Genomic DNA, 125,604 nt, shown 5'->3' with positions numbered 1-125,604 from the left:
TTTATTTTCATAATTAAATAGGAGAAGTGGGTCCTATCCCACAGAGCCAAATATATGGACTATGTTTCGTGGATAACTATGAATATGGCCCACCAGAGCCTAAAACTAATATCTGAGAGTCTGGATGAGAGTAGAAGAGTTTATTAATCACTTTTTACAGGGCTTTCCACTGAACTGCCTTAAATAATAAGCTCTGCCACTGCATAGAAAATAGACTCAAGTCTACAGCACTGCATGTAGGAGCCGAGAACCTACAACCCAGCATGGCTATGTCCTCCGAGGCCTTGGGCAAGTCACTTGTGTTTGGGCCTCAGCGTCCACATCTGTGAAATGACTTTGGACCAGATGATCACTCGCTTTAAGGCTTTACGATTCTGTGATCTAGACTGGCAACAGCGAACCTTTCACTCATCTCTTTGGTCTCCTGTTTCGTGCATAAAACAAACTAAACCCACCTACTTGTGTATCTGCTCTCTCTGCCCCATGCCTGGTAGGTCCCCCTAGCACCTTCTGATAGTCCCTCCTGACAGCCACCCCCACTCCTTGAGACAACATCCAATGTCACCTGAGGCTCTGAGTCAGGCTTTTCTTGTATGCTTCGCTGCTAATGGAACTGGTGGTAATCTTCCACCCAAGAGTTTCTATTTTTTTACAGCCAGTTGGAAGCTCCACCATTCCAGAAGCTCAGAACCCTCATCTGTTCTGTCTCCCAGGGCAGACACCTGCCGAAGCTAGAGCCACAGGATTCGCTATGGATAGATTTAGGAGGTTGGGCATCTTCTTGGTGCAAGTTTTGAAGAACTGCCTCCATCCTCCCCTCCTTCTCCTCCTGCAGGTGAGCCAGCACAGATGGTGCTTGGCAAGAACCTCAGAAGCTTCCCCCAAGCCAGAGATGGAGGCTGACACCTACCTGGGAGGAGGTGGGAGGAAGTCAGTCTTGGGGCTGAAAGCCAGGCGTCACCAAGGGAACCAGTCTATGGTGGCTGCTGTGTGCTCAGGGCCCTGGGAAGGTTCTTCTTCAGCTGGATGTGGCCTCCTTACAAGTAGCCCAGGCTGGAGTGGAGCATGGTTTTCCGTTCCAGTTTCCCAGCACGTCTCTGGGGTGTTTCAGCACAACCCATTGGCAAGTGGGTGTGGGCAGAAATCCTGCTTCAGAAATCCAGGGGCTCAAACCAGGGACAAGCAAGGAGAAACTTGTTTTTCCAGCCAAAAGCAAACAAAACTACTCTGCAGCCCCTCTTCCCTTGAAAGCCAGGTGGGATGGACTTTTGCAGCAGAAGCAGCAGCCCTGGGCAGCCCAGGTGGCTCAACGGTTTAGCGCCGCCTTCAGCCCAGGGCCTGATCCTGGAGACCTGGGATCGAGTCCCACATCGGGCTCCCTGCATGGCACCTGCTTCTCCCTCTGCCTGTGTCTCTGCCTCTCTCTCTCTCTCTCTCTCTCTCTATCTGTGTCTCATGAAAAAATAATCTTAAAAAAAAAGCAGCAGCAGCTCTGAGCAGCAGCAGCTCTGAGGGTCACTAGGCTGAGAAGGAAAAGGTGACCCCCATTCAGGTAGAGGCGTCCAAATCAGTGGCCATTGTAAGCATAGGGGGCTCTATATTAAAAGTCACAGGCAACCCCTCATCGAGGGTAGCTGTGGGAATTCTGGGTGAATGAGGATGATTGTGGGAAACCATATAACTTCCCAGCACCTACTTCATCCTGACCCGAGAGGTAACAGTCTAATGATAATAATGATAAACAGCATGTAGGAGACCACTGCTCTGTGTTAGGCATTAAAGACACAGATTCAGATAAGTGACTTGCCCAAGGTCTCACAGCTTTTAAGAGGCTGAGGGGGGACTGAATGTGGTGTTCTCTCATCCTAAAGTTCAGGCTCTGACATCTGGCCAGTGACCCAGGGTCTTTATTGCCAAGGTAACTCAGATGCCCTCATAGTGGCTTTAAAATGCTGCCTAGAACCATGCACTGAGAATTACCAAGCTGCAAGTTGCTGGAGAGTTCTCTTTTCTCGAGAAAGGAGGGGACACCAGCCTGGATTGGGAGGGCCCATTATTCAAAGGCCAAGAGCAAGTTGGAGCAGAAGATAACTTAAGGAAGCATCTCGGGGCAATCCCCAGCTTTGTAGAAAGAGGAGGCTGGGTCAAGGCCAGATGTAGGCAGGGGTCAGATCCAGGGTCATCCTGATTGAATGAAGAGACAGATGAAGTGGAAGTCTCCAGGACTTCCCCTGTGACCAATATAACATTAATGGGATTATACTTTTATCAAGTGCAGCTTAAAGTCAGTCGTTTATCCTTTCAATAAACATTGATTAAATGCCTACTATGTGACAGGAACTGCACACAGTGGTATTAAAAATACTCCACTTTTCCCTTGTGGGCTTTATGACCTAGAGGAGGACCAGCCAAAGAACACACACACACACACACACACACACACACACACACGGGCAAATAAAGATAAATGTCATGAAAGAAAATACCAGGAGGAACAAGGAACAGTGAATGCCTTGAGGGTGGCCATTTAGAGAGGGACGGCCTCTCTGAATGAAAGTGGCATTTTAGCTGACCCTAAAAGACAAGAAGAGCTCAGCCACACACCCATCCTGGGGGAACCCATCCCGGGAAGGGGGTGCGGGGTAGTGGGAGGTCCTGAGGCAGAGAGGAGGAGCTTGGTGAGCTTGACGCACAGAGGCGGGCAGCGTGGCTGGAGCCTTGTGTGGAGGACACAAGCTGAGGGCAGGAGATAGGCGGGGGCTAGATTGCGCAAGGTGATGGTCATGCTCAGGACTTTGGAACACACTCCAAGGGCAATGGGAAACTAGAGAGTTTTAAGCAGAGAGGATGCCATGACTAGGTCTGTTTTCAAAAGATTGCTGTAAAAAGTGTCACATAGCAGCCCCTCAGGTCTTTGGGCTACTAGCCAGTGTCCTGAGTCTTCTTTCCGAATTGAACTCAACTTGTCCTTTGAATCTTGGAGAGAGTTGCTGGGGAGCAGCTGGGGAGAAGGGGGAAGGAAGGGAGTAGGCTAGACTTTGTCTTCGCCCCATCCTCGGCCAAGTGCAGATGGAGGACCTTTCCGTTCCTTGCTTCCGAGTCATGGAATCATTCACAGGTTCCAGATGTGGCTGCAAATGTACGCCCAATCTGGCTGGCTAGCAGTGGAGTGCCGGCTGACCCTGCTTCACCGGGCTGGTCGAACATGGACAGCGATGGCCCTTTGCTCCTTCCTTCCCTATTCCCCCTCCTCTGGAAAAAGAAGAGAACCAGAACATTCCATGGGAACTGTGGAGTGGCTTTCACGACAGGTAGCCCCTGAGTGACAAACTGCGGGCGTCCTGGGAGGGTCACAGGCTTGGAGGAAAGAGGACAGCAGACACTAAGAAGGCAGAGGTTAACAAGGGAGGAGAGGGACACCCTCCAAAAGGGGGCAGAAGCTGAGAATAAGAGAGCTTAGCATCCTGAGGAGAAGAAATAAAAACACTTATCTGCGTCTTTATTGAATTTCTGCCCACCCTCATTCTAAAACAATTTGGGCCAAGCATCACTCATCACTCACCGCCATGTCAATGCCATTAGCAAACCACTGGGGAAAGACCTGCCTCAAGGACCAGGTCTGCAGGTGGGGAACAGAGCAAGGCAGTGGGAGGGAGATCCGTCTGCAACAGCTCTGTGTGTTTCCTCCAAGAGCTTCTGTGGGATAAATGCATGCGGGGGCAGGTAGATTTATTTTAAATGGTTTCAGTTATATACACCTCCTCTTGGCCAGAAAGGTGGGTGAGGCACGTAGGTTACCTGCTGGAAATGGACTCAACTGGGGGAAGAGAGACAGACAGACAGGGGCTTAGAGGTCCCTTCTAGTTCCTTCCAATCTGGTAGCAGGCAGGCTCCTATCCTGACACTGGAGCCCTTGCAATGGGACCCATTCTGAACTGCCCAAAGCCTGGGCCTGGGATGGAGGCAAGGAGGCAGAGATTCAACCTGGGTGAGTAAATTTAAATGCTTTTATTAACAATCTTCTTACATTACAAGGATAATATGACAAAAGGAAAGTTTCTGCGTACATATTATGATAAACCAACATAGCTCTATTTGTATCCAGTGTTCTAGGTCCCGTCACACAGGTACTATAAAGCGTAGTCTGCAAAATAATAACATCAAGAGGTTTTTTTTTTTTAAAGAAAGAAAGTATTAACATATTAATATGTATATGATAATAGACTCCTAGGTATTTCCCCCCACCCCCACTTAATTTTTTTTCCTTTGTGATTGAAATGAACCGGTTCAGCAGCGTGGGGGTGGAGAGGAGGAGAGAGGGCCCAAAAAAAGAGCAGATCAGACTGCTGGCTCTTCCCCAGAGACCCGAGTGAAGACGAGGGGCGCCGAGGGCAGCCCAGCCCCGTCTTCGGGTGAGCAGTATTGTAACCGGCTGGCCTCCCCTGGACGGAGGGTGCCCGCGGGCCCCAGGGAATGCTCTCTCTCTGAGGTACAGTGCATCGTGGATTGCTTCCCGGGGATGCCCACCCCTGGCCACGGGTCTGGCCCACCGGCGCGGCAGGAAGGCTCGGCCGGCCTGGTCCCCCTGGAGGCACTGAAGGTGTTCCGAGCCCCGGCTGGCTGCCAGCTGTGGCTCAAGGAGACCCAGGCAGATGTGGAGGGGAGGGGAGGCGGCATCGGCTGAGCAGACCCGCCCCGGACTCCGGGGGTGGGGTGGGGGGTCTGCTGGAGACTGAGGTACGTTGGTAGATGGCAGGAGAGAGGAGGACGGGGTCAGAGGCGGCTGGGGGCAGAGGTAAGCGCCTTTGGAGAGCTGAGGGCCCGGGCCGGCCTGGGGCGCAGAGGACGCGGGGCTGGGGGGCTGGGGCCTGTCCCCTGCGGCCCATCGGCCCCTCCTGTCCCACGTCCCGGCCCTGGGAGCGGGCCGCCTGCTGATGGGGTCAGGGCCGCGCCAGCCCGCACCAGGCCCCGGCCGACGTCCCCTCCGCCGCGGGAGCAGCCCAGCCGGGAGGGCGGGTGAGCGTGAGCGTGGGGCGTCCGGCTCAGCCGCTGCCCCGAGTCGCAGAAGGACACACAGTGCAGCGAGCCCGACGTGCCTGCTGTGGCGGCGGAGGGCCAGGCGGGCGGGGCCGGGGAGAGCGTCGTCCTGAGTACAGCACAGGCCGCGCAGGGGGCCACCGGGGGCACCAGGGCCGGCGCGGGGTGCGTCCCTCCCGCCCCCTGCTCCCCCCCACCCCCCTGCCCCTCCAGGGCCCGGCCTGGGCGGCCTCGCTTCAGAGGCTGGGCCTCCGGGGCGGCGGAAGCACCTAAGCGGGGAGGGCGGCATCCCCCCCCTCCCCGCATCCTCCCTGGGCCCCCCTCCGGGCCAGTTGGCACCCTTCCTATTGCTGCCGGTGCTGCTCCTCCCCGGGGTGCGGGTGGGGGTGGGGGGAATTGTGCAGTGGTCCCTCCACGGGGGCCCCAGACCGCGTCCTAGTGCCAAGCAGCACTGACTTGCAGGGGTGCGGGGTGAGGAGGACACAGGGGGCTCTGCGGCGGGAGCTGGGGCGCCAGGGTCTCCTCCCGCAAAGGAGAGAAAGTGCATGGAGAGGGCGGGGACCCGGGGACTGTCCTCTGCTGCGCTGGGTCCCAGCAAAGCCGGCCTGCCCGGCTCCCGCAGCTCCCTCCGCACGACCCACGACCCGCGACAGGCTTTCCCGTTGCTCTCTCAGCTCTCTATAGACTCTATTTTTATATCTATTTAAAACATAGAAATGTATAAATATATAGGATATTATTTATAGATATATAGACGTGATTTAATCTCTTACTCTGTGTGTATCCGTACTGTATATGTCCATATATACAATATATATGCTGTAGCATTTGTATTATACACTGCACGTACCCCCTGCTTCCATGCGCTCGCTCTCCTAGGGAGACTGGATTGCATAGGTATTTCCAGAAAACACCACTTCAGGGGATGGGGCGGGAGGGGACCGAAAGCCAGATGGAAGAGGAGGGCCGTACCATCTTCCTCCCCAAAGGGCACTTTTTCTCCCTCTGGCTAACCCACAAGATCACGGCAAAGGCTCCCAGAAATATCACAGCTCCATCCGCTTAGCTAAAGGACCCTGTGAACAGAGAGCAAGAGAGGGTCTCCCTCCAAGCAGAAGTAGGGCCCTGGGTGCCTCTGGACAAAATCTTCATTCCTCAAGACGTGAGGAGGAAACCGTGAGCAGAACCCATGACCCAGCACCACCTCCCTCAGGAGGGTGGCATCTGGAATGGGACTGTCCCAAGGTCACCTGCTGTCCAAACTCGCCATTCCCACCTAAGGAGGCCTGGCCTCCCTGCTTTCACTGCCCCAGGCTGGCCTGCCTAGGGCAGCCACTGGACGGGGCGGAGGGACATGAGGTCCAGTGTCACTGGAGCCCTCTGCACAAACTGAGTGTGGGACCTAGAAAAAAGAATGATTCTACTTGGAAATCCACCCAGACCACATGCCAAAACCAGATCCGGATCCAGAATTCCTATCCCTGGAGGAGTGGGGGTGGGGGGAAAGGGAGGGGGAGGAATCTAGAAGTTCCACTTCAACCCCCAGTCCGCCTCCTGGACCCTGCGGCGGGGCTCCAGGTGAACGGCAGCCCCACAGCCTGGCCGGGCCAAGCTTCTAGTCTGTTTCTTGGTCGCCACGATCATTTTCAGCCCCCTACATGCTTTTCTCTCTTTCCTCCTTCTTGATATCACGTCCAAACAAATGGGTAATATTTAAACATTACCTTAAATAATTACAAGGTCCTTCCTCCAAATTACGGGGTCGACATAAGCAAGTCAAGGAGAGGGGGCTCAGCAAGACAACTCAACATGGAAACATGTAGTGGGGGCTGGGGCTCTTGATTCAGGGCCCAGCACCAAAGCTGGCCCTGCAGACAACCTGGAGCTCAAGCCTGCTCTCATTCTCCAGCGAGGATGAGAAAGCAAGGATCTGCCTTGTACTACCGGATGTCGCAGGCAGTCGTGAGTAAAAATAAAATAAAATACAAAGCTGGTGTTTTGGATGCCGGGACTCTCACATTCAACCAGGCAGGCAGAACGTGGGGATTCTACATGGCAAGAGCTGCAGACAGGCCTGGGCTGTCCTGGGGGTTCACAGATAGCAGATGGCAAATGGGGGTCTTTTCCCTCCACGGAGGAGAAGCAAACCATCTCATCCCAAGGGCTTGTGGCTCCCGGGCTCTGCAATGTATCAGCTTGGCACAAATGGCCATGAACCTGAACTCCCTCCCCACCCCTCTCTATGAGCCAAAGAAAGTCCCTAGTCAGCCAGCCCAATTAGGACAAGTCTCAACCCCAGAGACGAACATGTCATTCTAAGCCAGTGGCTGAGTTAAAGGGCTCTATCTCCTCGGAAGTGACCACATTTGGGATGCCAGGACCGCCCGGCCACAGCTTTTCATGCCCATCAAAGGGAGATTAGGCTACATAAGCATTTGATTCCCTAGGCTAGACCCTGTGGGTCCCATTAACCCAAGGGTCTTCCCTAAGGAGTCAGAAGAGTGGAAACTCCTATGATAGAAATCACATGCAGCATTCACAGGATGGAAGCACTGAGCCTTCTGGAAGCAACCAGGTTGAAAAAGACCCTGTGTAAATTGCAGTGGTGTGTCACCCACATTGTTCCCTGGTTACTCCCTGTCCCGAGGCAAAGTGGCCTTCAGAGTGCCTGGCACGGCCCAGGCCTGGCTGGATTCTACAGAAGTCACGAGCACCCAGAGTTTTAGAGCGTCTTGCCAAACCCAGAAATGCCCCCAGGAGAGCTCGACCTGCCCGAGGCTTGGAGCCCGGCTCGGCAGGTGACCACCCGCCGTCCTGTGCTGCTAGCAGCAGCTCACACCTCTAGCTCAGAGGCAGGCTACCGGCTCCCAGCTCTCTCGGGAGACACAGGGGAGATGCTGGCACAGGCCCGAAGGATTTATTCTCCCCTCTGGATAAAAATTTGCGCTGATTTTGGCCATGGCCTCTTGAAACAGTCACAGCCCTGACTAGTACTCAGGCAGACATCAAGAATTCTCTCTTCCTGGTTTTCAAATAAGTGACCCAGGGCATGGCTCCCAATGTAGCAGGTGGAGAGGAGCAGAAGGGAAAAGGAGAAGGTGTAAGGCAATTGGTGGCTAGAAAAAAGCATCCCAACCTACTGTTTCTGGCCCCCGCCAAGGCCCCCTTGCCAGCCATCTCTGCCCTCAACCCATCTTACTTATTAGCCTGTGCGATGTTCAAAGAAAGCCCCCACAGACGCGATAGTTTGTGTGTGCGATGGAGACGATGTCAGGGAGGGAAAGCTGGAACCTTGTGCTTTGCAACAGTATCCCACTTGACAACAAGTACTGACCCGGATGGGAAGAGGGGGGTTGGGGGGGTGGGGAGCACACCACCTTGGAGTACGGACATGATCTGAAGCTGGGAACTCCAAAGCCTCAGAAAGAGCTTTGGGCATTTCCTTGCCAGTTCCTGCTCTCTCCTTGTTCGGAGGAGGGTGGGGAAGTCTGCGGGCCTGGGGAGGAGGCTGGCGGGTGAATGTCACCAGGCAGGGGTGCATTGATTTGTTGAAGAAGGCAGCATATGAGGCCTGGCAGTGGGACAGTTGGAGAAAACCTGTTTTTTTGTTTCTTGTATCTTTTAACATGCTACATCACTGTTGAAAACAAACAAAAAAGTTTCAAAAATAATATATAATATATATATATAATATATTTATATAATGAAAAGCTATCGACTAGCAGCAATGATTCTAAAGTTATCTTAGCACCAAGACCATAGGGGTGGGGGAAAGGGACGTGTGGAGGGTGAAGGGACTGGCAGGACAAGGAAGGGGAAGTGACATGTTCAGTGTTGATGACATTTCCACTATGGTTCTCAACAGTGGCATGAGGCCTCGGAGACAAGATAAACCAAGAAGGAAGGAAGCCACCACAGTTTTATGTCTGAGCCAAGCAGGTTGGGGACACGGGGCTTTGCCTGTGGCCAGATCACACCATCCTTTGCCCACCCTCTGCCAAGTGAGAGGGGTGGCTCCCAGCAGAACTGACCACGGACAATGCAGCTCTTCCTCCGTCCCCCAGATAGGACCTGCATCCACAGTACAGGATCTCTGCATATCAAATATGCATAAATCAGATGTGGAAACATGAACAGAAGTTTTTAACAGCTCACGCACATTTTTTTTTTAAAACTCCCTTGCGAGGTATACTGGTAGTTAAATGAACAAAAGAGCATTGATCAGACTCCTCTAGCTTAAACCACTACTTGCCCCAGGGAGTAGGCAAGTGGCTATTTCTAAAGCTTATATCATGGTTGTGTGTGTGCAGGTGCGTGGGCGTGCATGTGTGTGTGTGTGTGTGTGTGTGTTTAGGCTGTTGCCTTGAGAGTCCTGTCTGACCTCTTGTTTATACCATTTCTTTAGGACATCTCTACCCTGTTCAAAAAAGGAAGCATTTCCAGGCATAGATTCAATGCCTGGTTTCCCACTGCCTCCTGCCAGGCTGAAGGGTCTGGTACCAGCCTTGTCACAAAAGAAGGCCTCAAGCTCTAGAGACCCTCCTTTGAGTCACGCATAACCCAGGGCACAACTTGCATTGACATCTCCTGCCACTGAACTAGAGCAGGCATTTGATTATTAAAGGAATAATAATAAAAAAAAATCCCCAACACGTTACGTGATTATAAAGACAGAGCATAAATAATCCATGTAAATGGAATACATACTTTTCATTTTACTTTGCTTTTAGCCAAAAATCACTGCCCTGTTAGGGTCTGGATTTCTTGGCTCTTCATTCCCCCACAGTCCTGGATCTGACTGGAATTATATTATTTTACCCCATGCCGTATAAGAACAGGAATGCAAAAAAAAAAAAAAAAAAAATCCCCCCACCCCCACCCACACACCTTATCCCTTCCCCAGGATTTCAAGCTTGGTTGTGAGGCAATTTTGCCTTCAGTATAACAGGTAATTAGGATCCAGGGGGCTGGAAGGAGGGAATCCGTAACCCAGGGACCGGAGAGGAGATCGAGGTGGGGAAGTGGTGGGTGTCACAGTTTGACCGACACATTTGTTTCTAAGACAGTGAAAGAACGCTCATCAGGAAATGAATACAAACCTCTGAGGCTGAAATCAGGTGGGAGGGGGAAGGAGTCACGCACCCCGATCCAGGTACAATACCCACCCCATCGGAAACCAGAGATGGGATTCAGCTCCACCAGCATGTCGACGCGGAGGCCCAGAACCCCCATCGTCGACCAAATGAGAAAAGCAAAGGCAAGAACATAATCCCAAACCCAAACCCCTCAACCCCCAAGCAAAAACATAAATGAAACAAACCACCTAAAGGTGATGACAGAGACCCGTCATTTTAGCTTAGGCTGTTGGTTGGCTGTGAGGTGGGCACGCGGGTGTCCCCAGCACGTGCTTCTGTGAGTGAAAATGATGGATGGCCACGTAGGTCGCAGCTGCCAGATCTTGTAGACAAGACTCCGTTTCCAACATCATTCCTTTGTGAAAGCTCCCAGTGGCTTCTGGTGGACGCGTCACCTTGGTTTTTAAAAATTTTCAGTGTGGGTTTATATATATATATATATATATATATGTATATATATATATAATATAATATATATTTATATAATATATCAAAGCTTATGAGTATAGATTAAAAAAATATTCAACAGCTTAGTGAACTCTGGGACGCCGGCCCCCTAGATGTCCGGGTAAAACTCGGACCCGTGGTCCACGGTCTGCAGCACCGGCTTCTGCTCCAGCGCGGACATCCTGCTGAGGACCTCGGCGGACAGCGCGTAACTGTTGCCAGACTTCTCCTCAAACCAGCTGTCCAGGGCTCGCTTGGCATCGAAGTTGGCGATGGGCGGGCCGTTCACAGCGATTGTCAACAGGTCGCTGAGCTGCTCCAGGGTCAGGCGGGAGCGGTGGTTTTTGCGAACCCGCTGCAGGGCGTTGCGGCCTTTCTCGCAGCAGGCGGTGGAGGTGGGGAGGACTTTGAGGACCTGGATGATTTTGTTCAAGAGCGGGAACCGCTGCTTGTACTTGCAAATGTGGCCGATCAGGTCCTTGAAGCCATTTTTGGTGTAGTAATCAGCCTTGAGTTCCCGCCACTCCATCAACAGGCTGCCCCGGGGGTCCAGCCCCTCCCTACAGACATCCCGGGAGAAGGTGGGGATGGCCTCCAGGTGGTCAAAGATCTGCACCATGTCCTCCTTGCCGTAGCTCATGAGCTCCTCGCTGCTCCTGGGCCAGGCAGCCAGGTCGAACACCTGGCAGGCCTTCACGAAGATCCGGCTGCGGGAATCAAACCTCTGAGCCAGGATCACCTGGGTCTTCTGACAGATCTTCTCCCTGACGGACTGGAACTTGGCTTCGGCCACCCTGAGGTTCTTCATGGCAATCCCATTGAAGCTCTCTCGAAAGTTCTCCTCGAACTCCTGCAGGTACTCCCCCGGGGAGTCGGCCAGCCGGCTGATCTCCTGGATGGCCTCCTCGATCTTGTCGTCCACCTGGGACACCAGGAGGTACTCGCCCTGGAAGACGTAGGCCAGGCGTGACAGCACGGCGATCACGTCCAGGAGGAAGTAGATGAGCTTGATGGACTGGTAGTCCATGAGGAACTGCAGCAGGGCCAGCGCGATGGCGGACGCGTCTGCCCGCTGGGTCTGGCTGCTGACGTCCTTGAGGTGGGCCACCACCTCCAGGTAGTCCTTAATGAGGGCGTTGAGGACGTTCTGCTCCCCGATGATCCACCTCACGGCCCGGATGTCCCCCAGGAACTCCGTCTCCTCGCACAGGGTGGAGGCCGTCGAGCGGAGCTCGCACATGAGGCGCGGCGAGTACCGGTAGAAACTCAGCAGCTGCTTCAGGTTGTTCTCCAGCTCCTCCAGGCAGGGGAGCTCCTTCCCGCTGATGGCATCCAGGATCTCGAGGTGGGGCCGGTGCACCATGAAAGGCAGGCACAGCAGCCAGGGCAGCGTCTTGCGGATGGTCATGAACATGCTGGCGCGCAGGCTGGCGGTGACGTTGGCCCCGTCGATGCCCAGGCCCACGGTCGGCTTCTCGTCCTGCAAGCGGATGCCCAAGGCCGAAAAGGCGCGGTCGAGTGCCTGCAGGTAGCTCTCGGTGCTGGAGAACCCGAGTTCCTGCAGGGACAGGAACTCCGTGGCCGGGGGCCCATCGCTGCTGGTGTACTGGACGTAGACAGCCACCGTGTCGGCCAGCAGGTCGTCGCTCTGCCCATCCAGGATGATGCTGAGGCAGGGCGACTGGCGGATGCGCTCCACCAGGTCTTCCCGCAGCGCGCGGGCGATGTGATGGATGAGTATCTGGCAGTCGCCCTCGTTCATGTACTGGTCCACCACCTTGAGCTCGCACTTCCTCAGGAGCTCGGCCAGGGGCCGGAAGTCCAGGTAGGGCCTGCCCTCGAGGGCCAGGTGGTAGGCGGTGTTGAAGAGCAGAGTCATGTTGCGGCACATCTCCTCCGTCTTCTCGGGGTGCATGCGCAGCTTGTAGAGCTGCAAGCACTTCTTGTGCAGGTTGCTCTGGCTGTGCAGTTTGATGGTGTGGATCTTGAACTGCTTGGAGCCGATGATGAAGGCCGACGTGCGGGAGGACTGCACCGTGTACTGGCGGCAGACGTGGCACCACATCTCGTTGAGGGTCGGGGAGTACCGCAGGAACCAGAACTTCTTCAGCCACTCCTGCTTAAAGCGTCGGATTCGGCGCCCGGTGGCAGATGACATCTTGGAGGGCTCGTCGGCGGCAGTCAGCATGTCATTGGAGACGGATTCGTCTGCAGAATCGACCTCCTGGTCATCGTCTTCCATGATGGCAGGGCCGGACACCATGCTCTCGGAGGCTGCAAGACAAATGGGAAGGAAGCATTTAAACTCTGGTGGCAGAAACGCGGGCTTTTCCAGAATGAATGGGAACGCTGCCCGAGAGGTCAGAGCCACCACGGGTGAAACAAAGGCCAATTCCTACGATGGACTGAATCCCAGCCTAGATTTTTTTTTTTAAATAGCTGCTCTTGTTATCCACGCGTGACGTTTCCTCTCTGGGGATTACCCAGGGTGGACACCTGCTCCAGGCTGCCTGCCTTTACCCTCCACCAGTGGGCGCTCAAGGAACTCAACCTTCTATAGCAACGGGGCAGCTGGGCCACGGCCACGGCCACCAGAGCAGATCTGCCCGAGTGAAGGTGGCACACCCAGCATTCCCAAGTCACACAGCCAGGACATGGGGCTCATTTATCTCAGTGCTAACATGGTCCGGGGAGGCGTCCTGCCCTCGAACAAAGGCAGTCTGCCATAGCTTCGGCTTATTTCAGGATCAGAATGCAGTTTAGTTAAGACGCATGCTTTGAATATCTGAAACACCTCATTCTGAGCTCAGGGATGTGGTTAAAATAGGAAATGCTATGTAAATACTGGGATTCAGCTGCAGCTGTGTACTGAAAAAAACCTTCCTGGTTGTCGACCGCTTCTAAAAGATCCAGGCAGCCAACAGAAAGGGGCCACGGCGTGCGGCCATACATCCTGTATCCCAGTCCTTCTAAAATCCCAGGCCGGGGAGCCAGGACCATGTGTGGCAGGACGTAATTCGGGAAGAGAAGCACGAGGCTGTGTTCCAGGATTGAGTTCGGGAAGGCTGGGAGCTCTTCCCCCACGAGATGCCCTGCTTGGGGCTGGGGAGACAAAGATTGGGGTTAGAAGTTTTGAGTGTAGGGTTAAGACACCACCAGGATCGGCAGAGAAAGGCAACGGGTCAAGAACACAGCACACACCCCTCCTGCAGTGGAACTTCCTTTATTGACAAGGAGGATACAAGGGCGAGACACGAAGTATCCCATGGGCGCCGCGGAGCAGCCCGTCAGAGGCAGGCACCTGCGGGCGTGGGCTGCGACCGGAGCCCGCCGCAGCATGACACGCCTTAGGCCACCCCCTCCCCCGAGGGTGGCTCCCGCAGAGGGCGCCAGGCCACCCTCACACTGCCCACCGGCTGCTCTTCCCTCCGACCACAATCTCATCCACGCCAACTTACCTGCAGGGTCGGAGAACTCCGGCAGCTCTAGTACCTGTGCTGGTAATACCGGGGGTTCAGGAAGCTTCCCAGACTTAAGCATGTCTAGTTCGGCCTGGAGTTCCCGGACCTTCTTCTTTAGGCGAATACAGTTAGGGCAAAAGGAGGTGGTGGGAAGCTCGTGAGGGTCGGAGGCAAGAGAGGCCTCGGCGGGACTGTCGGCCTTGAAGGATGAAGGCTCTTCTTCTTCATCCTCCAACGGGCCTGGCTCCTTGGAAGCCCCCTGGGGGATCTTCCAGTCCCCTTCCCCCTGGGTCCGGCTGACATTCTGCACGCCGTGCGACATGGTCATGGCACACCGACTGTATGCATCGTCCTGGTACTTGGGGACTTTCCTGATGACCAGCGAGGTGCTCAGAGCCAGCTGGTGCGCTTCCACCTTGGCGGATTCCAGTGATGCTTCCAGCACATCCTTGAAAATGAGGTCGATCTTCTTCTTCTTGGCCTGGGGGTGCGCATCCCCCTCGTCAAAGCCACGCTTGTACGGGCTTTTGCCCTGTCTCAACACGGGGAGCTGAATGGGACCCCTCAGGTCTTCTGGGTTATCCAGAGCCTGCTCAGACTTCTCCCTCTGCAACCTCTTCTCTCCTAGGAAGCAAAACCAGGCTGTGAGGAAGGGGGGAAGAGCCCCAAAGTGGAGAAACCAAAAGGAAACAGAGTGGGCCTCCTATTAGGAAGCCACTTGACACATCCCTCTGGGGGCTGGTCTTGTGGGGCAAGCATGACCGAAAGGCAGAGGCGAGTCACTTGGTGGATCCCGGGGTCTAGAGTGGGACCCGAAAAAAGTGGGAAGAATTCTCTAAAAAGACCATTTCAGGGGAGCCTGATGTATATGAGCTGCACATTCATAGGTGGAGGGAATGCTGGAGGGGAGGGCAAGTGGAAGTGCGGTCAGCCTAGAAGGTGACACCCCACCGGTCCAACTGGGCAGATGGAAACACACCTCAGAGCTCGGTGCATATGGATCCCCACCCTCCAGGCTTCTCGTCCAGTCCTGGCAATTGGATGATGGCTGCTTCGACTTGGTAAAAGGTACACAGGACACACCAGGTCTGCTCCTTCCTGCTCCCTGACTGCTCTCCAGACGGCAGGGCAAAGTCCAACCCATGACAACCATCCTAACTCTCCAGGACATCAGATGAAGAGGTGCCCATGAGAGGAAGTGACCTGAATGTCTGTGGTCCTCCCTGACAACTAAGGCAGGAGGGAAAGGGAAGATGGGGCCCCTCGGGGGGCTGAGGGCTCCCGGGGGGCAGAGAAGGGAGCCCCCAACAAGATAAAAAGCAGTGCGTGACTATACTGACCCAACGCGTTCTTGAAATACAGCCGTGTTTCCTTACCTGATCATTCAAAGGACCTCCCCTTTTCTATCTCTTTCCATCAAATGACTGACTTCAAAAACATTGGTGACCTCCCAACAGTAATTTTAGCCTGATGCTTTAAAACGGCGGACATGGTTTCATCAACTGGGACAGAAGTGTGCTCCCTGGGGATGCTGATGCTAAAGGGGGACCCTCAGAAGGTCCTGACAGCAGCCTGTGGGCCAGGAAATCTCAGAGGCTTCCTAGGTCAGGGCAGGGCCCTGCAAGATGACTCTGGGCAGTGACTTAGCCCAAATACACTTTGCAACTAGGCTTCCGAAAGCTGCATTAGCTAAAAACCTCTGAGTGAAGGCCAACGGATCTCGGGGAGCGATCCAGAAGTTCCAGGCTGTGACGGAGCCCTGGCTTCTTGCAGCTGATGAGGGGTGCTGGGCCCTGGGCCCTGTATGAATCCGGGTTTCCTACAGGTAACGGCACAAAAGGGGGTAACCTATTCAGGACACCCCTCTTCTGTCCTCACATGACTGTTTTGAGGAGCAATCTCATGTTCAAGGCCCCTGAAAGTCAGGTGGCTCTCACAGCCTACATTTCTATAATGGCTGAGGGGCAGAAAGGATGGAGATGAACGCTTGTAAAAAATGCAACGTGTTTGTATTACAGATCAGATATGACACTTGCCCATTCAGAATCTCTAAACATCGAGGGCCACCCTTTCACTGCTCCCGGACCAATCAGGCAGCAAAGAGCTGAGGATGTCGGGAGGTCAAGGCTACACATTCCCAGGGAGTCCTCAGGCCTCTCTGCTCAAAAGACAAGGTCATTCAGATTCCCTAGGATGAGTGGGAGACCTCTTTGGACTCAAGGCTTCCAGAAAAATCTAAGGGCCGATAAAGACCTTTAAAGTATCATTAAATTGATTTCAAAGCCTCTGTAAAAAAATGGGGAAAACACCATTGAATCAGTGACTCAATGTAGATCAAATAACATAAATTTTTTGAATACACGTATTAGATGCACCCTGTTCTTACAAGAACACCACCCAGGCATAATTTACACTGTCTTCAGGAAGCAGTTCTGGGCTCTGAGTAATAGCCCTACTTATGAAGGACTAATAATTCATGCTCTGGCCCTTCTCAGGGCTCCAGCCTCCAATTACAAAGAAACCTCCTTCCGCGCAAGAACTTCAGTGAGTGAGTGAAGGGATCCCCTTTCCAGAGCAGGGCTGGCACACCGATCTGAGCCTCCACTAACTATTCAGAATCTGCCAAAGCTACAGGCTAGAGACAGCTACACATCTAAAGGCCACAGAGCTCACCACTGCTCCCAAGAGCTTTAGGACCAAGCCTCACCACTGCTCTGGCCCCGCCCCACGGTGCCTTTCAGTTTCCTACTGCTCAGCCTTGCCAGGAACAGACCCTCCTTCCTCCTGCATCTTCACAGGTCTTCGTGGATTTCATTTCAAAGCTCTCTGCCACGCCTCCTTTGAACCACTCCTGAAAGCTCACTCCCTTCTCTGAGCATTCCCCTTGGGTCTCTGGGCTCTCTGAGGATTACTGCGGCTTCAGGTGCTTTGGAGAAGACCCTGGGGGTGAGGGGAAGGACATTACAAATCCAGAAGAATTCAAGAAGATTACGGCCAAGGGATGGAACCTGGGTCCTCAGATATGACTTCTCTCGGGTTTCTTTTCTTCTGGTGGTAGGATTCTTTTAGAGACTTCTTGGCTGTTTTCATTCTTCTTTTATCCGCTCGGCAAAGAATAATTGAGCACCTACTATGTATCAGACACATTTACAGAAGGCATCTTCAGAGGTCAAATGGAAACCGTGGCAATCTCATCATAGAAACATGCCTTCCCGAGTGAAATCAGAACCCCAGATCCGAAGAAGACAAGAGATGAGTATGTCTACTGGGTCTCCTCACTGCCCATCCGATCACAGATACCTTTTACCAAGTCAGGCAGCAGCTGTGCATTCAATGTCCATAATCTGCTTCATTCTGTTTTGTTTTTTAAAATAGCTTACTTGCAATGGGCCACCCCACCCCTGTTCATCTTCTCCACTCATACTCCACATGAAGATATATTTCCAACAAGTAGGTTGGTCCAGAATGTGATATGGTGGGGCTTGGGTCTAGCCCTGGTTCCTGGAACCACATGGACTCTGGGTATTTGAATATGTATTTTTTTAGTGCAAGGAAGGGCCCCCTGAAAGAAGGAGCCAGACTCGCCAGTTTGCCTTGGCCCGGCTGAGGATGGGGTAGGGAGGCAAAGGGCTAGGGCCTGGGGAATATTTTAAGCCACTTTCCAAAGATTCATTTAAATGGAGCCTGGATGAACATCTCATCTCCTGGGCACTATCCACCCCTAAGGTCACCTTCCCACCTCCCTCCAGCCTCCTCCTTCTAATAGAGCTTGTTTGTTCACAGCATGTCATTAAGACTTACTAATGACAAGAAACTAGTTTCGTCAGGGAGGTCATGTAACACTACAGCTTATAGGTCAGATCCTGGGCTGAGACAGACATGGATGAGAAGCCCAGCGCTGCCCTTCCTAGCCATGTGACCCTGGGGGAGTCATTGGACATATCTGATGTCCCATTTCTACATTTGTGAGCTGGGGATCATAGTCCACATGGGACCATTAGAATTAGAAACTTACAGTTGAGGGCCTGCAGTGGTCAAGGTGGGCATTGTTCTGCACATATGACGTAGTGTTAGCTACAGCTGGGACAGTGGGACGTCATAGCATCTTTCCATCAGTTTGACTTGGGGAAAGAGGATCAATTTTGATTAAATTTATGCGCTTGCCTTTGGGGCCTCATCTCTCTCAATACTCTAAAATGTCTGTAACAGGGTTTCTGAGGGAGGAGAACACATGGGAGTGCCTGCTGCCCTGCCCAGAGCTGCTGCTCACACCTAGACCACCTGTCTCCACCCAAGTCCCTCTGGGTCTCCCCATGGCTGGTATGCTGCATTTCCCATCCGTCCTCTTAGGACGGCTTCCTCTTAGGAAGCTCCCAGAGAAGCATTTCCGGCCTCCCCTGTGTTCGGTGGCAGGTGTGGCCCTCACCTCGGGGGAGGCTGGGCACTCACCTCTGGCCAGATTATGGTGGATGGTCTCCTGGGACATGCTGTGCAGGCGCTTCATGTAGTCCTCGCTGTACCAGACCCGGAGCCGCTCCCCGGGCCGGATGTCCCGACACGCTCGGAAGTAGATGCGCTCGCTGTGCTGGAACGCCAGAAGGTTCTGCTCCCTCTCCTCCCGGGAGATGACCACGTACCTGGGGGCGAGGGGGACAGGTAAGAACGCACGGGCCACTCATCAGCGAGTGCCTGCTGGGGCCAGGCATGGTGCTGGGCAGGGGTTGGAGGTCAGAGGACCACCAGCAGGTGGCACGTGTCAAAGTGTAAGGACAGTTGTCTGTCCGAGACCAGTCCCTGGGCTCAACATCGCCGTTTTGTGTGACTTTGAGCAAATCTCCGAGCCTCTAAGTATCTGTTTTCTGAGACTAGACATGCTGCCCTGCCTACCTCCCAGGCTCTGGTAAATATAAAATTCAACACCAGATACAAACCGAAAACTTGAAAGATCGTGTCATTTATTCCTCACTAACTTTTAAGTGCAGGGGTTCCCAGACACCCGAAGGCCTCTGATGGTGCTAAGTGTGGGGTTCTTGGGCTCTTTCCAGTATTTCACAAAGCCCAGCAGAAATAACCCATGTGACAAGGATGCCCAAAAAGTCAATTAATAAATGCTAAAGATCAGTATCTTTAAAAAGTGGGTGTCCAATGCAGACAGAAGATAAAGGTAAATAAGGTGGGGCTTGCGTCTAGCCCTGGTTTCTGGAAGAACCAAGAAAAGGAAGAACCTGGAAGAGGTTAGCAGCCACTTGTTAATCTAAGTTATTTTAAGGTTAGGAAACTAAGACTTGAGAAGTAAGTGACTTGCCCAAGGTCACACAGCTAATAAATGGGAGGTGGAGCTTTGAGGTCTATGTTTTCACTAGAACTCAGCTCAACAATGCCCAGATAACCTTTAAAGTTCCGCCAAACCCTCAGGATCTCTCCCTTACCCAACTCTCCCTGAAATGACATTTCCAACATCCAACCTGCCACCTCCAAAAGACGAGATGGCGTAACACCTACAGAGATACAGAGGCATGTAGAACATAAGGACCAGGGGAAATTATTTGGAGTTTTAAAGATCTGTGCTATGCGAGCCTCTAGGTAACTTGCAGTCAAAAATAAACTTATTTCCTTATGCTATGCTTTGTCTCAAAAACCAGGGAAGAAACCAAAGTCTGTCTGACTGGCTTAACCCAAAAAATCGTCTTTGGAGCAGTCCAGGGTAAACAATAATTCACAGAAAAAAAAAATCCAAGTGGGTAATGAACAAATGAAAAGTATTCAGCATCACTAAGAAGAAACACAAGGATGCACATTGTCTCATTGGCACGGATTTCTCTCTCTCTTCTTTTTTAGTGATAATATCCATATTGGCTAGAAAAGCATCTCCCATCCTAATGGTAGAGAATAAACTGGCACGGCCCTTTGGGAAACAAAGGGGCGATATGGACTCGAACAAGTATTCGTACAGCCACGTTCAGAGCAGCAGGAGTCACAACAGTTAGGAGTGGAGGCACCCTGAGTGTCCACTAATGGGTAAATGGATAAACAGAACGTGGAACACACATACATTGCGTATCACTCGGCTTTGAAAAGGAAGCAAATTCTGATACATGCGATACCGTGAATCAACCTTGAAGACACACACGAAGTGAAATAAGCCAGTCACAAAAGGACAAATACCGTAAGGTTCCATTTATACGAGGTACTTATATGAGTAGTTAAATTCATAGAGACAGAAAGTAGAATGGTGGTGGCCCGGGGCCTGGATGGGGCCAGGGGAATGGGGAGTTAGCTGTTAATGGGTATCTTGCTGCAGTTGGGGAAGATAAAAAGAGCTCCGGAGATGGATGGTAGTGATGGTTGCCCAATGCGAATGAACTTAATGCGACCAAACTGTACCCTTAAAAAAAAAAAAAGTCGCTAAAATGGTAAATTTATGTGTGTTTTGTCACAAGTTTTGCAAAATTTCAAAAAGGACTGTAAGATGCAGACCAAGTAGACAAACTCTGCACACCACCACCCCGCCTGTATCATTGTGCAAAAACAAAAACATCGAAACGTCTAATATTGGAGCGATGGTTTAGTAAACTGTGGTATATTCATACGATGGAGTGTTACTCATCTATAGAAAAACGTTTTCAAAGGATCTTTCATGACATGGGGAAAATGGTCCTGATAGAATGCAGAGTGAGAACAGTAGGGCTGGACACTATTTACCCTACGGTTCCAATCGTGCTTTAAAAACAAGCCTCAGTAAGCTACTCGAAGGAAATACATCCATGTCTTACCACTGATTATCGTTACAGGTGGATGGATCTACTTTATCATCTTTTTCTGCATTTTCCAATTTTCCTTATAGCAATTACTACAGTTACCTCCCCCCACCCCACTGCCACCCCCTAAAAAAAAGACACACCCGAACGCCAATACCAGTATTGGTGGCAGGTCCTGGCGGCCAGCCGCATTGTGAATCTACATTCACCGAGCCTCAGGTACTGCAAGCTTGAGCACATCCTGCTCCTTGTGGTTGGGCACAGTCCCCTGTGACTCTGTTCTACTTGGCCCTGGAGGAGGCCATGACCTTCCAAGGGGGATCACTAGAGTCCCGGGACCACTACAGCTGTCAACAGCTGCAGCACAGACCCTGGGGTGGTGGGGATAAGGCCAAGTGGGTCAAGAGTCCCCACCCCCTTTGGGAGGAGCAACCATGAGCTCCACCCTGTGGCGGTCACACTTGCAAGGATGGGTGGTGCTTAGCTCCCCAGAACTTGCTTGGGTCTCTGAACTTAGCCTCAATGCATCTGTGCTTGTCCTGCTGACAAGCACATGAGCATTGGTCGCCCTGAGCTGGAGACGCTACTGTGATATCCATGACACCCAGTGACGCCGTTAACAAAGAACTCGGGGGTAGGAAAAGAGGACCCCTGGCCTAGTGAAGTTGTTCCGAACCACAATTTCCAAGTTGCAACTCTCCAGCACAGGGGTCTGCATTTCTCCGGATCTGAGAGTCCTCCTGAATGTGCAAAATATTTTTCAGCCCCCAATTTAGTGAAAGCCTGGGATCTGACATCCAAAATTAATCACCCTGTGGTTAGCACAGAACTGGGGTAGATCCAAACTTTCCTACTCCCAGATTCGGACGGCAAACTATTCAATCACCTTCTCTCAAAAGAATCACTTGGAGCACAGAGCACAAGGAAAGAGACACTCTTCTCTCTCTCTCTCTCTTTTTTTTTTCTTGTGTTTAAGCAATCATTGAGCTCTAAAAGCTAGACTTACTTCCTCAGGCATTCAACTTTAGCAGCAAAAGAGATGAGGCACACGTAACTATCAGGGATTTCTTCAAAAGAGCAACTTCTAGACTACATCCGAAGGTTTAGACGGATTCAGGTCAATTTCCCTTTCTACCTCCTGGTGGTTTCCTGCCCAATAAGAATCAAGGTTTAGGAAGAGAACTCCAAATCTCTGCATTGATCACAATCCTCTAAGACAGATCAAAATTTGCTCAGCATCTGGTTGTATTTGGTTGTTTCGAAACTTGGCACTTGAAAAATGACATTTATGGCAACTCTCAGCAAATCGTAACAACCCGTCCGGTCAAGAGGTTTAATGGAGCCAGCTAAGCCCCAACACACATTACCTCAAAAGAGATCTCCTCTTTTAAGTATTTTGCAGGAACACCCCATGGTTTGATCCACTCCCAGAATCCTGTCTAGGATATTCTCTTTAGGAAGAGCAACTCCTGTCCTACTCCATGGCTGCAGACGAGCAAGCGCCCTCCCTGGGAGACAAGGCTTCTAGGGAGTGAACATCTCTCTATCTGTTGAGTTTCCAGGTCACCACTTCTTTGGAAAACAGGAACCGAGTATGTCAGAAGAAGGTAGAAAATGGCTAGCGCAGGCCACTCTATAAATGCTAGAGCTCATCTGATTGCTTTTCAAATCAGACCCACAGAGTTGGCAACCTTTGAAGCTATCAAGGGGGTGGATGGCCGTGGTGGTGATGGGGGGTGTTCTGGACTGGACGTTTCACGATGCTAATGGGTTGTTTTTATTTTGAACTCCTTGCGGACTTTGGGTACCGGGCAGATGAGCACTGAGACAACACTTCTGACACCTCACCCACTGTGCCTTATCAAACGCACCCTATTTTCTAGCTGGGTCAGGAAATGACTATCAGTTCTAACTGAAGAGAGAAAATAATCCACAGGGCATCCATTCTGTTGGAGTCGGGGCAGACAGAGGTCAGCCTCAGACGTTCCCACTCAGCGGGTATGTCTCCGATGGAAAGGAAACTGCACCCGTCACAGAGCCAGAAATGGGAAAGAGTGGCCGAGAAGAGGCTGGGCTTGGTTTTCTCATGAATTTAGGTCTCTGAGGTGGGCAGGTCTTCGGTTCATGCATCCATCCACCCACCAGATGGTCACCCGGCCTCTGACCGAACATCACCCACTCAGCCTTTCAAGAGGCCTTGGACCCTTGGGTGGGACTCCCCTTACGCTGAAATTGGCTCTGCGTTCACTTCCAACCAACGGCCCCAGTTTCGCCTTCCTGTTTTGACGTGCTAAACCCGCAAGCCCCACGGAAGCCAAGGAAAAGAAACTAAAAAAATTTCATCTGAAGTTCACAGGCTCTTCATCTCTCTGCCCCCTTTGCTTCCACTTGATCCCTTCCCTCCCCAGGACCAGAGCGGGGGGCCAGCCAGTTACTGCACGGCACCTAGACCTTGCTGGAGAAGATTCTGGGCCCAGTTTCAGTCTCTTTGCCTGTTGCAGAAATCAGACAAGTTTGATTTCCATGGCCGTGATTTTTGGCCAGGAACAGAAGAGGATGACCTGGATTCCGAGAGGTCAAAGGCGAGCTGGAACGTTCCAGAGGCGCTAGATCTTGGGGACTTCCTGCTTGGGAGGACCTCTCTGTGTGACTGGGAGAAAGCCAGGGCAACGCCCAGGTTGGGAGACCCCTTCTCTTCTCAGAAGACTCCCAAAGGGACCCAGAGGAACCGCTGTGGTTACTCTGAAAGCCTCAGATCTAGGTGGGCAGGGTCTTGCCTGTGACAGATCCCAGGATCAGTGGGGAGGCACCCAAAAAACAGTTCATGCCTCATAGTGGTCCCTGAAACACAGTGCCAAACGGATAGCCCCTGACCCTTCTGGGGTCTCCCGCCGGAAATGGGGATTTTTTTTCCAGGACCCCTAACTTCTTTTAGGGAATAAAAGGTAAAACTCACTTAGCAACATCCTGTTTTTGCTGTGCAGAGACTTTAAAAACGGCTGAACGGTTTCCTATGTGGTTGCTTCGCCTCACTCAGCTCATCGGTTCGGTTCTCTCCCTCGCCGGGCTAGCCAGCACGGTGCCCAATATACAGGGCATCCGAGCACTTTCGGAATCGGGAAATGCCAGGGGCACTGGAGCCCCTCTGGCCGGCATGCTTTCCCTCAGTCATCTAACCCCTGCTCTGGGGGCCTTGAGGTTTTCACAGGAAGCGAAGAAAGAGAATATACACCAAAGAAAGATCCTGGAGACTGGGTGCATTCCAAGTGTGAGATCAATTTCTTTTTATTGCCATCTTAACAAAAATACTTGGGAAGGCAATCTTTGATTCCAGCATTGGAGGGCAGGGGAATGCCAGGCAATAGTCAAGCCACTGGGCTGTCGGATGGGGGGGTGTTTGCTTTGGGGTAGCAGGAACCCCCAAAGAACCACAGAGTGGGGAGATGGAGCTGAGGACACCGGGACATTGCAGTTGTCCCCCATGCTCTCTACATGGGACAAAGCGTGGTCTGGGTTTAGAAGCAGCACTCCTGGAACAGCCACAGCAGGGCACTGGGTAGAGCTGTCCTCCCAGCCCCCACCACGGCTCTAGGGGGGGCAGACGTGGGAGACAGGAGGGCTGGGGGAGGACAGCTTCTGCTGGGGTCAGCCTCAGGCCAGGGAGCAAAGAGGACACAGAGCTGAGCTATACCTGGGTCAGAGCGAAGCTGGCCACTGCCACCCCGCCTCCCTCCCTGCCTCCAGGAACCTGGCTGCCTCTGCACACTCCAAAATGAAACTTGAAGCTAGAGATGTGTGTAGCTAATGCATATGCAGCCCAAGCAAGCGGAGGCAAGGCATGCTGGAACTTGGATGGGACAGGAGCCCTGCTGGGTTCTTCCAGAAGCCAGAGGAGGAGTCATCACCTCGTGGGTGCCGAGGCTGTGGTCCTGGCTCTCCCCAGCGCCCTGGCTGTCAGCCTTAGAGCCAGGGCAGGGTGGGGGACTCACCTCCTACACGCTGCTATTGCCTCCCACGGGCTGAGGCCAGGAGCCAACACCCCTCCCAACTCCAGATCTGGCCTCTGACAGGGGAGCTGGACAAATCCACAGACCCGGCTTCCGGTCCTGCCCCCCCACCCCCACCCTGCGACTAACTGTTGTGTCATCTGTCATCTATGAAATGCAGGTGATGGTGGTGACAGTAATACCCGGCTGGGCTGCCTCTCCAGCTGTCCTGAGAACCCACTGAGATCACACATCTGCAAATGCAGGGAAAGCATAAGGTGCTCTAAGAACGCCAGGGCAATCTTCTCCTTCCTCCGACGCCATCCCATTCTTCTCCCCATTCCACGAGAGGCAAGCACAGCAGCTGAGCACACGCACCGCAAGGGCAAGCGGAAGGCCAAGGCAGGGGCACCACCCGCCGTGCTCGGAGCCCTAGGGAAGGGGAGGACGGGCCCCTCCTGGAAGGACTGAGCTCCCCCTGCCCATCCTCAAGCTTCACCCGCTTCGGAAGCAGCAGAACCAGGGCATGGGAGGCGGCTGTGGCAGCCCTGAGGTTGGCAAGCAGGCTTCCATTCAGATGCTCCCCGCTCTTGCTCCCCTCTTCCCCACAAGGCCCGCCGCCGTGGGTGCCGACCGAGAGGAGGCCGCCGCTCCAGGGCCAGCAAGCATCAAGCAGGCAGCTTTCCCGCATCTTCAGCACCTGCCAAAGATGAGGGAGTGGGGCTCAATGCACACACTCTGTTGGAGCCCAGGGCCGCCGACCTGCACCTGGGGAGCAGATGGCGGTCTCCCCAAGATCCTACAAGGGTCATTGGTCCTGGACATGAGAGACTGGCTCCCATCTCGAGGCCAGGCACCCGTTCTCCACTTCTCTTCCTCCTGCTGTGGACTGGCTGCGTTAGAAATTGTGCTTTCTCTTCCGAGACCTGGTAGTCCGTGCAGGGGCTGGTGCCGGGGGAGCCTGCGGGGGCTCAGCTGGGGGCGCCTCGGCTTGAGGGGTCGAGCCCACGGGGGCAACCCCGCCTGGCCCCCGCTGAGATGCCTGAACCCCGTCTCGGATCTCTGTCAGCGTCTGGCACATCTGGCCGACGCGGCTGGTCAGCTCGGCCATGGTCTGGCCGATGGCGTGCATGCTGTTGGCCATGTCCCGGTGCACGGTCACCAGCTCCTGGCAAAACTGCTGGAACGCTTCAGTCTGCTGGACGTGGGCATGGAGGAGCTGCCAGTCAAGGCCTGGGCCGGGCGGGCTGGGGTGTGGCCGAGGGGTCCTGCAGGCGGCCTGGGCCTGGGCCGACGACCGGGGTAGGGCCTCTGGCTTGGGGCCCACCATCTCGGACTGGTCTGAGGAGGAGGAGGAGCGGACCAAGGTAGGCCTGGCCAGGTGGGCCTCTTCCTCCGCTGACCGCTGAAGGGGCACCCGCAGAGGCTGCCTCGAGGGCCCGGGTGCCTCCTCGTCTTCGTCATCTTGAAGGACAAGAAATAAAAAAGGGCAAATGGTTACCACGGAGAGAAAGGGTGCAGCCCTGGGCTCAGGCCTGCCCGCAGAGAAACACCTGCTCCCCACATCCCCGAGGCTCGCGGGCCAGGCGCCCCTGGGGAGGACTATGGGTGCAGCACTGCCCGGGCCCCCTTCCTCCTGCAGGGACAGCACCACTCTTGTGGGGGAGCCTGGGGACAGGGGATTGGAGACCAGGCCCAGTGTTGGCAGGTCCACCCGGTCTCTCCCTTCATCTCACTGTGACTCAGTTTTTCTGCAAAGATGATGCCTGCGCTGTCCACCTACCCGCCCCTTGCCCACCAAGCAGGGCTATCCAGGGCACTAAACAGAAGACCGGACAGGAAGGAGCTTGGTTGGCAAAGCCTAGAGTCGCACCTGCCCCAAGTTGCTCTGTGGTCCAGCCTCCCTGAGGCGGACTCTGACTCGCGGGGGCCACCTTGTGGCCTTGCAGGAATCTGCAGCTTTACGCCACGGGGGGGGGGGGGGGGGGGCTGGGGATGGTGCAGGAGTGGCCAGGCCCGGGGGTGCAGGGCAGGAGAGCCGCCTCTGCAGCCAGCCCTGATGGCCCCCCGACCCCCAGGTGCCCCCCCACCCCCGGTAGACACATCGCTCTCACCCTCACACCGACTGCCAGTCCCAGGGAGGGGCCTAGCCCCTGTGCCCTTGGGCCTTGGCTCTCTTGTGAGCAAGGCTATGAGCTGATTCCCATGGCCGGAAAAAAAAATATATACAGGTTCCCTGCCTGTACCAGAGGGGCTAAATTCAGAACCATCCTCCGCCCCACCCCCCCAGGAAGAGACAGAGGACAGACTCATCTTGCCCCCAGCCACAAGCATGCCTCCCCAGGGTCCCAGGGCCTCCCTTGGGCCCGCATGGGAAGAGCCCAGTCACTCATAACCGCACTTGGTGGGACAGCTGCCTCCCCCACCCCACCCCACCCCCTGGGGATCCCAGGACACCCATTCTGGCGTGGCAGGGCTGGAAGGAGTAGGACGGGGGGAGGAGATGGTGCTCCTTCCCTTTCAGGGCCCCCTTCCACAGAGCCCCTGGCCTCGTGCTATAACAGCTGGTCGACTGGCTGGGAAAGGGGGGCTGGCCCAGCCTGCAGTGGAGGGGTCCTGGGCCCCCTGCCCAGCCCAGGTCACATTTGGTAACCTCATTACCTTCTGTCTTAGGGAGATGGAGGAGAGAGCAGGGCAGGATTCAGGGAATGGACTTCCCTGTGTTCTAGGCCCCCTTCTTTTTCTCAGAGCTGGGTGGAATCACCCTGAAACTTAACAAAACACTGCTTCACAGGGAGCTGGCCGACCAGAGTTGGCACACATGGGCTTGAGCCCTGGTTCCAGATCTAGCTCAGGGCCACCTCTGCTTCTGGGGCTCAGCAGCCTTGTCTCCATAGCAAGGAAGTCAGACTGGATGGTCTCTGCTCCTTTCTGAGTCCCCAAGAACTGACTCAGAATGGCCACCTGTCAGGAGCCCCAGCCAAACAGGAAATTAGCACAATCCCTATCCCAACGGCCAGGGCCAGGGGCCTCGGAAGGGAAGCAGGGTCTTTCTGAACCACCTTCCCCAGGCTGGCCAGTCGCTGACTTCCCTGGAGTCCTCCTGCCCTACTCCATCTCTCAGAGGCCAGACTCCCGTTGGGACCGTGGGCTGAGTGTGAAAGGTGTGTGTGTGAGCAACCGAAGGGGGTGCAGCCCCAGCACAGAAGGGCCTTGACTGCTCCCTGCTTCAGGTGGGCCCCAGCTGGAACCACAGCCCCAACTATAGCCCGCTGGGCCAGGAGATTCCACAGTCAGGCCCCCAGCATCCAAGTCCATCCTGGGACACAGGAAGCCCAGGAGAAGGAGGCAGAAGAGAGGCGGAGGGGGACGTGGGGGCAGTCCGGACAGGGAGCAGACCTGGTGAGACAGGCAGAACTGAGAGAGGGCCCTAGCGGGGAAGAAAGGGGCAGAGGGCAGAGTGGGAGGGGGCTGCACGGCGCGGAAGCTCAGCAAAGAACACAGATGTAAAGATGTTAGGAAGAGAGAGAGAAAGGACCGATCCCCTCTTCTCCCCCTTCACCCCCCCCCCATGGCCTGGGCCCTGAAGACTTGGCTGGCTTCCTCCCCGGCCCCCCTCCCCCTCGCCTGCTACGCTGGGCTTCCCTGGCTCCTCTCTGTCCTGGAACGTGCCAAGCGCCTTCCTGATGCGGGGCCTCTGTACATGCAGTTCTCAGCCTGGAGGCTCCCCGCTCCCCTCCCCGCGCCCCATGCCGAGGCCTGGTTAACTCTTACTCACCCTGCGCCTCTCACTCCTGGGAGCCCTCCCCTGCCCCCGTGGAGAGCCAGTTCCTCGGCCCCTGGCCTTCAGAGGGCAGGGCCAAATGCGAAATTTGAATACAGGGCACCTGGTTCAAACACTATTATGAACTTAACAGGGCAAGAGCGGAGCGTTAAGCCCGCACACTGCCCTCGTGCCTGCAGAGCCCGAGGGGCGCTGCACAAGTGGCCTGGGTCATCCGCCCAGGAAGGCGGCCCGCTCTTAGGACTTCTGGTGTTCACCCCTCATCCCTTCGCTATGACTGTCCTTGTATGATGACTTCAAGTTCGCGTATTCCCACGAGTCTAGGGAGGACCCCAGAGCAGGGCCAGTGGAGGTTTTATATACAACTCTGTCTTCCCAGATCCCAGCACAGCTCCTGGCACAGAGTTCAGGAAATATTCTAGAATGAATGAACGGAAAGGGGTGGGGAAGACAGAGCAGGAGAAGGAGGGAAGGGTGCCTGGGAAGACTGGACTCATCCAGAGAAGGACAGGAGAGAAGGCGAGGGAAGGGGGGATGGCCTAGGAGGAGGCGGAGGGGCAGGGGCAGGGGCTGGGAGAGGAGGAGGAGGAGTTGGCCAGGGGCAGGCAGCCAGAGCCCAGGGAGGGGAGGCAGGTGGTACTCACAGCTGGTCGAGGGGCTGTCGGTGCCATCCAGTTCGGCCCTGGGGAAGCTGTGCCCGGAACGGGCTGTGAGCAGTGTTGACTCGATGGCCCTCTCGTGGGCAGTGAGCACGATGGTGGGGGCCCGGCCCCCAGCCCCGGGGCCCGACAGGGACTTCTGCATGAAGGCCAGCTTGTCCTTGGTCCTCCGTTTCATGTCATCCCATCTGTGCTTAATTTCCTTGACGGAGCGGGGCACCTGGCTGACGGAGGTGACTTTCCGAGCTATGCCTTCCCAAATCTTGTCCCTGTCGGCATGGGACAGCCGCATGGTCTCCCTCCCAAAGAGAACCGCTTCGTGGTGGGTCACCTCCGTGACCAGAATGTCCAGCTCCTCCTTGGAGAACTTGGGCTTCCTCTTGCGCTCGGCCAGGGGCGCCACATTCCTTGGGTTGAATATCCCACAAAGCACAATTGGGTAAATGACCGTCAGTGCGGGTGGTCCTCCTCCTTCCTAATTGCCGGCCCCCAGCTGGGGAGCCAGGAGGCACCTGGGCACCCTGGCCTGCTCACCACCACTACACCCTCCTCCTAGCCAGCGGCCCCTTCCACTACTCCTCGGAGGGCAGGAGGGCAGGAGAGGTGCGGCGGAGCGAGTGGGAGCGTGGCCCGAGTTAGATGCCTTCGGTGTCCGGCCCTGCCTGAGCCGGGGCCCGCTGGGAGAGCCAGGGCAGGTCACTCAGCCTCTCCCGGCCCCTGTCCCCGGCCGGGTCGGAACAACTGCACCGACCTCGGGGTTGTTACTAGGGAGGGGAAAGCAGAGTGATGAAAAGAGCTTTAAAGCCCTAAACAGGAACAAAGGGTCCTTATTGGGGTGAGGACCAGGCCATCGCCCGGACAGATGGCTCACAGGAAGAATATTTAAACAGGGAGACTATTTACAGCGGGCTTCCTGGTGTGTGGCCTCGCTGGTGATGCCTGTAATTAGGGTGTGGTCACAGAAAACTCATTCTGTACCCTGTGGCTCTCTTCGGCTCCTTCCCTGGCTCCCAAGTGCCCCCCAGGTCCCCACCTCTGGGTGTGTGTAGGCTCCCCTCCGTCTGGGCAGAGGAGCTCCTTTTGGGGTGGGCTGCTGTGGCCTTTTGGCGGCTCACGGGTAGAACGTGAGCGGTCCACGAGCACCCACTGACAGACAAGTTCTGCTTTGATGCAGGCCAGGAGTGACCTTGGCTTCCATATGCACAGAGTAGCCAGGGGCTGCCTGCCTAAGATCTTCGCAAGAACCACCCAAGAGAGGAACCCAAAGTACGGAGGGGAAACCCGGAGCCCGAGTCACTCCTCCGGCTGCTCTGCTCTCAAAACTGCGGTGAGAGGCTAGGAGCGCAAAGATCCTGCCGCTCTCACCTCCCCAGAACACCACAGCTCAGGAGGAAGGAAGGCTGGGGCTGTATTACCAGGCCAACACAGTGACAGGGGCCTGGGCCCCACACTCAGGTAGACCTGGAACTAGACACTGAGTGTCCTGCACAAACCCGCCTCCCCCTCTATACAATGAGGGTGGTCATTCTAGAGCCACCTCCCAGGGCTGCCAGGAGGAATTCGTGGAGCTTTTTAATCTCACCACGAATGGCATTTGGGGCTAGAAACTTCTTTGTGAGAGGGAAGGGGCATCCTGGGCCATGTAGGGTATTTCTCAGCATCCTCGGCTTCTGCCCAATAGAAACCGGTAGCATTCACCCGCAGACCTGTGACAACTCAACATGCCTCAAAGCCAAACAGCCCCTGGTTTCAGACCACCGATTTCATGAATGCAGAGCACCTGGCAGAGGGAGGCCATATAGTCAACACTCATTACGTTGATGCACATTCTCTTCCCCACCCACCACTTAATTGTTTGAAAAAACTAGCCAACTCCATTCAATCATGCACAAGACCCTAAGTTGTACAAGTGAAGGTATGTGCAAACGGGGGTGAGGTATTACAAAAGGAAGCTACACATGAAAGGGGAAGGCAGGTTGCCAGGATGCACTAGCTTTCCCCTCCAACTACCACCAGTGGGACATCCCCATGGCAACAAGCCGCATACCCAACCCCAACCTACTGGTTGAGCGAATAATGGCCCACCAGCTGGGATTACCCTGGTGCCATCTTGCATCAGATCGGGTTTGGCAGATAGGATGGAATGGGATGGGGACAGACCCCATCCCAGCAAGGTAGTAGTAGCAGAACCCACCCCACAACAAAGCCCAGGAGGCCATGCTTTTGCCTGGGCCCTTGTGCACAAGCAGAAAGGACACTGGCCCAGGAGTCCAGAGATGGGTTCATGTCCTGGCTCTGTCCCTGACGGCACGATCTTGAGTAAGATCTTGCCCTGCTCTGAGCCTCAGTTTTAGCACCGTAGCATGAAGGTCAGTATACAGTAGGGGTTCTTAACACGAGCCGTCAGAATCACTATGGAGAGCTTTAGAAATACCCATAGCATGAGCTCATCCTCAGCCCGACAGGTCAGAATCTCTGGGGTGTCAGGTGATTGCTCAGTTAGTACAGATGATGTCTTTCTTTGGGGTTGTGGTAAAGCCTTGTCCCCAAGGTGCAAGATCAGAGATGGGTGGAAGGATGGAACAGTCATCTCTGCCGGTAAAGCTTCCAGAGCCTCCAAAGCAACGGTGCAGAAAGGCCCCGATGCCAGACTGTGCTCAGACACTCCTTTGCTCGCCTAGAGCCAGACGGGAGCAACAGGGAACAGAAGCCCAGGCCGGGGGGTCTGGTCCCCACTTCTGTGTCTCTGGCCACAGTGCCCTCAAATGTAATCCTGGCCCTCTGGAGGGCCCAGCTCGAAGGCCCCCTCCTCTGGCATCTGGGCCCTTCACAGCACATTGTGCCTTCATTCAACAATCATAGCAGAAAAGCCAGCTTCCACGGTGGAAGGGGTGAGTCCTGGGAGGACCGGGAGGGTCAGTCCATCGAGGGAGCCCAGTTACACGGTCGGCTCTGCAAACGAGCAGGGAATTGCAGGTGCCGAGATGACCAGCACCCAGCGTTTGGGGAGAAGAAGGCAGTTAGGAGCATGTCCATGGCCTTCTCAGAGCCCCTTTTGCAGGGCACTGGCCAACAGGATGATGGGAAATGGGGCTGGAGGGAGGGAGTGCTATCCCTACACCACAAGGCAGGGGCCCACCCGTCCCTGGGCACCTCTGCTTCTGCTCCTCTTAAGTGGCAGTGAGAACAGCGGCTCCGACAAATAAGAGAACAAACCCTAGGGCCCTCTGAAGAGTGTAAACCGCAGCCCCTCTCGCCCCCACCCCCTCCACAGCTCTCAGGTGGGAGCACAGGTGGGCAGCAAGAGGAAGGAGACAGCAGACCTCGTCACAGCCTCCCCACCTCAAACCAACTTCTCCTTGTTTGGCCTGGAAGGTGTCAGAGTTTAAATACAGCAAACCCCCTCTGAGGAAGTTCCTGACCGCCCTCCCTCCAAGCACAACCTCTCCCGCATCCCCCAGCGGCCATGGGTCACAGGACTGCACCAACGCCTGACAGAGGGCCCGATCCACAGTGTCCCTGGCCCGGCCATCTAAGGCCTCCCTTCCCACCCAACCCAGATGTAAACCCCCAGCCACGGCTCCTGGGGCCCAGACAGGGGCTCCAAGTAGGCACTGGTGCAAGCTTGACCCCTCTGGGCAGGGCCCCGGCCCCCTGCGCAGGCCTGTAGCTCAGAACTGACAGGAGGGCTGTGGGCCAGGTCCTCCGTTTCTGGCTCAGACCAGCCACCCCCCGGCAACCCTGGGCCAGTCTCCCGCTCTCTCTGGCTGGCCAGGAAGGATTCTTCTGGTGCAAACTTCTGTCCCAAATGCTGCACCACAGCAAAACCACTCTTGAAAGCACTCAAGCCTGGGCAGCAAGTACCATCAAAGACTGAGCGAGAGACTGTGCCAGAAGCCTCCTTTTCCACAGGGGCCATGTAAACAACTGCTGGCAGCTGCACTGGGAGGTGTCCTGCTCCCCTACAGCAGGAGCCTGTACTGTGAGAGGGGTCATAGTCCTGGGAGGGGAGAGACACCCCCAGAGCTGGGGACCCTGGGAACTCCAGACACAGGGATGAATGTGCAGACTTTAGGGGTCCCTCAGTAACCCACAAGCCTCCTCCTGAGCCCCCTCATGGAAGGCTGGGGAAGCAAGAGGATCCCCCAGAGCTACACACATCCCAAACCCTGCAAACAGCAGTCCTGGGGCCCCTAGAGGCCTCCACCACTGGAGACTCCAAAGGCCCTAGCACGTTCCCTTGGCTTCCTTTCCAGAGTTTGGGCAAGGCTCCCAGGAAATCAGCAGAAAGCAAGACTCACCTCATCCAGTTGGCTTTAGTCTCATCTGACCCATCTATGGACTTGTAGCGGTTATTCTTGTCCACAATCTGGAAGACAGAGAGAGAGTCTAGAAGGGGCCACCCCAGGGAGGTTCTCGTGTCCCTGGGCTCCTCCCCAAGCCAGGGTGAGCGGCCTGGCACCTCTGCTACCTCACCTCCCTTCCTCTTGCCTTCCTGCTACCATGTCCCTATTGCTACAGGCCTGAAAACTGAGCTAGGGCCAGGAATCCCAACCCCTCTCCTGTCCTAATTGAAGACCCAGCAACATGGCTGATGAGCAGCATTGCTAGTAGCCCTGCAGAGACTGAAAAACAGAGGCCAGAAGTGGATGATCGAGCAGAGGTGAGAGGGTTCCTCTTCTTCCCAACCTTGAAATGGTCCAGGGCCGCAGGGCTGGCCTAGGCTCTTCTCATCTATAAAATGTCCTGATTTCCTCATCACTCTTGAATCAGAGTTCAGCTGGGTATGGAGTTCTTGGCAGACTGTTTAATTTTCTTTCAGCCCGTGGAAGATTGCCCAAAAGGCTGCCATAGGCCGTTCAGCAACCTACTGTTGTTCTTTTGCAGATAGGCTGGTGAGGGTAAGATTTAAGACTTTCCCTTCATTTTGAATTTTCTGCAGTTTCCCTCTGTGGTTCCAAAGTGGAGGACTGACTTCCTTAAAATTCTCATTACGAGCATATTACTTGGTGAAGACTAAGTAATATTCATATTACTTGAAGAAGACCAGCTCTTCTTCAATTCTGGAATATTCTGAAAAACTCTGATGTTTGTGAGTACGGCATCTCAGTCATTTTCTCCAGTCTCTTCATGTAGAATTTCTATTAAACACATTTGGAGAATATCCCCCAGGTCTTTTAACTACCTTTCTCTGTTTTCTCTCTCTTTCTGGGCAGTGCTCTGGGAATATTCCTCAGAACTCTCTTCCAATTCACTAACTCTCTCTTTGGCTGTGTCCAGTCGAAAATTTATCCACATATTAACATTCTTCCTTTCTTTTTCCTTCCTTTTTAAATGAGCATTTTTAATGCAATGAATACTTATTCCCAGAATCTTAATATCCATCTTTTCTTCATTCGAACTCTCTGATTCCCAATGTCACCTTCCTTCTTTTCCCTTTCCTAGCAGCTTTATTGACCTATAACGGGAATATTATGTGCCATCCGATAAATTTTGACAACTGTATACACCTGTAGCCACAATCAAGAAAACAAACATATCCATCACCCCCAAGCTTCCTTGTGCCCCAGAATCGCTCCACACCTGTCTCTTTCCATACCTCCCATCCCCAGTCCACAGGCAACCGGTGAGCTGCTACTTGTCACTATAGAGTACTCTGCATTTTCTAGGATTTTATATAAATGAAATAGGAGTCATGCGCTCAGCACAATTATCCTGAGATCTGTCCACACTGATGGGAGTATCAGAGTTCACTCCTTTGTACAGTATTCCATGGTGTGCATGGGCCACAATTTGCTTTTTTATCTACTTCTTGATGGATATTTGGGTCCTGTCTAGTTTCTAGCTATTACAAGTAAATCCGCTAAGAGAATCCAGTTACAAGTCTTTCTGTAGACACACATATCTCTTGTAAGCAAATACCTAGTAGTGGAATGGCTGGGTCACACCGTAGGATTACGTATAATTTTTAAGAAACTGCTAAACTGTTTTCCGAAGTGGTTGCAACATTTTACATTCCCCGTACAACAGCCTGTGGACCCACCGGCTGGTCCATATCCTTGCCAACACTTGGTATGGACAGTCTTTTGCATTTAGCCATTTTGATAGTCATGAAGCAGTATCTCATGTGGCTTTAACTTTATTTCTCTGGTGACTAATGATGTCGAGCATCTTCTTGGGCAGTTACTTGTCAGCGGCATATCTTCTCCGGTGAAGAGTTGATTTGAATCTCTGCTCATTTTAAAAATTGGTTGTCTTTTCCTTATTACTGAGTTTTGAGAGTTTTTAAAAATATATATTTTGGATCCAGCCCATCATCAGACGTATGATATACAAATGTTTTCTCCTCATCCAAGGCTTTTTTATTCATCCTCTTAATGATATCTTTCAAAGAGCAGAGATTTTAAATTCCACTGTTTTGTTCTTTTTGTTTGTTCTTTTTTAATGCACGTTATCCTTCCTTTATTTCTTCAAGGATCCTAAGACTAAGACTGCTAATTATCCCTCATTATCTACTGTGTCCTTCATCCATAGTAACAGAATCCCTAGATTATAACTGGGCACCTGGCTACCTGTAATAATAGAATACATTTTGGGGCACCAGGCTGGCTCAGTCAGGAGAACGTGGGACTCTTGATCTCACAGTCATGGGTTCTAGCCCCACGATGGGTCAAGAGATTACTAAATAAATAAACTTTAAAATAAAAAAAAACAGAATATATTTCCTGGCTTCTTTGCTAAGTTATGGCCAAATGGATGTAGGTGCAAGTGTCATGTGTCAATTTCTTGAAAATTTCCTCAAAAGACAGCTGATACAGCCTTTCCATCATGCTACTGCCTGGAATGCAGATGTAATGGCTGGAGTTCTAGCAACCAACTTAAAACATGAAGATTACCCAAGCACTGAGATAGTGATGAGCTGGGGTCAAACTTGGTTCCTGAAGGCAGAGCCACCACATCAGTCCTAGAATGTATTCATAATAGAAAACTTAAGTCCTATTTAGCTTGAGCCACTGTTATTTTTTTTTTTTTTTTTAGCCACTGTTATTTAGAATCTCAGTTACTCACAGTTAAACCTATTCCTGATAGGAATCCTAAAGAGTTATTTTAAATTCATTTTCAGAATATAATTTTCATTTTAGAGTGAATTCATTTGCCAATGATATTCAGAGGCCATATTTTGAACATTGTCTTCATTTGTTTTGGAGTTTTGGTCTTGGGGATCGAGGAAGGCTCATCTTTTTTTTTTTTTTACAAAAAAGTAAAAAAAGTTGTTTTTTTTGTTACAACTCTCGTTGTAACATTGGGGGGGGAAAAGGGTGGGGGGTAGAACAAAGCATGAACTCTCAATGCATCTGAACTAGAAGCTCCCCTGCCCCCTCCACACAGCTTCTCTACCTATTCTCTTTCTCTGGATATTCACATCTCCAGACTCTCAACTTATTCATTACTCGCAATTTTCACCTCAAGCCCCAGGTGTGAACATCTGACTTCCCACAAGACTTCCCTTCCCTGGGTGTCTCATGAGCACCTCAAACTCACCTCCCCCCAAAGTACCCTCCCCCCAGGTCCCACCCCCAAGCCTGTTCCTCTCCTACTTTCCTCATTGCAGGATCTGAAACCACCATCCACTCAGGTTTCAAAAAGAAAGCCATCCCTACAACCAAAAACCAGTGTGAATGTATACTTCACATGGGGGAGCTGTATGGTACATGAATTATATCCTGAAGAGCCTGTTTAAAACAACAACAACAACAACAACAAAAAGAAAGTCATTCTTCATCCCATGCTCTCTCAACACCTCCCCATCCAATCTCTCAACAAGTCCTGCCATCAGATGTCAAAACTGCTCCTCTCGTTCGACTTCGTCCTCTGCTTCCATGCTGGTCTGAGCCGTTAGCTCTCTTCCAGACAACTACAGGAGACCCTAACTCCCCTCCCTGATGGCGCTTTTTTTTTTTTTAAGATTTTATTTATTTATTCATGAGAGACACACACAGAAAGAGAGAGAGAGGCAGAGACACAGGCAGAGGGAGAAGCAGGCTCCATTCCGGGAGCCTGATGTGGGACCCCAGGATCGCGCCCTGGGCTGAAGGTGGCGTTAAACCTTTGAACCACCCGGGCTGCCCCCTGATGGCACTCTTGAGTCTCCACCAGTTTTCCTCAGAGCAGCCACTGTCATCTTTATCAATGTAAAGCACCTCAGGTCACTCACCAATGATCAGCAGCAGCACTTACAATAAAATCTGCACTCGTGGTCACAGCCTTCAAAGGCCCACACCTGCCTCCCTTCCCACCTTGAACCTCCTCTTCCCCTTCATGTGCTGCAGCCACAAGGACCTGACAGTGAGCCTTTACACTGGTAGGGTTCACAGCCTCCGACCCTTTTGCCCCACTCTTAAAAACTTAATAGTCCTGAAATTTTTCACGCATCCAGAAATCATAAAGAATAATGTGACTGACAATCATGTACTCATTAGCTAGAACCAACAAAAATTACCTCCGGCCACATGTTCCCCACCACGCTTGCTTCTAGAAAACACCTTGATATAGCTGAAGACCTTCTCCACCTCCAACTTCACCCTTCTCCAAGGCTAACCAGCATCTTGAAGCTGGTAGGGAGCCTTCTCATTTTTACTACACAAAGAGATTTCTAGAAACAATGTATGACAGTTTTGCATGTTTGCAAAATTCATAGACACAGCATCCCAGTGAACAGATCCTTTGTACGTTTTTCCCACTGATTTTTTCATGACTGGTCCCTTCTTATCTTTTGGGTCTCAGTTTCTGTCACCTCCTCAGAAGAAGCTTTTCCCGACCTGAACCTAAAGTAGGCTCTCCCCGTGTCACTTCCTGACCTCCTACACACAGCCCTCCACACCACTATCTCTATGACATCACCTGTCACTTCCTTTTAGAGACCTAATTGCATGGTGCAATTTTGATATTGATGGTGTTTATTTGGCAGTTTGGCAATTGACCACTGGTTGAATGAGTGAATGATTGGATGAAGGGCCTTTTAAATAAAAAATGAATTAAGGAAAAGTTATATAATGTTAATATTTTAGTTGAAAGGTAATGAGAACTGTGCTGGAGCTGGCTTGTACTGGCTAACGAGAGCTGAATCTTCCAGAAATTCATGAACCAGTTGTTAAATACAGCTGTTACTAGAAATAAAATTATAGGGGCACCTGAGTGGCTTAGTCAGGTAAGTGTCTGCCTTCGGCTCAGGTCAAGATCCCGGGGTCCTGGGATCGAGACTCACATCAGGCTCCCTGCTCAGCAGAGACTCTGCTTCTCTCTCTGCCCCTCCATACTGTTTGTGCTTGCTCTCTCATTCTCTCTCAGTCTCTCTCAAATAAATAAATAAAATATTTAAAAAAAGAAATTAAATTATATAAACTTACAATTCAAGAAATAATACTTTGAAGGTAATAAATACTCAAAGCTTACCACTTCCTTATTATTTTATATCATCTGTGTTCTTGAGGGAAATGGGCATTTAATGTATCTGTACCGTAGAAATGCCATAGTACACTTGCTACTGCCTATCTCTCCCACCTCACGCTGGTACCTTGAAATCAGCCACGACGGGAGCACTTACACCACGGAAATGGGCACACGTCCCCCCACCACAGGCGTTACCACGTTACTAGCATGTGTTTGTGTGTGCACAGAAAGTCTGGAAAACACATTTTGAGCACTCAACTCCAGTTACCTCTAGAGGAAAACAAAAGAAGAAAGCAGACAAGGCTTTTGCTTTGTCTATGAAGCTACATTGCCTTCGTGGTTTAAAATTCTCAGATAGACAAAAAGAGAGGACATGCGGCTCAGGCTCTACACTCCCCCTCATCACCCATCCAAACCCCAACAGTCTCCCTGGATGGTGCCCCAGTCCTCAGGGACTTTCCCTTGGAATTTCATAGAACCCTGTATTTTATCATTATATTAACCCCCCTACACTATCATTTTCTGATTAGTCCTCTCTCTCCTGGGGAAAAAGAAAAGCATCTCTTAGGCCCCACAGCCAGTAACAGGAGCACCCTGTGGGTAGTAAGGACCACGAAGCCAGAAGAATCCGCTTCACCATTGATAAGTGAGTGGTCTTGGGCAGGCAACTCCACTGGACTTGTGTCAGCTTTTGCATCAGTAAAATGGGATAAAAACCAACCTTGCCATAATGACTCATGTGGGAGGCACTCAATAAACAGTCATTACTAGCATTTCAATCATGACTGTAATCACAATCTTTGATCTCTTAATGAAGAGACCAATTGTTAGTTATCATTAATTCTGGGCAGTGGGAGGTCTTGGGGTGAACACTGGGTTGTTGTGATCTGCCTTTTTACAGCTTCACCTGGGCAGAGAAGCCCTGGGGGGAGCAGTGGGGGACAAGGGGACCAACCGCCTAGGGCCTCTGATGCTGGCTTCAGATCTGGAGGTTTACTGACAGATGCTTCTGGCCTTATTTTTCCCACCAATCAGGATTTTCTCCAACCAAGCATTCGATTATACATTCATTCACCAAATATCACTGAGGAAGTAGCTACAAGCTCTGTGGATAAAATGATCTGGGGAGACAATGTCTTTGCTCTCACGAAACTCACAGTCCAGGGAGACACAGAAGAGAGGCCACTGTGATGTCCCATGTTTAGCACTGTGGCAGGTAAACCTGTATAAAGGGGAACTCTGAGCCAGAGCCTGCATCTGGGAGTCAGCTGAGGACCCTCCTAGGAAACACAGAATCTGAGCTGAGGTCTTGGAGAAGAGGAAGGGGAGGGTGTTCTAGCTGGAAGGAGCAGGAGCGGGCAGGATCACACAGGACTTGCAGACCATGTCATGTGTCACTGCAAAGACCAGACCGTCCTGGGTAGAGAGCAGGTGGTAGGCCTCCAGCCCTGCGACTACAGTGGTCCAGGAATGGCCAGACAGGGCCTGATACTCCGGACGAAGCCCCCAGAAGGCTGGCCTCCCAGTGTCTCCCCTGCCTTGTCTTGTAAGGTCACCTCCTTGTGGCCCCTCCAAACCCAGCACTTCCCTAGCACCCGCCTGGGCTCTGAACACCGTGATGTGAAAAGGACCTTAAGAGTCTGGGCCTGACCAGAGAAGGGCAACCAGCATGGGAAGAGGGCCCCTTAGTCTGGAGAAGGAGGCCAGTGAAAGTAGAGCCATCATCAGATGTGGGGAGGCCCACCCTGTGGGAGGAGCAGAGCCAGGACAACTTACAGGGCACAGGCCTGACCTGGCACAAGGAGTATGCAAGCAGAACCATCCGACAGCAGAGTGAGTATTCTCATGAGGTGGTGAGCTTCTTGTTACAGGGAGTATTTAAGCAGTACCTGGATGACCCTCCATTAGGGAGGCTGAAGGAAGCATTTCCCCACAGAATGGAAATCTGTCCTCTATGACCTCTAAAATTCTGTCTAAAGTTCAGATTCTATGATTCTATGTAGACAGATCCTCAGAAAATAATATAAAACCTGACTTTAGGCCCCGGGGGCAAGCATGGCCCTTGTGGATGGGAGTGCTATTTCTGACTGTGGTAATGATTAACAAAGACATCGGGAATGGAACACCGGTGGCTCCCATTCAAAAAGCAATTTCAGGGGTGCCCAGGTGGCTCAGTCAGTTAAGCACCTGGCTCTTGATTTTGGTTCGGGTCGGTGGGATCCAGCACCATGGGATCACCCCCCCCCCCATCAGCACTGTGCTCAGCAGGGAGCCTCCTTGAGATTCTCTCTCTCCCTTGCCCTCCCACCCCCAACGTGCATGCACACGTTCTCTCTCTCAAATAAATAAATAAATCTAAAAAAGAAAGAAAGAAAGAAAGAAAGAAAGAAAGAAAGAAAGAAAGAAAGAAAGAAGAAAAGAAAGAAAGAAAGAAAAAGAAAGAAAGGAAGGAAGGAAGGAAGGAAGGAAGGAAGGAAGGAAGGAAGGAAGGAAGGAAGAGGGATGCCTGGGTGGCTCAGCGGTTGACCGTTTGCCTTGGGCTCAGGTTGTGATCCCAGGGTCCTGGGATCAAGTCCCACATCGGGCTCCCTGCATGGAGCCTGCTTCTCCTCTTGCCTGTGTCTCTGCCTCTCTCTCTCTCTGTGTCTCTCGTGAATAAATAAATAAAATATTTTCTTAAAAAAAAGAAATAGTTTAAAAACAAAAAAAAAAACAAAAAAGCAATTTCACTGTGCCATGGACTCTGACACACCATTTCTTGGATTCTCTTAATCTGTGAAGTAGCTGTAATCATCATCCCCATTTTGCAGATAAGAAAACAGGCTCAGGGCAACGAGGTAATTTGCCACCAAAGAAATGTGCGGTAAAGCCAGAGTTTGTTCAGACTCTGATCTCGGCTGGTACAGCCCACCTCTTAGGCACTCTGGAGAGAGATGGATGTTACCCCCAAGCTGCCCCTAATGACCTCGTCAGAATCAACCAGGAATGTCCCGGGGGGACCTCTGAACCTCCAGTTCTGCTGCTGGCTTGAGCAGATTTACTATGTGAAGATCTGCATTTTAATACAGAGGAACATCCCTCTTGGTGGCACAACGTCAGCTGCCACCAAGGGTTCGCTGTTGGGCTCCTCTGAATTGGTGCCATCACCGGATGCTGCAGAGATTAGATTTTCAAAAACCTGATTTGCTTGCAACTTTCCAGGAACCCGTGGAATCCATCAAGCATTCTGATTTTCAGCCCTGCACCTCTTCTTTGAGCAAAGCAGTTACAAAAATGATTTATGAAGCTATTCACAGTTGACAAAGCACTTCTGCACATCTCAGATGCTCCTCCCAGAACCCCAGGAGGCAGACAGCATGGCCTTGGTTCTCCAGCCACGTCCCAGCCTAGCAAACTGAAATGGCAGAGCAAAAAAGAGGCCGGCCTAAACCTGAGCTTGAACCAAACACTTGAGCTGGAAGGGGGACCTCTGAGACTACTTAGGCCCTGGTCGCCTAATCTGGTGTCCACAGCTGGACTTTGGCAAGGCGAAGGGGAGGTCCCTTAAAATGTGCACAGCATTTTGGGAATATTGGTATATGAGTGTAACTTCCTAGGTGACTCCGGCTGCTTAAGAACCAGATTAATAATGGAATTAGTGCCTCCTTTTATTGCTCTAAAACTCTCTTTTATTAAATTTCAAAAGAGGCCTGGAGACCCAGTAAAAGAGGCAGATTTACATATAATCCTCAATTCTGCATCCAGGTTTCACACACTGTAGTATCACTCACCACGCCCATGTGATGCTAACTGGAGATAATAAAGAGGTCTGTGATCTGTTCATCACTGTTATGCACCTGCACACAACAAGCATCAATACTCACAACTCATAAGGGAATGAGTGCTCCAACAGAATAAGCACCTAACCCCAAGACGCACGTCCCTCAAGTGGTAGGAATGGGAGTCCAGAGCCCCATAACTGATTCAGACAGCTCTTCCCCCCACTCAAGTCCCCCTGCTTGGCCTGTAAGAGTGCCCCCCTGGCCTTGTTACCAATCTCATGGCCAACTACTACCCCCTACTCTAAACACATTCAACCTCAAAAAATGTGGTTATTGGTGAAACCAGTGGGTTGAGCCCTTGGGCAAGAGCACTGGAGTAGCAGTGATGTTAGAATGGGCCAGTGGCCAGAGGGAAAGTAAATAGAAACAAACTTTAAATACGCTGCAGATGTGAAGGGTCTTCCAGGTTAACAGGGAAGCAGTTGACAGGGCTGATGTGAAAAGCACCCATGGAGTTGTCCAGAGCACAAGCAGCACGTCTGTCATGGGTGGCTCGTCCCCAGTAACCAGAGAAATGAACAAGAGAGTCAGAAAAAAGGCAGAGAGCAAAGCAAAGCTCCACACTGAGACAGCGCTTCACACCCACGAGGATGGCTAGAATCAAAAAGTCGGCTGACAGCAAGTGTCGGCAGGGATGGGGCAGGGATGGGAGGAATCTGCCCTCACAGACTGCTGGTGCGGATGCAAAATGGTCCAGCTGCTCTGGAACAGTCTGGCAGTTCCTCAGATGATTAAACAGAGACTATCAAGTGGCCCAGCAATTCCACCCCTAGGTAGTGCTGGGCCGGCTGGATCGAGGGGGATCGAGGGGGATCGAGGGGGATCAGGAGGCACCAAAAGAATGGCGGCGGACCCCCCCATCTGTGGCCCCCACTTCAGAACTTTCCCATCACCAGCAGACCGCCCGAGGACATGTCATCAGGGGGAGACAGGACCTATGCAGGAAACTGAACCGCACCTTACCCAGTCCGATAAGCCCTTCAGGGACCCCCGGCGGGAACTGCCCGAGCACCGACCGGCACAGGCATCGGTCAAATGGCCCTGGTTCCCGGGCAGCGGCCTGGAGAGGGTCCCTGTCCTCCGGTGTGAGGGTGGTGGTCCCGACAACATGCCAATCATGCCAAGTCAAGTCCCATGCCTGGGCCAAGTATTGGAATTCCTTGATATAGTTTCCCGGGTTGGCAGAGTAGGAGCCCAGCCGCTTTTCAATTCGGCAAAGATCTTGGAGTGAAAATGGGACCCAGACCCCATATAAGGGCATAAGCAGTTATCAGCCCATCCCGATTTCACCAGGAATATGCCCTGATACCTATCATCCCGATCTCACCAGGAATATGCCCTTATACCTACCTCTCCCCGTACAGACACCCAACCCCTTCCCCCTTAAAAGCCCGTTTGCACTCCCCTGCGCGCAACTTCCCCGCCCTCTCCCTCCCCTGCGGGCCGCGGAACCTCGCCCCGGTTTCGACCGACTTTGGCCTGGCCTCTCTATTTCCTTTCACTTCCGATCGGATTCAACCTGACGTTTGGTGCCGGAACCCGGGAGGAGATCGAGGCCGCACGCTGGTGGGGAGCCTCTCTCGTCTCACACCAGGACCTTAACCGAACCCAGCCGCTGGAAACGCCGGGTAAGTTCCCGATTCCGTGCCTCCGTCCGGGTGGTCCTGCCTGAAGCCGCGGCCGCGCCAGGGCACCTCCACCGAGCCACCAGGTGGCTCTCCGCCGGTCCCTGGGGATCCGGAGACGTCCTCGTCCTCACGGTGATCTCCGTTTCTGTCCGTGACCCTGAGCTGCAAACGGGGACGCCTGTTTTCAGTCTCTGGGTTACCCGGCGGGAATCATGGGAACTGCCCAATCCAAATTTGACCCCGAAACTCCGCTGGGTTGTCTACTGGCCAATTTCGAAACTCTGGGGTTCTCACAGGATCTCAGAAAACGCCCTCTTACCAAATTCTCATGGATCTAGACAATCCCTGTAGACGCCAGGGCAAGTGGACCGGGGCCCCACACGTGCAGGCTTTCTGGGACCGCCGCTCTCGCCCCTCCCTCTGCTCCCAAAGTTCGGGACTGCTCACGTCCTTCTGGCGCCTCCTTCTGCCCCCAAAACAAAAGCCCCTGATTCCTATCCTCCTCCTCCTTACTACGAAACCTCCTGCCCCCCCCTCCCCCTGTGTCCCAAACCCCTTACCTATCCCCGACCCTCTGCCTTCACCTCTTGCCCTCCGATCTCTACCCGCACAAGATCCCACGGGGTCTCTTCCTCCCCTGACCTACTCTATCCCTCAGGACAGGTGGCACAGGCAGAGGGCGTTGTACGTGTTCACGTCCCATTTTCACTCCAAGGTCTTTCCCAAATCGAAAAGCGCTGGGCTCGTACTCCGCTAACCCGGGAAACTACATCAAGGAATTCCAATATTTGGCCCAGGCATAGGACTTCACTTGGCATGATTGGCATGTTGTCGGGACCACCACCCTCACACCGGAGGACGGGGACCCTCTCCAGGCCGCTGCTGGGAACACGCCGACTGGGGCCATTAGGCCGGTGTCGCTGTGCGGGTTCCAGGGGGCCCGGCCGGGATTGTCAGGCCGGCCAGGATGGCCAGTCTCCTCGCTGGCACTTGGGTAGCCTCTAACAGGGCCTGCAACTATGACAAACTCCAGGAAGTCGTTCAGAACCCAGATGAAAACCCTGCAGTTTTCCTTCAGAGGCTCGGTGAGGCCTTAACCCAGTACACTCGCCGGAGCCTGCCTCCCCCGCCGGGGCTGCTGTCTTGGTGGCCCATTTCATCTCTCGGTCCTCCCCCCATATCCGTGAAAAATTAAAGGCTGCTGAGGAGGGTCCTCCAACTCCCATTCCCGACCTGGCGAAAGTGGCATTTAAGGTCTTTAACACCCGAGAGGAAGCGGCTGAACTTCAGAGGCAGGCTAGACTCCAGCGGAATGTCCAATCCAGACCCAGGCCTTGGTGGCAGCCCTGCGGCCGGGGACTCTGGGAGCCCACAGAAAGGGGGATCCAACTGCACCCTGCCTGGGGCTTGCTTCGGATGCGTCACCAAGGGACGGGACGCTGGGCCCCTCAATGTCCCGAGCCCCAGGAGCCAACGCAGCCGTGCCCTCACTGTCGAATGATGGGCCACTGGAAATCTGCCTGCCTGGGTCTCAGGGGATCATCGGCGCCTGTGAGTCCAGCCTTCCAACTACTCGGATTGGACGATGACTGATGGGGCCCAGACTCGGACACCCCCCTGCCCCCCCGACCCAGGCCGAGCCCAGGGTCCTGCTCCAGGTAGCGGGTAAGTCCTGTTGGACACAGGAGCAACCTACTCTGTTCGGCCTTCCTACTCGGGGGCCAGTTTCCCTCTCCAGTAGCGGTGGTGGGAATTGATGGCACCTCCTCTATTCCACGGACTGCCCCACTCCTCTTTGCAGCCTGGTTGGGTTCCCCTTCTCACATTCCTTCCTTATAATTCCTTCCTGCCCAGCTCCTCTCCTCGGCCGGGATATCCTACACAAACTCAAGGCCACCATTCGTCTTTCTCCCTCACCCACTGTTTCTACTCCCCTCCTCTTCATAAAAAATCCTGACATCTATCAACTTCTCCTCATCTAAATCCTGCTACCCTCCTACCTCCCCCCTCTACTAACTCAGAACCCTCCCTTTCCTGCCCTCAACTCCTGGAAGAGCTGACCCCTCCACATCCAGGAGTTTCCGATCAACCCCTCCCTAACCCTGACTGAATCCTCTTTGTGGATGGTAGTTCTCTCATCGGCCAGAGACATGCAGCATAAGCCAGAGACATGCAGCATAAGCCGTTGTTACCCTAGACGCCATCCTAGAGGCAGTTCCCTCCCCCTCGGGACAAGCTCCCAGAAGGCAGAACTTAGAGCTCTCACCAGGGCTCTTCACCTGTCCAAAGGGCAACGAATTACCATATACACTGACTCCAAATATGCCTCCCTCATCACACATACACATTCTGTCTTCTGGCAAGAGTGAGGGTTTCTTACCACCAAGGGAACCTCCATAATCAACGGGCCCCTCCTTTCAAAACTACTCAAGGCCCTCAGCCTTCCCACTGAAGTAGCCATTGTCCACTGTCACGGACACCAATCCTCCAAGGACCCGGTGTCCTGAGGCAACAACAAAGCCGACTCCACTTTCCGAGCTGCTTAGGCCCCCCCACAAGCTCCCCTCCTCTTCCTTAACACACCACATTCCCCCTCTTACACAGACTAGGAAACTCAGACACTAAAAGAGATGGGAGGAATAGCCGGGGGAAAAGGCTGGATCTTCATTCAAAAGAAACTCGCTCTTCCAAACCATTTAGCTCCCATCATCATTTCAGACATACATCAATCCCTACACATTGGTCCCAAGGCCTTATAGCAGTTCCTAGAACCCCTTTTCCACTATCCACACCTCTGAAAGGTTATCAGAGAGGTGCATCAGTCTTGCAAAATCTGCTCCACTGTAAATGCTCAAGGGGGAATTCGCAGGCCGGGACCCAATCACCAGCTCTGTGGCCACCAACCTGGTGAGGACTGGCAGCTTGACTTTACCCACATGCGACGCCATAAATCCTTTCGCTACCTATTAACCTTAGTGGACACCTTTATAGGGTCCACTAAGGACCTTTATAGGGTGGATAGAGGCTGTTCCCACAGCTCGGGAGACAGCGGATGTGGTGGCCACCGTACCCATCGAACACATCATTCCGAGATTCGGCCTCCCGCGGACCCTACAATCTGACAATGGCCCGGCTTTCATCTCCAGCATCACCCAGCAAATCTCTGAGAGCCTTAATATTACCTGGAAACTCCATATCCCATATCACCCCCAGTCTTCGGGTAAGGTAGAGCAGGCCAACGGCCTTCTCAAGGAACATCTCACCAAACTTACCCTTGAAACCCGCCTGTCCTGGCCAACCCTTCTCCTGCTGGCTTTAACAAGGCTCAGAGCTACCCCTAGAGGGCCTTCGGGTCTAAGTCCCTTTGAGCTTCTCTATGGGCAGCCTTTCCTGCTCACTCAAAATCTTCCATCATCACCTCCTCCTCTCCTATCCTTACCTGCCTTACCTAACTCTTCTAAGAGCCCTCCTGTGGGCCCATGCGGATTCACTCACCCCTACTCCAGAAGAATCCACACCAGATACTCCCCCAGCCCTGGCCCCAGGGGATAGTGTCTTGCTAAAAGAACTATACCCAGAAACTTTACAGCCTAAGTGGACTGGTCCCTATACAGTGGTCCTTACGACCCCCACGGCCGCCAAACTCATAGGATACCACCCGTGGGCACACATCTCTAAATTAAAGCGAGCGCCCTCACAAGATATATGGACGACACAACCTTTGGGACCTACTCAAATACAGCTTTCGCACCATCCTCCTCCTCCTGGTCCTATCTCCTAGTCACTCCACCACTGACCCTGGGTTTAGGTGGAGGTTTTACATGACAGAGACCTGGGACCAGGGAATTCGGTCTCGCCTTATTTCTACCACTGATTGTCAACCACTGGGGTTGCCATCAATTTCTCCATCCCACATTTCCAGTCAATTCCTCTATCCAGCTCTGATCCTATAATCTGTTTCACCCATGATCAGACCATCCTACCTGCCACAATTACTGGGGTGAAACCTACGGAGGCTGTTCTTATCGCTACTGTAATATTCATCACCTTGGCCACTTCTGTCGGGACCCTTTCACTGGCACCTTTGCAACCAGTGACCTACGATGCCGCTTCTACAACACAATAAGTATATCTTAACTATTTCGGACCCTTGGGATTCCCGCTGGGCGACGGGGGGTAACCGCAAAATTATACCACTGGCCTTTTCCTCCTACCCTACCGCCTCTCTCCCAATCTATAGAACATACGCGCAGGTCTCACTTCCACAAATCCAATCCACCCTAAGTAACCAAGCTCACACTACATGCACAGGAACAACTTCTCCAAACCCACCTACAGGCTAACCCAGCTCAGGACCAGGGCCCCTTCTCCTGGATTAAACTTATCCAACAAGGCACTTCCCTCGCCAGCCTTTCCAGCATGGGCAACCTGTCCCACTGTTTTATCTGTGCCACCTTGGGCAAAGACCCCCTGGTGGCCGTTCCCCTCCCTCATGCATTTAACTGCACCAACCCCACACCCACACCTTGAGACATTCTCCCTCTCTCCATAACATTCCCTTATTCACTGACCCTCTCAACCACCAATTCTCTTTCTGTTATTCCACCCTTAACTCTTCCCTCTGCAACGTCACCCTGTCAAATGTTACCTCCCATCATGCCCCATCAGTGGTTTCTTTTGGTGCAATGGCCCCCTTTCTAATCTCCCAATACTTCTGCCTCTTTCCTCTGTCCGCCTGTCTCCCTGATTCCGCGATTAACTCTCTATAGTCAGGCAGAAGTAGCCCTCCTTACCAGCCCCCCGGGAAAGCAGAAATGAGTGGTCTTTTTCCCACTAGTTGTCGGGGTCTCCCTGGCCTCCACCCTGGTGGCCACGGGATTGGGGACGGGGACCTTAATCCACTCTGTAGATTCCACCAGGAGCTATCTGAAAGGCTTCAAGTGGCCATCGAGGTCTCGGCAGAGTCTCCGGCTTCCCTCCAACGCCAGATGACCTCAGTGGCCAGGATGGCCCTCCAGAACCTATGTGCCTGGGACCCGCTCACCGCAGACACGGGCGGAGCCTGCATGTTTCTCAATGAAGGATGCTGTTACTACATCAATGAACAGGTGCAGTGGAGACCAATCTCCACACCCTCGCCAAAGTTCGTGAGTCTCTCCAAAGCTGGTACCACCCCGGCGGTCCAACACCTCAATGGTCGCAGACCCCACTAACCACACGGCTCCTCCCCCTCCCAAGCCCACTCCTAATCATTGGTATACTGTTAACGGTGGCCCCTTGCGTTCTCTGATTCATCCAGGAATGAGTTCGCGAAATGTCTCGGATATCTGTCAACCAACCCCTCCTACACCCCTACTCCTGCCTGTCCACTTCCGAGGGACCCCACGATGCCCCCTACTCAGCAGGAAGTAGCCAGATCTGAACCAACGCCCTATAACAAAATGATCAGAATGTTGGGCCGGCGGGATGGAGGGGGGGGTCGGGAAGCACCAACAAAATGGCAGTAGACCCCCCCACCTTGTGGTCCCCACCTCAGAACTTTCCCATCACCAGCAGACCACCCAAGGAGCCCAAGAACACGTCATCAGGGGGAGCCTGGACCTATGCAGGAAACCTGAACCGCACCTTACCCAGACCCCATATAAGGGCATGGGCAGTTATTGCCCCATCCCGATTGCACCAGGAATATGCCCTAATACCTATCACCCCCTACAGACACACAACCCCTTATTCCTCTCCCTTTAAAAAGCCTGCTTATGCTTCCCTGCGCCCGACTGCCCACTCTCTCCCTCCCCTGCGGGCCGAGGAACCTTGCCCCAGAGCCCGTCCCATTAAAAGCCAGTTTGGGGCAGCCCTGGTGGCTCAGCAGTTAAGTGCCTGCCTTTGGCCCAAAGCATGATCCTGGAGTCCCTGGGATCGAGTCCCATATCGGGCTCCCTGCATGGAGCCTGCTTCTTCCTCTGCCTATGTCTCTGCTTCTCTGTGTGTCTCTCATAAATAAATAAAAATTTTAAAAATAAATGAAAGCCTGTTTCGACCAACTTTTGCCTGGCCTCTCTATTTCATTTCACTACCAATCGGATTAAACCTGACAGGTAGATGCCCAAGAGAAAACATGTCTGTGTGTTGTGCACGGAAACCCATACACACACATTTATAGTAGCATTGTTCCAAGAGCCAAAAGATGGAAACAACACAACTGTCCATCGACAGATGAATGGATGAACAAAATGTGGTGTGCCCAAGTGATGGAATCGAAAGGCCGTTAAAGGAAGGATAATGCTACATACATAGTGATAATGTGGCACAACATGGATGCACCTGCAAGTCATCAAGCTAAGTGGAAGAAGCCAATCACAAAGGGCCACACACTTGTTTCTATGAATTCAATGATCTCCTATCTTATTCATACGAAAGTCCACAACAGGGAAATCTCTAGAGACAGACTAAATCAGTGGTTCCTGAGGGCTGGACCAGGGAGAGGGGAGAGGAAGAGGTGGCGGGACAGCTAAAGATAGAGTTTCTTTTTGAGGCGATGAGTGTCCTACAGCTGATGGTGGCAGTGGCTGCATATAGTGGTAAATATACTAAACACTAAATTACACACTTTATTTATTTTTTAAGATTTTATTTATTTATTCATGAGAGACACAGAGAGAGAGGCAGAGACACAGGCAGGGAGAACCTGCGGGGAGCCAGATGTGGAACTTCATCCCAGGACCCCAGGATCACGACCTGAGCCGAAAGCAGACACTCAACCACTTAGCCACCCAGGCGCCCTAATTATACACTTTAAATGGGTGAATTGTGTGGTATGTAACTGTATCTCAATAAAGTGGTTTTAAGAAATCTGCCAAGGGGCACCTGGGTGGCTCAGTTGGTTCAACATCTGACTCTTGGTTGGGTCATGAGGTCATGATCTCAGGGTCCTGGGATCGAGCCCCACATTAGACTCCAAGCTCAGCAGGGGCTGGGAAGGAGCCTGCTTTGTCTCCCTCTCCCTCTGCCCACCCTCCACTCATGTTCCCTCATTCTCTCAAATAAATGAAATCTTAAAAAAAACCCAAAAAACTCCAAATACTAAGCAGCAGCAATCAGACAAGGAAAGGGAAACCACCTTATACTATCTGCTTGCAAAGCACTCCCTAGACAATTAGAAGTTTCTGTGAGAGTGGGAAGACCAAGGATGTCCTGGGGGCATGCACCTATGGCATTAGAGATTAGGAGCTGGAGCTTTAGTTCTAAATCCTGGCCCCAGGATTAGCTGCATGGCCTTGGACAAGTAACCTGGCTCCCTGAAGCTCCAATTTCCCAATCTGAGCAAGGGGGGAGAAGTACATCCCTCTGAGAGCACCGTTGTGACGATACAGAGTTACAGCACACAAATCCTTGAGCGCCCAATGAACAGCAACTATTTGGTGGCTGTTAGGGTTGTTGCTGCCCTCCAATCCTCACTAGCTTTAGCTGAGGACCCCCTCCCTCAGGGGGCGATTTAAGAGTGCTGAATCGGGTTCCAACAAGGCCCTTCCCAAAGGAATCTTCAAACACCAGAATACCCACATTCCCTATTATTAAAGCCAGGGAGCTCACTGGAAATTAGTGTCTCTCAAACGAGATCCTTGGATATGTTCTCAAGATCCAAAAGCTCGCTCTAGGAATTCTTAATTCAATGTTTTCATTAAAATGAAAAATCCACATGTGGGAATCACTATGAGATTTCTGTCGTGAAGAGTACTATGCTTGTGGCGGGGTTGGCACCTGTAGTAGACTGAATTCGTGGCCCCAGTTCCCACCGCTCTCCATGGGCCTTGGTCATGTGATTCTGCACTAGGCTCTCTCTTACAGGTGGCCTGGACTTCTTTGATTCCCTGACCTTGGCTTCATCTCTGGGACTGTTCTGGCCAATGGGAAGTTAGCACACACCAAGCAAGCAAAGACTGGAAATGTGCTTGCGAGAGTGGGCTTGCCTCTGGGGCCTCTGCCTTCACCCGGAGAAGAGCTTCCCCAGGGAGCCCCTGCTCCTTCAGCCTGGGCCCAGAACAAACGCACATGGAGTAGACCTGGCTCCATGGCAAGGCGACAAGCTCGCCCCATGGGCTGGCGACACAGAGGCCCAGCCTCACCCAGCTAAATCAGACTCCTACGGTCCACCAGCAAACACACCAGACTAACTGAAGAACTGCAGTGTGGCCAGTAGATGCATGAGCAAGAATAAAGGATTGCTGTTCTACACTGTGGGTCAGCCAACTATGGCCTGCAAAGTAAATCCAGCTGCCACCTGTGTTGGATGGCCCATCAGCCAAGAATGTGCGTTTCTTGGTGGTTGAAAATAAACTAAGAGAAGAGTATTTCATTATGTGAAAGGTATATAGAATTCAAATTTCGGTATCCATAAACAGTTTTACTAGAATGCACCACACCTATGACTACTCTCCCACTACCAGGGCAGAACAGAGGAGGACACGTACGATCCACAAAGCCTACAATATTTACTATCTAGCCCTTTACACAAAAAGTGTGCAACCCAGGTTCTCTGCCACTGAATTTGGAGGTAGCCTGCTAGATGGTCACAGCTGACCACAACCAATTATTGTTATCTGCTGCAAGCTGGTGCAAAAAAAAAGCAAACGCAAGCTTAATAAGCACAGGATGCATTCTGGCAAAGAAAAGAGGCAGTTGCACTAAAAGATTCCCCAGTGTCTCAAATAGAGACAAAGAAAATAAAGGTGTCACAAGGCACATGAAAGCACGGGAACACCAAATACCAAAGAATCTGGGTGTCTGTAGTCATCACCATGGTCATCCTAAAAACAACAATTTTGTTCTAAACATCATCAAACACATTACACTGATTTCATTAATTTGAATTACGTTGGTTTGTATCGTTCTGTTCATTTGATATTTGTAAATCTGTCTTGGATAGTTATAGCTATTTAACAGCTCTAAGAAATGTTTCATCTAGATCTATGCTTATACCTTTTCAAATAACATTAACATAAGGTTAATGTAACACTGGGACACCCTCCCTCCCCACCCAATGAACATTAAAAGTCAGCTGACCAACAGGCACAGGAAAAGGTGCTCAACTTCACTAGCCATCAGGGAAATGCAGATCAAAACCATGATGAGATATGCCCTCAGGCCTGTCAGAATGGCTAGCGTCAATGTGCCAAGGGACTACAAGCGCTGGCCAGGATGTGGAGAGAAGGGAGCTCCTGGGCACAGCTTTGGGAATATACATTGGTGCAGCCACCATGGAAAATAGCAGGGAGGATCCTCAAAAACTTAAAAATAGAACTACCATGTGAACCAGCAATTCTACTTTATCAGCACGAAATGAAAACAGTTAATGCGAAAAGTTAACACGCAACCATACGTTCACTGCAACATTACTGACAACAGCCAAGACGTGGAGACAACCCGCGTGTCCCTCGGCAGATAAAGGAATAAACAAGATGTGGTAGAGATACACGACGGAATATTATTCATCCATGAAAAAGAATGAAATCTTGCCACTTACAATAACACACTGAAGAATGGACCTTCAGTGTAGGATGCTAAGTCAAATAAGTCAGACAAAGACAACACTGTACGCTCTCACGTATATGAGGACTCTAAAAAAGCAAAAAGCAAAAAGCTGAACTCATAGACGTGGAGAACAGATTGGTGGTTCCCAGAGGCAGAGGGTAGGGAGTAGGTGAAATGAGCAAAGATGGTCAAAGTAAAATAAGTAAGCCCTGGGGAGGTGACGAACAGCACAACGACTACAGTTATACCCATCTTTTTTGCATTTTTATTATTATTTTTAAAGATTTTATTTACTTATTCAAGAGAGACACAGAGAGAGAGGCAGAGACATAGGCAGAGGGAGAAGCAGGCTCCCTGTAGGGAGCGTGATCCTAGGACCTAGGACCCCGGGATCATGACCTGAGGTGAAGGCAGACACTCAACCACTGAGCCACCAAGTTATATGCATCTCTTAAAAGTCACCTCAATATGACAAAGGTGAGAAACACCACTGCAGCAGAAGTGCTGAGAAGACAAGGAATGGTGAAGGTCAAGTTAGGGGCTCCTTCACTCTGGAAATACTAGGCCACTTCAGAATAGCTCTTCATGCTCTACTTTTATTCCAAAATAAGAGATTTTGAGAATTACAGCCAGTTCCAGCCCAAATTGGTTCACCAGCATATTACATATTTAGGGGGAGTGTTGCCTTGTTTTGTGATTCACAACCAAACAACTAGCATTTGTCAAAGAGTTAAACAAGGCAAACCCATTTAATGCTTCCGATATTAAGAAGAATCTTAGGATTGAGCTGCATATTTTTATTCCTGGAAAAGCCGATATTGAATCGAGAGTGTTTTAAGGGTCCATATATCTTAGAATATGAGAAAAGCAACTTTTTTCTAGCATAATCTTCCACTCTTCTTTCTAAGTATACTCTGTACTTCTGCTATGCCCTATCACCTGCCCACCCCCCACAACAGTACTCGTGCCCCCGGATCCTTGCACATGTTGTGCTCACTGCTCATGATTCTGTGCTCCCTCAGTCCTCAGTGCCTCAGGGCACTCACTGCAACTCATCCCTCAACACCTAGTTCAGGTCTAGAAGCAAGGAGACCCCAGTAACTACGCGCACACTTAGTGCCAGGGATCTTGAGTTCTACACACCATTTCCACTATAACAAATTAGGGCTCCTAGGAGAGATGGCTAGAACATCTTTGTGCACCAGAAAAGTAAGGGAAGTACTAAAATAAGGACAAGAAGCCAGTCTGAATGGGCTCCCGCTGGCCAAATCTAGGACAATTTAAACATCAGAATGAATAATGACAGGAATGGACTAGAACACACTGAAGGGGGAAAAAAAGGATTCAAGAGTCCATACTGACGCTAAAAATAACTTTAAAATGAAGGATGGGGGGAGGAGAAAGTTGAGCATCTTTTTTTTTTTTTTTTTTTGCAGAAGGATGTCACGTAGTAAATATTATAGAACATAAATCATTTTAAACCGTGAATAATCATTGATGATGCAGGCAAGAATCATCAACAGTTGCTAAAACCACTGGGTTAAAGATAAGACAAACTGACTTCACATGCTTCCTGCAACCTACGGGGAGAGAGACACAACATTCTTCAGGCCAAAACTCTACAAGCTGAATCTATCATAAGGAAACCATCAGGCGAACCTAAACTGTGCAACATTCTGCCAACAGCTATCCAGGACTTCTCCAAGTGTCAATATCCTGAAAGAGAAAGAACAACGCAGGCCAACTGTTCTAGGAAAAAGGAGACTAATGACACATGACAATTCAATGCAGTCTGTGATGCTTGAGTGGGTCCTGGATCGGGGGGCAGACTACAAAGGCCACACGCCACCAGGAAAATCTGAATACGGATTGCAGTTGAGACACTGTCGTGTCTATGGTTTAATTTCCTGCATATACTAATTCTATTGTGGTGACACAGGACAGGGGTCAGCAAACTACTGCCTGCAGTTCAAATGCAGCCCCCATCTGCTTTTACACAGCTGTGAGAGAAGGGTGGTTCTTGCATTTTTTTTAATGATCAAGGAAAAGCTTTTTCATATTAATTTCATTTCTATGACTTTTCGGGTGAAATGTAGATGAAATTCGAATTTCCTTTGAACTTATGGGGCACTCACATTTGGCATTCATAAATAAAGTTTTATTAGAAGGACACCTGTGTGGCTCAGTGGTGGAGCGTCTGCCTTTGGCTCAGGTCATGATCCTGGAGCCCCGGGATCGAGTCCCACATTAGGCTCCCTGCATGGAGCCTGCTTCTCCCTCTGCCTGCGTCTCTACCTCTCTCTGTGTCTCTCATGAATAAATAAGTAAAAATATTTTTTAAAAATAAAGTTTTATGGGAACACAGCCACACTCATGCATTCGTGTACCGTCTCCGGCTGCTTTCATCCTGCGACGGCAGAGTTGTGTAGTGATGATGGAGAGTGCACGGCCCCGCAAGCCTGATGTCCTAGGCTTTGAGATAACCAGGTTTGAGATAACTGTATCTCAAACAGCTCAGAAAACAAAACAAAACAAAACAGAATGTGTGTACGCATGCATGTGCCTGTAGGTATCTATAGAGATTCAAACAATTGCTATAAAATGTTAGCAGTGGGAGAATGAGATGCAGGGTGTATGGGTGTTTATTACACTCTTCTTACAACTTTTCTAAGGGGTCTGAAAACCTCAAAATAAAGAGTTAATGGGAATTAGCAAACAAGCATGGAAAACATCTGCTCATTCTCTCTCTCACGTGCGCACACACACACACACACACACACACGCACACTAGCCAACCTCTCTCTAAATGTCCTTTCTTTTCTTCCTGGAGAAGCCCATTATTCTTCCCTTCTCTGAGCTCTCCCAAACTTGGTGACACCTGCCTTTTCCCGCTGACATCTCATGGGCATTGCAACTGTCTGCTCACGCTTCCATCTATCCCAGTCACTCAGGGGTTTTTTTCAGACTCTGTTTGGGAGGCTGTGTCACGAGCTTTTGCATGTCCAATTTCAAGCTTCAAAATAAACCTCCATTTTACCATGGGACTTGAAACGGAAAATACATTCAAGTACCATTTCCCCTCGGTTTCCCCCCAGAACGGTAGGAGGCTAGCAGGCGGAAGGGCTGATGGACTATAGGTGAACAAAGCCACACACACCCCTGCCCCCCCCCCGCCGCAGCACCCTCTTTCTAAGGACCCCTAGGGAAATCTCCTGTTCAGTACCAGTACCCAGAAGGGCAGACCTTCCCAGGAGTTAACTGGGGACTCTTCATGATATCAACAGAAGGCCCAGATAGCTGATTGGGCTTGCCTATATCCCAGTGGCTGCAAGATTTGGACCCCACATAACTAAAAGTGCACATGCAGGTCATTGTGGCGTACATTTTTAGCCTCATTCTTGGCTCCGCCCTTGCTTTTCTTTCTTCTGTCTCTCCCAGTTTTAATATGCTATGGTGTTCTATTTTATGCATCCTGCTAGGCTACCCTAAATCCCTTCTGGAACAAGACTGAGCCCCAAGGGAGAAATGTAGACACCCTCTGCTGGCGTCCCCTTTTTTCTGCCTGTTACCAAACCAGTCAGCTGCATGCACTCCCAAACACCTCGGGTCAGCAGCACCGTCTCTAGCTGCTGGGGTCTGAGGGCAGCCTGGCAACCCTGGCTATGATTTGTGGAATTTATCATTTCCAATGAGAGGAAAAAGCAGAGGAAGGTGGCATTTCTGTTCTAAGCAGCCAGAAGTGAGGGCAAAACCCCTGCAGAAGAGGCCAGGCTGTGGAGAGATGCGAAGTGGAAATGGTCACTGGGTCCATCTAAATGCAGGCCCTGGCCCCACACCACACTGGGCACCATGGGACCAGCCTTCTTCTAGGTTGAGGGGAGATGGAGAGGGAACCAGTGCTGGGCAGGAAGGATAAGGACAACAAAGCCAAAGGCCAGCAGACAGGAATAGACGAGATAAGTAAGGAAGGTGGAGAAGGACCAGGAGACAGAATGGGAGGAGTGGGTTCTGGAGTCCAGACTGCTGGGTTGGAACCTCTGCTCAGCTACTTGCTAGCTGTTCAGCTTTGTGCAGAATGACTTTCCTCTCCAGGCCTCAGTTTTCTCAGCCGTACAGTGGGTAAAATAACAGAATAATAGCTACTTCACGGGGGCATCATCAGGACCAAATGAGATTGTGCTGTCAAGTGCTGAGCACAGACCTGAAGCACTGTCTGTGCTCAAGAAACATGAACAGGTATGCTTCTTACTGGCCCCAGCATTATTTCTACTGGAGCAGTGTGTACACATGAGCAGTTGTGGAAGGAAATGTGTTGTGCTGGACGAAGGCCAGAGCTTGTGAAGGCAAGCAGAGGTCAAGAAAGGACATCGAGTATTGGTTTGGGACAGGATTTGACAAATGAATGCAGTTTGTTTGGGATGTGATGCTTCTAGCTCCTGGTCCAAAATCAGTGTGTGGTTCACCACCACCCTCCTTCCCACCTCCCTCCGTTCAACCAACCCATCACTTGAGCCAGCAGAGCTGTACCTCATTCCTGTTTTTCCGCAACTGAAACCCTGACTGAGGACACACACACACACACACACACACAGAGGCCCTGCTTTTTTGAGCCATTCTGCACATCTGTTCTCTCCCGGCCTTCAACGCCTCTCACCTCTCTGGTTCACAAAGGTGAAAGCCTCCACATGGTCCCTTGACCTCCAGCCACTCCCTCCCTGCCCTCATCCACATGTCACAGCCCCCAGCTCCAAGGCCCTAGGAAGAAACCTCCAAGGGAGCAACACTGCTGGCCACTGGTCCCTGAACTGCAGGCCACGCCCACTCTCGACTGGTAGAGCTGGTCTGTGAGCAGGCTGCAAACTCTGGGGCTTCCTCTTTCCCCTTTTCTCCAGACCCCGGACCCAGGCCAGGCTGCAAACCTGGGGAAGCTGCCTGCTTTCGAGATCCCAAGCTTGCTGAGCTGGGCTGTCACAAATTGTAGATTCTTGGGGCGGGGGTCCCTTCCTGGGCATAGGCCTAGATTTTCACCTCTGCTGAACTTCTACCCATCCTTCCAGACTCATCTCTAATCTGCTCAGTCAAAATCCATTCCCCTTATCCCTGGCCCTACAGCCTTCTGCAGGACTACAACCACAAGACAAGACAGCAGCACTCTGCCTCCGTATTACTAGGTTGGGAAAAGGCCTCCTGTCCTCCCATCCTTAAAGCTCAGCAGCGTGGAGAGGCGCTATCTTCACAGTCTACGCTGTGTCAGCCATGGGAGCTGGGGTGGCAGACTGAACCTCTTCGGTCCCAGGTGTCCTCTCCTGAACCAGAAGGGGATCGACCCTCGCCTACAGGACTGTCGGAGGAGGAATGTGGCACATAGCTGGCATATAATCATTGCTCGCCGGCAGCCAGACTTTTAAAAACAAGCCAGGCACCATTGCTGGCTCCTTCCCCTCACCTCCCACTCACACCTCAATCCCAGGCAGCAAAGCTTCCATCACAGAACTGCCTGTGGCCAGGACACAGAGATCCGTGCGCTGCTCCAGCCCCGCAGCTGTCTTCCCGCTTCTCTGCAAACCTGTCCCCACCGCCCGCCCCCTCCCAGGGTCTCAGCCGCATCCGTTGACATGCTTCATGCTCCCTACACGGAGGCCTCTGTCCTTGGCTGCCCCACACGCACCAGTGTGCCCCTGGACAGGCCACCTGGGCGTCTCACATATCCCACCTGAACTCAGCTTCGGCGCTCCCCTGGTTCAGGCCAGCTCTCTCCACGCATGTTAGCAGCCGCCCCCCGCCCCAGACACGGAAGCCCACTGCGTGCATTTCCCATCGCTTAACAAATGGCCACAATACGGTGGCTTCAAACATGGCACGTTTATTATCTCACAGTTCCGGGGGTCAGAAGTCCTCAGATCAAGGTGTCGGAAGGGCTGAGTTCCTCCTGGAGGCTTGAGGGAAGAAGATTCTACTTCCTTGCCTTCTAGAGGATTCTAGAGGCTGCCTGCATTCCTCGGCTCCTGGCTTCTTCTTCTATCTTCAAGGCCAGCGGGATAACATCTTCCAATCTGTTCTGATTCTTACTCTTTTGCCTCCCTCTTATAAAAATGCTTGTAATTCTATGCCCCCCCCATAATCCAAGATAATACCCCTATCTCAAGAGCCTTAATTTAATTATCTCTGGAAAGTCTCTTTTGCTGTCTAAGTGGACATGCACACAGGATCCAGGGATCGGGACATGGCCATCCTCTGGGGAAGGCGGGGACATAATTAGACCTACTACACTACCCTCCCTCCATCTGCTCCAGGCCTCTAGGATGTCCCTCCAGTGATAGGAAAAATGCTGACCCATCTCCCTCCTGTATGCAATGTTTTCACCTGAACCTTCTTGATAATAGAACAACTCGTCCACCAAGCCTCATCTCTACTCGATATGCAACTGGTTCTCTTAGTAGGACCCTCCCACCAGGTTTTTCAAGGTTTGTTTGTCCCTCTTTTAACAAAGCTCCCTGCCCCTGCATCTGCCTGCAGCCATCTCCTCCCAACTCCTGTCTCTCCTCCACTGGTCTTACTACCTCTGATCAAACCTCTTAAGAAGTGGCTCCACTGGTCACCTGGGTTCTAACAAGGTTCCCATCAGAGGGCTTCTCCACCACAGCACCATCAACCACTGAGGCCAGATCATTCTTTGTTGTAGGAGGCCAGCCTGTGCATTATGAAAGGTTTAGCAGAACCCCTGGCCTCTACTTTCTAGATGCCAGTAGCATATTCCCCGTCCCAAGTCGTGATGGCCAAAACATCTCCAGACATTACCAAATGCCCAGAGTGAGGGGAGCAGGGAGCAAACCGCCCCGGGTTAAGAACCACTGTCTGACAGTAACAGTTCTTGCTAAATAAAGTGGCTAGTGACCTCCCCAGCACTAAACCCAAGGGACGCTTTTGAGGCCTTCTCTTGCCTGTTTCCCAGCAGAATCCGACACCATTGGCCATTCTGCATTTCTCATCTCTTGGGCTGCTCTTCCTGTCGCCCCTGCAGGATCACACTCCCCTGCTGGACCCGCACATCACTGAAGTTCCTCAACGCTCACCGTAGACCCTCTCCACCTCTCGTTCACCTATTCTCCCTGTGGGCTGCCCTCTGCATCTCTAACCCCACTGACCCCTATGCACAGGTGACTCCGGAAGTGACATCTCTAAACCTCCTTTCCAAGCACCGTACCCATGTAGCTCACCGCCTAGTTAACATAGCCACTGGGTACCTTGCCGTCAGTCCAAAACCAGAATGGAGATCTGGACCTCCACCCAGGTCCTGCCCTGCATTCCATTTCTCAGAGATGCCTTCCTGACCTGCTGAGAGCGGAACTCTGAAGGACTTGTCCTGGCCAATTCCCACACCCTTACTTAGGCCAATCAATCTATTTCCAAGTCAATCTCGCCTATCTCTGAAACAGGTCACAAACTAGTTCACCTGTCTCCGTGTTGCCACCCCACCCTAGTTCAAACCTCCACCATCACCGATGTAGAAAATAACCTCTAACTTAGCTGTAGGCATCCATTCTCAACCAATGTCCCCACCCCCGATCTGTTCTCCAGGCTACAGCCAAAGTCACCATTTCGAAACATAAATGAAACTTCTCAGTGTTCTTAAAGAGCAAAAGTCCCAGTTTGGTCTACTGGGCCCTATACATCCAAGCTTCTGTCTCACCTCCCCCCCCCCCCCGCAGCCCCTGGATTTGCTGTACTTCAGGCACAATGATCTTCTTCTAGTTGTGCAAACATGCCATCTTCTCTCCTGACACAGGGCCTTTGCACATGCTGTTCTGGCCATCTGGTGGGAATTCTCTGCCTCTCGGGCTCATTGCTAGTGCCACACCAGACCTGTTGGAGTTTCTCTTGCTCAGCTGTTCTGTATGCACATAGCATTTTTCTGTCTCCCTTCCCATAACTGCTACTCATTCCTCAAGTCTCAGGCTGAAGGGAATCCTGCCCAAACCCCTCAACGACAACAATAATAATAGCAGATATTCACTGCAAGCTTCCTGAAAGCAGGCATAGTTCTAAGAGCTTCATAATGTTAACCCATTTCATCTCCACCATCACCTGTGATTATCCTGTTACAGAACAGGCACAAAGAGGTTAAATGACTCATCCAAGGTCACGTTTGACAGTAAATAGCAAAGTCACCTGACATAATGAACTTGGCTCCAGGCCCCAGGTCCCTGAGCACCATGAACACCACCGTCTCCCTCTGCTCCTAGAATGTCCTGTCTTCCCCCTTCCGTAGTAATGATCACATGTGCACGTACCTGTCCAGTGCCTGTTCTCCCCACCAGACTGTCCACTCCCTGAACATGAAGGGCCATGTTTCCTCTGGCGCCCAGCCTAGCACCTGGCATCACTGCTTTGTGGCCCCCAGACCCAAGTCACCCACTCCAGAGGAGGGCTTGGGTAAACCCCTCGTAAATGCCACAACATTTTGTGGGGCCCACCAGACGTACACACATGAACATTCACGGGGAAGTCACCCTGCACTCTGCCTGGCTGGCGGGCCATGGGCTCCCTCGAGCCCCGTCACTGGTTCTGCTGACTACGGCCAGATGGGCTCCTCAGCGCGGCTCTCAGCCACCCAGGGTGGCAAGCACTCAGCCAGGGCAAGGGGAGAGCAACATCCATCATCCCCACATCCTGGAGGGATGGCAGGAAAGCTCTTGGGCCAGGCTGGGCCAGCGTATGGCTCCCCCTGCTGGTTTCCTTCTAGGCTCGCTCCTTAGCACCCTCTCCCACGGCACAGTGGCACAGCCCGGGGACACTCACCAGCCAGGAGAAGAAGCCAGCTGATTTGTCCTGGGTGGAGATCTGCCCCTCATAGGGGCCGAAGATGTGGCCCTTGGGGATGACCTCATTTATGCATCGCACGTCATTCTCCCCACTGGCTTCCTTGACCACCTCCATGCCCTGCGGGATGGTGAGGGCAGCCCTGTCTGGGATGCCCACGGGCACTGGCGTGTCGGACACAAACACTGGGGGACCGTGGTTCGGGCACTCATCCACAAAGTACTCCTGGCAGGACTCGCAGACTGAAGGGATGGAAAGAGCGAAAGAGCCTCAGTTGCGGCAGGGAGGCAGGACGCCCACGGCGGAGGCGAGGGGCTGCAGGGAAGCCCACCCTGAGGACGGCAGAGGGCAGTGAGAAGCACACTGCGTGGGATCGGCTCCACCCCAGCCAGCCTCAGGCCCCTGAGTCTTCCGTGGTAATAACCCATGACCCTCCCTGGGGCCTCCAAGGACATGCCTGCCAATGCGAAGGAAGCCAGTAGCTGCCTTTGTTTTAAGTATAAAGCACAACTTTGGAGTCAGACGGATTTGGGTTTGAACTGCAACCGTGTGCATCTGTGGGCTGGGGGACCCGAGGCAAGGTTCTGAACCTCACCAAGCCCCAGTGTCCTCACCTGGAAAATGGGACCAATAAAAGCCACCTCGGTGGCTCACGGTGAGGATTCACAGAAGCCTGGCCCTGCGTCTGCTACATAACGGGCGAGTACCTATCATTACTATGGTGGCTGCAAGTTCCCTAAGCAGAGATGGGGCGCGGGGTGGGTGTAGGGTGAGGGGAGGAGAAACCCAGGCACAGCCCCAAGCTCCACTTACACCAGAAGTCCACTTGCTGGAAGCTTTTGGGCATGATGAGCTCACGCTTCCCCTTCAGTTTCTTGGGCTCCACTTCCATGGTTGAGGGGTCTGGTCTCCTAGAGCTGGCCAGGCCAGGGGCCGGTAAAGAAAGCAAAGAAGCCATCAGAGAGTGGCAGGCTGGTGGGCAGAGGAGCCGTGGACCAGGCCAGGAGGCCACGGGGATGCGGGGTGGGCGGAGGAGTCCCAGCCAGGCTGCCCGTTCAGTGCTGGGGATAGTGAAGGAGTTCTGAGACCTGGGCCTAGGCCTTCGAGGGCCGCGGTGTGGATTCTTCTAGCCTTCTAGAGCCTGCGTTCACATCTGCTCCCAGAAGCTGCCCAGAGAAAGTTAAGGAAGGTGGGCCAGGAGTGGGAACTCCCCCCGCCCGGGGGGCGTCCACCCCACCCAGCCTGGAGACTCCCCATTTTTCCCTCTCCTGTCCCCACATAAGGGCCTCACCAGGGCTGGCCATACTCCTGGTCTCGGAGTGGTGAGTAGACCTCGGTCTTCACCACGGTCACCATATCCCCCACGGCCGCCTTGGTCTGCGCCAGGCACTCCTTCATGTTCTCAGTCATTCTGTCCTGGGGACGCGAAGGCGGATGGCGCAGGAAGAGGATCAAAGAGACAGGGGAAGAAGGGTGAGTGTCAGAGAGGGCAAGCGGGGGTCCCGTGGAGTCTGGTTACCCTCCCTGCCATCCCCAGAGGAAGCGCTTGAGAACACAGACAACAAAAACAGCTGTAGCCCAGCCAAGAGGAAATGCCATTTCTATCCCGGGCTGGTCCTAGGGAAGACTGGAGCCACCAGCCCCCTGGGGTCAGAGGCCGCCGGGGGGCAGCTCAGGCCAGGGGGCAGGCCTTAGGGTAGCACAGCCAGGGACCCCAGGACTAAAGGGCAAGGGTACCAGGAGTCCACAGGAGCCTCGGCCCCAAAGTCTGCAACTGGGAGCAGGGGAGGGACCCACTCAAGCCCAGCTGGGGCCAAGAGGGGGGCTGGCAGATGAAACGGGGCCGCAGAGGCGGCGGCGCAGCCCCTCACCCCGAGGCTGCCAGGGAATGCGGCCAGGCCCGCTTTGCCAGCTCAGAGCAGGTACAGGCGGGGCCTGGGGGTCCCCGCGGGCCGGGGCCGCCCCGACTCCCAGCCCCACCCGCTCCCCGCTCTCCGGGGCAGTCTCCCCAGCCCGCTTACCGCCCTCCTCCACCACCGCGCCGGGCTTCAGCCCCTCCCTCGGCACCCCGGGGTCCTCATGCCAAGCCCGGGGACACTCTTCGGGCCAGGGCGGCGCGCGGCTCGGGCCGGGACCGCGCTCGCGGCCCGGGACTGGGCGAGCAGCGTGTGTGACTCACTACCCGGGGCCCCGCTGGCCACACCCCTGCTCCTCGGCTAATCAGCCCCCTGCTCCCCACCGGGGCCCCAAAGCCGGCGGCGGCTGGGAGGGGTGCGGGGAAACACGACGGCCTGCCCCCTCCGCCGAGCCCGCGGGGCCGGGGGCGCGCCGAGGGGGCGGGGGCGGCCCGAGTCGCCCCGCCCCGGGCCCCGCGCCCCGCGCCCCGCGCCGCCCGCACCCCGGCCCCGGCCCCGGCCCCGGCCCCCGCCCCGCCCCGTCCCGCCCGCGTGTCCGGCGGGGAAAGTGTGAGGCCGCGCGGCGGGGCGCGGGGCGCGGGGGCCGGGCAGGGCGCGGGGCGCGGGGCGCGGGGGCCGGGGCGCGGGCAGGGCGCGGGCCGCCCTCCGTCTCACCAACCTTCCCGGCGGGGAGCTCCCTGCCCTGCCCGCCCGGCCCTGCCCAGCGCCGCCCCCCGCCCGCCAGGCCCGGCATTCCTTGCGGGGGCATGTGGCTTCTTGCCGGCCCCGGGGGCACGCAGTTGGCTGGCGGCCGGGAGGGGGGCGCGCGGGGAGCGGGAGCGGGAGCGGGAGCGGGCGCCGGGAGGGGCGGCGGCCAGGGGCCCGCCCGGCGGGAGTCCAGCCCCCCGCGGGCCGGGGCCGGGGCCGGGGCCGGGGCCGGGCCGGGGGGCGCCGCGGGGGCCGGGGCGGGGGGTGGGGGCCGGGCGGGTCGGCGGCGAGCGCGGGCGGCCCCCCGCGCGCCCTCCCTGCGGCCGCCGCGGACTCGGCGTGGCTGCGGCGCGGCCTGCGGGCCACCGGGCACTCGGCTCCCTGCCGCCGCGCCCGCCCCCCGCCGCCCCGTCCCCACCTGCGCGGCCGGGGGTGGGGACCGGGCACCTGCGGGGCCGGCGGGGGGCGGGGGGGGGGGCAGGCTCCGCGCCTGCCGCTGGGCCGCCCTCCCGGCCCACGGAATGCCCCCCGCCGTGGGGGGCCGGGGTTGAGGTCCCCGAGGCGGGAGCCTAGGGCAGGAAGATGCCAAGATGTCCAGGGACTTGCCCAAGGTCACGCAGTCCATTCCTAACGGAGCCTAGACTGGAGCCGGGGACCTGCTCCGAGTAAATTGGAGACAGGGGAACCCCGCTTCAAGCGTTATGTTTCAGGTCTGGTTCGCCCCCGGGCCTCACTCTCAGCCCAACCTCTCCCGGAAGGATCACCGGGATCACCCTGGGGTGGGTTCAGGCCGCCCCCGAGCCCGGCTGCTGGGTCTGGGCAAGGTCTCACGGATTTATTTGTAAAGGATCACGGAACGCTTCCAGCCCCAGGAGCACTTGTCACTTGGATGGGCAACATTCACACACAGCACATCCTGAGGTGGCTCGGTCTGGTGGTTAGAGACCCAGGTCTCCGAAAGGAGCACTGCCTGCAAATCCCAGCGGTTGGTGGGTGTTAGTGGACTGAGAATTCGTGTGCCCCCGCCCGCAACCCCAATTCCTATCCCTAATGTGACTGTATTTGGCAACAGGGCCTGAGAGGAGGTGATAAAGGCTCAATGACGTCACAAGGTTAGAGTCCTAACCCAATAGGGCTGGTGCCCTTCTAAGAAGAGGAAGAGACACCAGAGCTCGCTTGCTCACTCTCTCTCTCCACCAGGTGAGGACGAGAAGGCATCAGTGTGCAAACCAGGAAGAGAACTCTCCCCAGGAACCAAACTGGCTGGCACTTTGATGGTGGACTTCCCAGCCTCCAAAACTGTGAGAGAGAAATCTTGTTAGGCCACTCAGTCTATGGCATTTTGTCATGGCCGCCTGAGACAGCAGGTTATCCAGCTTCTCTCTGCTCCCGTTTGTTCATCTGGAAAATGTGGCCAATGTTAGATTCTATCATAGATGCTGCCGTACGGAAATGGAAGAAGATGAGTTTGGAGAGAGTTAGACACAGTCTCTGCATATCTGCACCTGAAGAAAGCTGATCAGGAAGGTGGGTATACGTGACCTCCTTAAGGGGTGGCTTTGAATTCTCTCCATTGGGTTGGATTTGTTTTTTTAAGTCAGTCATCTGCAGACTGTGGCACTTTATTAGAAAAAGACTGCTCGGGACCATTTTGTATTTCTCCTGCTCTGGCCCCTCCATCCTCCACCAGCACCACCCCCATGCCACCCCCACCCTGCCATGGCACCTGTGAACTTGTGTCCTCCACTTGCAGCACACCTGAAAAAAAATCCCACGGATCCTTCAGCCCTCCCTCTCTTCTCCCAACCTCCTGAGCCATAATACCCTCTCCAGCTCCGCGTCCCTTACCTCGTGGCACTTGTCAGCCTTAGAACAGTCTTTTGTTAGCATGATTATTTGATGAATACTTGTTTGCCACAATACATTATAAGTTCCACAAGGGCAGGCACCTTTGCTCACCACTGAAAAAACTGCATTGCTGGCACTTGTAACAGTGCCTGATACCAGGGCAAGAACTAGTGAAAGACCAGCAAGGTGCTAGGGCATAAACTTTAAGGAGGCACCCCACCTCTCTGGGTCATGCCCTTGGCAGGAATGGCACCTGAAAGTGAACACATCCTTGAATTTGGCAACTTAGGTGACTTCTTGCCTTAGCCTAGTCTCAGCCTTGCCTAGCACACAGTGTATTCTCAATATTTGGCCAAATGAACGGCCAAATGACCCATGTCGCAATTTACCACCCCCTTTAATATGTCCTACTGGCCCCACTGACAATCTCAAGTCTAAAAGAGATCTCAGAAAGGAAGACAAGGTGGGCGGGTTATTGTTTCGAATCCTCTTCTCTTCTGGGTGCTTTCACTGATCTTAGCAGGGCAGGGTGGGTGGCCCAGTGGGTGAGGCTGGCAATGAGAGGCAGTGAGGTACAGCAGAGACTGCGATGGAATTAGATTCTGAGTCCGGGACCTGAACCTGATAAGAAGTCCTAAAGTGTATGCTCTGAGCACACACACATCACTTAAACTCGCCAGGCCTTTCTGTCTTCATTGGTAAAATGGAAATCATCCTGTTTGCCAGGTAATCCCCATAAGGAATAAATGAGGTAAAGGCTGGGGCGAGGCCTTGGGAAGAGCCAAGTGCTACGGGTCTGGGTCTGTAAAGGATATTAGTATTAAACTGGCCGCCCAGAGGCAGGGAGTGAGCAGGAAGGGGGGGAGGGGAGAGACCTGAAAGGGGAAGGGAAGGAGGGAAAAGGCAAGAGTAAGAAAATAAGGGATGGAGGGGAAGAAGGAGGGAGAGGAAAAGAGACATGCAGACATTTTCTGAGTCTTAAATGGAAAACCATTCCCTCTGAGAAAAGCATTCATTTATACCTCAAGATAGAGATGTCTACTGGCCATTTCCTTTCATATTTTACTTTTCACTTACATCCCACCTTCATCACGTAAAAGAACCGTGATGATTTGTAACACAAACACATACTCAATGGGACAGAGATTTCATGGAGAAAGATTGATGCCAATTATACCAAGAATCTGTTGTCAGATGGCTAGTGATCTAGCCGCCCATTCAGTGCTGAGCCTCCTGGCGGCTAGCGCAAAAAAGGAAATACGATGGCTTTCAGAGTACTCATTATTTGAGGCTTATTTATTGACTGCATGATTAAGTTCCCTCCATTCTTGGAGCAGTCCAGCTGCCAAGCGGTGAACCGGAACCGAGCCTTATTTGCATGACTGATGTGCATTAGGGCTTCCTGTGTCTGTAATGAAGGTGGTGGTGGTGGGGGGTGGTGGCAAGACTTCCACTGGGGAAGAGAGGGAGAACACCACAGGCTAGTATCCTTCACTGGTTCCATCTCAGCGGGCACTGGGAAGCCTGAGCTGGCTGAAGCTCCAGCAACTGTTTCTGCAGTCTGCTCTGGACCTGTTTGCCCACTGAGGGGCTTGGGGGAGGGCTGGCCCGCAGGCCTCAGGGAGGACTCCAAGCTGCTGGCAATGCTCCCTCTCAGCTGGCTCCTCTGAGTCTGCACATGCAGAGATTAGGCATGTTGCAAACCCAGCAATGAGATGCAAACCCAAGGTGGGGGGGCAGAATGCAGCTCAGGAGGGCAGCAGCTCTGTTTTCACCCTTGGCGGGGCGCCAGGGTCCTGGAATGCCCGGCAGCTAGTGTGGCCTGAGGACTGGGAATCTGTGCCCACTTGGTTTTCCTAGCGGCTGGCCCCATGAGAATCCGAGGGTCAGCTCCGGTGCCACCACAGCATCCTGTGTTGTTCCCTCTGATGACCAAGGGACAGGAGATTAGAGGGCTGGCCCAAGCCACCCAGTGAACTGGGCTGGGTATCCCGAGCTCTGGGTTTCAGTCCTGGCTGTGCTGTAAACTTTTTAGGTGACCTTGAGCAAGTTCCTGCCTTGCCCTGAGCCTCAGTTTCCTCAGCTTGAAAAATGAAAGGTCCAACACGGTTCTTCATAGTAAACCATGGGGGTAAATAGAGGAAGAACACGGAATCGTTACAGGGAACCGTTGAATTATATGCCCGAGAAGCACTGCCTCTAGATGGAATAAATTATGTGCCTTTAATTTATACATAAGACAGATTTATAAATGTATATAAATACTTTTAGGATGAAGTAAATGATAAAATGGTCTTAAAATGTTATTGAATTCAGGCAGCCCAGGTGGCTTGTCGGTTTTGCGCCGCCTTCGGCCTGGGGTGTGATCCTGGAGACCTGGGATTGGGTCCTGCATCGGGCTCCCTGCATGGAGCCTGCTTCTCCCTCTGCCTGTGTCTCTGCCTCTCTCTCTCTCTCTCTCTCTCTCTCTGTCTCTCATGAATAAATAAATAAAATATTTAAAAAAATAAATAAAATGTCTGTTATAAAGATGTTCATCCCAACAGAAAAAAAAGGAAAATAATACTTAAAAGGGAATTTGTAAAAGAAAGACAAATGGCCAACATGCTTTATGGAAAACCACAAAATTTAATAACCAAATAAATATAGATTATAATAAACATCATTTTACCTCTATTAGCAAAGATTTAAAAATCTCAGCAATATTCCAAGTTGGCAAGAGTGGGGGAAAATACCCTATACACGCCCCTGGTTGGAAAATAATCAGTATGAACTTTTTGGAGGGCGATTTGGCAATACATATCAAAAGACTTGAAATGAGCAAAACCTTCGTAGGAGCAACCCCAAATCTAGGAGTTTATCCTAAGGACATAATTAAGCTGTATGCAAAGATTTACCTACAAGGCTGTCTTCTGCAACACTATTCTTAGTAGCAGCAAACAAACAAACAAACAAAAAACACACAGCAGGGGAAACACACCTTGAAAACAGTAAAGAAAATATATAGCACATGGTGAAATATTAGACAGCAATTAACAATGCTTTAGAAGAATATTTATTGATATGGAAACACATGCTCAACATATTGTTAATGAAAAATGAAAGTTACTAAGTGAAAGATCATTTAAAAGGCTCCCTGCTGGATGATTCTCACTATATGACATTCTGGAAACAGGTAAAACTGTGGAGGCAGTAAAAAGTTCGGTGGTCACCCAGGGTTAGCAGGAGAGAGGGATGAATATGCAGAGCACAGAGGATTTGTAGGGCAGTGAAACTTACTCTGTGTGACACTGTAATGGTGGATACGTGTCATCATGCATTTGTCCAAACCCACAGAATGTACAGCACCAACAGGGAGCCTTGATGTAAACCACGGACTCTGGGTGATAATGACGTGTCGGTGCAGGTTCATCAGTTGTGACAAACGTACCACTCTGGGCACTCTCCCATAGCAGAGGAGATAGATCGTGGGTATGTGGGGCCAGGGAGACTGTGAGAATGCTATGCTTTCCCCTCATTTTACTGTGAATCTAGAACTTCTCTAGAAAATAAAATCTGCTTTTATTTTATTTTAAGATTTTATTTATTTATTTATGAAAGACACAGAGAGAGGCACATACATAGGCAGAGGGAGAAGCAGGCTCCCTGTGGGGAGCCTGATGGGGGACTTTATCCCAGGACCCCGGGATCACGACCTGAGCTGAAGGCAGACGCTCAACCGCTGAGCCACCTAGGCGTCCCAATAAAATCTGCTTTTAAAGATGAAAACTGTGAAAAGATAGATACAAAATAACTCCATTTTAGAAATACATATACACATGGATTTGCACACACAGGTCTAGGAAAATATATTCTGCGGGATCACGTGTGGTTAGTTGGCACAGTGTGTTAAAGAGAAAGAGTTCCCCTTCTTTTTGCTTATGAGAAAAAAGTCACTCTTTAAAGGAACTCTTTATAATCCTTTAACTTAGAAATTGCTAAAGACAATGTCTAAGGTTCCGACACCCTCACCCACTTGTCACTGGATGCTGAGACTCAACCAATTGGTTGGGAGGAAGAAGGACTCCAAATTAGAGACTGAACCCCAGGCATATAAGTGGCATCTGTTGCACATTTGATGAATGAATGCAAATCGATTGATGGATCAGTAAGAGCCCCGATATTTCTACCACGAAAGACTTCTATTTTTCTTTTTCTTATGATCCCCATTTTAAAAGATATTGTCTACCGAAAAGACTAAATATATCGTATAATAACTCATTCATTTTTCGGGGTGCCCGCATGGTGTAGTTGGTTAAGTATCGGACTCTTGGTTTCAGCTTAGCTCATGATCTCTGGGTCATGAGATCCAGCCCGTGTCCGGCTCTGTGCTCAGTGGGGAGTCTGCTTAAGACTCTACCTCGCCTTCTGCCCCTCCCCACTGCCCTCTCCCTCTGTCTCTAAAATAAATAAATAAATTTAAAAAATATATATTCATTCATTTTCCTAGTTTTTCCTAGACATGCTGGTAGGTGATAACCAGGGTTAACATACTGGTTAGTTGCTATCCTCCTATAAGCAAAAGCAGAGAGATCTGGCACGTTCATTCATTTGTCCTGCTGATTTCAGGGAACTGTAAATTTTCATTAAGCTTCTTTATGTTTACAAAATAGCTCGGTGGGTCAATTACTGTGCAGAAATGAGACTAACCAAACCACACTATCTGCTATCGTATGTAGTCACGATGCGAGAAAAGAAACGAGACTCCAAAGAGGACATACTGTATAATTCCATTCATGTAAAGTCAAAAAAAAAAAAAAAGGGCAAAACTATGGTATTAGTTAGAAGTGTCCATGGTAACCCTTGGGAAGAATGAAAAAGGGATAAGGAAGGGGCTTGTCTGATGCCGGTCATGCTCTGTTAATCTTGGTGCTGGTCCACCGGGTGTACGAGTTTGTGAAAATACATTGAGCCACACTTCTATAATATGTGCATTTTTCCATATGTATTTATATGTTAGTAGAAACAAAGGAAAATATCTGCAGGGGTCCTAAGGGCAAAGAACTCTCATGGGCGAAATTGGGACCCAGTATAGCCCCTGATTTTGCAGCTGGAGGAACTGGGGTCCAGCCAGCGAGGCTCACAATTGGGTTTCAGGCCTTCATCTGCAGAGCAGTTGAGCACAGCTGGCCAGGGGTGGGGGGATGGGGGTGGGCAGTGGAACACATTCTCCCAAGGTGGTCCCTCCTGCAGAACCTGTTAAAGGTAACAGGCTGACCCCATCATTGATAAGATTTTGAAAAGATGTCGGGAGAAGCAATGTAAAAGTTCATGAGTCAACTTTTTCCCATGTTTGCTCTCAGAGTAGACACTGCTGGTGGCTTACTTGGATCCCATTTCCTCCTCCCCCTTAAAAGAACAGGACATTGTTCAGGTGGGACACCTCTCTCCCAGGACCTACAGAGATCCAGGAGGAGCTGGGCCTACCCTCAGCTCCAGGTGCGCACTCCAACTAATCAAAGACAGTGGTACAAGACCACTGCAAGACCATCCTCCTCCCCAGTTATTAGATCAGGAACCTGGACTTTGACTAGTCAGCACCTGACATTCCCCTTCTAAGGTCAGATACCTGACCTACTTAGGCCCATCCAAGGGAAGAAAAGGACTTCAGTTTCATGACTTGACCAAGAAAGCATGCAGCCATGTTGTGCAAAGCACCCTCAAGATGAAGCTAACACAGTGGAGCAGAGGGAAGGTGTGGTATAATAAGTAATATATTTGTTCTTTGTCCCCAGTTCCTGGCAGAGAGCACCTAAAACCCTTGGAATTTCCCAAGTAATAGGAGTGTCTGTTGCCCCTTTCTAGCTCACCTGAGTGTATGTTAGTGAGTGACTAAGGGCGGGGCCCCTACAGAGCCTCAGGATAGGGCTGGTCACCCCAGAACCCAGGATTAGAACGTTAGAACTTCCGGGCCCACCTGCTGACCTCCTGGGAGGGGAAGGGGCCTGGAGAGTGAGGTCTACAAAAATCCTTTGGTTCTTAAATTGAGGTATAATTGACCTACAACAGCATATTAGTTTCGGGTCTACCACATAATGATTTCATATCTGTATATACTGCAAAATGATCTCAGTAAATTAACATCTGTCATAGTTACAGAATTCATTTTCTTGTGATGAAAACACTTAAGATCTACTCTCTTAACAACTCAACTATGCAATACAGTGTTATTAACTATAGCCACCAGGCTGTGCATCACATCCCCAGGACTTAGTTTATAACTAGATGTTGGTACCTTCTGTCTCCCTTCCATGCATTTCGCTTCACCTCACCCCCGCCCCTCGCTGGCAATCACCAGTCTGTTCTCAGGGTCTATGAACTTGGTTTGGTTTTGTTTTCATTCTGCAGGTAAGTGAGATCGTACAGTATTTGTCTTTGACTTATTTGACTCAGCATAATGCCCTCAGGGTCAATCCATGTTGTCACAAATGGCAAGATTTCGTTCTTTTATATGGATAAATAATACTCCGCTATCTCTACCACGTCTTCTTTACTCACTCATCTGTTCATGGACACTTAGCTTGTTTCCAAGCCTTGGCTCTTGCAAATAGTGCTGCAGTGAACATAGGGGTGCAGACAGCTTTTCCAATTAGCATTTTCATTTTCTTTGGGTAAACACCCAGAAGTGGAATTGCTGGATCATATGGTATTTCTATTTTTAATTTTTTTTAAGGAGTCTATTTATTCAGTTGAGACAGAGAGATACACAAAGAGAGAAAGCATGAGCAAGGGGAGAGGGAGATGGAGAAGCAGATTCCCTGCTGAGCCTGGAGCGGATGTGAGGCTTGATCCCAGGACCCTGAGATCATGACCCAAGCCAAAGGCAGATGCTTAACCATCTGAGCCACGCAGGTGCCCCTATTTTTTTGAGGAAGCTTTGTCTCATCTTCCACAGTGGCTGCACCAATTCGTATTTCCAGAGCAGTGCACCAAGGTTCCCGTCCTCCTGGCCAGGGCTTATTCTCTCTCTCCCTCCTGATGCTAGCCATTCTGACAAGTGTCGGAACATCTCATTTCCCTGATGACCAAGTGATGTTTATTCATTTACCTGTTAGTCTGTATGTCTTCTGTGGAAAACTGTCTATTCAGCTCCTCTGCCCATTTTTTAATCAGATTGTTTGGTTTTCTGCTATTGAATCATATGAGTTCTTTATATCTTTTGGATATGAATCTCTTCTCAGATAGATGATTGGCAAATATTTTCTCTCATTCGATAAGTTGCCTCAAAAAATTCTTGATCAAGATTCGGAGAGCCAGGCAGCCCCGGTGGCTCAGCGGTTTAGTGCCGCCTACAGCCTAGGGCATGATCCTGGAGACCTAGGATAGAGTCCCAAGTCGGGCTCCCCGCATGGAGCCTGCTTCTCCCTCTGCCTGTGTCTCTGCCTCTCTCTCTCTCTCTCTCTCTCTCTGTGTTTCTCACGAATAAATAAATAAAATCTTAAAAAAAAAAAAAAAAGATTCCGAGATCCTCAGGGCACCTGGATGGCTCAGCAGCTGAGCATCTGCCTTTGGCTCAGGTCATGATCCCAGGGTCCTGGGATTGAGTCCTGCCTCAGGCTCCCTACAGAGAGCCTGCTTCTTCCTCTGCCTATATGTCCACCTCTCTCTCTCTCTCTCTGTTGTCTCTCATGAATGAATAAATAAAACCTTAAAAAAAAAAAGATTCAGAGAGCCTTCTGGGTGGAAAGAGGTAGCAGTGCTGGGGGGCAGGGTGCACAAGGAGGGGGCATGGAAGCTCCATGCTCCTTCTCATCTACCTTACCCAAGTTCATCTTTTCCATCTAGCCTGTATCCTTTATAGTAAACTATGATTGTCAGTAAAGCACTTTTCCTCAGTTCTCTGAGTCATTCTAGCAAATTATAGAACCTGAGAAGGAGGTTGTGGAAACCACTGATATGTGTTGGTCAGAAACATGGGTGTCCCAGGACCTGCAACTGGTGTCTCAAATGGGGACAGTCTTGTGGGACTGAGCCTTCGATCTGTAAATTCAGTGCTGACTCTGGGTGGTTAGTCTCAGAACTGCAGTGAGCCGTGGGACACCAGCTAGTGTCTGAGAATCAGAGGACTAGTTGGTGCGGGACAACATCTCAGAGATGTGGACTTGGGCAGTCGATGGAATCAGCTGCTCCTGGAACCTTCCCTACTTCTGCACTTCCTGTTAGGCTCCTGTATCACTCAGGCCCTTCCAGGACAGGTCTCTATGACATGCGGCCATCACCATGCACACCACCCACCTACCAGCTCCGGCTGTGTCCCAAACTCTGGCTGCGCCTCTCTAAAGGGTCCGCCTTGATGGTGCCTTGATCTCCAAAGAGCAAACCAGGAGGGCCTACAGCATCTCACCCCAGCCATGCTCTCCCCTCAGCCCAAGGCCTGACCTGAAGCTGTACCCCAAGCACTCTCGCACGCTGGTGGGAATGTAAGCTGGTGTATTTAAGGAGAGTGGTATAAGCCTGGGAACCTTTAAAAGATGCACATAATCCTCTATCCTGCCATTGCACTTCTAGGAAGTTCACTGAGATGAACGTCTAAGACTTTTCACGGCAGCACTATCTAGAATAGCAAAAGACTGGAAATAACCAACGAGTCCATCTGGAGGCCAGTTAAATAAATAATGGGGTCTCTGGACAACAGGCAGCTGTTCCAAAGAAGGAAAGTCATGGAACAAGGGCTCCACCAGCGTGGTCTGAGCCACTTCTCCCTCTGGCCTGAAGGGCTGCAGCAGCAGCCTGATGGTCTCCCTGCTGCCACTCTGCCCCTGCTGTCCATTCTCCAGCCCCGTTAACCAGTCAGATCAAATGGTCCCCTGCTCTAAACCCTCCACAGAGCAAAGCTCAGCCAACAGCAAACTCTCCAGAGTGACACAGTCTGCCCTCTGTGACCTCTTTCCTACTGTGCCCCCCTCACTCCCACCACTGCCAGAGGGGCCACCTTGCTCAACCAGCAACATGACAGTGCTCCCATCTTGTGCCTTTGCACTGGCTGTTCCCTCTGCTGGGAACGCTCCTCCCCCAGATACCTGCAGGGCTCACTCCCTCACTCCCTTCAGGTCTTAATTCAAGGTCACATTCTCTGCCACCTAGATACAACTGCAATCCCCTGATGGGTCCTATCCCTCTTGCTTGGCTTTTCTCCTGAGCTCGACTCACCATCACATTGATGTAGTACTCATTTATATTATTCGCCCTCTGCCTCCCCAACCAGAATGCAAACGCCAGGAAGGCAGAGATATTTATCTTCCATTTATTGCTGAATCCCCTGCAAGTAGGACAGTGCCTGGTGCAAAGTGAGTGCACGATAAACATTTGTTGAATGGATTATGTAATTGGTGGTGAAAACAAAACCAAGGTAAAGACCATCTGCATCATTAGAGAGGCAGCAGCAAGGGGTCGCTAAGAGCATAGATCTCGGTACCCAGCTCCCTAGGTTCTACTCTCAAGCTTCACTTACCACTGTGTGATGCTGGGGGCCTTCCTTAACCTCTCTGTGCTTTGGCGAATAGCACCTAAGGCTGTTTGGAGGACTGAATGAGTTAATATTTGCCGTATACTTAGAATGGCGTCTGACACGAAGCGAGCAAGCTGTATAAATGTTATATAAAATAAACATGCCCTATTTTAATAAAATAGAAAGGATATACACATTTATACGTGCTCGCGTCTGCACAAAAGAGTTCTGAGCTGTGACAGCCGCTGTTCCTGGGACTGAGGGCTAGCGGAGGAAAGGGCCTTACCTCTTATGGAGCTTTCCACCAGATGCATGCATTTCTGATTTTAAAAATAGATTAGTAATGCCTATGAGTTATTGATTATGGAGGAAATTTATTATACTCTTCGTTTTGTATAACAACAAATTTTGAAAGGCATGTTAGTATTAACATTTTAAAAAACAAGCTGTAGGCTGCCCTGCCACCTCCCAGGCAGGGAGCAGAAGGGGAGAAGGCATCTGCTGATGGAGGGAGGGTAGGCAGAGGGGGCTCCTCCTTAGCACCTGCTGACCCCCTGGAAGGGAACTCTGAAGTCCACATGAATTCCCCGAGGCTGACCTAGCTCCAAGATACCAGATATCAAGTTGAGCACAGACAAATATGGCTTGCGGAGAAGGGGGTGTGTGCCGGTGTGGGGGGGGGGGTGGTCTCTGGGCTGAGGCTTCCAGGGCCTCAGGGAGATTGCACTTGCAAATGATGAAGCAGGAAGGTAGGAGGTCATGAGTATAAGTGACCTGAATGTGTAGATGCATTTAAGGATGGTCAGGGCCATGCTGCCTGGATTGCCCGCCTGCCCGGTATGGCAGAAGCTGGCCACCCACAGGACCTCTAGTTTGGTCAGCTCCTTAGGTCCCCTCCCCCATGATGCTAATGAAGAGGGCAGGCAGGGTAGGGAGTTGAAGCCATCCGCACCCAAGGCCCCTGTGGGTTTTAAGGAGTAGGGCTGGGTAAAGTGAGCTTTCGCATCCCACTGCCTCCTCTAGGCTGTCGGAGCTGAAAGCCTGTATCCAGATTGCTAGATTCAAGACCCTCCTTTCCTCGCTAGGAAACTGAGGCCCAGAGTGGGAGCAACTTGCTCAGGGCCTCCCAGAGGAAGGTGGTAGGAGATAGGAACCCACCACCACGGTCTGTGCCGGGCTGCCCCTCTCCAGGCCCTCCTTTCTCTGTCCCCGGCCCAGGGTGTCCTGCACATTCTCAAACCTACAGTTAGCCCGCCCCATGGGGCTAGAGCCTCCAATTAGCAAGGTGGGGCCCTGGTGAAACCCCATGTGGTGTTCTGACTCCAAGGAAAGGAGTCCCTCTACATCACGAGACCAGAGGGGAAGGCCTATGGAGGGAGTCTGGTGGGGGGGTGGGCAGTGGACCTGGCACTGTGCCTTTATCTCTCCTGCAGTCTCTTCTTCATCCTCCTCCTCCTCCCTCACTGCTCCTTCCCACCCCTGCCCTTCTCACTGGCTGTTTATTCTATTCATCCAGTCCTGCCCGGCATCTCAAAATTAAAAGAAACCTCAAAAGTCACCTAAATCCTTGTTTCTGAATGTGTGGTCCAGACCAGCAGTAGGGGCATCACTTGGCACTTAGAAATGCAGAGTCCTGGGGCACCTGGGTGGCTCAGTGGTGGAGCGTCTGCCTTTGGCTCAGGTCATGATCCCGGAGCCTTGGGATCAAGTCCCATATCAGGCTCCCCAAAGGGAGCCTGCTTCTCCCTCTGCCTCTGCTTCAGCCTCTCATGAATAAATAAATAAAATCTTAAAACTAACTAAATAAATAAATAAATAAAATTCAGTCTTGTGCTCCTCTCCTAGGCCTCCTGCACCAGAGATGGCCTTAGGTGATGCACACACACAGAAAAGCTGGGAAGTACCCTTGGAAACTGCAAGGTGCTCAAAGCCATGGTACGTGTCAGCACCAAGCGTGATGAAGACCTCCCACAGGAGCTCACCATCAGCAGCCAGGCCGCCACCCCGTCTTTCGACAAGTAAGGTGTGCGTGCATGCCCGTGTGTGTGTGTGTGTGTGTGTGTGTGTGTGTGTGTGTGATGGGCCAGGCGGTCCCCCAAGGGTCCTGAGTGTCCCTGCTGAGTATGTAAACTGTTAAGGCCTCACCAGACTCTGACCCCAAGTCATCTCAGTAGCTTGTCACATAGGTAATAAGTAGGTTAAAGCGACCGCAGCATGGTGCTCAGCCCCAGAGAAGTGGAACCGGCCTGTTCAGCACTGGCTACCCAAGGTGCCGGCCCCCGAGTTCTTCCGATGCTGTGTAACCCACGGTCCACACAGTCACCGTTTGGGTCCACTGTGTCACCCTGTGGGACTTGGGGGTGCAGTAACCAAGGCCACCATGTGATGATCCTGCTATTTACTGCACCGGAGTCATTGTCCTGCCGACCCATAGAGTCTTGGCCATCAGATTGGGGTTCTTCCCTAACCATATGTGTGCATGTATAGGTGCGTCTGTTTGTCTCTCTGCGTGTCCTCAGCGGCCATTTACTAAGGTATCCATGGGAAGGCTCAGACTGAGACCTTGACTTGAAGGCATTCACAGGGAACCTGGCCTTGCCTGAACCCCCACTTTCTGCCAGCCCTGTCCCCAGGTGTTCCACTTCTTCATTCTGTCGCCTAATCCTCCCCCACGACCCCAGAGGGTGGATTACAGCCCCTTTTTACATCGGAGCTCTATCTGTAGCTCGGTCGCCAAACAGTAACAAACATAAATTATGTGGACACAGGCAGTAGAGAAGCAAAGAATGAGATGATTTTGGAGAATGATACCTGTGAATGCAAGGTGGTGTGATCAGCGATGATTATATTTACTGTTTGTCAAGCTTGCCCTAACAAACGGGTGTTCTGGGGCCTCCCCAGAGGAGCTAGCCAGCTCAGTACCAAGCAGCCGGTGCAGAACCATGACACTGCACCAGACAGGTGAAGCGGGCGAGGATGAAAAACCTTTATCCCAGCCCTCCAGGAAGGAGACAGGAGGGGCACCGCGTGGCTGATGCCAGGCTCTGTGCCAGGTGTCTGCATGCACTGTGGAGGATATCCATTCATTCACTCTTGACTTCCTCACATGCCAGGCACTGTCCTAGGTGCTGGGAACCCCAGGGTGAACTAGGTCCCCGCCCTCATGAGACTTGCAGCCTGAGTAGAATGTCTGTAGGTTTTCCTGCTAGCATCTATCCCCTTTCTGGCACAAAGGACCCTGGTGTCCTTGGAGAATCCCCTTTTCCAAATGCTCCATTCTGGGATAGGACCAACCAATCAGCATTCGAGTCTGCAAGTCATAGTGAACACTGCAGGCAAGGGTAAAGGGCCCAGCCAGTCACGAGGGGCAATTTTGGGGCTTTGGAGAAATCTGCTGGGAAAGAATGGAACGTTACTATGGATCTGCTGGCAGCCGGCCACTGTGGCACCACATACACTCGCAAACACCAGCCTGCCTAGGAGGGGAGGCGGTACAGAAGCAAGCAGAGTAAGAGGAACAGACTGAGTCCTGAGGACACTGTGTGAGCCCTGGATCCAACTGTTCCTGAAGCTGAACAGGACCCTGGACTTTGCACTTTGCTGAGCCCATAAAATCCATTTTTGCCTAATCCTGATCGACTTGAGTTTCTGTCTTTACTGTCTTTAAAACCCTTTCAAAAACCTAATGAGTACAGTTCTACTTTACTTGTTTTTCACACAGGAAACAGGCTCAGAGAGGACAAGTGCCTTGAACAAGGCTGCACAGCAGCTGTCTGGAATCTATCCAAGTCAAAGGTCATGCTTTTTCCACTAATGCCAGGTGGCAGTCTAGCATGGGGGGTGACAAACTACAATCAGGGGGTGGGCTAGGGGCTTCATGGCAGGTAGTGGAGGGACTTCCTGACAGAGGTGGCCCTGGGGGGATCATTAGAACCTGCTTCGACCAGAGACAGGCCTGTAGAAAGGCAGCAGAAGAAAGAATCCACAGGTTACAAACTGGTGCCTGGTTTTTGTCTTGGGTTTATCTTTTCCAATTTTTATTTTTGCCTTAGTTGCCAACTCTGAAAAAACAAGATTTCATGGAAAGACCCAATGTTCAACTTTGCTGGAAAATCGGAAGAACTGGCAACTGCAGGCAGGTGGCTCCATGTGGCAACAGTGTGCCAGAGCTGGGTGGCGGGGGCCCTGCTCAAAGGGCAAGGCGCTTACTCTTCAGACCTGCGGCCAGCCTGTGTCACCCAGGCGCCTTCCCTGTCCCAGCTGATATCTGAGGTCACGGCCTGTGCAGCCAAGGCCACAGGGCTGTGAGGACATCATCCTCTGAGAACCTGGCCTCAGGCAAGATGGGGGACTGGGGTGGGACCTCTGTCCCAAGTTCCCTGGGGCCCACGATGGTCCCTGGTACCCGGCAGGGGCTCAACACACACTCAGTGAGTGAACGAAGCAAACAAGAGGGTGGGAGCCACCCTGGAAATCCACTCCAAGAGGCAGTGTGGTGGATAACTTGGGGAATGGGGGCTCCGGGGTGAGACCGCTTGGTTGCGGATGGTTGCCTCACCACTTACAGCTGTGTCATTGGGGGAAGGGGCATTCTTTTCCTTTCTGTGCCTTCAGGTACCTCTCCATAAAAGGGGAATAAGAGGACACCTGGGTGGCTCAGTGGTTGAGTGTCTGCCTTTGGCTCAGAGCGTGATCCTGGGGTCCAGGATCCAGTCCCACGTCGGGCTCCCTGCAGGGAGCCTGCTTCTCCCTCTGCCTGTGTCTCTGCCTCTCTCTCTGTGTCTCCGTGAATAAATAAAAATCTTTTTAAAAAACAAAATAAAATGGGAATGATAATGGTCAAATCGGGTTCATGAGCAAAGGGGTCCACTGCCAGTAAATAACTCTTAGCCTGACCTCTTCCACTACCAGACATTAGACAGATTCCATCCCCCGTGTGAGCCCCAGTTCATCCAAGGGGGTTGGGTTTGATTTTGTCAGGACCCGTCAGCTCTGGCACTGGGTCACTATGAAAATTCAACATTCGTACAAACCCCTGGAGCCGGCCACACAAAAGCCCCCGAGGCCACGGGGGTCTCTCCACCAACCGCTTCACCACGGAGGCCAAAAGGGACCCTGACGGGCATCACGGGAAGGCCACACAACGCCAAATTCCTTGAGATTGAGCCCAAGTTCCAGCTCCAGGACCTGGCGTGGCTCATTTACTCCAAATCATGATGACCCAAAGGTCTGGGGACACGGCTAGAAGGAGCCAGCCCTCGGGGGCCCCTCATGGCCCCTCATGGGGGTCCCCGGGGGTCCCGGCCTTGCTTCTGAGAGCATGCTGGGCCCACCGCAGCCGTTTCACCGCGGCTGGCGCCGGGGCATCCAGCTGGCAGAGCCACGGCCATTTCTCTCACACGCCCCCGGATGGGAAATGATTCATGAAAACCAAGAAGGTAAAATTAGCCCAAAGGCTGCCGAGTAATTTATGCAGCCACCAGGCCCAGGAGGGAGGGAAGGCCCACGCTGCCAGCTCCTGCCTGGCCATCAGGAGCCTCTGTCTCTGGGGTCTTCTATTTCGGGACTCAGGCTCTGGGGCTGTTGGCAAGGCTTCCGGAACCATCCCTGACCCCCGCCCCACCACACTCAGCAGACCTATGCCTGTCACTGGGGACCTGCCGAGTGTCAGCGGGTTGCTGGGGAGAAGCTCAAGCATTCCACCCTCACCTCAACCTCGGGAGGGCAGTTTCACTCTCCCTACTTCCCAGGTGAGAAACTGAGGCACTGAGAAGTAAGACAGACAGCCACAGATCAGGGGCAAAGCCAGGATTCTGACCCAGATTTCATGCACTCCAAAAGCCGTGCTTTCCCCCCATGCTGGGTGTTGTCTGCCAAACTTCGAGTTCTCAGGGTGGGCCGAGGGGAGTGGACCCAGCAGGGATTCCCCAGCAAGTCCTAAGACACGCTTTTCACCATCTCAGGACTGGGCCACACCAGAACCAAGCCCAGTTGTCCCAGCTCGGCAAGGAGGAGGGACCCCAATATCCTAGTGTCTTAAAAAGGGGTTGAGAAAGTGGGGCATAAGTCATACCCCTTAATGGAGGCACAGAACAGTAGATGTCAGCGAGCCCGTGGCCTCACTTTACAGGGCTGCACATCAAGGCCCAGAGAGGGGAAGGGGCTTACTCGAGACCACACAGCAAACCCGTGGCAGAGCCTAGGACGGAACAGCATCTCCTGAGTCCTGCTACAGAGAGCCTGCTGTCAAAACTGTTTAGAACGACAGCAAATCCGAGTGGGAGGGGATTCCCCACCTGCCGGAGCAGCAGAGGCAGGAGTCACCCCAGAGACCCCCTGGGACACCCTGGTCTGGTTATATCTGATATTTGTTCATACTTTTGGAACCCACAGGGGACATGTGAGCACTTGGAGAGGGCTCCTTCTGAGGCAGTAGCTGGAAGCAGACTGGAATCCCACCCTACACCTGTGGAAACCTGCAAGTCCCCTCACCTCCTGAGCCTGGGTGAAAAATAGACTCAGGAAACTGATAAGAAAACACCTGGATGGGTGTGTGTGCATGCGTGCATGCACGTGAATCACCCAGCAGGCTGTGAGCGTTCAAGGAATGCAAGGGTCCCTCACGAACACCGTCACAGTGCTCACCCTTAGCCCCTCTGGCCCCTGGCTTGGCCCAGAGGAAGCCCAAGGCCAGCCATGGGTGACATCCCACAGCCACCCATGCAGAAAGAACCCACCTCTGCCCCCCAGGGCAGGCAGGTGAGCTCCAGTGCAATAGCTTGGAGCAGCACCACTCACTCATGGGACACGGTTCAGAGCAGCTCAGTGGCACTGTCTCCCCAGAGTGACCAGAGCAGCCATGGCCCGAGCCCTGAGCTTATCAGCACTTTCAAATATCAACGCACCGAGTGGATCCTTCCCATCAATGCTGGGGGAAAGGTGGCTTGGTATTCACTTCACTGACATCCAGAAAGATTGAGTTGCTTATTCACTTGACACACGTATAACAAGCACCTGCCATGTATCAGGTACCATCCGGAATAAGGTGTGCTTGGCCCTGGGGGTCCTCCTGGCCTTAAGAAGCACTGTGGTGGTTCACACACAACCTCTGAGTGAAATCCCAGTTTCACCACCATATGACTCTAGGGAGTCACTTAGCCCACCTGTACCTCAGTTTCCTTGGCTGTAAATGGAGAATACTAGTGGTATCTACCCCATAAGGTTGTTCTGAAGATTAAATGAAATGTTATGGGTCAAGACTTAGAATAGCACCAGCACATAGGAAGTGTTCAATTAATATGAAGTTTTTGGGGCACCTGGGTGGCTCAGTTGGTTAAGCATCTGCCTTTGGCTCAGGGCATGATCCTGGGGTCCTGGGATCGAGCCCCACATTGGGCTCCCTGCTCAGTGGGGAATCTGCTTCTCCCTCTCCCTCTGCCCCTTCCCCTACTTGTGCTCTCTCTGTCTCTCAATCTCTCTCAAAAAATAAATAAAATCTTTAAAAAAAATATATGAAGTTATTGTTGACCTAGGGCCCAAGCCCACATCCCTCTGACCCCACCAGCCATGCTCATAGCTCAGACTGAGGCCAGCTCAATGTCTTTGGTGTGACCCAACAACAAAGAATCAGGACATGGGCTTCACGTTTTTCCTCCGCCAACTGCCATCTCAGAGCAGCCCCTGTGCCTCTCTGAAACTTGCTTTCTCCACCCAACGGTGGGCTGCTCTCCTGCTTCCCTGGGAGGAGCACCCAGAGTCCCGAGGGTCGCTGCAGCCCCCTGCCCACACCACAGAGAGCAAGCCTCCCCCAGCAGGGCAGAGGGCTGCAGCTGAAGCAGCCACACTCTGTTCCCCGCACTGGCGACCGAGATGGCTTGTGGCTGGTGCTGGGGAAGGGCTGGGCCCCGAGCCAGCTACGGTGCTTCTTGCTTCTCAGGAGATAATCCCAACCCTCCGTGCCCACTCACCACACACACCACTGACCGGAGGACAAGAGGTCACATGGGGATGCCCGGCGGGGCATCTTCTGCCAAGACTATCAGCGCAGGTGGCCTCAAGAAAAAGAACTGGACAAGAATCCAGACAGCCTGGGTATGTTGTCAATGCCACCGATGGCTAACCGTGTGGCTCTGGGAAGACTTTCCCAGACTTCACCTCTCTGAGCCTCAGCATCTGCATCTGTGAAATGGCCCCAGCCAGGCAACCCGCTTCACAGGGTGGCTGTGATGAGCTGGTGAGAAGGTGACATGAGAGGTGGTTTAGAACCTGAAGGGTGGGGAAGAGGTGAGGGAAGAGCAGAAGGGCCATCCTTTCCAACTCTAACTACACAGTCACAGGCAGAGATTTGCCCCCCACCCCCCCCGCCCCGGAGCAGAAAGGCAACCCCAAGCCTGGACCAGCCAGTGTGGCCCAGACGGGCCCCAGGGCTCTCAGGGGAGAGGCTGGCCCCAAGCTGCTTTCTTCTCCTGCCCACCCTGCAGGCCAAGAGAGATCAAATCCCCGGCCACAACAGGCCCCATTGAAAGCTGGTAAATCTGCCCGAGGTGTGGGGTTACGTTACCAGGCTCCCGGCCACCACTGCCGAGCGAAGGGTCAGGCTGACCTCCTTCCCTCCCCGTAGGCCCCAGTCCAGGACCTGCAGGGCCGAGCCGGGAAGTATTCCAATCACCCGCCGCATTCCCAGGCAGCAGCCTCCTCTGGGAAATCAGCGAGTGGACAGTGGGATAAAACCGTTGCAGAGGCCAGAGCCATCCCAGGCTGCCCACCAGGGACACAGGCCCCCGTCCTCAGAGTGGGGTGCGGAGCTAAGACAGGCAAGAGCCCCCAGGATAGAGTATTAGTGGGATTTTACTGTGTGCCTGGCACAGCATCCTGCACTTTACCCGTGTCCGCCTCCTTGGTCCTCACAGAAGCTCTGTGACACAGATGCTATTGTCATCTCTATTTTACAGAGGATACAACTGAGACTCCCAGAGGTTAAGGAGATTTCCCAGAAACACCAGGATTGGAACCAAGGACCAAGAACCCAGTGACTCCAAAGTCCACTTACCACAAGAGCCACCCAAGAGATGGGTCACCCAAAAACATGCCCTTTGAGTCAGGGTAGAAATACCCAAGTGTGAAGGAAAAAAGTCTCCAGGAGCCATGGCTACTATTTCCAGCTCTCTGGGGACCACCAGGAGACAGGGGAGTAGCCTTTTCTCTCTGACTCTAAAGAAGACACCAGGAATAGTTTGGGACCTACAGGGAGACATTTGGCTCTGTCCAAAGAAGTCTCAGTGGACGCCTTTTAAATATTGTGCAATCATTTATTAAAAAAAAAAAATGCAACAGGCTCCCATACCCAGCAGTAGATAAGCCCAGAGAGGCACAGAAATAAAATTAGAATTAACTTAAATGTCCAGCAGTAGGAGAATGGCTAAAACTACCGTGTATAAGAAAGAAAGAAAGAAAGAAAGAAAGAAAGAAAGAAAGAAAGAAAGAAAGAAAGAAAGAAAAGAGAAGAGAAGAGAAGAGAAGAGAAGAGAAGAGAAGAGAAGAGAAGAGAAGAGAAGAGAAGAGAAGAGAAACGAAGGAGGAAGGAATTATGATAGCTTTCTAGGTAAAACCATGACAGATTTCCTAGATCCAACATTGAGGAAACCATTTACACAGTGATCTGTAACCCTTCATTTATTTTTTTATGTAACCCTTCATTTAAACATGTACACACGCAGACACACACACATGCGTGTTATAATAGCACATCTTCCTCTAGGTTCTGTGAGTGGATGTATAGAGAAGTATCTAGAAAGATATATACCAAAGTAATAACCGTGATGATTGACCCTGCAGAGGAGGCTGGAATATTGTAGTTATGAAGGAAGATAGTACTTAGCTTTTTAAATCATATTGGACTTCGGTACAACAAAAATGTATCTGTATATTCCTTACATAATTAAAACTTAGTAAAACAACATAAAAAAGACACAGCAGGTTGCCTTGGAACCAATGAGCTGCTGGTCCCTGGAGGTATGCAAGCATCTGCGTTTGGGTGGAGTGATTCGAAAGAATTTGAGGAACACAAAGGCAGGTGGGCTAGCTGGCCTTCCAAGCCTCAGAGCCTCAGCCTCAGAGCTTTGTCAGGGGAGTGCGGGGGGGGGGGGGGGGGGGGGGGGAGCCCTTAGTCTCTCTGCATCAAGAGTGGCTTTAAGGAAGCACTGAGCATCAGAGGCTGGAGGCCCTCGCCATGACCTGGGCAGAGGTGCACAGACCAGTGTCTCCCTCTCCCCTTGCCCCCTGTGACTCCTAGCCCCAGCCCCTGGGTCCCAGCAGCCCCCCAAACACTGGCCAGTATGCGTGGTGTTAACCTCAGACTCCCAGGGTAGGGGCTGTGTATCTGGGAGAACCTCACACCAAGGACAAGAGTTCAGGAAGGAAGAAGAAACGCTCATAAGGCTGATGGCTCCTGTGACACTGAGCCCAAGCCATAGCCATGCCACATGGTGAGCCCAGTCCCCAATGGGGTCAGCCCCAGCCCCAGCCAGGGCCCTGGCCCCTGACAATCTAACAAGCAAAGGTCAACTAAGCTCTTACCTTACCTGGCAAGACAGCAATGTGGTCAAGAAAAGAGCTGAGATACAGGCTTGGGTCCCAGCGTCTGCCCCTGACTTCTCATAAGACCTTGACAAAATCACTGAACCCCACAGCGCCTCAACCCTCTCATCTGCAAAAATGGATGGACAGTATCTAACTACCAAGCCTGCTGTATAAATACAATGAGATATCAGCCACATTAGCCTCTTTGTGGACTCCCACAAAATGTGAGGCCCCCAACCACGCCACGGACACTGAGAAAAGGAGGCGGTCACAACGGAGTTCCCAAAGCAGCCAGATGGGCTGCAAGTCTGGGAGCCCAAGGGCAGCCAGAAAGGGGCCCGTTTCTGACCCCAGGGCGGGGATCAGGAGGCAGCATGTAGAGGGATTCTCCAGGTGGAGAGGGACCCATGGGAGGAGACAGGACTGAGCCCGAAAGAGCAGTGGAGCCTTTCCTGGCCATTGTCCTGGGCCGAGGGCCAGGGTGCTCAGGGAGGGCAGGGAGCCACTGGCAGGTGCCAAGGAAGAGTACAGTTTCTACCTGAAACTAGGGGCGGGGACCCTGGGAGCTGGGCCAGAGAGTCCTTGCCTCACCAGTAGCCAGGGAACTGGGGCAGAGGCAGGCTACGGATCCACAAAGGGAAATTAGGAGGAGGAAGCGCAAAGCTCAGGCACGGAGAGCCCAACACAGGCTGCAATGAGCCAAAGGGCTGGACGTGCCCCTGGGTCCTGGGCGCAGCCCTGGAGGATCCGATCTGGGACACAAAGTGGCATGGACCACACAGAACAGGCTCGGGGTGTCCTGTGATGAGAAGGGCCCTGGAGAAGCAAGGAGGTCCCACCCAGTGCTCTGAGAAAGGGCAGGCCCCAGAGCCACACGACCCCACACTGGGGAGACCCTAGGGTTATGGCAAGCACCGAGTCCAGTGTGCGGCCAGCCCAAGGCAGAGAGCCAGAGAGGTCCGAGGACTCCAGCCTGAAGCCTCCGGACACAAGCTAGGCCACTGTCAAAACCAGAGCTCTTCGGTGACTGCTGGCGCTGAAGCCAGGACCCAGCCGGGCTGCAAACGCCTCCCAACCCCATCCTGCAGGATCCCGGGCAGCTGGACTCCCCCCTGAATGGCAGCCAGACAGTCCAGCCTGCTGTGTGGGGCCCAACTGATGGGGAGCCCAGCCGATGGGGAGCTGCAGGGGGGGGAGCAGAAGGCTGGGCCACTCTGAGCAGGGGCCCCGAGGAGGAGGGTGTAGGTGGGGCTGGCAGGAGAGGCGCTTCCCACAGCTCCCTCCCCGCAGGCCGGCATTCTCCGTGGACCTGTGGCCACATGCAGGCCCAGGCACACTAGTGTCTGTTCCCAGCAGCCCCCAGCCAGGGAGGGCTGGCTTCTCTCCTCCCCAGGCCGCACCACGGCAGCAACTACCCGCCACCACGCTGTCTGCTCACCTGCGCTGGCCCGGGATGGGACACCAGCCATCCCTCGCCTCCTGGGCCAAGTGTTCGCTCCTCAGGCCACACGTGCGGGCCTCGGCCCTGACCCAATGGATGGTTCGAGGAGGAAGCTGTCCACTGCTCACCTCCTATTCAGACCCCACACCATATCACACACCAGGCCCTGTGCCGGGCCAGCCCCCACCCCCACCCCATCCTCAGATCTCCGCCTGGTCTCCTCCTGCCCACGCTCCCTGGTGTGGCTCTGGACTCCTTGGGGGTAGTCGCCGACCCCCCCCCACCCCCCCCCCGACAGCTCACAGCCCTGGCTGCATCAAGCAGGAGGATAAAGGGGCTCCGCCACAGCCAGCCAACCACACCAGATGCCAACCTGCTGACCAGGACGGCCCGGGAAGGCCTGCTGCTCGCACCCGAGAACTGCCTGCCTGTCCAGCCAGGACCAACTTGGGGGCCTCCAGGCAGAAAGCACCACCACGGGGCTGGCTGCCTCAGGAGGGACAATGACAGGCCCGCTCCCCAGCAACTTAGCCCGCAGGCACCAAGAAACAGCCGTCCTTGAAGGCTGAAGATGGAAGCAACCACCACCTGGATGGCCCTTTCGGCCACTGAGAGCACCTCCTCGGCTGTGACTTTATCCCCCACCTCAGGACCTCTGTCTCCAGAACACTCTGGTCACTTACTTCCTCTAAGTCCCGCCTCAGCCTGGCAATCAAGGCCCTCCCAGTCTGGCCCTAACCTGCTTCTCCAAGGCCATCTCCTCCACCTCTTCTCCAAACACCCGAGACCGCTTGCCCTTCCCTGAACCGCCCTATCCTCATGCTGTCTGCCTTTGCACATGCTGTTCCCAGGACCTAGACTGTCCAGCCCTCTTCCTCCACCCGGCAAACTTCTACTCTTCCTTCACGGTCCAGTGCCATGCCTCTTCCCCTGGGAAGCCTACCAGGCTCTCCCTCTCCCACCGCTGGTGGCAGAACGACTTGCTCCCCTCCCCCGCCACATCCTCCAGCAAGTAGGGCATTTCCTACCTTCAATCACAGTTAGGATCTGGGCCAGAGCTGCTCACACTATTTGTGGTAGAGATTTTTTTTTTTTTTAAGTTTTCCAATCTGTTGCCAACTGAGGCTTTTGTAAATTACAACTAAAAAATGGCTCAGTGGGCAGCCCCGGTGGCCCAGCTAAGGTGTAGCGCCGTCTTCAGCCCAGGGTGTGATCCTGGAGACCCGGGATCGAGTCCCACATCAGGCTCCCTGCACGGAGCCTGCTTCTCCCTCTGCCTGTGTCTCTGCCTCCCTCTCTCCCTGGGTCTCTCATGAATAAATAAATAAAATATTTAAAAAACAAATGGCGCAGTGATGTCAAGTTGTGATACGAGTTTTTTGACACTCTCAGCGTTGTAACTATCTCTGCTGCAGACCAGCGACACGCAGCTCACGGATGGGCGGGGGGCCGCAGACCACCCTCTCTGGGTACAGGGCTCATCAAATCATGTGTTTCTGTTTGGCCCTCCGGAGCCCAAAGGGGAACTCCACGAACGTCTCCTGACCCAAAAATGGACGGGAAGGTCCCAACAACGGAGCCACACCGGGAGGCACCTGTGCCAGGCTGTGCTGCCCATTTCTCAGGCGAGCACAGAGAGGCCGATCGGCCTGATGCCACAGATGGCCCATGCTGTAGTTTCTCGGTACTACTCAGCGTCACAGGGGCAGGCGCTTGGAGCCTGCAAGCCTCCCAGACCACGCTCCCTCCTCCCTCCCAGCACAGCCTCCCACAGCAGTTCCCAGTACAGTGACAGTGAGGCAGCCCCCAGGCAGTAGAGAAAAGCTCCGTTCTGGAGTCAGCAGACCTGGGTTCGAGTCCCAGCTCTAACCGTTCATAGCTGTGTGGCCTTGGGTAAGTCACTTCACTTCTCTGGGCCTCACTTTGTCCTCCATAAATGGAGGCTACTGACACCAGCGTGATGGGGCAGCGCACTGCTTCAGACACGGCCCGTCTACACGTACGAGGTTCGCTCAAGTTTGGCTATTCTGATGTTTTTTATTATTTATTTATTTATTCTGATGTTTTTAAAGGCCTGGATCACCCAGCCCAAAACTTGGCCCTGTATCCTCCCTTTCTGCTTCTCCTCTACCCAAGGCCCAATGTCCTTTTTTTGGGAGGAGGTAAACTCTTCCCTGGCTGCCAAGTTTGCTGATTTCCTTTGAAGATTTCACCGCCTTGAATCCCCCTGCCCCAGTCTAAGCACCCTGCCCCTGCCCTTGGGACACCTTGAGCCTCTGACCTCTTCACCTCCTCTCTAAATACCAGCCTCCCTGGCTGGTCTGGCTTCTCCTCTGGGGTACGGCTGTCCTGTACCTGTCCTGCAACAACTCCGTCCTGTTTGGGTTGGGGCAAGGAAGGGCTGGGCTGTGAGGTCAGGGCCAGGCCTCAGCTTGCAAATGCCTCCCCCACCTCCACCCACCACCAGAGCACCCTCCCTCCCTGTACCTTGGGCCATGACAATGCTGAGTCCAGCCGGGCTGGGTCCCAGTCAGCCGCCCCCACGAAAGGCTCACTCCCTGCTGGGGCCGAGGGTCCGCTGGGCTGCTCCCCATGCCCCTCGGCTGTCCCAGAGCCTCCCAGGTCGGCCATCTCCATCCCATGAGCATCGGGCAGCAGGATCCCTTCCCGGCCCTCACCCCTTTCCCTTGGGGAAAGTGAGAGATAGTGGGAGAAGCCACTCTGGGAAAGCTGACACTGTGGGGGTGGTTCCATATTTACTTGCTTGGTGACGTCCATACCAGCCCAGCTCGGTGCCCAGGTCAAGCTGCTCGTCTTGTCTGCTGGTCTCACTCTGGCCCCCAACCTGGCCATGAGCCCAGGAAGGAGAAGCCCCACTGGCCACGACCCCCTCCCCACCCCTGCCCTGACACGCACATTTCCGGGGGTCTGCTCAGGGAGGGGTGAGCTGCTGCCACTGTGGACAGTCAAGCAGTGACCCCACAGCCTCTCCTTTTGGAGAGCAGGATTTGGAGACGGGGCCAAAAGTCCTGAGAATTCCCCATCCTGTTCTGACGATTGCAGGAGGATGGTGGGTGCAGAGGAAGGGTCCCAGATTTGGGGTTTAGCTTGGTCACCCCCTAAATGGTACAACCTCCACCATACGGCTTCCCCTCTGTGGGCCTCCGTTTTCTCAGCTCTAAGATGGGAGACATGAGCACCGGGCTGCCAGCCTCACGGGCTATAGACAAGGGATCTGGGAAAAGGTGAAGTTGGGAAGAGTCCCTGTTGGCCTTATGGGTCGAGTTGAGGAGGTTGGAGAGAGTGGTGGAAAGGAAAGCCCTAGAAAGCTCTGAAGGCTCCAGAGGCCCAGGTGTGCCTTTGCATGCAGGGTCTCCACCCCTGGGCACCCACTGGGGACCTGAGGCTGATGCTGGGGAGCAGGAGAGTCAGCAGCCTTCTGCCGTGATCCCCTTTCCACTTCTCCCTCACCTCACCCTGTGTCATTTCTTTGGAGACCCTTGGTCTGTCCCAGTGTGCTTGCAAGTTCTCACCCATGAGGTTCCCAGGTGGGGAGAGGGGCCTGGAACCAGCTGTGTAAACCGAGGGCTTATAAATCAAATCCTACATTTACAGCACCCAGGAAACCTGCTGGGAATTGTTACAGGACACAGGTAGGCGACCCCTAAAGCTTCTTTTATAAATGTGGGTTTCTCAGAGTGATTGGAAAGATTAGATTATAGCTGTGTGATCTAGAGCTAGTCACTCAACCTCTCTGAACTTGACTGAGCTTCCTCATCCACAAATGGAGGTCGAAGACGCCTCATGGGGCACAATATGTGTTCCTCTTAAATTTGGTCATGAGAACAGGGAGGAAAAAAATGTCTTCCAAAGAATGTAGCACAGGACTGATATGACTGTCTCCATTTCTAGAAAGGGAAACTGAACTCCTTGACCTTCTCCAAGCCTTCTGCGTGCCCATGCCTTTGCGCAAGCCATACCCCACACCAGAATGCCTCTCCCTTCTTTGCTGTCTGTTCACCCTTCAAAAGCCAGATCAAAGGCCGCCTCCTCCTCCAGGAAGCTTTCCCTGACTTAGAGTCAGTGGCCATCTGCCTTGCACCCATCTGCTAGAATCTGTAATTGTCTAGTTAACTGCTCACTTCCCACGTTGGTCCTTGAGTTCTGTAGGGGCAAAAACTGGATTTGACATACACCTCCGAGCCCAGCACAGTGTGCCCCGACCTCCTGATGAAGGCGGGGAGGGCTGAAAGATGCCCCAGGCCTCCCCTCTTACAGAACCTCAGCCAGGGACGCTACCACGAGTGCGGCTGCACCGCGTGAACATCGGGCTTTCCAACACAGATACAAATCTGCAATAGGAAACAGGCTTTTTAAAAATAACAGCATATTTTTCTTTTTTCTTCATTGTTTTTTTTCTTTCTGCACGGCTTATTTTTCCGGCACAGCCCCTGGGCCAGCTGCAGGGAAGCCTCTCCTAGGCCCCACTCTGAGACCATGGGGCTCCAGGGCCTCCAAGAACTCTCAGGCCCCAGCAGGGGTGGAGATGCACCAGATGGTTCTAGACTGGCCCTGGCACCAAGGCCACCAACGAGCTCTGAGCCAGCAACCCACTCGCACAAACCCCAATGTTAGGTGGGTGTTACCTCCTAGAAACATATTCCCCAAGAAGGGTTTTATAACCCCATGTGGCATTTCCAAAGGCAGGTCTGGGGTTCCCTGCTCTCATTCTAAGAGGGCATCCCTAAGGAGGTGGCATCAGAGTGCCAGGGTTCCAATCCTGGCCATACCACTGTGCAACCCTGGATCCTTTAGTCCAGCTCCTGAGGCCTATTTACCCATCTGTGAAATGAAAATAACAATATATACCTTGTGGAGTTGTTTCCTGCATAGAGACATGCTCAGGACCATACGTGGCACACATTTAGCCCTCAATAAACATTTGCTGCCTTCATCATCATTATCTTCGCCATCCCTGGATCTCCTATTCTGTGGCTCCTTCACTGAATCATATACTCTCCAGATCAGCAGAAGCCTCAGGGTTTGTTAAATCTCACCCTCTTGCCCTCTTGGAAGGTCCTCTCCTATCTCCCAGCAACATGGTCCTTCTGGAGCACGGACACCTGTAAGGATGGGGAGCGTAACACCTGTACTCTACAGGCCAGTTTGCCCGCCAGGGCTGATGCCTCCTTCCCTGCCCTGACACCCGGGAAACAGCATTCATCTATTCTGTCCTTTGCCCCCCAAATACAGCGAACCCGCAGTCAGTGCTCAGGAATTCTTTGGAAGAGCAAGTCTTGTGTGCAGATACTGGAAATACAGCAGCACACACAAGCCAACCCAGGCCCTGTACCCGCAGAGCTCCTGGTGTGATGAAAGGGGGAGACCACCGTCAATAATCATATCCACAACTGTAAAATCACTACAAAGACGAGTGCTGCAAAGGAGAGGGACGTGGGGCCATGAAAAGCTGTAATGGAGTGTTTGATCTAATTAGGGGGGCTTCCTTGAAGAGGTGATGTGGAAGCTGAAAGATGAAGGATGAGGAAGCCGAAGCAGGGGGGATTGCGGGGCATGGTCAGGGCCTAGGGGAACAACATGAGGAAAGCACCATGTCAGATGGGACACGGCAAATGGAATTATGCAAAACAGTGTCCCCACGGGGTCTGGAGGGCAGCCCCAGTTTTTCTGTCTTTCTCCTAACAGCAATGGGAGTCCCCGAAGGTTTTTCAGGCAGGGGTTGATAGATTCACATCTGTTTGTCAAAAGGGTCACCATGGCTGCTAAGGATGAGCCTTCCCGAGTCCCTGTGTGTGTACTTGTCTCTGCCCGGAATGCTCCTCCAGTCCTTGTACCAGTCAGGTGAGGCCAGGCTATGCTGTGGTAACAAACAACCCCCAAATCTCAGTGGTTGAAACAGCAAAAGTTGAAATATCACTAGAGCTGCACGTCCATTGTGGGGCACCAGGGGGCTCCATCCCACGCGGTGACACAGGGACCCAGGCTAGCAAAAACACCACCATCCCACTGACCGCTAGTTGCCACACCACAGGAAAAGAACACTCTGGAGGGTCTTGCACCAGCCACTAAGTGCTTTGGCCCAGAGTGATTTGTGTCCCTGTAGCTCACAACTCACAGGCCCACCACATGGCCCCACCCAAGTACAAGGGCACCTAGATCCAATCCTACCCTGTGCCTGGGTGAGCTGGAAATGTCTAAGGATAGGTTAAAGGACCATCGGACGGACACTCTCCCACTCCGCCTCGCCCTTTGCTAGCCTTAACTCATTCATTAGGTGGCGACTGTTTCAGTATTCCAGAAGGAAGGCCGGTACAGGCAGGAAAGAATAAGACAGGGAGTACAGCGAGATCCAGAAGAGGGTACGAGATGAGGCCAAGGAAGCGGCCGGGGCCAGATCACTCCAGGGCTTTTAGATCAGGGTGGCATTTTGGTTCTTTATCCCAAAAGCGACTGGGAAGACTTGTTGGTGTTTTAAGTGAGAAATATGAGTCCTGATGTGATCTCTTTTGGAACAGATCACTCTGTGATGTGGAGACTGGCACGGAGGAGAGGCTACAGGTGGACAGTTAGAGGAGACTCTGAATGTTGTCCTGGAGGAGAGCTAGGAGGCAAGGGACAGCCTTGGATGCCATGTATTGGTCATGACAACGATATAGCCAAGAGGACAGGCCAAGGAGGCAGCTGTAGAAGCACGTATGACTTGTGACTCCTAGTCCAGTGGTCTTTACTTCCTTCATACTTGCCAGTGACCTAGAACCAGGGAAACCCTGCTTCCCCATCCAAGTCCCTGTGAGGAAAGACTCAGATAATTGAAGTCATACTCAACACCAAGAACACATTTATGCAACACAGGAATCCAAGGGGCCTAGAGGACAGAACTCTAACTCATGCCAACATGGTATCTGAGTGATGGTTGTAGTAGCTGATCAGGGCTCTTGGGACAAGGGAGGGGAGCCCTCATGATGGAGAATGTCATTAGGGAAGAGAACTAGCTCCTGCCCCAGCTGCTCCTTGGAGGCCCTGTCAGTTTGGAATCGGACGGTCCCGGGTGGGGCCCGGCAGGCAATTCTGATATTCCCCGGGGGATAGCATGTTCCCAATAATCCCAGACAGACAACACTTCTCAAATCATGTGTGGAGCATGCACCAGGCATTTTCTCTCTATCGCTTTTAATCTCACAACTGCCTTGCCAGACAGACTGTGTTGGTCCCATTTTCGGGATGGACAAGCAAGGTTCAGAGAGGTCAAAGATAATTGTGCCAAACCCAAAGCCATGCAGGTATGCAGTAGAGGGGAAAGGACTCCAGTAGAGAAACCCCTCAGTAAACTAAACTGACCAGCTCAGGCTCTTCCCAGCAGGTGTTCAGACCCGTGCCCACACAGCACTCTGCCCACCTCTCAGAGAGCTGGTGGGTGAAGACCATGCCCCTGCCTCACAGGTAGGGAGACCACAGCCTGTTCCAGACTCCAGCCAGCAGACCTCACACCCCCAACACCTCCCTTCCTCTCAAGGGTCCTATGGTCAAAGGCAAGCTTGGGTGTCCAAGGCATCAGGCTCGGTGGAAAATTCTTTTGCTCCAGCCCAGACCAAAAAACCCCTAAGTTTATCGGGTTTCCAGGCATCGAGCGCAATCTCTCATTATTGCCTCCTGTCCCTGAGCACAAAGAACTGGGTGTGTATCCTCTGAGCCACTCTAAATTATATACCACAGCCTCTCTCCACACGAAGCAAACGTCTAAGAAGAGAGATTTAACATCTTTCCCCTTCTAAGTCCCGGCCCAACCCAGGGGTCAAGCCCCTATGGCCCAACCCCGTCCAAGACACAGTGCAACTTTCCAGCCAGCATCGCCCAACGCTCCGGGAACGTGTATTCTCCTAGCAGCGACTTGCCTTAAGGGCGAGCTGGCCTTGACCGGAGAAAGGTCACTGGCCGCTAAGTTTCTGCAGTTTCTGCAGGCGAGAGCACCTTGGGGACGGCGAGTGGGGGAGGGAGGCCACACTCCGGGGAGTCGACACCGCAACTAAGACTTAAAATACATCAAAGAGCCGGCCTCCGGCCCCGCCGCGTTTCGCGGGAAACCGAGGGCTGCGCCGGCAGCGGCCCCGCCGCCTCCCGAAGGGCCCGAGCCCCCCACGCCCGCCGCGGGCGCCGAGCCGAAGGCGCCCCGAGAACTAGGCCAGCGGCCGCCCCGCGCCCTCGCGCCCTCCCGCCCTCGCGCCCCGCCCCGCCCGTGTCACCGCGTTCTCATTCCGAACGCCCGGCCCGGGCCGCCGCTCCCATTGGTCGGCGGCCACGTCCGTCAGCGGGCGGGACGCCGGCGCAGAGAAAAGGCTACATTGTAACAAGGCGAGCGAGCGAGGAGCGAGCGGGGAGGAAGGAGGCGGAGGGGCGGCCCCCGAGTCCCGCAGCGGCGGCGGCGGCGGCGGCGGCAGCTACCTGCCGAGGGTTAACCCACCTCCGGGCCGGGACGAGCCGCCCCCCCCACCCCCGGGCCCCCCGCGCCCGCGCCGCCCGCGCCCCCCGCGCCGCCCGCGCCGGGCCCCCGGCCGCCCGCGCCCCCCGCAGCCGCTCGCAGCCCCTGCACCGGCGGCCCCCGCGCTCGCTGGCAAACTGCCGAGCGCTTTCCGAAGCCATTTTCAATGGCCACATTGGCTACCGGGGCTGACTCACCTTCCCGGGAATGCTGCGGCAGCCGCGGGGCCCGGGCGGCGCGGGCGGCCCGGCGGGCGGCTCGGCGGAGGCGGCGCGGCCCCGGCTGGCGGCCCCCGCGGCGGGAGCGGCCGCGCTGCGGGCGCGCTGGTCCCCGGCGAGGCAAAGTTTCAGCGCCAGCCTCGGCGCGGCGGCGGCGGCGGCGACTCGCTGCTGCTCTCCTCCCCTGCTTTGACCACCATCTTATTAGTACAGGAAATGACATGGAAAACGGAAGAAAGCGGCGTTTGGGGCAGACGCGGACCCCCCAATTCAGGGGCCGGAGCCGGGACTCAGCAGCCGCGTCCCAACCCGGCCCCGGAGAGAAGTCCCGGGGCCCCCCTCGGCCCCCGCCCCGCGCGCTGGCCCGGAGGGGGGAACCTGGCTCCTCGAACCCACACGGAGGCGGCGAGTTTTATAATCTAGCCCGCGGAGAAACCGAGAGAAAAAAATAATAAAATAAATGAAAAAAGAAAAGGTTAAAAGAACTTTCGAACTGGGACACTTTTTTTTTTCTTTTTTTTTTTCTTTTGGTTGGTTGGAATTAAAAGTTCTAGAATTTTAAGAAGTCATTCCGTGGGGGGGCGGGGGGGCTCCCCGGCTCTCCTGGCCCCGAGGCTGCCCGCGCTGAACAGGATGGTCCCGGGGAATGAAGGCGTTGATAATTTTAACCCTTTCGGGACACCCCGCCCAGCGCAGCGGGCCCCCGCCGGGTCCCTTTTAACCCTTTGAATGCCCAGCAGTTTGCAGACACGAACTAAAGTTGTAAAGCGGGAGACCCGCTGTGAGCCCAGGGTATGGAAGGGACTGGGGGGAGGGGGGGGGTTCGCTCGAAATGTTAACCGTTTCGGTGGGGCTGCGGTTTCCAGTGGGAAAGCTCATTCGCACGTGAGCTTCACATCGAAATTCGTTGGAGGCTTTGAGATTCTGAGAATCGGGCCCGGCTGGTCCCCCCCGGCCGACTTGGGAAAGACGTTTGTTGAAGCCGCGCGCGGTGGCTCGGTTCCTCAGTTTCTCCATCTGTGAATGGGACTCAGTGTCACGGAGACACCAGGTAGCCAGGGAAAGGTGGGGCGGAACGTTCACAGACACAAAAGTGTTGGGGAGGCGGAGACGCTGCCTTCGGCGCCCACGAAGCCGGAGGGGTGGCGATGGGGGCAGAGGACACCGCGGGATGGCGTAACCAGGACAACCATTCCCAAAATAACCCCGTGCTCCTGGCATTGTCTGCAAGGCTGGTTGGTGGCGGAACGGCAAGGTCTCCTGCCCCGGGAGGCTGTGCGACGCCGGCTGGAACTCGGGAGCCTAACCGCACCCCCCACCCCGCGCGCCCACAGTCGGAGGTGCTTGGAGGGGTTCGGTCCCACGAAGGCGCGGAGGTGGGGCGCTGCCCAGTGAGGGCGCCCCCTCCCCGCCCCCTCAAAAAATCCATCGCAGCCCTTGCAAGAGCTGGCACAGGCGGCCTCCGCTGGGTACCACCCCAGGGAGGCCTCCCCCCGGGGGAATGAGGTTCCCACTCAAGCTCGCTGCTGGCTGGGAGCCTGGCCCTAAGATGGGCGTCCACGGTCAGGTCCCGGAGTCTGGATGTTGGGGATGGGGGTGGGGTGTGCAAAAAACTTTAGGCACCACATCATCCTTCCCCCCCCTTAACTTTGACATCAAAAACACAGCTTCTTGGGATCCAATGGCTGTTTCTAGCTGTGTGATCTTGAGTAAGTGACTTCCCTCTCTGAGCCTCAGGTCCCTCCTCTGCAAAGGGAGGCACCGGAATTGCCCTTGCTGCCTGCGGGCTCTGTGTGAGGGGCCATGAGAGTGTATTTAAGGGGCCCATCCAACACCAAGCTGCTCATAGTAGATGCTCAAGTAACAGTAGCGAATGCCACCATCATATGACATTCAATACAAATATAAAAGTTCCCGGAGTGTATATCTGTTCCACACCAGGCAGGGTATTGGGTACAGGGGAGTACCAAGATAGCGAAGCGGGTCCTTCAAGGAGGTCTCCATCTGGCCAGGAGATGGAGGTCTCACAGCTAACTGGAAACAGTTCCGTGGTGAACGCACACCCAGCTTCCCTAAGCATTATCCTGGAGGCCAAGTGCTTAGGCAGGGGAAGAGCACTGAGGAAGGAGCCGTTCATTCCCCTCGAGGAGCAGGGTCCGCCAGAGAAGTGATGTCAGAGGCATGCCTTTCGAGGGACCTGGAATTCCCAGCAGCAGTAGGGTGGCATTTCCAGAAGGTGAATAGCACAAGCAGAGACCCAGAGGCGGTGAAGTGCCCACGGTGTCTGACATGTGGTCCTCTGTGACCAGAGTAGAGAGTGGGTGGTGGGCAGAGGAACTGCAGATGAGGCCAGAAAGCCAAAAAAAAAAAAAAAAAAAGGTCTGTAAGAGAATGAGCTGGTAAGTGAGGCAAGGAGGGAATTTTATCTTGTGGTGCCAGTTTTCTATTTAAATCTGTCCAGCCATTTGGCCCAATCTGGCTTCCCTTTGCCAGGAATACTTGGTCCCAAGGCTGCATCTGTGAAGTGGAACCTAGAGCGTTGCAGGCTGGGGAGCTGATGCTTCAAGTGTCACACTCGGAGAGCGTAGCCCCCTGCCCAGACCATGTAACCTGGAGCTCGGACTCTTCCTATGTGGGCTCTAGTTTCTTTCTGCAGGACATGAAGCGTTTGGACCAGGGGTCCCACAAAAAGTTCTGCCCGCAAGAAGTTGCCCCATAGAGACATAATCAAGACCAATGCACAGGAAGGAATCTGAAACAAAGCTGAGATAGTTGCTGGAACCATCTCCCAAGGGAACCCATGGCAACTCAAGGGTTGGCACAGGTGCTCTGGATGACTGTGAGCAGAAAGTGGCTCTGGGGTCTGAAGGTAATTGCCACAGACAAGTGGTGTTCACACGTGGTGTGAACAAGGCAGATCTTGTGAAGCTGGGCCTCAGCTTCCCTCTGTGGCTGAGTTGGGCCTGAAACAAAGAAACAGGGGTAGGGTGGGAGCTTCACTTGAATTCCCTGAAACCAGCAGAGGAGGGAGAGAAAGAGATTGAAGTGAAGGGAACACTGCACACACTTTTGGGACATTTCCATTTGACCCAACAATCCAAGGCAGATCTGATCATCACTATTTTTACAGACAGGAAAACCATGCTCAGAGAGGTTAAGAAAATTGCCCAAGGCCACACAGCTAGTTCGAGGTAGGATAAGATTCAAACCTGGGTCTGCTTGACTCCGTTGCTCAATGCCTTCCACTCTTGGACACTTCTCATTCATTGTCCTTTCCCATAATGCAGCTTTTCAACCTAATGGTTGGTAAAAATAGTTCCCAAATTTCTCTCTTGGGTCTATCGCACAAAAAGAAGTGACCAGAACTTTGTGATGTGAAGGCAGGTAGGTACCCCATGACCTCCCCTCGCAAAATATGTACTAACAAGCTGAGACTGAGATCCTCTAAGTGAACCAAGTTCAGCTCTTGGGAAAGAAAAGCTAATCTGAGACTTTCCTTACCCACTGCTAATAATGATACTGCAAAATATACATCCAGTGATACTAGCTAGCTAAATGCCCCCTGGATCATTAGCGATTCACTTCCACATTTGCTATAAAACAAGGATGTTGTTCATGGCATATACTCATAATCCCTTCTAAGCCCTCAAGGGAGAAATTTCATTCAGATTTAGTGCCTGGAAAAATCAAAACCTGAAAATCAACTGCATTTCACCCGTGGAACTGGCAAGCATGTCCTTTGCTAATAAGAAGAGCTCCATAACTGATCAGGTTTCCCTTTTTGCACTGGCTGCCAGGAAGCTCAGAGCCAAACTCCACCCCTCTTCCCAACAACTTTGGCTGTTGCTTCCTCCTCATTCACTCTTTCCCACTTCTAATCCAACTGACTCAGCTTTATTTCGTCTGTCCTCTATTAAAGATGCGCCCCCCTCCATTTTAATTGCAAGAAATCAACATTTAAAATAAATCTGCATCTGGAAGAGTTTCTCAAGGGACCAGCATTCCACGGGCCTCGTGTTAAGCCAGGCACGGTCCTCTTCTGGTCTGGTCTTGTCCACTTGCCCAACAGCTGAGGGATCCCTCTCTTGGAAGGAAGGAGGGACTGGCTTAAGACCAAGGGATTCCTCGCCCAGCTGCTGATGGTGGCTAAGACCTAATGCCCTGGGTCAGATGAGCATTGCTATTTTTTGCTCAACTGACAAACAGCTTGCCTCTCTCCTGCCAGCTCCCCAGGAAGCCCAAACCGCTATCCCCTACCTATTCCCTCCCCGAAAGTAGCCCCCATTATTTCCTCCTGTCACGACATGGCAGGAAACAGACCCCTCTTTTCTGCAGAAGCCAGCACCACTCACAACTGCTTAGGAAGCGTCCAGGTGATTGGGGTGGAGGTGGGGCTTCGTGGGGTGGCGGCAAAGGAGCCACTTCACCCCCTCAGGACTGGGAAGGCCACGCGGAGCAGAGGGGTCTGGACAGATGAAGGGACCAGGCCCACCAAGAGCTGAGAAGAGTTGCCCATGCAGGGGTCCGAAGCAGGACCTTGCCGAGGTGGCAGCAGGTCAGTGTGCCCAGAGTGTGGCCTGGGTGGGGGTGGGGGGCACATAGGGAGGGAGATGAGTGGGGAAGGGCAGGGATGTGGACCATGCTTTCCCACAGTGTGGATTGATTTGAGGCACAGAAACCACTGGCAACCTTCAAGCCAGGGAGACGTGGGAACGGGTTTGTGTTTCACACAATCACCTAGGCTGCCATGTGACGACTGACATCTACGGAGTGCCAGGTGACAAGGTTGGCATCTCGTTTAATCCACCCCTCCTTAGAGAGGAGGCTGATGTGGACGCGTCTCTCTTTTTCTGGTTGCCCATCTGACGTCCCTTCCAGGGACTGGGGAACTACCCACCTTCCGGGGCTCGGTGGGGAGGCAGGGTGTGCCCTCCGCTGTGCCCACTGGAGAAGCTCAAAACACCCAAACTCCCTTTCCCGGTGCTGTGGGTGAAATGTCTGTGCCCCCCTCCTTGGTTCATATGTTGAAACCTAATCCCCAATGTGCTGGTATCAGGAAGTGGGGCCTCTGGGAGGTGGTTAGGTCCTGAGGGTGGGGCTCCCCACCCCCCCGAATGGGACCAGCGCCCATCCAAAGGAGGCTCCAGAGAGATCCCCCGCCCCGTGCACCATGTGAGGGGATGGACGGAAGATGGTCATCTTTGAACCAGGAAGTGGGTTCTCACCAGATGCCACCCAATCCTGGACTTCTGCCTCCAGAGCTGTGAGAGATAATTTTCTTTTTTTCTTTTTTCTTTTTTTTTTTTTTTTTTTGAGAGATAATTTTCTGATGTTTGTAACCCACAGCGCCTTGGGAGACCGGTAAAAGCAGAAAAAGCAGAGAAGGGGGAGACTTTGAACTGAGGGCTAGCTGTGGAGCCTTGTTCCCAAATTCGAGAATCTGGGCAAATCCCTGCATCTCAGGGGACTTCTTCTGTACCCTCTATCTATCCCTAAGTCTCTGTCTCCTCATCCCTAAATTGGGTTGGGAATGTTGCATTCAATCATCAACTGATAAAAGATGTTCCCGGTATTGCTCTTTTCTTCTAGTGCACTAGGGAACGGGAAGGAAGGAGAGGTGGAGACTGAGGTCTTGAGAGGCTGTTCTCCAGTCCCTGCCAACTCTAGGATAAGACTCCTGAATGCCACACATTCCTAAACCTGCAGGACCCCATGGAGATGGGGGAGCAGATTCAAGACTGCTGGGTGCAACCACAGCCAGACAGATTTCAGCCGAGGCCAATGCAGGAGGGGAGAACTGCCAAAGAAATGGAACCACTCTCGCAGCCAAAGGGTGCAAATAGTGAGTTTCCCGCTACTGGAAGTATGTAAGTCAGGGCTGGGGCTCTTGTGGAGAGAATTTATGCCCAGGTCAGGTCTCAGGTTTAATGAGTTCCAAAGTGCCCACCATAGGGGAATATGGGAATTATTCTCCATTCTAGGCAAGTGCAGGCACGTTGCTTGGTCGTAGGTACTGTCGTGAAGACAGCTCCAGGCCAGGAGTCAAGAGATGTGGGTTCTGGTCCTCCTCCTGCTATCTGGCTGCTGGGGGACTAGAGCTGGGTCCTACATCTGCTCCGAGCCTCAGTGGAGCAGTCTGTGAAATGAAAGACCAGCTTTCACATGCCGGTCCATGGAGACACCTCTGCCAGAGAAGAACTTCTCCCTGATTGTGGAGGAGACGAAAACCATAAGGTAATGTAGATAATTTCTTTTTTTTATTTTTATTTATTATTTATGATAGTCACACAGAGAGAGAGAGAGAGAGAGAGAGAGGCGGAGACACAGGCAGAGGGAGAAGCAGGCTCCATGCACCGGGAGCCCGACGTGGTATTCGATCCCGGGTCTCCAGGATCGCACCCTGGGCCAAAGGCAGGCACCACACTGCTGCGCCACCCAGGGATCCCTGTAGATCATTTCTTAAAGCAAATCTATTCAACTACAAGGATCTTATATTTGCGATTATGCATTCCCTATTATTTTGGTGTTAATGTTTTTCCCTTTATGAACTGATCGTAATCTCACATGCAAATGATGGAGGTAGCTTCGTGGGGTTTTTTTTCCCCCAGTGACCTTACTTGGCAAAATAAAAAGTGATCAAACATATAGCAATTAGTTTCCTCAATTTTTTGGAATGTCTACTAATACATGAAATTAAGAAATGCGAGAATCAGTAGAGTAGATAACTGCAAATAACCTTCAACATAGTTTTTCCTCTTTCCCTCTCTTTTTTCATGGACTCACTCATCCACCCATCCGTTCCTAAAACATTAAGACCTACTGCACACCGGATAGTACCCAAGAGAGCCACTTGTCACATGAAGCTCACAGGGACCCAGGCAAGACGAACATAAAGACACACAAACAAATGGATATTTAGGTTGGTTCATATTCTTCTCTTGTAAACATGCTGCAGTAAATGTCCTTACATGTCTATTTTGTGTGCATCTCTCATTATTCCCTTGGAATGAGTTCCAGAAGTGGAGTTTTAGGGTCAAAGCGTATGCCCAGCTGTACATTCTGAAGCAATTTTGCCAAACTACCCTCCGAAGATTGAACCAGTGTCAGTTCTCCTTGACTCAGGATGAGGGGGCTGGTTTTTCTACACCCTGAAATGTCACCAATATGCTTAATCTTCAAGAGTTTGATGCGCAAGTGATATGCTCCATTGTTGTTTTAAGGGACATGATTTCGTTAGCAAAATGAGCATATTTTTACATGTTTACAAATCTCTTGGACTTTTGTGAATTGCTTGATCATATCCTTTGTCTATTTTAAGTTCGTAACCTTGTGTCTTTTTATTGATTTATAAATGTAGTTTGCGTATTAAGGATAGCAAAAAACTTTGTTTGAAATATATAATGCAACTTATTTTCCCAGTTCAGAAAATTTTTGTAAGCTTATTTATGATGTTCTTCACTATATGGAAATTCAAATGTTTTGTTTTTCCTTTTGTTTATGGCTTCGTGGGCATAGTTAGAAAGACCTTCTCCTGAAGGAAACTGTGAAGACATTGTCCTCAATTTTCTTCTAATTTACTTTTAATATTCTGTGTAAATATTCGACCCATCTGGAATTTATTTTGGCGCAGCTCACACTTGCCTCCAAATTCTTTTTTTTTTTTTTTTATTTTTATTTTTTTTTTTTTATTGGTGTTCAATTTACTAACATACAGAATAACACCCAGTGCCCGCCACCCATTCACTCCCACCCCCCGCCCTCCTCCCCTTCTACCACCCCTAGTTCGTTTCCCAGAGTTAGCCGTCTTTACGTTCTGTCTCCCTTTCTGATATTTCCCACACATTTCTTCCCCCTTTCCTTATATTCCCTTTCACTATTATTTATATTCCCCAAATGAATGAGAACATATAATGTTTGTCCTTCTCCGACTGACTTACTTCACTCAGCATAATACCCTCCAGTTCCATCCACGTTGAAGCAAATGGTGGGTATTTGTCATTTCTAATAGCTGAGTAATATTCCATTGTATACATAAACCACATCTTCTTTATCCATTCATCTTTCGTTGGACACCGAGGCTCCTTCCACAGTTTGGCTATCGTGGCCATTGCTGCTAGAAACATCGGGGTGCAGGTGTCCCGGCGTTTCATTGCATTTGTATCTTTGGGGTAAATCCCCAACAGTGCAATTGCTGGGTCGTAGGGCAGGTCTATTTTTAACTGTTTGAGGAACCTCCACACAGTTTTCCAGAGTGGCTGCACCAGTTCACAGTCCCACCAACAGTGTAAGAGGGTTCCCTTTTCTCCGCATCCTCTCCAACATTTGTTGTTTCCTGCCTTGTTAATTTTCCCCATTCTCACTGGTGTGAGGTGATATCTCATTGTAGTTTTCATTTGTATTTCCCTGATGGCAAGCGATGCAGAGCATTTTCTCATATGCATGTTGGCCATGTCTATGTCTTCCTCTGTGAGATTTCTCTTCATGTCTTTTGCCCATTTCATGATTGGATTGTTTGTTTCTTTGGTGTTGAGTTTAATAAGTTCTTTATAGATCTTGGAAACTAGCCCTTTATCTGATATGTCATTTGCAAATATCTTCTCCCATTCTGTAGGTTGTCTTTGAGTTTTGTTGACTGTATCCTTTGCTGTGCAAAAGCTTCTTATCTTGATGAAGTCCCAATAGTTCATTTTTGCTTTTGTTTCTTTTGCCTTCGTGGATGTATCTTGCAGGAAGTTACTATGGCCGAGTTTAAAAAGGGTGTTGCCTGTGTTCTTCTCTAGGATTTTGATGGAATCTTGTCTCACATTTAGATCTTTCATCCATTTTGAGTTTATCTTTGTGTATGGTGAAAGAGAGTGGTCTAGTTTCATTCTTCTGCATGTGGATGTCCAATTTTCCCAGCACCATTTATTGAAGAGACTGTCTTTCTTCCAATGGATAGTCTTTCCTCCTTTATCGAATATTAGTTGCCCATAAAGTTCAGGGTCCACTTCTGGATTCTCTATTCTGTTCCACTGATCTATGTGTCTGTTTTTGTGCCAGTACCACACTGTCTTGATGACCACAGCTTTGTAGTACAACCTGAAATCTGGCATTGTGATGCCCCCAGATATGGTTTTCTTTTTTAAAATTCCCCTGGCTATTCGGGGTCTTTTCTGATTCCACACAAATCTTAAAATAATTTGTTCTAACTCTCTGAAGAAAGTCCATGGTATTTTGATAGGGATTGCATTAAACGTGTATATTGCCCTGGGTAACATTGACATTTTCACAATATTAATTCTGCCAATCCATGAGCATGGAATATTTTTCCATCTCTTTGTGTCTTCCTCAATTTCTTTTAGAAGTGTTCTATAGTTTTGAGGGTATAGATCCTTTACATCTTTGGTGAGGTTTATTCCTAGGTATCTTATGCTTTTGGGTGCAATTGTAAATGGGATTGACTCCTTAATTTCTCTTTCTTCAGTCTCATTGTTAGTGTATAGAAATGCCACTGACTTCTGGGCATTGATTTTGTATCCTGCCACGCTACCGAATTGCTGTATGAGTTCTAGCAATCTTGGGGTGGAGACTTTTGGGTTTTCTATGTAGAGTATCATGTCATCGGCGAAGAGGGAGAGTTTGACTTCTTCTTTGCCAATTTGAATGCCTTTAATGTCTTTTTGTTGTCTGATTGCCGATTGCCTCCAAATTCTTAAATTTTGTGCTTATATTGCTAGCTGTTGATGGATCAATTTTAGACATTATCTGTTGGTTTTTCTGACATGGTAGATGCGAGTCTTTAGTTCATTCACTACTTTAAATTCATTTTCTTTTCCCTGATGCCCGCCACCTACCACTGCCACAGGCTCAATTTGGTCAAATCTCAGTGTTGGGTTGTGTTCCTACTCTGTGTTTTCACTGTAATGACCACATGAGTATTGTGAGCTGCTGAGTCAAAGACACACTATAATTAAATTTCCTTTATTTTACAGCTTTTTGTTTTTCCTAGAGTTCATAACAGATCATAATAGGCTCATCTTTTTTTATTTGTTTTTTTTAACAGCCTAGATTTTATACACCCTCCAACACTGTAGAGAATGCCTTTCACTATAATTTTCAACATCCTCAAACTTGTTAGATTATAGAGCAGAGAGCTTTGTTTTTTCCTAGAGACATTTTTTTCTTCTAATGGGGATCAGCAAACCTTCAGAAAAGAGTCAGATAGTGAATCCTCTAGGCTTCGTGGGATACCTGTGGCCTCTGTCACATATTTTTCCCCTTCCCCTTCCCCTTCCCCTCCTCCTCCTCCTCCTCCTCCTCCTCCTCCTCCTCCTCCTCCTCCTTCTCCTCCTCCTCCTGCTTCTAAGTACTCTCCACACCCAGCATGGAGCCCAACGCAGGGCTTAACTCAGGACCCTGAGATCAAGACCTGAGCTGAGGGGATCCCTGGGTGGCTCAGTGGTTTAGCGCCTGCCTTTGGCCCAGGGCGTGATCCTGGAGTCCCTGCATGGAGCCGGCTTCTCCCTCTGCCTATGTCTCTGCCTCTCTCTTGTGTGTGTGTCTCTCATGAATAAATAAATAAAATCTTAAAAAAAAAAAAAAAAAAAGACCTGAGCTGAGATCAAGAGTCAGATGCTTAATTGAGCTACCCATGCGCCCCTCTGTCACATATTCTTGTTATTTTGGTTTCTGGTTTCTGTGTTTTTTTGTTTTTTGTTTTGTTTTGTTTTACAACCCTTTGTCCAGCATATTTAGAGATTAATGCATGCCATTGCTTGAACCAGCAGTCTGTTAATTTTTAGTATTGGGTAACATTTCATTCCATCAATATACCACAATTCCTGCCTTTTTACTGTACTTTCTGGGAGATGTCCAGGACCTTATCTTTCAACATTTAAGCTTTTTTTTAAAATGTTTTAGTTCTCATATTTTTAAATTTTTATTAAGAAACAGAGGAGTAAGAAACCTGTTCTTACAGCTTCCTTTATTTTTAATGGAGGCAACATTTTCTCTTCTCTAGGAATATTGCTCCATCCCACCGTTCTGATTTACCTGCTTCTTTCCTTCCTTAACCTGATTTCTCCTCTGTTTATTGTGTTCTCTTTCATGTTGGGCTTTTCTTCAGATGTCCAGGGATACTTGGCTGCCTTTTTCTTTTTGAGAGTGGGGCCTAGGTGGGTGGATTTGTAGACAGGGCTTACTGGAAGGCTACAGTGAGTTGATCCCATGTGGACCATGTGGTATACATCTTCCCTTCTTCGACAAACGGCAATCCTCCACTCTACCAGTGTGCATGTATGTGGGGGACAGAGGTGGGAGTTGGGATAATGGGTCTAGTCCAAGGTGACTTCAAAGTGATGCCAGGTCAGATGGACCCCTAATTTTGGACTTGAGTGGGGAGGAAGCTGGAAGTCTCCAACTTCTGCTTAAGCATCTGTGTGTGTGTGTGTGTGTGTGTGTGTATTTTTTGGCTTTTGTTCTGTTTTTGAGAGGTGGGGGCAAGTAGAGGGAGGGGGAGAGAGAGAATCTTAAGCAGGCTCCATGCCCATTGCAGAGCCCAGTGCAGGGCTTGATCGCACAACCCTGAGATTATGACATGAGCCAAAATCAAGAGTCAGACACTTAACCAACTGAGCCACCCAGGCACCCATGCATCTGTTTTTAATTCAGCACTTTCCCACCCTCCTCGTGCCTCGTGAAATCAAGTTAGAAGATTCCCTGTATCCATTTCTCTAGAGAAGGTATCTCTGGTGGTCTGCAGGTACAGGAGAGGGATAGCCCCTCAATTGCCATGAGGGGGGTTGGATGGGCACTCTGGGGGTCTCAATGCTCCCTGCATAGGTTTTGAAAAAAGATTGCTGTATTTTCAGCCACAGGCTTCACCTTAACCTTCTGAGGGACCTGGTCCCTCCTATCCCTGTGCCTTTCCTATGGTTCTGGGTGAGCAAACTGGCTTTCTCCTTTCCCATGGTCCCCATGACCATTGATGGGTCACTGTTTGACCTCTACATGTGTGCCTTGATTTCTGAGGTGGACAAAGGTAGAGGGAGTCTTAGGTGAGCTTTCCCCAGGTGCAAGGGGCAAAGGCTGGCCGAGAAGTTTCCAAAAAAAAAAAAAAAAAAAAAAAAAGATGCTAATTCTCATGTCAAAAAAGGCATTGATAAAATTTAGTTTTCATTCCTAATAGAAATTCCTACTAAAATAAGAATAGAAGAACATTTCCAAAATGTAAGAGATTATCAAAAACCTATAGGAAACATCATAAAAACAAGTGAAAAGCTGATGTCAGTAACAAACAAAGATGCCTGTTGTCTCTATTCCTTTTTTTTTTAAGATTTTTTTAACTTTTTTTTTTTTAAGATTTTATTTATTTATTCATGAGAGACAGAGAGAGAGAGAGGCAGAGACACAGGCAGAGGGAGAAGCAGGCTCCATGCAGGGAGCCTGACATGGGACTTGATCCTAGGTCGCCAGGATCACACCCCGGGCTGCAGGCGACGCTAAACCGCTGCGCCACCGGGGATGCCCCTGTTGTTTCTATTCCTAATCAATATTGCTTTGGAGCTTCTAACGAATGTAATAAGAAAAGAAAATTAACTAAGATGCATACATATTTTAAAAGGGGGGGGGCAAAATAATTATTTGCGTGAGATTCTTGTTCTATAAAAAAATCATGAGAATCAAGTCAGAACTATCATAAACTATGGGTGAATTTAGTAGGATGGCTAGTCAGAATATAAATTTACGAAAATCAATGGCTTTCCAGTAGACCAGCAAGGACAGTTTAGAAATAAATGTAATTTAGGATCTTTAGAAAGATCCTACTCACAATAGCCACAATACCTTGAAATAAACCTAACAAGAAATATGTTAGGTCCACAAGAAGCAAACTATAAAAGTTCACTGACGATCGTAAAAAAAAAGACTTGAGTCGGACGGAGAAATATACCACGTCCCTGAAGGAAAACTCAGTATTGTAGAAATGTCCATTCTGCTCCAATTATCCTATAAATGTAATGGCATTCCATCAAACTCTCAATGGCTTTCTCCCTCAAACCCATGACCCCAATCTAACCATGAGAAAAACATCAGGTAAACTACAAGAGAGGGGCAGTCTGTAAATACCCAACCAATACTCCTCAAAATTGAGGTCATCAAAAAGAAGGAAAGTCTGAGAAACTGGCAGAGCCAGGAGGAACCCAAGGAGATATGATAACTACAGTAAGGTTATATCCTGGTTGGGATCCCACAGCAAAACATCTGCAGGTGAAAAACCAAGGGAATCTGAATAAATGATGGATTTCAGTTAATAATAATGTATCAATATTCATTCATTAGCTATAACCAATATATCATACTAATGTACACATTGATCACAGGGGAAGCTAGGTGAAGAGTATATGGGAACTCCGTAATATCTTTGCAATGTTTCTGCAAATCTGAATTTTTTTTTAATAAAACCCATTTGAAAAATCTCAATGGGATATTTTTGAGGGAGGCAGACTGAAGGGGAAACTTTCAGCTTTATTCTAAATATTACCTAGAATAATAATTGGATGCTGACAGGACAAGATTTCCCTTCCAAGAGTCATGGGTGCCTACCAAGTTAAGGAAGTTAAGATGAAGTGAAGAGAATTCCATCTCCTCTCTTGAAGATTAGCTTCAAGCAACAACAAGAAAAAAAGAAACAGAACCCCAAACCCCTGCCTTGGGCAGAAGGAGGAGGCATCAGAAATCTCAGATCACAATGTAAGCAGATGGAAGGCAGCTGGAGGAAGGGATGCCTTATTGAGAAGCAAGAGTCAAATGATCTTTTCAATTTTGCAATATACCAGGAACATCTTCACAAATCCATAACCTTTCCCCTGTAATAGGGTTTATAATAGCTGCATTGTATTCAACATGTCTGGAGACATTCAGGTGTTGTCAAATTTTTGGACATTGTTGTAATAATGACAGTGACATCCTTGTGCACACATCTTTGTGTCATGACATTCTTGTGCGCACATCTTTGCCTGTTGGGTTCTAGGGATTTTCTAAGAATGAAATTACTGGGTAGTATGTCCGTTATTAAGGTTTTTCTTTAATTTTCCTTCCAATATTTTGTATTGATTTATAATTATTCCAGCAAAGTATGCAGATACCCATTGCCCACCCCTGTTGTCATCAGCTTTCCTCATTAGCATCCTATTTTTTTAACTTGTCACTGAAGTATAACATCCATAAAGAAAATTGCACAAATCAGGTTTAATGCTCACAAATTGTATGTTCCCATATAACCGACACCCAAGTCAAGAAATGGAGCATTTCCAGCTCCAGAAGATGCCACCCAGACAAAAGCCCCAAGAGGCAACCACTATTTCGATTCTGTTACTCCGAGTTAGTTTTGCTAATTCTTGAACTGCATGAAAATGGAATCATACAATATATGGATTTTAACATCTACTTGTTTTGATCATCATTGTATCTGTGAGATTCACCCCCATTGTAGAGAATAGCAGAATTTTGCTACTTTCATTGCTGTGTAGTATCCCATTGTGTGACTACCAGGGATCCATTCTACTGGTGGTGAGCATTTAGGCTTTGTCCAATTATTGGCTATTTTGAACAGAGCTACTATAAACAATTTTTGTATGCTTTTTGACGGACATGTGCATAGTACTATCTCTTAGGTACTTACCTTGATTCAGATTGCTCGGTGATAAGATAGGTATGTGTTTCACTTTATAGAAAATTATCAAAAAGTTCCCTAATGTAATCATATTAATTTACACTCCCCACAACATTAGGTGAGTGAATTCCAAGTGGCCCACATAATTGATAACAGTATTGTTGATTTTTATCCTCACTCATTCTGGACAGTATGTAGTGATGTCTCATTGTAGTTTCAATTGACCTTTTCTTGATGAAGAATGATGTTGAGAACCTTCTCCTGTGTTCTTTGGTCATTTGGACATCCTCTCTTATGGAGTGATTAAGTTTTTTGCCCAATGTTTAGTTGAGTTGTTTGACTTTGTTTTACTGATTTTTCACATATATGTATTGTGAATATCTTCTCCCAGTGTGGGGCTTGCTTTTTCACCCTCCTGATGTCTTTTAATGAACAGAAGGTCTTAATTTTAATGAAGCTTATTTTATGGCTCATGGTTTTGATGTCCTGTTTGAGAATTTTTTGCCTATCTCAAAGTTATAAACACATCCTTCTGTGTTTTCAACTAAAAGCTTTGGACTCTTGTCTCCCACATTTAGATCTATAATCCATTTCAAATTAATTTTGTGCATGTTGTGAAGTAGGGATCAAGCTTCCTTATTATCTATATGGATAGCCAATTGATGGAAGAACAACAGAGCATTTTATTTAAAAAGCATCCTTTATCCCTTGAGTTGCAGTGGCCTATTGTCAAAAATCAGTTGACCATTAAAAAAAAAAATCAGTGACCATAGAAGTGTGGGTCTGTTGCTGGACTCTATTCCACTTCATTCTTCCATTTGTTTATCCTTGCACCAAAACCATATAGTCTTCTTAACCATTGTAGCTTTATAGTTAAAGTATTAATATCTGAGAGTATCAGTCCTCTAGCTTTATTTTCCTTCAAGGCCATTTTGGCTATTTTGGTTGCTCTATATTTCTGTGTATATTTTAGAGTCATCTTATCAACTTCCTTCTGGGATTTGATTGAGGTGGTACTAAGTCCATAAATCAGGTAGGAGAGATCATTGATATCTGGGGAGAAACAGTATTGAGTCTTCCAGTCAATAAATATGAAATGCCTTTCCATTTCTTTTAGTCTTATTTGACTTCTCTCAACAATATTTTATAGTATTCTGTGTATCCTGCAATTTTTCATTGCTTTCCTTCTGAGGCATTTGATTTTTACAAATCCACGTCTAAATAAATAAATAAATAAATAAATAAATAAATAAATAAATAATAAAATAATTAAAATCTACGTCTAAATAAGATTTTAAAGTTCTATTTCCAATTTGCCTTAATATTACGTACAATTGATTTATGAAGTCACTTTGTTTAAGCAACCTTTCCAAGTTTATTATATTCTAATAGTTTGTTCATAAATCTTTTTGAATTTTTGGCATATACCATCTTATGTCATACATGAATAAATGTTAGTTTTACCTTTCCTTTTCAATCTTATACCTTTCCTTTTTCTTGCTTTATTCCACTGGCTAGAATCTTCAGTATAACGATGAATAGAAGCAGGAATAGTAGCCTTCCTCATCTCGTTTCTAATTGCAGCAGGCAGCGTTCACTATTTCACTATTAAATGTTGTTAGCTAACTTTTTGTAGGTACCATTTATTCGATTAAGGAAATTCCTTTCTATTCTGTTTTCTGGTAGTTTATTATGAACAGATATTGAATTTTGTCAAAGAATAAATCTATATCTATTGAGGTAATTTATAATTTTTCTTCATTTTGTAATGTGGTGGTGAATTGCACTGAAAGAATGTTACAGTACCTTGCATTCTTGGACTAACCCACTTCATCATAATTTATTTCCCTGTTTCATATGTCACTAGATTTGATTTACTAATATTTTGCTTGAGATTTTTACATTTACATCTATGAGAGATATTGACCTATAATTTTCCTTTCCTTTCTTATAACGTATAATAATAAAAATGTCAGATTTTGTTATCAGAGTATGTTAGTTTTGTAAAACAAGTTTGGAAATGTTTTCTCTGTCTCTGTTTTCTGAAAGTATTTGTATGTGATTGGCATCGTTTCTTCCTTAAATATTGGGAGGAATTTATCAGTAAAGATATCCAGCCCTGGAGGTTTCTTTGAGGGAGAGTTTTAAGTTAAAGACTCAGTTTTTTTTTGTTGTTTTTTTTTAAAAATTTTATTTATTTATGATAGTCACAGAGAGAGACAGAGAGAGAGAGGCAGAGACATAGGCAGAGAGAGAAGCAGGCTCCATGCAGGGAGCCCGACGTGGGATTCGATCCCGGGTCTCCAGGATCGCGCCCTGGGCCAAAGGCAGGCGCTAAACCGCTGTGCCACCCAGGGATCCCCAAAGACTCAGTTTTTTTAAATGAATATTAGACTGCAGTATTTCTACTTTTTCTTGTATGGTAAGTTATGTTTTCAGGAATTTGCTCGTTTAATCTAAGTTGTCAAATTTATTGGCATAAATAAATAAATAGTACTTAAGATCACCATATCTTTTAATGTTTGTAGGATCTGTAGTAATGATCTCTTTTCTCAGTGATATAATTTGTAATTTCTCTCTTCTCTCTCTCTTTCTTTTCTTGATCTTTCTAGGGGCTTATAGATTTTACTTACTTATTTAAAAGTCTACCTTTGGGATCCCTGGGTGGCTCAGCAGTTTAGTGCCTGCCTTTGGCCCAGGGTGCGATCCTGGAGTCTCAGGATCGAGTCCTGCGTCAGGCTCCCGGCATGGAGCCTGCTTCTCCCTCCTCCTGTGTCTCTGCTTCTCTCTCTCTCTCTCTATGTCTATCATGAATAAATAAATAAATCTTTTTTAAAAAAATAAAAATAAAAGTCTACCTTTTATCTATATTGATTTTATTGTCTATTTTTTCTATCAATTTGATCTCTGCTTTCATCTTTATCTGTTCTTTCCTTCTACTTTCTTTAGATGAAATTTGGTATTGTTTTTCTAGCTTACCAAGATGGAAGTTTAGAAAAGTTTATTTTCCTTGTGTCTTTTTCTCTAATAATTGCAATAAAGGTATACATCTCTCTGTAATCACTACTTTAAAAAAAAGATTTTATTTATTTATTCATGAGAGACACACAGAGAGAGAGAGGCAGAGACACAGGCAGAGGGAAAAGCAGGCAGCATGAAGGGAGCCCAACATGGGACTTGATCCCGGGTCTCCAGGATCACACCCTGGGCCAAAGGCAGCGCTAAAATGCTGACCCACCCAAGCTGCCCTGTAATCACTATTTTTAGATACATCTCAGAAGCTTTTCACAGACCTTAGTTCAAAATATTTTCTGTTATTGTGAATACTTCTTTGACCTATGGACTATTTAGCCATGTGTTGCTTAATTTCTAAACATTTGTAGATTTTCTAGCTATCTTTTTGTATAGATTTTTAATTGAATTTCACTCCAGTAGAGAGCATATTCTGTGTAATTCGAAACACAGAATATGTCCTTTGAAAATTTCTGTTATTTGCTTTATGGTCCATCATATAGTCTATTTTGGTAAATGTTCCATAAGTATTTAAAAAGACTGTTCATTCTGAAGTTACTGACCTTTTACATTTTATATATGCATTTTATATTTTATAAGCCAAGAGTTTTCACTCTGTCTTATATATATTTATATATTTTTTATATATGCATTAATTACGTCAAGCTGGTTAATCATTTTGTTTAACTATTCTGTATTTTTCTACTTGATTGCTTACTTACTCATTTTATCATTTACTGATAAATGTATTAAAATCTGTAACTCTGATTTTGAATTTTTCCATTCTTTTTAAAAAATTTGTTATTTTTGCTTTAAATATTTGAGGCTTTTAAACTAGGAGCATACACATTTTGTAAGTTTCTTCCTTTTTGCATTTAATAATACTTGTTGCCTTTAAATCTACTTTGATAGTAATATAATCACCAGATGTTTGCTAATAGTTTCAGGCAATATCTCTTTTCATTTTTTACTCAGCCTTTGTCCTCATGTATCATGTGTGTATCTAATAAACAACTGATCGTTGGGTCTTGTTTTTGTAGTCCAAATTGACAATTTAAAATTTTAGTTGCACTAGTTTTCCATTTATTTTATTTTATTTTATTTTATTTTATTTTATTTTATTTTATTTTTTTTAGTTTTCCATTTATAATTAATCTACTTACTAATATGGTTGGATTTAGCACTCCCATCGTGTGGTTTGATTTTTATTTATTTTATTTTTTAAAAACTTTTATTTGAATCATCTATTCTTTGTTCCTGAATTCCTCCATTCCTACCGTTCTTGGTTTATCAACTACTTTTATATTTTTCATTTCCATTAGCATATGATATATATATTTTTTTCTTCTGGTGGATCTAAATTGCATCTTTGCATTATTGTAGCCTACCTTAAGATTATACTTTTACTTCTTGAACAAAGCAAGAACTTTACCTCCTCTTGTCTTCTGTGCTTTTATCATTGTCATTCATTTGTGCTCATACATTTACTCTAAGCTCAGGATACATTATTGTTATTGCTCAATTAAGTAATCAATATTGCTTTATGTTCATCTACCTATTGATCTTGTTTTGGTACCATTCATTCCTTCCTGCAGTTCTGTCCTTCCCTCCGGGATTAATTTTGTTCACTCTGAAGGACTTCCTTTTGATATTTTTTGGTACTGGTTTGCTGGTCATGGTTCTGTGTTTTTGTTTGTACAAAAGTATGTTGGGGCAGCCCGGGTGGGCAGCGGTTTAGCGTCGCCTTTAGCTCAGGGCCTGATCTTGGAGACCTGGGATTGAGTCCCACGTTGGGCTCCCTGCATGGAGACTGCTTCTCCCTCTGCCTGTGTCTCTGCCTCTCTCTCTCTCTCTCTCTCTGTGTGTGTCTCTCATGAATGAATAAATAAAATCTTTTTAAAAAGTATGTTTACTTCACCTCTAATTTTATTTTTTTTTATTAGTTAATTTATTTATTTATGATAGTCACATACAGAGAGAGAGAGAGAGAGAGAGACAGAGACATAGGCAGAGGGAGAAGCAGGCTCCATGCACCGGGAGCCCGACGTGGGATTCGATCCCGGGTCTCCAGGATCGCACCCTGGGCCAAAGGCAGGCGCCAAACCACTGTGCCACCCAGGGATCCCACCTCTAATTTTAAAGGAGTTTTTGGTAGGTATAGAATTCTAAATTGGCAACCTTTTCTTTCAGCACCTTAAATGTTATTCTACTGTCCTCTGGCTTCCATAGTTTCTAGTAAAAGTCAGTGGTCAGTTTTTCTGTTACTTATTTTAAGGTAATGGTTCCTTTCACCTCTGACTGCTTTTACAGTTTGTCTTTACTTTTTAGCAGTTTATTATAAGCCTACATGTGATTTACTTTATATTTATCCTGATTCAATCTTGCTGTGCTTTATATAACTGAATATAACTGAATCTGTGGTGTTTGGAAAATTCTCAGGCATTATTTCTCAGATACTGATTGTGCCTTATTACTCTCTCTTCTTTCTGGCACTCCAATGACATGTGTGAGAACTTTTGAATGTGTCTTACATATTTATCTTCCTTTATTCTCTGCTCTGTTCTTCCTACCCCTGTATTTTTTTCTTCACATACTTCAATTTGGATATTTACTATTGAGTTCATTTGAATTCACTGATCTGATCACCTATTGTGTCCAATCTACTATTAAATCCATCCAACAAGTTCTTAAATTCTGATTTTTTTTTCAATTCCAGAGTGGTCATTAGATTTTTTTAAAAAAATATTCTAACACTCTTTTGGAATTCTCTACCATTTTATCCAATTAGTGCATCTTTTTCTCCATTTATTTTCATGTATTAATTATAGTTATTTTTATGTTCTGGCTGCTAACTCCACCATCTGGACCATCAGTGGGTTTCTTATTTTTTGGTGACTTTTTCCTACCTCCATGTCTACCACTTTTTAAATTGTCACTGCCAGACATTGTAAGTAAAGGGGCCATGGAGACTATATAAATTATGTCTTTCAGTAGCAAGGATTTCTTCTTTTCTCTGTTAGGAAAATAGGGGGAGCGGATGATCACCTCAGTCTAGGAATGAGTTATGTAATGAATGGATTGCTATATTAATAGGCTGCAGCCCACTTCTGGTTCATCTCTGTTCTTTAGCTATGATCCTCCAAGATTTTTTATTAAAAGCCTGAAAGCTCTCTGTTGCCTCAGCCCCGAAAATCTGCCTTTTGGGTGTTTTGCACTTAGCTCTTTCATCTCCCACTCCATAAAGGTCCAAAAGTAGTGTGTGGTTCTTACAGGCCCCTCCTCTAGCATGATTTGGTCTATTAAGCACCTAAGCCAAGAGTTTTCACTCTATAGTTTAGCACCTTAGCTTCGTCTGCCTTCCCAGAACACAGCAAATCTCCCATGTGGGAATACTGACCTGGGATTTTGACTTCTTTCAGTTTATAAAACAGTGCACCAGACCCAGGCAACTACCAAAATGGATTATATCTCTTTCCCTCACCAGAGTCCCTCTGCTCGGGCCAAGCCAGATTCTCAGCCTGTGCTCAAAATTGATCATTTCAATCCTACACAAACTCTGACAGCTTTTCTTCTTCTTTTTCAATCTTTACGTATTTCTTCTCTTCTTTCCTTATTGTACTAGTTCAATCTATCTGTATGGTGTTCAGTAGAAGTAACAAGAGTGGGTATCTTGTCTTACTGCTGATTTTGGAGGAAAAACATGTAATCATTCATTAGTATAAAATTAGCTGAAGACTAGATAGATAGATATCCACTCCTTTGTCAGGTGGAAGAAGTTCTCATCCACTACTAATTTGTTGAAAGTTAAGAAAAATCATGAATGGATGTTGAATTCTGTCAAATTCTATTAATAGAATAAACTGGTAACAGGTGAATTATACTGATTGATCTTGAAAGATTAAAACAAATTCACATTCCTGGAGAGAACCTTTCTTGATCATGATGTGTCATCATTTTATGTGTGGCTGAATTACATCTGCTAATATTTTTTCCTTTTAATAGATTTTATTTTTGAAACTTTAAATTTACAGAAAAATTGAAAAGACAGTATAGAGTTCCCATGCCCCTCACCCCATTTTCCCAGTTAATCACATTTCCAATTACTATGATACAATACAGTTAATGAGTAAATATCGATACTTTATTCTTAATGAAGTCTGTAGTTTATGCAGAGTTTAGTTGGTCATCTTTCCCTCATTTCTTTAGGCTGGAAATTTATAGCATTGAATTTGAATTGTTCTCCTTGTCTAATATAAGCAGTTAATAGCATACATTTCTTTCTAAGCACTGTGTTAGCTGCCTTCCACACATCTGGAGTTGTAGTATTTTCACTATTGTTCAGTCCAAAATATTTTCTAATTTTTTCTATGATTTCTTCTTTAGCTAATGAGTTATTTAAGGACAGAGTGCTCAGCTTCTAATTATTTGAGGATTTTCTATGTATCTCATTGTTAATATCCAACTTAATTTTGTTATTTATGGAAAACAGCCTTTTTAAGATTTCAATTTTTTGAAAAATTTTGAGGGTTATTTAATGGACTACCACAGGGACTTTCTTGGTGAATGTTTCATATGCACCAACTGTACTCTGCAGTTGTTTGGTGTGGTCTTCTACAAATGATTAGATCAAAGTACAGTTGACCCTTGAACAATGTGGAGGTGGGTTAATTCCCAATGCAGGTGAAAATCTGCATATAACTTTTGACTCCCCAAAAATGTAACCCCTAATTGACTACTGTTGACCAGAAACCTGATAATAAAAAAATCAATTAATTCATATTTTTCGTTGTATGTATTATATACTGCATTCTCACAATAAAGTAAGCTAGGAGAAAGAAAATGTCAAGAAAATCATAAAGGTTCTTGCTCTCTAGCCAGTCTGATAAGCTCTGAAATGTTTAATTCATTTGCATTTAACATAATTCCTCATATAGTTGAATGTAGGCCTGGCAATTTTGCTGTTCGTTTTCCGTATGTCACATACATCTTTTGTTCCTTTTTTCCTCTGTGATTTTGGATAATCAAACATTTAAAAAACAATCTTTTCTCTATTGACCTTTCAGCTAAACCTCCTTGCATTATTTTTTAGTAACTGCTCTAGGGTTTTCAGTATGTATCCTTAGCTTCTCAAAGATATTTTATCACTTCACACCAGACTTTGTAACGATCTCCCATTTCTTTGTGTTATTTTTTTCCTATATATTACAACTATATACATTATAAACTCTGTAAAACAATATTATGATTTCTTACTTCAATTATATCTTTTAAATTAAATATTATATAAAGTACAATTTATATTATATATAACTATATTTTATATAATATATATAAATTATAATTTTAAATTATAGTAAATATTTAAGTTATATCTTTTTTTTAAGATTTTATTTATTTATTCATGACAGACACACAGAGTGAGAGAGAGGCAGAGACACAGGCAGAGGAAGAAGCAGGCCCCATGCAGGAAGCCTGATGTGGGACTTGATCCCAGGACTCCAGGATCACGCCCTGGGCTGAAGGCAGGAGCTAAACCGCTGAGCCACCCAGGGATCCCAGTTATATCTTTTATATCTTTTGAATTCAGAGAATAACATTTTTTTTCAATAGCTACTTCCATGTTTGACATTTCTAGAGTTCCTTCCTTCCTCTAAATCTGAGTTTCCTTCAGATATAACTTCTCTACAGCCTGAAGAACTTTCTTTATTATTTCTTTTTTTTTTTAAGATTTTATTCATTTATTTGAAGGGGGGGGAGTGTACATGCACAAGTAGGGAGGAGGGGCAGAGGGAGAAGGAGAAGCAGATTCCCTGCTGAGTGGGGACCTCGTTGTGGGGCTCATCCCAGGACCCTGAGATGATGGCATGAGCCAAAGGCAGACACTTAACCGACTGAGCCACCCAGGCACCCCCAAAATCTGGTTTCTGTTAATTATTTTCCCCTGAACTTAGGGTCGTATTTTCCTATTTCTTCATACATGTCCTGTAATTATTTTTATTTTTTTTATTTTTATTTTTTTACTGTGAATGGGATGTTGAGAGAATGCAGAATCTGTTATCTTTCTATGAAGAATGTTGATATTCATTCCAACAATCAGGTCACTCAGCTGGACTCAAACTACACACTGTCTCCTCCCCAAGGGGCAGGAGCTGAAATCTTCATTATTTCTTTTTTTTAAATTTTTATTTATTTATGATAGTCACACAGAGAGAGAGAGAGGCAGAGACACAGGCATAGGGAGAAGCAGGCTCCATGCTCCGGGAGCCCGACGTGGGATTCGATCCCGGGTCTCCAGGATCGTGCCCTGGGCCAAAGGCAGGCGCTAAACCACTGCGCCACCGAGGGATCCCATCTTCATTATTTCTTTCAGACTTTCTATTCTCACTTTTCACCAGTAACCTTGGAATCTCTGGGATCAGCCTAGGATTTTGTAGAGTTTATACCTAGTTTGTTGGTTCCCCCTTTTATGGAGTCATCCTTTCTGGGATTTACCCTCATATTCTTTTTTTAAAAAGATTTTTATTTATTTATTCATGAGACACACACACACACACACACACACACAGAAGCAGAGACACAGGCAGAGGGAGAAGCAGGGAGCCTGATGCGGGACTCAATCCTGAGACCCTGGGATCACAACCCGAGCCAAAGGTAGACACTCAACCACTGAGCCACCCAGGCATCCCTTCACCCTCATATACTATCTGCTTTTGCTGCCCCAAGTTCTATGGTATGACTCCTCACAGTTTCAAGGAGTCTTCTGTGTCAGTTTTTTTTTTTTTAAGATTCTATTTATTTATTCATGAGAGACACACACAGAGAGGCAGAGACATAGGCAGAGGGAGAAGCAGGCTCCCTGTGGGAAGCCCAATGCGAGACTCGATCCCAGGACCCTGGGATCACAACCTGAGCCAAAAGCAGATGCTCAACTGCTGAGCCACCCAGGTGCCCCTTCTGTGTCAGTTTCAGCCACCCGCTGGCTGCATGGACCACGGAGCGCTCTCAGGTGAAAAAAACAAAAAAACAAAAAAACCATTTTTCAAAATGTTTCCTGTCTTTTGATCAGTATCTCTAATTTCTGACTTCTGTTCACTCTCCTGTATCTCAAAATAGCTGTGTTTTTATATTTTGTTCGGGGTGTATAATTACTATCTGAAGGCAGTATCAATGAAATCAGTGTATCAAAGTATCAATGAAATCAATGAAAGTCATTCACTATTCCTGGATGTGGAACCAGTTTACACTATTTTGATAGATGTATTTTTGTAATTTACTTTACTAACTGACATGCAGGTTACCCTTCTTTTCAATACTTTGTTGACTATTGATAATTCATTCCTCCTGATAAACTTTAGGCTTATTTGGTTATGCTTTTAAAAAAAAAATCCCTGAGGGAAATTGAATGGAATTTCATTACATTTGTAGATTTTTTTTAGAGATTTATTTATTTTAGAGAAAGAGCACGCGAGCAGAGGGAGGAACAGAGGGATAGGAAGAGAGTCCTTAAGACTCCTTGCTGAGTGTGGAGCGGGACATGGGGCTCTATCTCAGGACCTCGAGATCATGACCTGAGCCAAAAATCAAGAATCAGATGCTTAACTGACTGAGCCATCCAGGTGCCCCTCCATTTGTAGATTTATACGGACAATTATTGCTTGATATCTTTATAATATTAGGACTTGCTTCCTCTAACAGTAGACATCTCCATTAGTTCTATTTTATGTGGCTCATGAACGTTTTACAGGTTTCTTCCTCCAGATGTTACTCCCCTGAATAATTTTTCACAAACTATTTGATAATTTAAAAAAAAGTTTTTGTGGGGCACCTGGGTGGCCTCCATCAGTTAAGCATCTGACTTTGGCTCAGGCCATGATCTCAGGGGTCCTAGAATTGAGCCCCATGTCAGGCTCCTTATTCAGTGGGGAATCTTCTGCTCCTCCCCCTGTTCATGTTCTGTCCCTCTCTCAAGTAAATTAAATTTAAAAGTTTTTATAAAGAATCTGAGCACAATCTTCCTTCTTTTTTTCCCCAAGCACTAGACATGGGATTGACCATATTGACCTGCTATGGCTGTATCCACTGGGACCCAGTTATAAAGGCAGAAAGCACACTGATTATCAGAGCAAGAGAAGTACATAGGGGATAGTTCAACAGGTCCTGGAGGACCAAAAAGAAAGGACAGAAACTCTGAGGACACACAGAGGTAGTAGCTTTTGGAAACATCTGTCACCCCAGGGCTATGGGAGGAGGGAAAGAGATGTTTTCGGAGGAGGTGTACCCTAGGGACTCAGACCTCTCCGGAGGGGGTGCTTCCATGCCAGTGCTAGCATCTCCAGAGCTCAAAGGAGGTTCTCTGCAGAGCTGTCACTTAGACTTCTGGGCCGAGTGTGCTGGGGTTGGCTGCTAGTTGCATCTCAAGCTCTCAGAGGAGAGTCTCACGCAGCTGAGACTCTGACCCTTAAGAAGGGGCACTGCCCAGCTGGTGCTAGCACCTCCAAGAGGATGCAATGAGACTGGTTCTGAGGCTGCCAAAGGAAGTTGGAAACAGGAACCAACGTCCTCCAGAGCCAGCTGCCACTGCCAAGGTCAACAGCCTTTGCTGGGGTTATATAGACAGGAATGGATGCAAGCAAGAAGGAAGGGATTCAAGTTCCTTCTCTCCTTCTCTTGCCTCAGCTCTCCTGCTAGTTACCCTCAAATGGCAGAGAGCCAGCTGGCAAGTGAGAAAAGAAATGTTCAGATTGAGCCTGGCATCAAGGAGCAGAGCATGGAAGAGTGGGCGTGGAACTGTCTCAAAAGAGGAGACACCATCCTAACATTCATTGTTTCCAGCCCTGGAGTGACAGTCACAGCGCTCATCTGTGGGTGATATTAATTACTCCTCAAGTTGAATCACACTCTCACCTGACTATCCTGCGACCTAAAGACTAAATTGTGAAATCAGCCATCACCAACAATCCTTTCATGAAATCCTAAGGGGAAAAGTGGAGACAGTAAAGAGAAAATTAGCAATATATACAAATATAAACACACACACGTAATAAGCAAGAAGCAAATACACATTATTGCAGCCGTCCTTGCTTCCCTTGCTGTTCACCAGGTCATAGCTGACCTTACAATTCCCTTCTTCTGAGATCCATGTCATGTTCCATATTCTTTAGATGGTTGTGTTGTCCAATTGTGCAACAGTCTGATGTTTCAATGGTCCTGCCTTTTTTTTGCTTAAGGTAGCTTTACGTTGGCTTTTATTATTGGACATGGGGGAGTTAAGAGGTGTCCCCAGAAAGCCATCTCTGGGCTTCAGACCCAGTCCATCCATTCATTGCAGAATCTAAGCAGTCTGATTTGATAACCATGATCCATCACACCAGGCAGTAGAGTAACCTCTTGTCCCTGTTGGTTCAATGGCAGGAGGAACCCGAAATTTCCAGGCTTATCAACTAACTAAATGGGCCCATTGCTGTGTTCCACAGTGGAAGTGTTTTTCCCCTGGGAAAAGAGATTTCCAAATCAGCAGAGTTCAACGTCATGGGGATAAGAAACAGAAATTGTGCAGGTGGTTATTAGGTGTAACAGGGAGAGAGAGAAGCCACTGCCAGCCCGTGTTTTCTGGTGCTGTTCTTATGGATGTGGGAAGGGAAATTCTTGTACTGATTGCCGAGTGAGAGCATATTGCACATCCTCAGACAGAGCCTCAGCTTCCTAGGGTGTTGTCTTTAGAGTAGAAGCACAACGGAGTCTTCTGAAGGCCATTCCACTTTCCAGTTAGGCTGCTGGTTTCCAAGTGATGGAGTTTGTGGTAAGAGTAGTGGTTTCTATGGGCCCAAATCCATTGTCGCTTTTTTGCCCCGTGATGAATATCTTGGTTAGGAGCAACATCGGGTAGAAAATCACGATGGCAAATAATAACATTCCATCTGTCTGAAGATGGCAGAAATCTATACATATGCAGAATATTGATTTAATAAAAAAAATAGTGAGATAATTACCCTGGGAGAGATAGGAGAATGTGTGCATGCATGCGTGCAAAGGGGCAGCTCGGGGCTCGGGGAAGATTGTAAGAAAGAGACATCTTCACCTTCCAGCATTGTAAGTCAAAGTGACGCCTACAATAAAGAGCTCAAGCACTAGAACTATAAGCAGGTTATTTAGAAATACAGACATTAGGGGCGCCTGAGTCTACCTTCGGCTCAGGTCATCATCTCGGGGTCCTGGGATCGAGCCCCACAACAGAGTCCCCGCTCAGCAGGGAATCTGCTTCTCCCTCTGCCTATATCTCTGCCGCTGTCTCTGTGTCTCTCATGAATAAATAAAATGTTTTTTTTTTAAAAGAAATACGGAGATTAAACATGAGAAACAACGAATTGAGCTTGGTTGCATGTGGGGAGCGGACGACATGAGTGGGAAGAGGAGAATGCTGGATTTTGTTGTCTTAAAAAACCACTGGACATTTTAAAAAGTGATGTATTGCTTTGACTAAAATTAGAGCTGTGTAAATATAAGAAGGAATCTTACCCTTAGGTCTGAGTCTGGAGAGTTGTCATTTCCAAGATTCCTGCAGCCTAAAGAGCAGGAGGGTTTCTGTGCGAATCTGGGGAAGAAGCCTCTTCTGGGAGCACTTTACTGCCCTCTGCTGGAAGCCCGAAGTAAGCCTGTGGGAGGGTGCCCCGCTGGCTTAGAGGCGCTGGTTAGGAAGCCTGGGGTGTGTGTGTGTGTGTGTGTGTGTGTGTGTGTGCGCGCGCGCACGCCACCG

At 50.4% G+C, this 125,604-nt stretch overlaps 1 protein-coding gene and 2 long non-coding RNA genes across 15 annotated transcripts; 2 read left to right on the top strand and 1 right to left on the bottom strand.

The window, feature by feature from the left end:
• Positions 1–3,993: 3,993 nt before the first annotated feature.
• On the bottom strand, positions 3,994–97,582 carry PRDM11 (PR/SET domain 11). 5 transcript variants are annotated; one of them, XM_077862990.1, is made up of 8 exons: positions 97,166–97,582; positions 63,806–63,930; positions 63,328–63,431; positions 62,494–62,756; positions 33,569–33,636; positions 18,530–18,717; positions 14,078–14,704; positions 3,994–12,893 (listed from the first exon to the last, which is right to left on the bottom strand). In XM_077862990.1, exons 2-8 carry the CDS (start codon positions 63,922–63,924, stop codon positions 10,729–10,731), a joined length of 3,534 nt encoding a protein of 1,177 aa, XP_077719116.1. In that variant the 5' UTR covers positions 63,925–63,930; positions 97,166–97,582; the 3' UTR covers positions 3,994–10,728. The 5 variants fall into 5 exon arrangements, with proteins under 5 accessions (XP_077719116.1, XP_077719114.1, XP_077719115.1 ...); XM_077862988.1 differs by lacking the exon at positions 97,166–97,582 and adding an exon at positions 90,959–91,332; XM_077862989.1 differs by lacking the exon at positions 97,166–97,582 and adding an exon at positions 64,536–64,870.
• LOC144292541 (uncharacterized) lies at positions 65,626–81,311 on the top strand. Of its 7 annotated transcripts, XR_013359920.1 has the most exons (6): positions 65,626–66,106; positions 66,190–66,229; positions 66,318–66,418; positions 66,554–66,644; positions 78,298–78,470; positions 80,174–81,310. It is a non-coding gene; the product is annotated as an uncharacterized LOC144292541 (long non-coding RNA). The 7 variants fall into 7 exon arrangements; XR_013359915.1 differs by having other exon boundaries at positions 66,318–66,644; positions 80,174–81,308; XR_013359919.1 differs by having other exon boundaries at positions 65,626–66,644; positions 78,298–78,475; positions 80,174–80,247; positions 80,505–81,311.
• A 193-nt stretch (positions 97,583–97,775) lies between the features above and the next one.
• Positions 97,776–104,424, top strand: LOC144292544 (uncharacterized). 3 transcript variants are annotated; one of them, XR_013359922.1, is made up of 5 exons: positions 97,776–97,978; positions 101,622–101,741; positions 101,840–103,028; positions 103,197–103,420; positions 104,001–104,424. It is a non-coding gene; the product is annotated as an uncharacterized LOC144292544 (long non-coding RNA). The 3 variants fall into 3 exon arrangements; XR_013359921.1 differs by having other exon boundaries at positions 101,840–103,420; XR_013359923.1 differs by having other exon boundaries at positions 102,776–103,420; positions 104,001–104,423.
• Positions 104,425–125,604: the final 21,180 nt, after the last annotated feature.

This window comes from Canis aureus, chromosome 21 (genome assembly GCF_053574225.1).
Source record: "Canis aureus isolate CA01 chromosome 21, VMU_Caureus_v.1.0, whole genome shotgun sequence".
NCBI classification, from domain to species: Eukaryota; Metazoa; Chordata; class Mammalia; order Carnivora; family Canidae; genus Canis; species Canis aureus.
This window is presented reverse-complemented; position numbering and strand designations above follow the sequence as displayed.

Excerpts from the sequence above, each read along its gene's own strand:
- PRDM11 (XM_077862988.1), bottom strand. The coding sequence starts at position 91,324 with ATGGCCAGGTTGGGGGCCAGAGTGAGACCAGCAGACAAGACGAGCAGC. Across the intron at positions 33,637-62,493 it reads CTGGCTTCTTCTCCTGGCTG|ATTGTGGACAAGAATAACCG; the intron begins GTGAGTGTCCCC and ends TCTGTCTTCCAG. Across the intron at positions 14,705-18,529 it reads CCACCATAATCTGGCCAGAG|GAGAGAAGAGGTTGCAGAGG; the intron begins GTGAGTGCCCAG and ends TTTGCTTCCTAG.